Consider the following 144,179-nt stretch of genomic DNA (forward strand, 5'->3'; position numbering starts at 1 on the left):
AGTTGAAATGAATGGAGAATATTACATGTAATTAATTTTTATGTAATTTAATCATCATAATATACTAAAAGTGGGAAGCACCTATCTCCAAAATTAGATTACCATTTTGCCCTTGCACTAAATCAAAATATAATAAATAAAACATCTAATTAAATAGTAATATTTAAATTACATGATGGTTAACTACAGAAACAATAAATTAAATATAATCACCATTACGTGACAGCCTTTTCATTGCTATAAAAGCCATTAATTATACTCTTACAGACTTCTTTGTTCATTTTGGTTATATTTATATTATTAGTATCAAATTTCACATGCGTTTTTGACTTATAGGAACCAAAAAAAAAAAAAAAGACAAAAGACTTATAGGAACACAACAAATCTGTATTGCGTTAAATTCGGTCATTTGATAATTCATCTAATTAAATAATGTATATCTATATACTTTTTTACCTCTACCAATTAATGCTCTTATAATATTTTTGTATACAAATGTAAATGCACGTTTAAATAAAAACCTTTAATGCAATATTAATACTGAATAATGTATCAGCCACATTGATGCCTTTTGACTTTTGAGTATCTCAAAATGTAAGGCTAAACGTATTTGACATTCGCTAGAAAATGTATCTATTCTTTGTATTTCTAGCCAAAGTAAATACAGATAATACTTAATTTTTTTTTATATTTTAATTAATATTTAGAATATCAAGCTTTTCACATTTCATCTTCCATATAACCAACCTGTAACTTATTTCTTCATTAACCACTAATTTAGCCAACTAATTCATTAATACAAAAATCTGTAGAATTTGAAGAGTTGCCTTAAGTACTTAAATGACTAATTTAATTACTAGATAGGTGGATGGGATTATGGGAAGCCCAAAAAACATCAAGAAAGAATTATTTAAAGGCTTGAAATGGTTTCCATTTCTATGTAAAGATTTTTTCTTCAATTTTCACATTTTCGTAGTCTTTTTAAGCTTTGTATTTTTATTTTTTTTACCGATATTGGAGAGGCGTGATATGTGGTGTAATTCAATTGTGCACTAAAACATTAAAAACTCAAGAAGTTTGTTCGCGAAGTTCTATACATGGCTAGAGAGTAAACAAAATCTGAAAGCCAAACTCAAGAAAATAGTCGGGAAATTTACAAAGGTGAATTGCCAATAATAGGATGTACATATATGAGTCCGGAGCCCAAAGGGCATAAAAATACACGGAATAAACCAAAAGGGGGTTGCCTTTTAATTATATACCAAAACGTGGAGGAGTCCACGTTATACCCCAAATTTTTTTTTTGCATTGTCAGAAAATCACAGCAAAAAAAAAAAATTAATGGTATAATGTGGATTGATCCACGTTATACAAATAATTTTGTATAACTTGGATCAATTCATGTTTTACAAATATATGTTGTAAAATGTGGACTGATCCACGTTATACAAAATTATTTGTATAACGTGGATCAGTCCATGTTATACCATTGATATATATTTTTCTCCCCAACGTTTTACAAAGAGTTCGGAACCAAAATGCCCTAAAAAAACCACTTTAAACCAAAATACTCCAACAAAAATGTTACAAAACTATCTTTAGCGCAGTAATTTACTGCGCTCAAGCAGTTCACGGAGACGGAGCCGTTAACTGTTTTAGCGCAGTATTTTACTGCGTTATAGAAGTTGTTAAAAAAAAAATCTATAACGCAGTAAAATACTGCGTTATAGCAACAGTACCAAAAAAAAGAATTGGCCAACTTTATTTTTTGAAACACTTAGTGTGTTTTCCATACTTTGACCAATGATTAGTCGTGCATCAAGACTCTGAAACGTCAATATTTTATATAGAACCTGATATTTTTTTCTGCGTTCAATAATGTATGCTCAATACATCAAGGATACGTAAACGTTCGGATCGTCATTTTAGGGGTTGAAAAGGTGTCCGAAGTAAGGTTTGTTTATAAACTTTAGGTTTAAGTGTTCTATATACATAGACGTCCATTTTTGTTTGAAGACTTGTTGTCATTAGCTTAAAGTTTTTTATTTTTAGGGTTTAGATTTAAGTGTGTTATTTTTTAAAGCGTAACTTTATTTCGAATATACGCGGTTTTTTGCGCTCGGACGTCCGATTTACGCGATTTTTTTTGCAGCATATTTGAAAGAAAGTTACGCATTAAAAAATAACACATTTAAGGAACTTAGTGTTTTTTTCCATAAAAAGATCGCAACATCTTATTTTAATAAATCTTTTCTTTGCAACGCTTAGTGTTTTTTCCATACTTTGACCAACGATTAGTCGTGTGTCAAGACTCCGAAACGTCAATATTTTATATAGAACCTGATACTTTTTTCTTCGTACTATAATGTAGGCCCAATAAATCAAGGATACGTAAACGTTCGGATCGTCGTTTTAGGGGTTGAAAAGGTACCCGAAGTAAGTTTTGTTTAAGGTTTAAGTGTTTTATTTTTTAAGGTTTTGATTTAAGCGTGTTATTTTTTAATCACAACATAACTTTATTTTGAATATAAATATAATTCTAAAAAATATAGGGAGAAAAACTAGTTGTAAAGTGGTCAAACTTTAGATGGTCATAACTTTGTGCTCGGACGTCCATTTTACGCGTTTTTTTTTAACTTGCGTATTTATTTCGAGATCTGTGCGGACAAGCGGCCGCAAGGCGGTTTGGCCGAGCCGATTTTTAGAATACACCTTTATCCCATTCAATTTCAATTTTCCCTCAAATTGGCCTGAAATTATAAAACTACATAATTGGAAATAAACAAGAGAAGCAAACTAATAACTTTGTAGAAAGGAGGGAGAGATTGTATTTCACTTCTTATTGATATCTCATTCCAAATTGAGAACTTAACCATCTATTTATAGAGATGGTAAATCTCTTGATGAAGTCATCAATGACAACACCAAGAGTTAAAATCAAACTTGTGTTGCTTCATTTTCTTCATTTCATACATGCCACCAAATGTACATGTACCTACTCTTATTTAGGACATGTGGAAAACCTAGACTATATGGACATTCACATATATATTTTATAACACTCCCCCTTGGATGTCCATTGATAGATAATATGCCTCGTTAAAACCTTACTAGAAAAAATCCAGTGGGAAAAATTCTAGTGAAGGAAAAAGAGTATTTTGGTTGCCTCATTAAAAACCTTACAAGAAAAACCCAGTGGGACAAAACCTTGTATGGAAAAAAGAGTACAACATGTATTAACTCCCCCTGATGAGAACTTCAGGCCAAATATTTGAGTTTTCGCATTCCAATCTTGTGCACCATCTTCTCGAAAGTTGCGGTTGGTAGAGACTTGGTGAACAAATCAGCCATATTATCACTTGAACGAATCTGTTGCACGTTGATATCACTATTCTTTTGGAGCTCGTGTGTGAAGAACAACTTTGGTGAAATGTGCTTTGTCCTATCTTATTTTATGAATCCTCCTTTCAATTGGGCAATGCATGCTGCATTATCTTCATATAAGATTATGGGTATTTTATCACACTTCAAACCACACATTTCTCGAATGAGATGTATCATTGACCTCAGCCACACAACTTCACGGCTCGCTTCATGAATAGCTATTATCTCAGCATGATTTGATGAGGTAGCCACAATAGACTGCTTTGTAGATCGCCAAGATATGGCAGCGCCCCCACAGATGAATACATAGCCTGTTTGAGATCTAGCTTTGTGTGGGTCAGATAAATACCCTGCATCGGCATAACCAACAAGATCGGGACTGCAGTTAAAATAAGCCCAGATCGATAGTCCCCTTTAGATACCTCAATATGTGTTTAATTCTGTTCCAGTGTCTCCTTGTAGGAGCACAACTACGTCTCGCTAACACATTAACTGAAAATGTTATGTTAGGCCTTGTGGTATTGGCAAGATACATTAGTGCACCAATTGCACTAAGATATGGTACTTCTGGACCAAGAATTTCCTCATTCTTTTCTTGAGGTCGGGATGGATCTTTATTCGCATCAAGTGATCGAACAACCATCGGAGTACTTAATGGATGTGCTTCATCCATATAAAATCGTTTCAACACTCTCTCTGTATAGGCAGATTGATGGACAAAAATCCCATTTGTCAAATGTTCAATTTGCAAACCAAGGCATAATTTTGTCTTTCCAAAATCTTTCATCTCAAATTCCTTCTTTAAATAATCAATTGCCTTTTTGAGCTCTGCAGGAGTTCCTATAAGGTTTATGTCGTCAACATATACAGCAAGTACAACAAACTCCGATATTACTTTCTTTATAAAAACACATGAGCAAATTGCATCATTGTTATAGCCTTCTTTTAAAAAATATTCACTAAGGCGGTTATACCACATGCGCATGGATTGCTTTAAACCATTAATAGATGACGTGCCTCGTTAAAACCTTATTAGGAAAAAACCCCGTGGGAAAAAGTCCTAATGAAGGAAAAAGAGTACACATATCTAGTAATACGCTTTGAGAGTTGCCTCATTAAAAACCTTGCCAGGAAAACCCAAATGGGACAAAACCTTGGTCAAGGGAAAAAGAGTACAGTGCGTATTTTCTCCCCCTGATTAAAGCATCACATAATTCTTGACGATGATGTAACAAATCTTGTATACCAACTTATCATATCTTGAGATTGACAGAGTTTTTAATCAAATGATCATTTGACGAACTGGTTGATGATCTGCATCTTCCTTTCTCAGATAGAGTTGCATCATCGCCGTATAATATTGTTGCAATTAGGACAAGTACATCATGACTTGCTTCATAATCTCTTGTTGTCTTTCTATGATTTGACTGTCATGACAATAATCCTTCATGAAAATAGATAAAACATCTGGATTGAATTCTTATGTCGATTAGATGAATGCCCTGTATGTCCAAAACACTTGACAGTATTGGTTAGGACAAATATATTCATGTCAGGGCTTTCATTTGCAATATGCAGTTGATCTATTTCAATAACTCTATGTTGGAGCAAATTATATCATGCCTGTAGTTATAGCAAGATATATAAATGCATCAACTGCACAAATATATGGTACTTCAGGACCATTTCAATTTTCTCATTTCAACAGATATAATCAAGTGCTTTTGGAAACTCTTCAAGACATCAACTTGCATAATAATATTCTTGGGAAACTTGCATAATAATATGAAAGGTTCTGATTATCATATAGAATCAAGGCTGATGTACTGAAATATTCAAGTCATCAACTTGCATAATAATATGAAAGGTTCTGATTATCATATAGAGACAAGGGTAAACATGATCTTATTGGTACCCTTCGTCAATAAATATTCATTAAGGCGATTTCAGTACATCAGCCTTGATTCATTTAATCCATTTAAGGATTTATAAACAAGTTTCCCAAGAATTTGTATATGCTTCAGCATTTTGAATCCTTCAGAAATTTTCATATAAATTTTGTCAAGTAATTCATATAGGATGTGAAAACATCTATTTCTATTTAAATGATATGACACCTTCTGGTGTCTGGACAGCAGGTCAAATAAGCTTTATGCTTACCAAGATGCGTCATTTCACTTGATAATAATTTCTAAGTCAGCATGCTTTAATAGACGTAGAATTTAGATCCTCACAATCTTTTACAATATTGCGCTATATTGTATCAAAATATTGTCGACAAGATATCATGTTGTATCGGTTCGCAATTCGACATAACTTACTGAGATCTCATCACTTCATTATTTTCAGGTACCTGAACCTCGCATAAGGTTTCATGAAGTGTTATGTCGTCGGCTCTTCAAGAGCACTTTGCCTCCTTATTATGATCATTTGCTCCTCCTTTTTTTTCAAGAATTATTATATTTGGAACCGATTGATCCACCATGCTCCATGCATGTTGTAGACTCTGTCCTTCAGGGACATTAGGAGCATTTTGCAGATGAAATATGAAATAGTTGGGTCAGCAAATGCTTTATCTGAGGATCATACTGATGATAATTCACAACATATTTCTTAGCTGCTTATTCTCTCCCCCTTATTTTAGTGACATATGTTCCCATTTTCTTTGGGAAAATCCATCTGTGTGCATCATGGTATATCCATTAATCATGTACCACACATCAAATGCTAAAAGATGGAAATATCTAGTTCCTGACCCTGAACCAAATATGAGGGGAGAATTTAACAAAATTTATTAATCTGAAGCATACAAGTGCTGTTGTATGCAATATATCATATCTCAGACTAACATCTGAAACTCTGTTCTCATAAGCAATGGTTTAGCTTTATTATGGAGGCATCTAATGCCAAACCAACTTAGATATAAACCAGCATTATCAAGATGATTGTCTTGATTACATATTCTGAAAATTGTGCTTCCAACTCAATCATTTTGAGCAAGCAACTTCGTAAATGTCAAACTGCCAGTTGACAATAAACATACATGTGACCGTCTCATAGATGCATCTATTTAAGACATCACATTATAGGTGAAGGGGCCCACATTCACCTTTTATATTTTTAAAAATTTTTTGGGGATTCAGTCCCAACATTAGCTGGTGTAATCAACTTATCATGAGAACAAGCAACACAAACAAATTCTTAAAGAATCTTCTAGTTCTTCAATATGTTTTAATACTCAATTAGCACATCAGATTTAAATCAGGACGATCAAAATGGTCTTGTCAACTGATAAAATTATCTGTACCCGTAAACTTCAAGTTTACTATGACGAGTGCTATTTCTTTTAATAAACTTCTGGTTTAGTATTGCATGAAATTGTATATCAATAAACTTCTGGTTTATCGTGGTATGTGATCTCATCATGCTCGGGTAACATTGCACTTGTGTATTTCTTACCCATAGTAACTTGAAGATATTTAATATTCCGATCATTTGTAGTCTCAATATGATAACCATTTTTATTGTTAGTAAACTTCAGGTCTACTACAGTGTTCCGATCGTACCAATTACGATCTACGATGAATGGTATTATCATATATAACATCTTCAAGAGACTTCAATTTATTTATCATAATCAGATATTATTTGAACATTGCTAGTGTCATGATACTTGTAAATAAATAATTATCTCTTCTGGAGATGGATCATGATATTTTCACAATCAAATGCACGTTTATATTTATAGGCTTTGCTACATATTATCACATTCACTTCAGGGAATGGATATTTATTTGTAACATTTATCAAAAGTTCTCATTCTTCAGGAATAGAACAAAATCATCTCTGCGTGTTCTGAGCATATCAAATTATGATAGCTTAATACCTCTTTTAAGATGTTGCTACTTCAGGAGCAAATCAAGGTATCCACATAACGTAGAGTATTTTTCTCTAACATATCTTCAATTGTAATCACAATATGCTTATGATAATATTATCATTTCATGTGACATAGGCATAAATTAAAAATTATCATAAAAAACATGATTAAGATAATTTAAATATTACATATCTGGATCATTACAAACTAAACTTCCGTGTTGTCCAGTAGTTAAAATTCCATGATTAACAAGAATAGATACAGATAGTAGCTATATTCAAAAAGCATTTGTGCAACTTATTGTAATAAGAAAATATTGAAGTCATTGACATATATAATAACATAATCAATAAATCTACCAGACTTATTTGAGGTATATGTAGCCATAAATTTACGTGACAGAAAAATACTTACATCTCAATTACTTTCCTTTGAGGTTGAGTAATAAAGCTACGAATTCAAAGTACAAACCTTCCTCATCAAAAGGTTTTCGTAGACAGAGTGTTCGGATCAGTATCATACCCCAATCAAAAGAGCAACTCGTCAATCTATTGGAATCCAATTAATAGTGGTAGAGTCTCGTGCTGATAACGTGTTATAAAACTACATAATTGGAAATAAACAAGAGAAGCAAACTAATAACTTTGTAGAAAGGAGGGAGAGATTGTATTTCACTTCTTATTGATATCTCATTCCAAATTGAGAACTTAACCATCTATTTATAGAGATGGTAAATCTCTTGATGAAGTCATCAATGACAACACCAAGAGTTAAAATCAAACTTGTGTTGCTTCATTTTCTTCATTTCATACATGCCACCAAATGTACATGTACCTACTCTTATTTAGGACATGTGGAAAACCTAGACTATATGGACATTCACATATATATTTTATAACAGTTTGATAAATATAGTTATATAGGTTTATGTAATATTGGTGGAATGTTATTCCTTGTCAAAAGTATTTTAAAAATCATCATAAGGACCCTTCACATTTGGATCTGATATTAGCTATTAAAAAATTCAAATTTGAGAAAAAGATGATGGACAGATAGTTGCATTCTATGTGTATCTAGTAGTATTTTAATTGAAATGTTTAAGTTTGAAGTAAGCATCATTTGCAATTTTAAAAGTGAAAAATGTTGACTAATGATACACAGCATTACGCGTGGAGTAGATTAATTAATTATTTTCCTATAAGCACTCAGTGGCGAATCCAGAATTTTCACTCAGGGGTTCAAAAAAAACAACAAAAGCTAAAAAGAAAAAATAATGTTGTCAATGAGAATTGAACCTAGGACAAATGACAATTTTGAACACCCTGGACCGCTTGAGCTAATCTTTTGCATTTATTCAGGATGTTCAAAAGTTAATATATATATATATATATATATATATATATATATATATATATACATAAACACAGAAAATCTACCCTATATATACACTGTAATTTTTTACTGAGGTTGTTTGGGTGAACCCTCGGCATGCTATAAGTCCAGCCCTGTATGCATCTCGTATTCAAAATCTCTTATTTAATTAACCTAGATTTATGGCATCTAGAGCCTATTAAAAAAATGAATTGCTCTCTACCAAAAAAAATCTATTCTTAGAATCCAAATACGAGACTTAAATTAAGGAGGAGGGAATTCTATTCATCAATCACACTCATTGGTGATGAGCAGATGGATTTTGACGATTGGGGTTGTTGACTTTTTAGGTGTTTTTGAGTCAATATGTGAATACCTAGAACATTTTATAAGAAAATAAAAGAAAATGATTTAAGTAATATATATATATATATATATATATATATATATATAGTTATCATGTCAAAAAAAAATACACGATTAATGTAATTTAATGATATTATTATTATAACTCACATATTACCATATCAAAAAGAGTTATATATTTTGTAACTCGAGTTAATTAATCTATTAGGGTGTGTTTGGTACTAAAGGAAATGTTTTTCATGAAAAATGTTTCTTGGAAAAGAAGTGAGTTTCTTACTTATTTTCTTGTGTTCGGTAATTAAGCAAAAAACTATTATCCTAAAGACATTCATATGTCATCTAGCAAACCACAATGGGGATGGACTGGGGTGGGAAGTGGGGGTTAGGGGTGGTGGGGGTAGGGTGGTGAAGGGTTGGGGGTTGGAGGCATTGGGTGGATAGGGAGGAAATAATGAACTTGAAAATCACTTATGAAATTTGTTTTCCCTATTTCTATTAGGAAAATCATTTTTAAGAAATTTATGTTATCCTAAAAAACATGTTTTCCAAAACATTGCTGGCCAACCAAACGTCTGACTTGTAAAAGTCATAAAATGTAAAATATTTTCCTCCATATCAAACACACCACCTTAGTGTAACACTTTCATGCATTGTCAAATGCACAAGACTTCATTAAAGAATCGGGGTAGAAATTGACAGCTAGTTTGTTTTCATTGTTACTTAAATGTTATTGTATCATATCGTTAAATTCATTAAATAACGACGAAAGTCTCATTTTATGTAATAATCGATTGCAGTTGCATCATTACCTTTCTTTTATTTTTCCTTTGCTTATTATTTAATAATTCTATTTTATTCTTCACCTTACTTTTTTTATAACAACTCTGCCCTGCACTCTTTCTTTTTTATAATATTGCAAGTTTATTCTTCGTATAGTTGATGTGTTTATATAGTCAAATATCTCTATAACAACCACCCTTTATAATGGGTAGGGGCGTAAGGTGGACACCCTTTTTTCACACTCAACCCCACCCCCTAGAGGCAGCCCGGCTCAGAACTAGGAATGACTGGGCTCACCCTTAGGGGGTCGGATTGGGACCAGCCCGACTCAATTGCTAGATTCATATGAACTAGGATAAAAAGCGACAAAAACTTGTATTATACAAGTCCTTATAGGAAATTACAATTCCTTACTTTATCTCAAATGACAAATTATGTACATCTATGATGGTATTAAATAAAATTTTGAATTATTGTTAACAACTTAAGCAAAATATAGAAGATACTTATAAGGTGTTAAATGAAATATTTAGTCATTTGTTAAGAAAGTGGTAAGGTTTCTTCCTAAAAAAAAATATCTAAATCTTATAAAGAATGTTAAGAGTTTTCTTCCTAACTAATTCATCTAATAAACTAGTCTAATCGACAAGTGAGGGATGACTCAGTGGTTAAGCACCTCCACCCACGACCGGTAGATCCTGGGTTCGAGTCACACTGGAGGGGAAGTGTGAAAACACTATAAATCCTCCTAAATGGGTGGGGAGATAATAAAAAAAATAAAAAAAATAAAAAAAACTAGTCTAATCATTCCACTAATTTGTTGACTATTGTCAATAGCTCATCCGAGATGCTCATGATCATGATGATCATTGATGCTCATGATCATCATGTTCAATAGATTAGTGATACTAATGTCCTTCTGAATTTCCTCTTCCAAGATGGCGATGGTGTTTCAGAGAAATTTAATTTGTTCTTCATTTCCAGCAGTTGCCATTTCGCCTTTATAACCTGAAACTAATTAAGAGAAGATTTAATCAATGTCAAGTTAATACAAGTCTACAATTTGCATATTTATAATCTTAAAATTTGATTAATACTTGGAATGATGAATATAGGATTCTGTTGGAAGGAATGAGCATATAAGTTGAGAATAGAGGTGTTTATATAGTACATTTGCATTTTCCTAGTCCTCACTCGGTCAAATACTATCTAGGTTAGGTATTCACACATATATTGTGTGTGAAGCTCTATCTTATTGATATATATTAGAAAATTGATATTTTACAGAAAACAAAAATGGAATAATTAAAATTTTCATTTTTTTTTTTTTTGGTTTAATTCTTGAACATTTTGTTTCTACCTTCAGACCATATTCAGATATGATTTTGTTCTTGAACTTTTTATGGCAGAACATTTTATTTCAACCGAGTCCACTGAACTCATTTTCCAGCATGTATTGTGTTGGGTGGAATTCGTATATAATATCTTATCATTTACTGTCATAACAGATTTCTTAAAGTAATAGTGGATATCCATGAATGTCTTGTTACTCCGGTAGCTATAGTAAATCAGTTCCGTGTTTCCTCAAATAGATATGTTTGAAACTTTTTTGGCCATTTGCACAATGTGTTAATGATTTTTGAATTAGTGAAAGACAGGTTTTGTGGATCACTTCTTAAGGAGTGTATATCATTCCAGTCTTCATGAGAGAAATAGTCACCGTATTTAAGGCTTCACTGAATTAAACAAATGCATCATCAGCTAATGTTTCAAACTTATTTTTAGCCATATGTTTTGCCATACATTATCTTGGATGTTGTTGTGAAAACTTTATTTATAAATACGAAGAGTCGAATAGTTTAATTCAAAGTCCTAAAATATTCCAGTTAAAAAGTAGGTAATTTTTCATTTTTTTTTTGGTATGAATTTTGTAATTTTTTTTAACCATCTTCAATAATGTATAAACGAAAATAATATCATAAAATTCATTAGGAAGGTTATTTGAGGCCTCAAAATTTTAGGGGCCTAAAACAAAGAATTTAGTAGCAGAATTAAATTTGGGAATCGATTTATACTTTGTCTGATTGAAGGTATAACTAATCCCAAGTTAAACTTATACCTCAAATTTGGTGTTCTATTATTCCATCTGAAAGGCAGGGGTGGAGCCCGGTGGTAGCAATCGGCAAAAAAAAAAGAGTCTATATAAACAAGATTAAAATTATTTTTTATGTATATATAGTTGATTTGAACCCCCTTGGTTTCTTCGTTTGTTTGCTCTTTTATATTTTTAATCCCCTTAGTGAAAATTCTGACTCCACCGATACTGAGATGTGAGATAAATTAGTCCAAAAATTCTAATACCAGATTTATATAATTCTCCGATAACTTTGTCCATAAACCAAACGACTCCGCAGCATTTTTATTTTGATACGACTTGTCACATGATCCTGTATAAGTATACAATAGTTGATCTCTCTTATTATTCGCAAGGAATTCATAGCTAATACAAGAGGAATCGGACAATTAGCCAGTAAATACCATATTGAAGCTTGCTTGAGTTCAAATATTTAATAATCTAAATTTGATTTTGTTTTAAGTGGGTGTTGGTGGAATATATTCGGTACATCTTTGGGAGTTAGTTTCGTGCATAGAACCTTGTTTGGTTGATTGGAAAGTGAAGAAAATGAGTTAAAACTCCATTGAAAGTCATTGAACCTCTCTTAAGTTTGAGTTTGAAAATTCAAATTTCCAAATTTGAATTTGTTTCGAGTTGGTGTTATTGCAATAAATTGGATACATATTAAGTGTAACACCTCGTACCTTTAAACTAAGCTATGTTCATGTTTCAGGACTTAGAAAACTAGACGGAAAGCGTTAGAATTAAAATCATTTCAGTTCAATGGAGTATCAGTTGTACGCCTAATTATACTGGCCATACAGTTGACCTATAAATAAATACGGACCGTACTTTTGGTCCGTATCGATGCATGAAAAATCCTAAGCTACTAAAATTTCCTAAGTAAAATACGTCCAATTTATACGGACCGTGCTTCTAAGTACGGGCCGTATTTGTGATCGTATATCTAAGTACGGGTCGTACTTCCTGTCCGTATATCTCATGGGAAAATCTTAGTTTCTGGAAGTTTGACTAATTGAAATACGATCAAGATATACAGACCATATATCTAAATACGAGCCGTGTAATTGCCGACACAGTAAAAGTATAAATACGAGACTTTACCCTTTTATTCTATTTTTCATACTCTCAAGCCCTAGCACAAAGGTTCTCTCCACCCACCATTGAAATAAATCAAGGTAAGCCTATTCCAAACATTCCATGTGAATCCTAACGTATATCTATGAATCCTATATAGAAATTCATTGTTCCTAACCTAGGATTTTCAAGAAAACCCATCTTAAGGTTCAAACTTTTGGATTTCTTCTTCAAGTTCAGACCATTGTTACAAGTTTTGGAGCGATTAAGGTATGTAGGATTTCTATCCACGTGTGGGAACATCATTGTTCTTTCCCATCCATGTTCATCTATGAAAATGCGAAGTTCAATAAACCTAGGGTTTTAATTATAATTCCTGATAACCCTAAGTTACAAGTACCATGTTATACCTTGTTTGTAGTATTATTTTGTTATTGCATCCTTGATATTCTATTTTGGTTATTGAGAATCCGTCCATAATCCATGTACAACCTTGTTTTTCATTTCATGTGTTCTTAAATGCAAGATATGAACTGTTACGCTTATTTTCACAAACCTCTATATGCTTCCATGTTTTCATACAAGTTATACTATATATGTATCTTCATGTTATAATACAATCACGAATAATGTGTACAATCATATTTATAAAATTCATGAGCTACTAAGCCAATCATATCCATGTTCATGTTTTTGGGAGTCGCAGAGATTACCGATAAAGCTCAAACAGTCTGAAACTACGTATGCCAACGCAGGATAAGGATCGATACGTCCAGTTAGGACGATTTCTTTATGTATACCCATTGCGGTTTATTGGATCTATTCATGTCATGCTTATGTCTTGTAACCCGGCAAGGTACAAGATGGCTTAGTTGATCGGGCAGAGATCAGACGCCACGTGCTTACGTGGTGGTTACATGTCGGTTATACTAAGGCTCTCTCACTTAACGTGTTTTACTCGTGTTATATATATTCATGTCAGATGATACTCATGTTCATATTCAGCTTTTAGTTTCAGTTTCAGTTATATTATTTCATGTGTCATGTTTATTTCATTCAGTTGCTTTACATATCAGTACAATTCCAGTGTACTGACGTCCCCTTTTATTGTCTGGGGGGCCTGTATTTCACAATGCAGGGATTGACTTACAGGACGACGGATCTGCTCGTTAGGACCATTGCTCATATCAGCTATTACTGAGCCCCATTTTATTCGGGGTGCTATCTTTATTTATTTCATGTCAGTTATGTAGTTAAGGTATGCCGGGGGCCTTGTCCCGGTAAACAGTTTAGCAGTCAGACTCATGTTAGAGATTTCATAGACTAGTTCAGTTATGTCATGTCAGATGTTCAAAGTCGTATAGCTAGTATTGACTCAGTACTTGTTATATTTCAGACTATTTCCGCATCATGTTTAAATAATATTTTCATTATTAGCATCTATGATGATTCATGTTATTCAGACTATCCATGCTTTGAAGTATATTTCGCATCAGTTCATGCATCATGTTGATTCAGCAAGCCATGTGGTTCGCTTAGTCACATACAACAAGGCACCGAGTGTTGTGTTACGCCCAGACCATGATTCGGAGCGTGACATTAAGGAATTTGAAAATTCGAATTTCCGAAATTTGAATTTGCTATTTATTCATTAGGCCCTTAGGAGCATGGGATAAGGCATTGTCCTTTTGCCCACATAGTGTGACCATAAAGATTTATTCGTCGGTATTTGCATCAATCAACAAATGAAAAATACATATGTTTAATACCCACAATTACGCTTAATTATGGTTAAGTTAAGTGATATGCATGCGAGAAATTTATACACTGCCATAGTGGAAAAATTAAGAGATGATATAAATTGTAAACATAACTTTGAGTTAGGTTTATGAAAGCGTGCCGCTAATTTCTATTGATTCAGCAACAACAGTCAGCAATTAAGCCTGAGATCAACTATCACAATTCGCTAGCTACCCCAGTCTCTCGGTCTGGAGAGCTCAAGTAATGTGACATCAACCTTTACCACGCATTCAAGAACAAAATATGTTTTGAGTTCTTTCAGATAACTAAGGAAAGAGGGGCTGACCATTATTTATAGAAAGTGTCTACTCGCCATAGGTCAATAGTTATTTGATCTTACTTATTCTCCATCTGATCCATTTTACTTATCATGTTTATCTTTTACACGCTTCTTAAGAAATTATTTTATTAAATAGATAATTTGACTAAATTACTCATTTTTATTCTTTGATCTCAATTAATACTACTCTTGTTTTCACAACACCTCTCTCCACATTTATTAGAGTAGTGATAAAGGTTAAAAGAGTTATTAATTTTATGTTGATTTTTTCAAATGACAAGTATTTTGAGACCAAATATTTTAAAGTAATTACCACTAAAATGGATCGGAAGGAGTGTATTAATACGACCTTTTATTGTAGAGCTTTTTACATACTTGACCGCTTGACAAAAATAATGATAGCCGTTTATACAACGGATGTATAATTACGTATACAATATGTATATTTTTTTTGTATATTCTTATTAATATATAAAAATATACATTTGCTGACTATTATTTTGATGGGCGGCTACACAAAGTAAAAATTCATTTATTTTATCCACCACTTGGATCACGTCATTATCCTTTCAGGCTATAACCAATTAACACAAGTCTAATTTTCATCAATATATATCTCTCTCTAATAATTAATATACTAAAGTTAAACTTATTGATTTTAATGTAGACATCGAGTATGTAAGTATTAACTGGTACAACTAATTGTATGGGGCTAAGCATACAAAATTTGACAAGTCGTTACGTCTCAAAGTTGTACTATGTAGGGTAAAAGTTGAATGCTTACTAATAGAACAAAAACACCATATTTGACGTAACTTCATAATTAAGTGGAGTCTAAGAGGGTAGAATATATGTACGCAAACATTTATCCTTATCTTTATGGGGGTAGAGACTAGAGAGGTTGTCTTCGATAGACTCTCGGCACGGAGACAAATGCTTACTCATAGAGAAACAAAATTAATTGAAGGGATCAAAACACACCTATCAATTAGTTGAAGATCAAGTGTGTTTAATGAAATTGACAAGAAATAAAATTAGAATTTATCGATAGTTAAGAACATGCTAATATCCCTATAATATATGTAGCTAATAGTATTCCAAGACCAATAAATTGTTTCGAAAGTTTAATAACCCATAAATAAACCCACGTTTTACCTAATCACAAAAAATTGGCATAATACGGTTAGATTAAGATTATCATTTTTGCTTATCACCAATAATTGACTATCTTACTCAGTCAAGCTGTTGGATTTGTCAACAAACTCATGATCTTTTTTCACTTTCTTGTTATGACCACCTAACTAAGTTTTTTGCTTCATTTGTACTCATGGCAAATAAATTATTAAACTAATTATGGTAATTAGAGGAATTTCGTACATTGTATCTATTACTATTATTATTATTGTTACAATTAATTTCTATTCCCAGTGACTTTGTGATACTCGTGATCTTAAATCTTAATAATATGGTAACTAAATTACGAGGATGAAAGTAACTTACAATCATTTTTCAAGAATTCCATTATTTTGATAATCTCAAGTTTTTAGTTACGCTCTCTACTGGATAGAAGATTGATATTTTTTAATGTCGATAACTTAGTACTTTTGGTCCCTTAGTTATGGGTAAATTATGATGTTGGTACTTGTAATATATGACTCATCACATTTAACCTTCAATTAATTAAATTGTGTGATTTTGATCTCTTTATTTAGAAAATATGTTACCCCTTTGCCTTGACAATGAAATTCTGCCCCGATCCCCTTAATAAAAAGGGAGAGATTTCTTGATATATTTATTGGATCCATCGGGACTGACGGGCTCGAACCCCCAGCTTCCACTTTGACAGGGCGGTGCTCTGAACAATTGAACTACAATCCTAGGGAAATACGGGATCTTGCAGAAAATTTGATTCTTTTTTTTATCTTCGGATCGGGTATTTCTGAAGTACAAAAGGGGTTATATCATCTCATGGCGGATTGGAGAATTGACGAATTTAGACTATTTTCAGAAGTATATTACCCTCAAATATGGAGTAATAATATAACTTTAACATAACATATTGGTAATTAAATGGTTAAAACGGTTAATAGTTTGAAAATTTGTGATTATTCAAACGCAAAGGGAAAGTGAACATTTCAAGTAAATGAAGGTCAAATGTGCTTAGTTGAATATCCACAAGGACTAAAATCAGAATTTACAATAACTAAAAATGACCAAAAATACTATTTAACCCTAGATTTAATTAGCTAACCTTTAAATGAAACAATCATTATAAGTTTTGAAGGATTAAAGATGAACTTAATACAAATCATCTCACCCCCCAAAAATGTTCTTTTCATTGAATTTAGTCTACTTCAGTTCTAGCAGTCTATTTAATTAGGTAAAGTTCTTTGCATAATAAACTATACATGAGATCCTCGTTAACTAACACTTTTAACACTTTTAAAAGGGGGTTTTCTCTCTAATTTGTTTTTCTATAAAAAGACATTCGACACAATGCACTTGGCCATATTTCATGTTGTTTTGTCTCATATCTTCCTATTAATTTCGCTATGGAAAAAACCTCCCATATTCACTTCAAGAACTTAAGGATAAAAATTAATCACTTGATGTTTTATAAAATTGAGCTAATTTATTATGATTAAGTGATAATCAAGTTGAGGATGTGTATCAATTAATTATAGGTTAGTAATAATTATATACGTGATGATATATATCATGTAATCATTGGATTGATATAAATAACTATCATTGCGGTTTAACCTATATTACAGCAGGTTAGTTACCATTTTATAACTAATATATTTACCTTATAGTAATACGATTATGTAAATTATTTTGAATTTAAGTTATATACACTAACAATATAATAAAAATTTTACACCATTGTGGCTCTTAATGGGATGAATAGAACCCCTCTACCCTTAATCAAGTGTAAGAGATTTCAGCCATGAGTATAAACAAATGTTGGTTTGGGTGTTTCCTCTTTTAATGAGCCTTACGCAATGGAAATTCGGATTAGTTCGATCTCCGAAATTCGAATTAGTTCGATCTCCTAATACGAGTACCAAATACCGAATAGAAAAAATACAAAACTTTGTATACCATTAATATAATTTAACCTACTATAATACATTAGTAATACTTAACATCTCTTCTAGATTATCGGTCAATGCTATCTATTAATTATAATTACTTCCAAATTCATTTGACTTAACGTGATCATGTAAATATCTTTTGTACCATTAGTGCATATAACTTAATATTTATTTTCAACGGTCATTATATAAATAATAATATATTTTCTCTGTCCCTATTTATGTGATATAGTTTGACTAGACACAACATTTAAGAAAGAAAAGATGACTTTTGAAACTTGTAGCCTAAAATAAGTCATAGATTTTTGTGTGACTGCAAATCATTTCATTAAGTATAAACGGATAAGTTTTAAGTTAAATTATTTCTAAATATAATTTTTTTTTTGACAGACTAAAAAAGAAAGTATATCACATAAATTCATTTGAGACAGAGACAGTAATTTACCAACAAATTCATTTGATTTTGTTTTATATTAATAATATATTTAAGGGTAACGAATTATGAAAAGAACATAGCAACTATAAAACTAAGTTACCAAACCCACAACTAACCAATATAGAGACGTCTCTTCCGAAAAACCTTATAAACCTCAAATAACGACGTCGTTTTCACGTTTCATTGCTTCGGTTTCCTCTTTAATCATTAGTTGAAAAACAAAATCTTCTTATATATTTCCCTTCATTAACGTAAATATAAATATATTTTTTATATGAATTTTTTTGTGCAAAAAATTAAAGAATTATGATATACCGAGAAATTTTGACGATAATTGAATTAAATAATGATAAATAATCAAAGGACTCAAAGACAAATTATTTTAAACATGTGGAATTATCAAAATACAGACTACAAATCAAAAGATTAATATGTACCATATAATTTTAAATATTTTACGTAAAGACACACACACACATATATGCATTTTATCAATTTTAATTAGGTATTTATATATTCGGTTTGATTTAGGCCTTTTCAACCAAAATCAAACCACATTTTATCTGTTTTTTAGATTTAAAAACTAAAAATCAAACCAAATCAAACAAAACCACAAAGACCACCAAAAGATATGGTGTAGTGAATGTGGTTACTCCTTCCTTAATCAGAGATTCAGATAAATCTTCGGCAGGAAGCTTTATCTCCGAATGGGACCTTATCCAGCACAAATTCAGATAAGTCGAGCTCCAATACAAATACTGATTTCCGAATTCAAAAACAAAAAAAAAAAAAAAAAAAAACACAAAGCATTAGATTTTTTTATTATTTGATTTTCCTTTTAACACCCCTAAGGGTTCATTTGGCGTGAAGGATAAGTAAAAATAGTCCCGATATAAAATTTTAGTGCCTCTTTATCCGATGTATGGTTGGAATAAAAATACGGAATAACTAATTTCAGGATTAGTTATCCCAGAATTATAGCCTTATTTTAGCTCATATTGAGAGTGAAATAACTAATCTCGAAATAACTTATGCCGGATTAATTATCCCGGGACAAGTTATTTCCCAACCAAACGAGCACAAGTCCACAGCGACCAATACAGAGACGTCTCTTCCGAAAAACCTTACTATTATTATAAACCTCACCAAAACGACGTCGTTTTAACCCCATTGCTTCAGATCTCTTCTTTCACCATATTTCTATAATTGCTCTTCAAATCAACTCGTTATATATTCTCTCTTTCTATTGTACTTATTCTCGTATATATACAGTCATCATATTGATGATACGTTGTTCATTTTGTATATGAATATATACATGTATTGTTGATTAACAAAAATTTGATTCCGATTCGATTTTGAAAAATGGCTGTGGTTGCTGGACCTGTAACTGCAGGACAGGTGATTTTATATTTATTTGTTAGTGATGAAATATGAGTTAGTTTTTTAGCCATTGAAGTGTAATTAGATCTTTGTTAGAGTTAAAATGTGAAAAAATATGCTGAATTTTGATATTAGATCAGTGAGATGAGCTGATCTGAGTCGTGTTTAATTTAACATATTTATATAGTTTTAATCATTTCGTTTTTCGTACCGATGAAATGTGAGTTTTTTTAAAGTCATTGAAGTGTTATTGGATCCTCCTATGAGTTAAAACTAGGAGGTTTGCGAGCTATTGCACAGGAGCTGAGTTTACCCTGTGCGCATCTCAAGGTGAGTTTACCCTGTGCGCATCCCAAGGGTAGCGGCTGGGGGTTCCATGTCATCAAAAAAAAAAAAAAAAAGAAGAAGAGTTTTTTCCATCCTTTGCAGTGTAATTGGATCCTTCTTAGAGTTAAAATTCAGAAAGTGTTTAATCATGTATACTTAAAATTTTGATGAATTATGTAGAAATTTTATGTTATAGCAGTGAGATGAGCTGATCTAAGTCGTGTGAAATTTAATATATTAGATTTTGTAATTTTTTTTTTGGGTGCTTATAATTAGTGTTCAATAAGTATATACTTACTTTGTGAAAAAATATGCCGAATTTTGATACTAGAGCAGCGAGATTTTGTTATGTTTTTTGCTCGTATTTAACTCTGGAAGACTTTGATAGGTGAGGTTTTCATTTGTTGCTTATATAATTTTTGAAATCGGGTTAGTTTTGGTAGTGATGAAATGTGAGTTTTTTTTGAGCCGTTGAAGTGTGATTGGATAAGTATATGCTTAAAATGTGAAGAAATATGCTGAATCTTGATATTAGGGCAGTGAGATGAGCTGATCTGAGTCGTATGGAATTTAAAAATGTTAGATTTTGTTATGTTTTCTGCTCGTGTTTATAACTGGAAGATTTCATAGTGTTTGTTGCGGAGAACTTACTTGATTTGAGAAGTACAAGTTATTCTTTAGAGCTTTGCTTCAGAGCAGGCTAATTAGCTCCTAATTTGACATAGAACATAGGTAAGGTATTCTGAGTGAAAAAAGTTGTGAATTAACTGCCAAGGCTCGAGGATCAACTGCTGTTATGTTGACAAAATACGAGTTCAGCTTGTGCTTTGTGCGTTCTCTGTGATGGTCATTTCTTTGGAGGACAAATATTTTCCTAATAGATTTTGATCTAGTCTACCATTGTCCACTAGTTGATGCTTTTATGGGGAAGGTTGGTTGTCCCAAAGGATGGTTCGGTTGTTTAAAGATTAGGCCTAGATTCTTCCAGAGGAACAATGGGCGTGGACGAAAAGAATAAGTTGATTCTGCTCAAAATGTAACAATCATTGACAATAAGTAGATTTCGGGTTCCAACTATAGGTCTTGTCTTTTTATCATCTATGTAAAAGAAACTCAAACCGAGTTAATAGGGATAAAGTAATTTAAAAAAATGCTGGATTTTCTTTACTATGAATGAGTTTCCATGCGACAGTCACTCTTTAGAAAGGGCTCCATTAACTTGAGAAACTTTTGGATCTTCAAAAATGGCTGCACTTTTTTTTATGTTACCATTGTCAAAAAAAAAAAAAAAAATGGTTGCACTTTTATTTTCAGGTGAATTATATGTAGGTTTTCTTTTACTTACATACCTGAAAAGTTTCAGGTTATCTATTTGTGCAATCTTAAGGGAAATTTTGGTGAGTAGCTCACAGAAGCATACTTTAGTAGTAAATAGATATGTTTGAGGTATGAGTGAATTGATCATGTTGAATGCAGGATTATACAATTGTTGGTCCTGTTTTAAAAAGGATTATACAATTGTTGGCTACATATAAGCCTTTTAAAAACTTTCCAGTTCTAGGACAAGCGCTTAGCACTCCTTAAATTAAATCTTGACATCGCATAGAGCAAAAGTTGAAATAGGTGCTTGATGTCTGTTCTATCATGACAATATATACTGTTTTACTTTATGGCTGACGCAGTTACAATTTTATAACGATACTGAATCTCAGATCTGTCATTGATGACATCCAGTAAGGTCATATCTTATTTGTAAATTTTCAGAGCGCTCTCGTCCCTTAAATTTTCTTTTGGGTTAATTTGCCGTGTATTGGGTTAAGGTTCTGGTGGCAGAAAGAAGATGCTATCTGCATATTGTAGAATCTGGTCATTCTGGAACTGTCTTTCACACAGTTTGTTTGGACTAACATGTACTTGCATGTTAAGGTTTCAATGCACCTGTACTGCTGCTGAAATGTGGAATATCTATTATATTGCTTTATTTAATTTTCTCTTGAGGAAATCTTGCGTAAATATCTACTAAAGCCTATCCTTATCATGTCTCAGGTGTCATTTTTGCTTGGATATATCCCTGTCCTCATTGCATGGATATATGCTGAATGGTTGGAGTACAACAAGAAGTGGTTGTCCCCTTTTAAAGTGTAAGTTAACCCACCCATTCTCCATCAAAAAGAAAAAGGAAAAGATAGATGTATCCTCCTCATGCTTCAGCTTATAGATTATTGAGACATGTTAAGTGCCATAACAATTGTTTTAAAATCTAATCATATTATGAATTAAAAAAATAGGTTGCTAGTACAACATGCTTAATAGGAGGAAACACAATGATTAAAGATAAAATTAATAACTAAAATAAAAAATTGAGTAATTGGTCTATTTGCCTGGGGCTACTATGGAAAGGACGGTTGTAGCATTTGTGCGCTTCCCAAAAAACTGTTTGATGGCTTTATTTTAGAAACCAGAACTGGATTTAATGTGAGCAATTCTCATCTAGATAATGCAAACAAATCTTATGTTATACACTTTCTATACAATGTTGGTGGATAATATAGAAGCAACAATCTTGATACTAGTGTGTGCGGAATATGAATGCTATGGTGGATTCAGGGCCTTGGTGCATAATATAGAGGCGATAATATTGATACTAGTGTGTGTTTGTGGAATTTGAATGCTATGGTGGATTCAAGGTTTTTGGGCTTAAAATCGGTTAAAGCTACACTTAAGAAGATAATCCACAATAACAACAACACATACCCAGTATAGTCCCACAAGTGTGGTCTAGGGAGGGAAGGGTGTACGAGACCTTACCCTACCTTTGTGAGGTAGAGAGGCTGTTTCCGATAGACCCTCAGCTTTTTCGGAACATGGGTTGAAAGAAATGCAAAACTAAAAAGCTATAATGAAAATATTGAAGAAAGAGAAGTATTGACTCTAAAAATATTAGAGATAACCAAAGTAAAAGAAACAACAATAAAATCGAAAAATAAGATAATATTGGCATAATTATAATAATACAGGTAAGGGAACAAATAGGTGCTCTAGACTAGATCCTTGCTATACCACTGGGAAGAGAGAAAACACTCGATACCTACTAACCGTCTACCCTAATCCTTGGCCAATGATTGCTTTGTGTACGTGAAAATTAATCCAGGGATATTACTAATCTAGCCTTGAAGTACAACAACAACAACATACCCAGTATATTCCCACAAAGTGGGGTCTGGGGAGGGTAGAGTGTACGGAGACCTTAACCCCCCTACCTTGTAATTTAGCTTTGAAGTGTTCTATTTACATGGTTGACTTTTGCTTGTCAGCAGTCATTCAGATAATAATCTGGCTGAATTGGAGCTCTCAACAACCAAGGAAGAAGATCGAGCTGTCTTACTAGAAGGAGGTCTGTCAAAATCTGCATCAGTGAAGTTGTCAAGTTCATCGATAAAAACAAATATAATTAGGTCAGTGTGCTAAAATACATTCAATTTGCTGAGCATTCTTCTTTCTAAGTTCATGAATCTTTCCTTAACATTTTCCACGTATTTTCTAGGTTTCTAACAATGGAGGATGCGTTTTTGCTAGAAAATCGAGCAACTCTAAGAGCAATGTGAGTCACTTGGATATTTTGATTATGGTGCATACAGTTTCTCTTCTAATTTTAATATTTCCTTCTTACGATCTCATATAGGTCTGAATTTGGGGGAATCCTGTTTTATTATTATCTCTGTGACCGTACAAATCTCTTTGCAGATTCTACTAAGGTGTGTGATCTTGTGTTTCCTGAAACCATTTTTAAAGATTTGATTTGCTAAGGTCGTGCTGTGTAATATCTAGTCGTAATTGTAAGTTTTGTTTGCATTACAACATCTATTGAATCACCTCATGGAATAAGCATGTACAAGCACTTTGAGGTGCACATCTAGTAACCAGGGGTTTGCGTATTCATATGAAATATATGTTAAGCTAGTTCAGACAAAATGACTTGTTACTTCAGATTCTTTTTTTGCATTATGAACTTCTCAACCTTGTTGGCTTTGATTGAACTGCTGGAATTGCAATTTCCATGATATAATTTTATTGTAGTGTCTTCTAAGTTTTGGTCATGTATAACAAACTTTGCTGTATATGATAAGCATGTATAACAAACTTTGCTGTATATGATTTGCATGCTTGTGTCTAAACCTTATTCCTTTTCATAGCATTGGATTATCTGATTCTTAAAGCTAATGATTGTTCTTGTTGCAAAACTGTAATTGCCTCACTAAAACTTTTCATGTTTTATTCAGTTTAAATTCTTTACAGTCAAGTAATCAGTTTATTCTGGATGAATTGTTTTCATTGTCTTTACCTTCTGCTACCCCCTTCCCCTTAATTATGTATTGGTTGTTGGTATGGAGAGGGATAAATATGAACTCTGATAGTAAACTAATTTTATAGACTTGTCTTTGAATATCCTTGTGTTGCTGCAATTGTTTTTAAGTTTGTATGCCAAACTTATTGTTGCGACCTCTAAGATTCTGTTATAATGAGACCAGCACTCAGTAACAGGTTTCTGCGTGATGTTTTCTTTGAACAGAGCTACAATCGTGATCTCTTCATCTTTCTGTATGTTCTTCTGATCATAGTTTCGGCAATGACTTCTCTCAAGAGACATAATGATAAATCAGCATTTTCTGGCAAATCAATACTTTATCTTAACCGCCATCAGACAGAGGAGTGGAAGGGATGGATGCAGGCAAGTTTTTTTTTGTGTTGTATTTCCCTTCACTTATTCATGCTTCATTTAGTATGACATAAATCTGGTTTATATGGATTCTTTTGGCAATACCTTTTTTGTGGCCTCTTTTTCTCTAGTAATATTGTGCACTAGTATAGCTGCATGTTTGTTTTACTACCTCCCGGTAATTTGTGTTAATATGTCGTGTGAATGATCCTTGCAACTTCTTTTGCGATGTGTAACATTCATCTGTTGATGTATGTCAAAACCGTACCTCCTGAAAAGAGGAAGATCTCAAAATCTCATTTAAACACTGATACTTCCTGCACAAATTTACTTTTACTCTTTGTATATTGACTCACTCAATTCTTTTTCTGCAACAGGTTCTCTTTTTGATTTATCATTATTTTGCTGCAACAGAGATATACAATGCAATTCGGGTTTTCATTGCTGCCTACGTATGGATGACTGGTTTTGGGAACTTCTCCTATTATTACATAAGAAAGGATTTTAGTTTAGCTCGGTTTGCTCAGGTAATATTAGGTTTTTGTTGTACTTCATAACTGTTTGATATCGGAAGACTTCAGTTTAGTAGTTTAATCTCACATATCCATTTTCTCAGTGCATTATTAATAATGAAAATTTTGTCTTTTATGCAGATGATGTGGAGGCTGAATTTTTTTGTAATATTTTGCTGTATTGTTCTCAACAACGACTACATGCTATATTACATCTGCCCGATGCACACACTTTTCACCCTTATGGTTTATGGGGCCCTTGGCATTGGTCACAACTACAACGAGATAAAATCAGTGATAGCTTTGAAGTTTCTTATGTGCTTTGTTGTGGTTATCCTGGTTTGGGAGATTCCTGGAGTGTTCGAATTTCTTTGGGGTCCTTTTGCCTTTATGTTAGGTTGGTTACTCTTATATTCTCATACATTTTGTTTCTGTCCATAATCACTATAAATTCTCAAATATGTGTTCTGGAAAACTGTTAGCTTTAGTCTCAAAGTGAGTTCAACTATGTTTATTTGAACATTTCTCTCTACTCTTGAGGAAATATATACTGGTTTTGAGTTTTTGTCATCAGAAATTTTGAAACTACGACTTTGTGAAAAATAATTTGGAAGTAGATATAACAATACAAAAAATGGAAGTAAATATGGTTTGAGATACTTGTGGCATAAGATTGATGTCTTCATGGGACCCATCACTATGTGGAAATAAATGGTGACAAGTGGCACACTCAAAGGTGCTTCTTTTAGGTTCAGGTATTGTTTTGGTAACAGAAAGTATCTTGGTATCCTATTGTAGCAGCATGAATTGTAAAGAACTTTTTTGAAAAGTATCTTTATTTTATTTTATAGATGCTTTTTAAGCACTGTCATCTGATGCTTGTTTTTTTTCTTTTCATAATTGTAGGCTATACAGATCCAGCCAAGCCGGACCTACCCCGAATGCACGAATGGCATTTTAGATCTGGGCTTGACCGCTATATATGGATTATTGGCATGATATATGCCTATTTTCACCCAAATGTAATTCAAAAGAACTTTGATTTTTAGTTCTTTGTCACTTTTCTTTCATTCTTCCATGGGACTGAAGTTTTGCAGTATCTTGCCTGTTTAGGTTGAGAAGTGGATGGAGAAACTGGAGGAGTCTGAATCAAAGCGGAGACGGACAATCAAGTCATTAATCTGTGGAGTATCTTTAATTGTGAGTTGCATTTAAGTTCTTCAGATCAGTTAAATTAGGTGTTGCAGATTACCTTTCTAGTTTGTGAATTTTATCATTTGGGACATTGTCTTCCTCAGATTGGGTACTTGTGGTTTGAATACATATACAAGCTGGACAAGACAGCTTACAATAAACTCCACCCCTACACATCATGGATTCCCATTACGTATGTATTAGACATTTCTAATTCTCTTTAGCCCTTGATTTTGCATGAAACTTATGCTAATGTAAATTACTGCTGTTTGATTTAGTGAACAACTAAAAGACAAAAAGCTCCCTGCTTGCCTAAATTGTACTCAACCAAAGTTTTTCTCCTGAATGTCTTGTATTTCTTTTCTCATTTGCTTTCTTTGCCTCACAGTGTGTACATCTCTTTGCGTAATTTCACTCAGGAGCTGCGGAATTTCTCTTTGACACTCTTTGCGTAAGTTTTCTAAACCAGTAGGCGGCGCCTTATAATCACTGGACATCATGCTTCCCTTTCCTGTCTTTTGTCATTACCCCATCCTATCTTTCCTTTTCGCTTTTGTGGCTTTTGGATCTTTCTTTACTTAGTTCTGATACAAATGATTAAGCTCTACATAATTAAAAGATCTTTCATTTGTTCTTTTAAATAAGTTGAAACTACCTTGCTTTCTCCTTGTTTAACTGTGGTATATTATTGTAGGTGGCTCGGCAAGATTACCTTAGAAACCTACATCTCCCAGTTCCACATCTGGCTGAGGTATGTTGATTTTCATTTTTCTTCGTAAGGTTAATAATTACTCCCTCGAGTTTAACATTGACCTGTCGATATGCCATCATATACCAATAAAAGGGAAGCTTGAACTCCAGCTATCTGGAGGTTTGGGGAAATGTCAGACCACATTTGGTTTATTATGTGCAACATCACCTTGCATTTCTGCAAGAGGTTGTTTCAACAGCTTTAACCCATAACCTCCTGGTTAAACAGCGAGAACTTATGTTTACGCCATCATGTACAAATGAAGTATAAATTAACATGATAACATCACCTTGAATGCTTTTTAGATTTGGTTGAAACTTATGGATTAATTAATTTGCTCTTCAATTTTGGCATCTGTGAGTGAAATAAGTGAATAAATCCTTGATCTTCATCTATCAGTAATCTGATATGGATCTTAAATTTCAAATGAATTAGTTTAGCGTACATATATCCATCCAACAGGAGCCTACTTTTCTTCTTTCTCTCAACTGTTAGTGGATTTTCTATGGGCATTGGCCAAACTATTGAAGTTAACATGGTTCGAGATCTTAATACTTTCTGACTTTTATGTGCAGATCAAATATGCCGAATGGGCAGCCTAAATGGCTCCTCTCGTTTATCCCGGGCTATCCTATGCTTAATTTCATGCTGACTACAGCAATTTATGTCTTGGTAAGCATATATACTCTTTCAATTTTGAGTTTTAAACCATCTTTTCTCCTCCTGGATCTATCTCAGCATTGCTTTGCGTATTGCAGCTATCCTGCCGGCTTTTTGAACTAACCAACACACTCAAATCCGTTTTCGTACCCACAAGAGACAATCAGAAGTTGCTCCACAACTTCATTGCCGGTGTCGCGATTTCTGTCTGTTTATACAGTATTTCCTTTATTCTTGTTCAGATCCCTCATTAATGAGTAAGTTTGTCATCCCATTTGCCTATTTGCTATGCACAACAGCTTCACAGCCGCCTTCCCCTGCCACCTCTCTAAGGACTTGTTTGGCCATTAAACTTAGGCCCCGTTTGTCCATAGAAACCAAAAAAAAAAATCACTTTTTTTGGAATTTTGGAGTTGGAGTTGGAGTTGTGTTTGGCCATAGTTTTTGAAATTGTAGTTTTTGGTGAAATGTAGTTGTAAAAAAGTGAAAAAAGTGAAAATTTTTGAAAAACAAGTTTTTTGAGTTTTTGGTATTCCGGAATACAGTTTCAAGTTGTATTCGGAATTCTTATGGCCAAACGCTGAAAAGTGAACAAAAATTCCGGAACAAAGTGAATAATTCTTATGGCCAAACGCCTACTTATTCACTTTTTTCTGGAATAATTTTTCACTTTATTTGAAAATCAGTGTTTGATTATCCTGTTTTACTGTGTCGCTTGCATTATTTCATTGCAATATCGTTTTAAATCTTTTAATCTTATCTGACCCCCCTTTTTATGCTTCTATTGAGCCGAGGGTCTCTCGGAAACAGCCATCCTACCTTGGTAGGAGTAAGGTCTGCGTACATTATACCCTCCCCAGACCCCAAGATGTGGGATTTCACTGGGTTGTTGTTGTTGTTGTTGTTGTTGAAAATCAGTGTTTGGCCATGAAAATTCCAAATTTGAAAAACAGCATACAGCCTGTTTTCCAAATCCATCTTCATTATTTCAATAAAATGCTCTCTTCTCTTCTTTGCAAAATGTATAACCAAACACAACTCCATCTTTAGCTCCAACTTCAAAAATTCCAAATAAAGTGAGAAATACTTAATTTCTACGGCCAAACGCCTGCTAAATTTCAGAATAACAACGATTCTTGAAGCACACATTCTAAGTGTGCGCGTTAATTTTTATTTTGTTTTGTTATAGAACCATTTATCTAACTGCTTCATTTTTGGACAGGTTAATACGGCGAAGGCCCAGACGACACAGTAATAGAGAATGCTAGAAAGTTTAAAGGATCAATGTGGAACTGAAGTATTAATAGAATTCGATTCTTTGATGGTGATTGAGATCTTGATACCCAGCCACAGGTTGTGAAGTATGTGTTTTGCAACAATTTTGTGAAGTGTCACTTGTTACCAAGTTATGATAGTCGAAAACGAAAATTTCTCAGTTTTTGGCTATTCAAAGTTCAGAGAAAAAGCAATGAAGTCAGGGGAAGGGAATCATGTGTATAGTGTCGATCGCCACGTGTATTCATTTCCTTTTTTTTTTTTTTTCATTTGTCACTTGGTGTAATTTTTTCTTCATGTAAATCAACATGAGAAAATGTGGGAATGTAGTTGTTTCTCCTTCAACAGACTTGATTAATTAATTGCTAAAGCAAGATTCATCACTCTGTTATCCATGAGCTTTGCGCTGATGTCTGACTCTGCAAATGCCCTGTTGGACAGACTCCAAATGATCATTCCAAAAGTTACTAAAAGTAAAGTCATGTCACTATAAGAAATCTTGTACTATAAAACATAACAAGAAGACTTCGAACAGAGGTAATGTTTTTTTTAGATTGTTATGGTTTCCGGTTTGACCTACCTTCAAGCCAATGGATTGAAGCTTGAATTGTGATAGATATAAAAGATATAAAACTTAAATCCTGAATTCGACTCTGACTATATGCCAAGTCAAACGAGATGATGACCTTACTTGCAAATAATATAATAATTAGACTAGGGTTAAACTTTGAGATGACTTCTACTATCAAAGTTAGACAAGTTTTATAAGAGACTATTCCTAAAACTCATTTGAAAAATGAACAAATGAAGGATATAAGGTATAAGCACTAGGAAGTGTTACATATACTCTAGCATTTGCAATTGGGATGATTGGTAAATAGCAAAGCAACTAAGGAGAAGTGCATTAAACTTACTGCCTAAAAAAAAAAAAAAGATATGTGATGAAAAAGTTCATCACAATTCCCATTTTGACCAGTAACAAGTTTGTGAAATGTTTGGTCTTAATTTGGGGACTATAATATTTTCATATAATAAGTTGTTTCGATGTCAATTTGTCCGTCACAATTATTTTGTCACATATTTGCATCATTCTTGTAGTGAAATAGTTGTAAAGAAGTGTATTAACATTACAAATTGGCATCCTAGCAGTCTGATATTTGACAGGAAATAAGATTTCTTGGCCTCTTACAATTTGAATAGAAGAAAATAAAAACATATTTGTAAAGGGTCAACAAATTTGGAGCTACACTTATTTATAGACATAAAGATAAATCCAATTTCGAATATGCTTTTCTTTTATTTTTATTGGAGAAGTGGGATTCTTTTAAATTACTGTAGCTGATAATTTAAATGTCTCTTCATATACAAAATCAACCCCACAGAACAGTGTGGTAATTAGTTATTATGGTTTAGGAAATCACCACCACAAATTCTTTCTTGTCTTCTTGTGTATGATTTTTTTTTATTTTTTTTTTTTAACTTAAACGTCTAATCATCACACTGATAACCCAATTAATTTCAGGTGCGTATACAAGTATCTATTCCCTTAATATACAAATATACACTACTTTACAATCTATATACCTTCCGTTTCAATTTGTTTAACACTATTTCCTTATTAGTTCATTTTAAAAAGATTGACAGATTTTTATATTTACAAGTAATTAATTTTAAATTTTTCATTTTACTCCTAATGAAAAATTTGTATAGCCACACAAACTTAGTTTGGTTTAGACAAAAATTTAACAAGCTTATAGTCACATAAATATTATGATATGTTTAAAATTAAAAGTTTAAATTAGTCTTCATTTTTTTTTTCTTATTTCGTGCTTAGTAAAACGACAACCCAATAAGTTGGAAACGTTATATGACTTATCACTGATCATATTTTTCCATTTAAGTTTAATTTATATAGAGACAAATTGTGCCAAATAAATTACTACACTTTAGAACTTAATAAATTACGGATCAGGAAACCTCCACCACACAATATACTGTTGTCTTCTTGTGTATAATTTTTGTTATTACATGTGATCATTATATTAATCCAGATAACATATTTAATTTCAAGTGCGTAATATATGCGGTCCCTAACTCTCTGCGTGCGTGCCTTTTATTTTCTTTTTTTTTTTGTTTAATATTAGAACAATATATAGATAATATATTTAATTTTAAGTGCGTTATGCATGGTACATAGGTATTTTCTGTGATAGAGAAAGATTCTCAACTGTTTCTTTACTAAAATACAAGTACTATTGTTTGAGATAAATTCTCCTACCAACATAATGGGAACCAACTCATAGCGGTACATGTTTCTACAAACTAAGCACTGATGGATCTATTTTGAGAAATTCTTTTTTTTTTTTTCATCCAGTGTCCGGTACCCGCATTGAAGCCCGACTATATTCAGATTAGCGCTGCATAAGGCTCCATTCGGGGGGAAGCGTTCCCTACCAAGAATTTTTTCATACTCAGGGCTCGAACCCGAGATCTCTCGTTAAAGGAGGAGCCGCCCCATCCACTGCACCACCTATTCGTCCATGTTTTATTTTGAGAAATTCAAACATGGAGAAATAGGTGGAATGATTAAAAATAGTAATATGGACTTAATTATTAGTTTTATGTAAGGAATACCTCACATCATTAATTTTAGCAATACATGCCCGTGCGATGCACGGGCCGAACATGTCTATTCACTTTAATTAGCTAGTCTTTAAGGTTTGTATTTTGAAAAAAACTTTTAAAAATATTCTAATTGTTATTATATATAGCAACATATACAAAATGTATTTCATGTACCATCACTTTAGTTATAATTAAAAATAGAGTTTAAAAATTAAAAACATATGATGGAATTAAGTCTTTGAGATGAAAAGAGTCGGACCTATTTCTCATTGTCACGACAATGAAAGTTGTTCATCGATGTGAAAAATAAAATTAATAAGAATATGAGAGAAAATTAATATTTTAATTCTACATTTTTTCTTTTAAATTATTTAATATCTTTAATATTTCTGTTTGTTGTATATATTGGATTTTTAATAGCAAAACTAATAAAATATTTTTCTTAAATTAATTAAAAATATATTATAATTTTTTATATTAACAATTATAGATAAAAAGAATTATTACAAAAAATTAGAAAGATATATGTCATATCGTAAATCACCAAATTTTAATTCCGAAATGAAAATATAAAGTAATACATTTTATAAATGTAAAGAAACAATAATCAGAGAATGCAAAAAAGAGTAAAATAAGCAAAGTATTGACAAAGAAGGAAAACGGGGATAAAAGTCACTGCCTCCCTTCATTTTTACTTGTCCACGTTAACATATCAAGAGAAAGAAATATTTCTTCTTATTATTTTACCTTCACATTAATTATTCATTTTCAAATCATTTTCTGAGGCTATTGAGACAATACATCGATAAATATGGATATTACGATAAAATATATACTTTATTTATTAATTTTTAAGAACGTGAAAAGTCAAAAGTGAATAAGTGAAAGTGCACGGAGGGAATAAATATGTGTAGGAGAATTAAAATTGAAGTACATACGTGTATACATGAGAAGAGAATAAATACTCAGTACTATGACATATGTCCAAGTGGGATAAAAAAGTAGTTGATTAAAGTGTACAATTTATATAACTTTTGGTACAAATTTGCATTGCTATTATTCGCCATCTCTTCACGTTTAAAGTATTGACAATGAAGGAAAACGGGGATAAAAGTCACTCCCTCCGTTTACTTTTACTTATCCACGTTAACATATCAAGAGAGAGAATTTTTTTTTCTTATTATTAATTTTACCCTTACAACAATAAATATGAATATTATGGTAAAATATATACTCCCTCCGTCCCATATTACTTACTACTTTCCCTTTTGCACGCCCTTTAAGAAATCATAAATAAAAGATGTATTTTACTATCTTACCCCTATCTCTCTCCAATAAATGCATTCTAATCAAAATTAACTATTTTCAAGAACATTTATTACTAAGGGTGAGATGGGAAAGATTTAATTAATTTTATCTTGGTTTTGTAAATGAACAAGTAATTTGGACATATATTTTTAGTAATAATGTGGCCAAGTAGTATGGGACGGAGAGGGTAAGATGGGGAAGATTTAATTAATTTTATCTTGATTTTGTAAATGAACAAGTACTTTGGATATATATTTTTAATAATGTTGAGTACTTCATTTATTAATTTTTAAAGAACGTGAAAAATCAAAAGTGAACAAGTAAAAGTGCACGAAGGAAATAAATATGTGTCGGAGAATTAAAATTGAAGTGCATACGTGTATACGTGAGGAGAGAATAAATATTCAGTACTATTCCACGTGGGATAAAAAAGTATTTTTGTAATGTGGCCAAGTAATATGGGACGGAGGAAGTACTTCATTTATTAATTCTTAAAGAACTTGAAAAGTCAAAAGTCAACAAGTATAAGTGCACGGAGGAAATAAATGTGTCGGGGAATTAAAATTGAAGTGCATATGTGTATATATGAGAAGAGATAAATATTCAGTACTATGACATATGTCTATGTGGGATAAAAAAATAGTTGGTTAAACTGTATAATTTAACTTGAAAATCAAAAGTGAACAAGTAAAAGTGCACGGAGGAAATAAATGTGTCGGAGAATAAAAATTGAAGTGCATATGTGTATACATGAGAAGAGAATAAATATATGACATATGTCCACGTGGGATAAAGAAGTAGTTGGTTAAAGTGCACAATTTACATAAACTTTGGTACTAGTATTCATTGCTGTGTTAAAGTGTACATTTTATATAGCTTCTGGTACAACTTATCCACTATAATGCGTTTCATCTCTTGTATGTCATGTATATCTGTGGATATCTGTAAAAATATGTTATATGTCTATGTGGGATAAAAAAAATAGTTGGTTAAACTGTACAATTTAACTTGAAAAGTCAAAACTGAACAAGTAAAAGTGCACGGAGGAAATAAATGTGACGGAGAATTAAAAATTGAAGTACATACGTGTATACATGAGAAGAGAATAAATATTCAGTATTATGACATATGTCCACGTGGGATAAAGGAGTAGTTGGTTAAAGTGCACAATTTACATAACTTTTGGTACAAGTATTCATTGTTGTGTTAAATTTAGTGTACAATTTATATAGCTTCTGGTACAACTATTCAATGTTGTGTTAGTCCTCTTAAGACACTTATAGATAATAGAAATATTATCTAAATTATTATTCTCTTCGTCTCAATTTATGTGACACTTTTAAATTAGTGACAATTTACCTTATAATTCTACTTCTTTCAATTTATGTGAAACCATTTAATTAAGCACAAAATTTAAGAAAAAATGAAGATTTTTAAAATTTGTGAACCAAAACAAATTTCAGATATTTGTATGATTGTAAATCATTTCATAAAATTAAACTATTTCTAAATATAGAAAAATAACTTTTTTAGATAAACTAAAAAAAAGTGTGTCATATAAATTGAAACAGAAAATGTATCGTTCGAAGGTAGCGGATCTTTGAAAATAAATATATTGTGTAATTTGTAAGAAATCGAGCCAAAAAGTCGTACCAATTTTTTTTTTCTTCTTCTTTTTGACATGAAAAACAAGAAGTTGAAACAATGTTTATCCAGGTCAACATTATCCCTTTGTGTACACGCAATTTCACGGAGATAATATGTCATATCTCCTTCATATTAAGTTTTACACGTTAGACTCAAATAAATAGTAATACACAAAAGTCTGTTTAAGAACGTCACCCTCAGAGCAATTGTTTTCTATCAAAAAATCTAGGAGCCATATGGCCATGAGAATTATTCGTTTTTTTTCATGGATTTTTTTTTTCAATTTATTTGAAAATCAGTATTTAGTCATAAAAACTCCAAATACACTTGAAAAATCAGTTTTTGGTCATAAAAAGTTCTACTATCAAAGTTAGACAAGTTTTATAAGGGACTATTCCTAAAACTCATTTGGAAAATGAAGGATATATCATACAGTATAAGCACTAGGAAGTCTTTCATATACTCTAGCATTTGCAATTGGGATGATTGGTAAATAGCAAAGCAGCTAAGGAGAAGTGTATTAAACTAACTGCCTAAAAAAACAAGATATGTGATGAAAAAGTTCATCACATACATCACATATCCAGATCAACATTATTCCTTTCGTGCTAACTCACGCTTTCACTTAACCATAAACAACTTTTAAAACATTAAATATTAGTGAAATTGTCAGAGTCAGGTAAATAAAGTTTCTTAATTGTAGGTACAAATATAGGTGGGTGTTTCTTGCAAGAAATTAGTACTACTCCTCCCCCAATTTATATAAAACGCTTTTCTTTTTAGTCTGTCCCAAAAAGAAAGTCATCTTTTTATATTTAGAAATAATTTGACTTTATGAGATAATTTACAACCACACAAATATTTAAGACTTGTTTTGGATCACAAATTTCAAATGTCTTTATTTCTTTTTTAAATTCCGTACATAGTCAAATAGTGCAACATAAATTGAGACGGAGGGAGTATAACATAGTACATAGCTAACAAGAAAGTGGCTGGGGGAAGAACAAGAACAATTAAGCCACCAAACATTTTCTTTATAAGCGTGGTGTTCGGATCAATTTGTGTGCACCCAATTTTACTGGGATAATATGTCATGTCTCCTTCACATTAAATTTATTTGAAAATCAGTTTTTGGTCATAGAAACTCCAAATACACTAAAAAACAGTTTTTGGTCGTAAAAACTTCTACTATCAAAGTTAGACAAGTTTTATAAGAGACTATTCCTAAAACTCATTTGAAAAATGAAGGATATATCATAAAGTATAAGCACTAGGAAGTCTTACATATACTCTAGCATTTGCAATTGGGATGATTGGTAAATAGCAAAGCAGCTAAGGAGAAGTGCATTAAACTAACTGCCTAAAAAGAAACACATGATATGTGATTAAAAAGTTCATCACAATTCCCATTTTGACCAGTAACAAGTTTGTGAAATGTTTGGTCTTATTTGGGGACTATAATATTTTCATATATTAAGTTGTTTCAATGTCAATTTGTCCGTCGTAAATATTTTGTCTCATTTTTGTATCATTATTGGCATCTTAGCAGTCTGATATTTGATAGGAAATAAGATCTCTTGGCCTCTTACGATTTGAATAGAAAAAAATGACTTTTTCAGATTTCTTATGTGTTTTTTTTTTTAGATTTCTTATATGTAAAAATAAAAATCTCTTGTAAAAGGGTCATAAAATTTAAAAAATATCTGTAAAGGGTCAAAAAATTTGGAGCTACACTTATTTATAGACATAATGATAATTCCAATTTCGAACATGCTTTTCTTTTATTTTTATTGGAGAAGTGGGATTCTTTTAAATTACTGTAGCTGATAATTTAAATCTCTTTCATATACAAAATCAACCCTACAGAACAGTGTGGTAATTAGTTACTATGGTTTGGGAAACCACCACCACAATTTCTTTCTTGTCTTCTTGTGTATGGTTTTTTAATTACTTAAACGTCTAATCAATATACATATCCGGATAACCCAATTAATTTCAAGTGCGTATATAAGTATCTATTCCCTTAATATACAAAATATACACTACTTTACAATCTATATGCCTTCCGTCTCAATTTGTTTAACACTATTTCCTTATTAGTTTATTTTAAAAAGATTGACACATTTTTATATTTAAAAATAATTAATTCTAAATTTTTCGTTTTACTCTTAATGAAAATTTTGTATAACCACACAAACGTTAGTTTGTTTTAGATTGTAAATTTAACAAGCTTATAGTCACATAAGTATTATAATATGTTTAAAATTACAAAGTTTAAATTAGTCTTCATTTTTTTCCTTATTTCGTGCTAGTAAAACAACAACTCAATGAGTTGGAAACGTTACATGACTTATCACTGATCATATTTTTTTCATTTAAGTTTAATTTATGTAGAGACAAATTGTGCCAAATAAATTGCTACACTTTGGAATTTAATAAATTACGGAACAGGAAACCTCCACCACACAATATACTTTGTTGTCTTCTTGTGTATATTTTTTTTGTTATTACATGTTATCATTATATTAATCCAGATAACATATTTAATTTCAAGTGCGTAATATATGCGGTCCCTAGCTCTGTGTGTATGTGTTTTTACTTTTTTATTTTTTAATATTAGAGCAATATCCAGATAACATATTTAATTTTAAGTGCGTTATGTATGGTACATAGGTATTTTCTGTGATTGACCAAGATTCTCAACTGTTTTTTTACTAAATATAAATACAAATACAAATACTATTGTTTGAGATAAAACTCTCCTACCAAAATAATGGGAACCAGTGCAAGTTTCTACAAACTAAGCACTGATGGATCTATTTTTTAGAAATTCAAACATGGAGGAATAGGTGGAATGATTAAAAATAGTAATAGGGACTTAGTTATTAGTTTTATGTAAGGAATACCTCACATCATTAATATATTATCTAAATTATTATCTTTTCCGAATCAATTTATGTGGTACTTTTTAATTAGTGATAATTTACCTTATAATACTACTACTTTCAATTTATGTGACATCATTTAATTAAGCACAAAATTTAAGAAAAAAGGAAGATTTTTAAAATTTCAGGTCCAAAACAAACTTAGATATTTGTATGGTTGTAAATCAACAACAACAACCGAGTGAAATCCCACATCGTGGGGTCTGGGGAGGGTAGAGTGTACGCAGACCTTACTCCTACCAAGGTAGGACGGCTGTTTCCGAAAGACCCTCGACTCAATAAAAGTATAAAAGCATAAAAAGAAGTCAGATAAGGTTAAGAGATTCGGATAAGAAATTAGAGATTCAAAGCGATATGGAAATGATATAATGCAAGTGGCACAGGAAATAACAGATAATAGCAGAAATCGGAGCAGATAACACAGGATAATCAAAGTACAGGAAATAACAGATAATAACAGAAATCGGAGCACAAGAAATTATATTGCAATAGTGCGACTACTAATAAGAACGGATAATGAAAATAAATCGATTGTAAATCATTTCATAAAAATAAATTATTTCTAAATATAGAAAAGTGACATTTTTTTTAGACAAACTAAAAAGAAAAGTGTGTCATATAAATTGAAAGAGAAATTTAAGCCTAATCCAATAGTACGGCATAAATTGAGACGGCGAGAGTATAACATAGTACATAGCTAACAAGCAAGTCGCCGCCGGAGGAACAAAGGACAATTAAGCCACCAAATACTTTCTTTATAAGCGTGGTGTTCAGATCAATTTGTACGCACTCAGTTTTACTGGAATAATATGTCATGTCTCCTTCATACAGGGTATTAAGTTGAGTTTTACACGTTAGACTCAAATAATACACAAAAAGTCTCTTTAACAAGGTCACCCTCAGCCAATTGTTTTCTATCAAAATATCTAGGAGCCGTATGGCCATGAGAATTATTTTTTTTAACGGATTTATTTTTTAAATTTATTTGTAAATCAGTTTTTGGTCATAAAAAACCCCAAATACAACTTGAAAAAACAATTTCCGTCATACCGACAATGGTTTTTCGTTTTTTTTATTTTTTACTCTTTCTTTTGTCATAACTAAAATGGAAAAGACAGATTTCAATTTTTGATAGACGACCTCTACTGCAATTTTTTTTTCTTAAATTAAAATTTTAAAAAGTTATAAAATACTTGGACCTATTTCAAGTTGCGTAGTAGCAAAGTTAGTTGGTGCAAACCCCCGTGAATTAGTTCAATGTTGGGTAAGCTTTCCATTTTAAATCATATTCGTGTTGTCTATGTCTCAAAAAAGAACGACTTAATTTACTATTTTGTGCAGTTATGATAAATGTAATGAAATGGTAAAAGATTTTTCTATCTTTAAAAAAGGGCTCAAATTCGAGTCTTGAGATGAACTTCTCCTTGATACAGAACACAAAAATCGTCCATAATAGACCTTTTTTTTTTTTTTTTGATTGAACTATGATTTACATACTTTTAAACAAAAAACTAAAAAGAGATTTGAAATAGAAACAGTAGAAAGGAAGATATTTTGTTCATCTCATGTTAATGACAATGACTAAATTAAGGAACATTGATGTTTTTTTTAATACCTTTTTTGTCAATTTTTCTCTTGAGCCGAGAGTCTTTCGGAAACAGCCTCTCTACCTTTCAATGTAAAGGTAAGTTCTGTGTATACTCTACCTTCCTCAGACCCCACATTGTGGGATTTCACTGGGTATGTTGTTGTTGTATTAATGATTTATTTTAGAATGGACCATACGGATATTCTTTTAATTCGTTGGTCTATAATACCATTATTGGTTCATAGAGAAGGGACATTCTGATATTTCTTTTAGGATTGCATTTATATACAATAACTAACATTATAAGAAAATGTTCTAATATTAATTACTTTAACATGTCCTAATAGCTTGTCTTTCTTTAATCTGTTTGACCAAGGTTTCAAAAGTTTAGAAATGCTTATTTCTAAAAGATGTTTATTTTGAAGAGTTTTGTTGGCCAATTTTCTAAAAAAAAAAAAAGTATTTTTGAGTAGTAATAGAAATTGTTTCTTGATATGCTCTGAGTTCTAGCTTACTCCGAGAATCAACACCTAGGCAATGGATTTACAGCATATGGTGAGAGCTTGAGGTGCGATTATGTGTGTCCAAAACAAAGAAGCTAGCATTTGACTTGGTGGTTCAACTTTCCTAAATGCATCACTGATGTTGTTTTGTCGTTATTTTGGGCTACCCCGTTTTTTGTAGCCCTTTGTCTTTATTTTTGCTTTTTGGTTTTCTTTTTGTAAGACATTTATTTTCTACTATATTTAATAAAATATCCCTCCTCCTAAGGATACTTAGTGGTTGCTTGAAAAAAAAAAAAAAAAGGAAGCATCAACTGCAAAAGATTCAAAATTTAAAGTTTATGAATTCTAAAATTTATTATATGTACATTTTTAGAGGATCTCTTAATTAATTTATAAGATTTAGACAAAAGTTATTAGATTGCGCCAAACATGTTCTATTCATGAGAGCTCGCCCCTAATACTTATATACTAATGTTTTGGGAATCGAAAATACCCTTAGCAAAAACCTATATTTACTAACCTATCAAAAACTACGGACCAAAACTAACCATATGCTTGGTCAACTACGCATTTATGATCAAAGTCTCATAAACATGCTTCCACTCCCACAAATTTCAAAAACTTTATAGCTATACAGATGTCACGAAATGTTTCAAATCATAATTTTTAAGAGTTTTCAGCTTTCTTTCAGCTTTTCTTAAATTTCGTTATGATTCAAAATAATATCAAATAAAATTAAATTGAGAACTACTTCCCAAAATAAAGAAATCTAAGAAATTAGATGATTAAATTAAAATTTATTAGCAGCAGTTACTTATAGTTATCTATTTACACCGTCTATAAGTAATTAGCAGATAATTCACCTGATTATAAAAGTCATCAGATGGACATGCTTGACTTTAATTTCACATTATTTTTTTATAAGAATAATTGCATATTATATTATATAAGAGGAGACAATAAGTGAAGTGCAAGGCAACTTATTGTCTTTCTCACTCATTCTTCTCACTCTCATACATATCAATCATATCAACAAACAAATATAGCTCTTTCCCAATTTTGGACAAACCAATCTATTTTTATTTTGAGCCAAAAAAGAAGAAGAAGAAAACCAACTGATAACTCCATGGAAGAAGCACAACAAAAGCTCTTGGATATATCAAGTTAGTATTCATTCTCATATTTTCTTTCCTCCTGAGATATTTCACTATCAGAAAATCGCTAATTTTTCGTAAATATTTCCAACGGATATTCAGTTGAAAATTCCCTACCCACGAGTCTAATTCCAACGAACGTTCATGCAAAATTAGCGATTTTCTGAGAGTGTTTTCTCTGTCTTTTTTCTTCTTCTTTAGGTTTTGAATTCATTTTGTTTTTGAATTAGCGTAAGAGTGAGGAAATCAATACAGTATATGTTTTTTCTTATTTTTCATTCTTTGGATCTGAATAATGTGTGGAAATTTTACTTACTTTATTTGTGTGTCGGTAAGGTTTCTTTGTTAGATGGAATTATCTCCCGACCTTTCATCAACTGCAGATATGGTGGAGTTTGCTGTTAAATTAAGGGTGTGTTTGTTACTAGGGAAAATGTTTTTTTTTTCTCCCCATAAATAAATGGTTTTCTTAGTTATTTTGTAGTAAAAAATATATTGTCCCAAAAATATTTATATGTAATCTAAACAAACACTATATATAAGGGGTTAGGGTGGGGAGCAACAGGCTCCCTAGGGGTGGGGGTGGGTTATGTGTGGGTGTTGACGAAGACGGAGTTAGAATTTTTTCTATGAGTTCAGCAAAATCTAATAGCTTTGACCAAAATCTCATTTTTCTATTAAGAAATTCAATTAATGTGAATAAATAATTTATTTAGGACCTGATAAGGTTTGTTTTTAAAATTCAAAATCCATAAATTCAAAATTATGAATATGTCTCTCGTTGTTGAGGTAGGGAGGAGACCCTAGTCGTGAAATGCTATTTATGAAACTTGTTTGCCTTAGTATTAGAGGTGGCAACTGGTTTGGCCTTACCGATTTTAACCGGTAACCGGACCGGTTAAACCGGAACCGGTAGAACCGGTTCCGGTTAACCGTTTAATGGTTTACCGGTCCGGTTCCAATATTTTGGAAACCGGAACCGGTAAAACCGGAACCGGACCGGTTAAATCGGTTTAACCGGTAAAAAATTAAAAAAAAAAAAAAACTAAAGTATATAAGTAAGTATATATAGTATATAGTACATATATATAAGTATATATAGTATATAGTACATATATATACATATATATTAAGTTATACATATATATAGTATATATATTAAGTTATACATATATTTAGTATATAGTACGTATATATTAAGTATATATAGTATATATAGTAGATATGTATATATAGTATATATAATAAGTTATACATATATATAGTATATATAATAAGTTATACATATATATACATATATTTAGTATATATATATTAAGTTATACATATATATAAGTATATGTAAGTTATACATATATATGTATACGAAAAGCACTATTCTGTATTGCTGACTTGCTGTTAGGCTGTTAGTCAGTAAATATTTAAACTTTAATTATAAAGTTGTATAACATATGAAAATATAGCTACAATATACAAATAAATACTATAATATATATATATATAATACAAAAAACAAAAAAAAAATAGATTTTAACCACTCCGAACCGGATCGGTTCCGGTTTGAGGTTTAAAACCGGTAAACCGGAACCGGTTAACCGGTTCCTTAACCGGTTCCGGTTGGAACCGGTTGCCACCTTTACTTAGTATATAAGAAAAGTCTTTTTTTATATTTAAGTAACTTGTTTTTCTAAAAAAAATTTGCAAAACATTAGATAATTGAAAATTCAATTGAAAAATATTTTCCTACATTCTAAGTACACATCCAAAAATAAATATACTTTTTATATCTTTGACAATTTATCCCACGCGAGTTGAATTCTTTTTCTTGAATTAAGTAGGTGATGGGTGACAGTTAAATTTGAACACAAGACCTACATCTTATTGACGATGTGACAATTTTATCGAATAAATTAATAACGACGCTCTTTAATTTGCTTAATTGTATGTTTATTTTTCTTTCTTTTATTTTTGCCCGAAAATATTATTGTGGTTAGCCATAGTTGCTTAAAGTATATCTGATTAAGTTGTGGCTAACCATCATAACTGGTCGAGTCTAAGTATATTTGAAAAAAAAAGGATGAATATCTTTATAAAAATGCGTCGAGAATTAATTTTCTTTGGTTGGTCGTTTTCTAAAATAATAAACTAAGACTACTTTAATTTTATAAGACAATAGTGTTTAATTAATGGAAATGAAGTTTAAAAGGTTAACAAAGACTTTATGCAACCAAGAGTGTTTTTTTTTTAATTGTAATTTTCAACCGGTCATGATATTTATATGGTGAGAAGAACATGTCATTATTAATTAATAGTGAGATGGATAAGAATGCTTCAATTTTAATCAAATGTATTTGAAGCTTCAAAATGAAGAAATCCGTGATGGGGGTTGTGGGGGGGGGGGGGGGGGGGGCTAATTTACACAAATATTTAGGTTATTATTTAGATTTTGTTCCTATTTTAAAAAAGTTATGCAAATATAATCTTGAATTGTCATCTAACATTTTACAAAAATTTAGACTGTAGTATAATATTTCTACTCACAAATTTTCAATTTACTCCAAAGGAATCTTTACATAGTGCTCTTAAAGATTCTTAAATTGCAAGAGAATAAAAAAAAGGACCACTTACTAAATATACTATTCCAAAAAGGAATAAACGACAAAACATTCATAATACGAATCTTTTGTGAACCTTATAATGGTGTAAATCTAACTTAATCGGGTCAATATCTATCCAATAACATAGAGTTATAAAAGGAAATATTGTTTGTAGATGTCAGATGATAATTGGTGTTTTGTATTTGCTTCCTTATCTTTTCCTTTTTTGTCGATGTAAGCTTATCCGAATATGATATCTTAAGTGGCAATGAAAATTGTGACGTTTGCTGTCTGGTAGAGCCATTTTAAGAAAGAAGCCAAAAAACGAGGCAATAATTGAAAAAAAAAAAAGAACCAATGATATTTCTTTTTTTTTCTTCATTTTTTGCTTTAATAAAAAAAGAAAGAAGGAAACTAAAGAAAAGGAGATTTTTTTTTTGATTTTTCATTCCATATTCGATATCTGTATTAGAGTCGAACTATTCTGAATTCATACTGTGTAGGGTCCATTCAAAAAAGCTCTCCCTACCAGATTTTTTTTCATATTCAGAATTTGAACTCGAGATATGTGAAGGGTGGACATCATTTGGGGTAAGTAAAAAGACAAGAATTGAAAGCAAATTATAGTGGAGTAGGTGTAGTGGATAGGTAGGCTGATATATGGTTCTTGTTTGTCCATTTGCTTAATCCAAACAATAAAAAAAGAAAACTCATTTCCAAAAGCTTTGCGTAAACTAATTCCTAAGCTGTTTAGCTTTTAAGGCAACTTTTTTTGATTTGGGAATGAGTGCCAATTTGTTAAAATTGAGAGCTTGTTTTAGAAGAAAAAAAAAGCATGTTTAAGTTGGGATTTTTTTAATAATAAACATGATACTATAAGCTGGAAAAGATGAGAAATAATTTGTTATAACATGTGAAATCAGTATGATATTGATGATGAGATAAACATTAGTTATAGTATCAGTATATATAGTATATATAAGTTAAATCCGCTTTTGTGGCCTCTCGTCCTATAAGTCTCAGAATACTTTTTATATACTTTGATTGCACCAAAGGCCAGAACATGATACTATAAGCTGGAAAAGATGAGAAATAATTTGTTATAACATGTGAAATCAGTATGATATTGATGATGAGATAAACATTATTTATAGTATCAGTATATATAGTATATATAAGTTAAATCCGCTTTTGTGGCCTCTCGTCCTTTAAGTCTCAGAATACTTTTTATATACTTTGATTGCACCAAAGGCCAGCAAATGCCTTAAGCCTAAAGCTTTCAAAATACAAGTTATATACTTTTTGTTATGTTTCACTCTATGACCTGTGTTATAAGCTTTATAAAGCTGTCAAAAGCATATTCCATTATACATTTCGCTCTATTATTTGTGCTATAGGCTTTCTAGTGTTTCAAGTAAATTTCAATACAAGAAAAAATACTTTTGTTTGCGGCTATCATCTCATTAGTTTCGTTAGAATTTTTTAAAAGTTTAAGTTATCTATATACATCGTCATTTTATAAATAAAATTTGCATTATCAAGTGACAAGATCAAGTAAATATTCCTTAAATTGTCACCATATACATCTTATACTCAATTTCTTATATGACTATGCCCTATTATTAAACACTATCTTGTGGTTTCATTTTACTTTTTTTTTTTTTGACAGATCAAGAAATATTTGAGGATGAAAATCCCAATACTGAATCAAGTGGATCAACTCAACATTCCTACTTTGCCAAGCATAAATGGTGGTACCAAGTAGCCATTTTTACCTCTTTTACTCTAATTGGAGAAGTAGTGACATCACTCTTGGTAAACACATATTTTACCAAAGGAGGTAAAAGTATATGGCTAGCCTCATTCGTGCAAAATGCAGGATTTCCAATTCTTCTTCCTTTCCTATGCTATGCATCACTCAAAAATAAGGGCCACATTGAGGTAATTAAAGGAAATCAAGAACCCCACATTTGCATAATCTTTTTAGTTTATGTTGTCCTAGGTGTATTACTTGGTGGAGTTAGTATTTTCAACTCGGCTGGTCTAAAATACCTCCCTGTCTCAACGTACTCTCTCACCAGTACCACTAGACTAGGGTTCACTGCTATCTTCTCTTTCATCCTCAATGCACGTAAGTTCACCCCAAGTATAGTAAACTCTATAGTTCTTGTAACAGCTGCCTCAATTGTTCTAGTACTTCATAACAATGAGTCTGGGGAAACGTCTGGTGGGAAGTTTGTCCTAGGATTTTTTTATACGGTCAGTGGATCCATTACTTATTCCTTAGTGCTTACCTTAACCCAATTTTCGTACCAGAAAATATTAAAGGGTAGTAAATTCATAGATATCATAGAGATGTCAATATACCAAACGCTAGTTGCAAGCATAATGATCCTACTAGGTCTTTTTGCAAGTGGAGATTGGAAGAATTTAATTATGGAGATGGAACATTACAACTTAGGGAAATTATATTATGTTGTAATCTTGTTTTTTATAGGCATTTCATGTCAATTACATGTTGTGGCTTCTATTGGGTTAGTTTTTAAAGTCACTCCCCTTTTGTCCAATGTTCTTAACAATTTAGGGGCTCCAATTACTCCAATTTTTGCGGTGATCATTCTTCATGATAAGATTAAAGGTTTGAAGTTGCTAGTTATGTTTTTAGCCTTTTGGGGATTTGCTTCACATATTTATCAACAATATCTCAATGATGTGGAGGCCAAAGAAGAATTAATAGAACATAAAGCTAGAGACATTTCTGAAATTTCTCCTAGTTGAAGAGATATTGTTTTTTGTATTTTTATTCTATTGTAAATTATGGTTTCTTTCAATTTCTCAAGAGGTGTACATATCAATGTGATCACTTGTGTGTATATTCAAGTTGAAGTTAAAAATTCTTATTGGGCCTTTCAATTTGGTGCAGAAGACATACCCTTTTTCTTGTGCAGATTTCCCTTCAAAGGCACTAGTCTTTAATTTTTATCCCTCAAATTGGTGGTCTTTAATTTTTAACCTTCGCCTAATACTCGGAGGTTTTGGTTTCGAACGTAGCTTAGTAAAAAAAAAATCGCAAGGTAGAGTTTTGTAGCAAAGTTAGGCCTATTCGGGCAAAAGTTAGGCCGTAAGGTAGAAGTTATTGGCCAAAATTAGGCCTATTTGGGCAAAAGTTAAGCCTTAAGGCAAAGGTTTGTAAAATTTTAACTAATTTTTTTTAAAATAATAATAATTGCCTGAAAGCAAACCTTTGCATTTGAAGCTTTGTCGTGCAAATCCAAACTCTACATTATAATTTTTTTTTAAATTTTTGACTGAGCGAGGGTTTGAACCCAAAATCGAGATATAACATGATGGTATCATGGAGGACTAAGAGAAGGACTGAAACATCTGTCATGATAAGCATCTTTTATGATATCATCGTAGTATATTTATATCCCATGTTAGTATCATAACTGGGGCATCTCGGGTAAATATTTTTAATTTTTTATTCTGGGGCATGAAAATATTTTAGTTTAAGAGGGGGCATTCGTGATCTTTCCCCAAAAATTAAAGATCACCAATTTGAGGGCCAAATATTAAATACCAGTGTCTTTGAAGGACAATCGTGCAAATGACCCAATAATACAGGGCCTTGTCTGGTATATTGGGAAAATTTAACAATTAGCCACTTCTTAGTCCATGTAATTAAAAAAATAGCCATTGTCTTTCATGAAACCCCTTGTTAAATCCCATTTTTTCAAAGAACTTTCGAGATTTGTCGTTATAACTCATTTAACTTATCAAACCATATTAAACACAACCTAAGTTTTCCGTGGATGAAAAATCAGCAATAAAGGATCTAGTTCTGGAAAAAAATCTTGGGTCTAACTTAGTTCCTACATGTAATTATTTTCTTGATAAAACTCTTCTTTTTTTTAACTTAAGCCATCATTATTAGGTTGTAAGTCTAAGGTGTGTCAAGAATAAAAATAAAATTGATCCCAGATCAGTTTCAGAGAAACTGTGAAGAAGAAGAAAAGGGAAAAAGGGTCATAACTTCAACAAAGGAGCCCAAGTATATCAAACGAATTGGACCAGGCCCAAGTCAATTGCAGCCTTCTCAATAATTTATCATTTGGCCCAAAATAGATGTAAGACACACAGCCCAAATCATATTCCAGATTAGAGACAGCTGTATACAAAGGATATACATATTCCAGATCAGAGACAGCAGTATGGAGGAACAAAAAGATTCTCCTAGTTATTCTACAAGCATGCAACATTGTATGGAGGAAGTATGGAGAAATAATATTTGGTTGCATAGTGTTCTGTGCAAAGACAATAGGAGTTAGACAAATTTGTATAGATTTTATATTTATTTTATAGCATAATACACTTGTATATATAGGAGCTCTTCTTCAATGGAAAATAACAGAAAAATTTCTCCCATTTATTTGTCTTCACCATTTTCTTTCATGGTATCAGAGCAAGGTTAAAATTCCTCTCTAAAATACATCAGTTTTTCACTAAATACATCAATCTATCCAAAAAAAAAAAAAAAAAAAAAAAAAAAATCACTTCACTCAATCATTTACAATGGCAGAAAATGCAGTTGCTGTTAATACACCAGCAGCAGTAGTAACAGCTGCAAATCAAACCACAATCGACTCAAATCATCCTTATTTTCTCCACTCTTCGGATGCTCCTGGAATGGCTCTTGTTAACACTCCTTTTGATGGAAGGGGATATCAGGGATGGAAAAGAACCATACTCATTGCATTATCAGCAAAGAACAAATTGGGGTTTATCTCAGGTGCTCATGTTGCTCCAGATTCAAAAGAAGCAGACTACCAACCATGGAGCAGGTGTAATGACATGGTGACTTCCTGGCTCCTCAATTCTTTGTCCAAAGACATAGCAGACAGTGTAATCTACTCCAGTTCTGCTAAAGAACTGTGGACGAGCCTAGAACATAGGTTTGGACAATCTAATGGGGCTAAACTTTTCCACCTGCAAAAGCAGTTGAGTGGTTTATGTCAAGGAACACTCAATATTGCAGGTTACTTTACCAGACTCAAGAGGTTGTGGGATGAACTGGAATCATTAAATATCAGTGTGAAATGTGAATGTGTGTGTATTTGTGAAGGAAAGGCAAAACTGCAGAAATCACTAGAAGATGAGAAGCTTATCCAATTTCTCATGGGACTAAATGATGTGTACTCTCAAGCAAGAGGAACCATTCTAATGATGAATCCTCTTCCTAACATCAATGTTGCATATTCTCTGCTTTTGCAAGATGAGAACCAGAGAGAGGTGTACGTAAACCCCTCTATTCCATCTGATTCTGCATCATTCATGGTAAACAGCCCCGCACAAAACTTTCACAAAAACCCAAGACCACCATCAAGGCTTAATGTAAATCAGAGGAATTTGGGAGCACCACAAAGAACTGGGAACAATTTTCAAAGAAACATGAACTTTCATTCTAAGGGAAAGAAATCTAAATATAACCCTAATGTGACTTGCTCATACTGTAAGAAGATAGGACACACTGTTGATGATTGCTACAGGCTAATAGGATTTCCTGATGACTTTCAATTTACTAAGAACATAAAGGGAAATGCAGCAGTAGCAGGAGAAGAAGTTGAGAGGATGAACAACCAAAACATGGAGATGAACTGTTTCAATCAACATCTCAGCAAGGAACAACATTCACAGGTGATGCAAATGATCAAACAGGCAAAACTTTCAGAGTCAACATCAGGAGGAAATTCAGAAATCAATGCAAACTCTGTTGCTGGTACTATAACTAAGTATTTTGGTACTTCTTTCTCAGTTTTCAATTCTAGCTCCTGGATCATTGATTCAGGAGCATCTGAGCATATGTGCTTTGATGATAAGGCTTTTCTAACTATGACACTCCTAGACAAACCTTTAAGTATTAACCTGCCTAACTCCCATCAAATTACTGTCACTCACATTGGTCAAGTCACTATTCTTCCTAATCTTACCTTGAGAAATGTTCTTCATGTTCCCAGTTTTAGATACAATCTACTTTCAGTTCACAGATTTTGCTATCAATTTACTTGCACACTCTTATTTACTTCTATTGGGTGTATGTTGCAGGGCCCTTTAATGAAGAGGCCGCAAGTTTTTGGTGAAGTCAAAGAAAGTTTATACCTACTCCAGCCTACCAGTGTCAAGAATAGTTTATTGTCTAATGAGGGTGTTTCTTTATCCTATTTAGGTAGTCATAGCAGTAATGTTTCTACTGTTTCTGTTTCTGTTCCAGCTTCACTTTCTATCCCTAATTGTGCCAATGCTATTTCCAATGTAAAGCTTTGGCACATCAGACTTGGACATATGCCATTTTCATCAATGAAGAACATTAGTTTTATCTCTACTCCTTCAAACTCTGATTGCTTTTGTGATGTCTGTCCCTTAGCTAGGCAAACAAAGCTTCCTTTTCATAACAGTGACATTTCCACTAAATCTGTGTTTCATTTAATCCACATAGATACCTGGGGGCCATATAAAGTTACCACTCACAACAATTACAAGTACTTTCTTACAATTGTGGATGATTTTAGTAGAGCCACATGGACATTTTTGCTAAGCACCAAGGGTAATTCTTTCACAGTACTAGAATGCTTTCTTAAAATGGTTGAAAGACAATTCCATACTAAAGTTAAAGTGATCAGGTCTGATAATGCCCTTGAATTAGGAAGTAGCAATGCTGCTTCTACTTTTCTCAATTCACAAGGTATTGTACATCAAACTTCTTGTGTTGCCACCCCACAACAAAATGGGGTGGTTGAAAGAAAGCACAGGCATTTACTTGAGATAGCAAGAGCATTGTTATTTCAATCAAAGGTTCCTATTGAATATTGGGGAAAATGTATTTTAACTGCTACTTTCTTGATTAACAGAATGCCATCAAAGGTATTAAAAGGAAAAACTCCTTATCAGGTTCTTTTTGGGAAAAAGCCTACATATCAATTTCTTAGATGTTTTGGGTGTTTGTGTTATGCATCTACTCTATCTCAAAATAGAGGAAAATTCGAACCAAGAGCTAAATGTTGTGTTTTCCTAGGCTATCCTAGCAATCAAAAGGGATACAAATTACTTGACTTGGCAACCAAAAAGACTCTTGTGTCCAGAAATGTGCATTTTTATGAACATATTTTTCCATTTTCAGATCCTTCATTCACTCAAACTAACATTTTCCCTAGTCCTACACTTACAAGTTCTCATACTTTCCCCTTCTCTAATATCCCTAATCAAGCAAACGTACCAAATAATTCCAATGAGAAAACCATACAAAATGAAACTATCACTACACCATTATCACCTACAACTTCATCACCATCTACAACTCAGTCCTCAAATCATCCTTCAACTTCATCATCCACTTCACCTACTATCATATTAGACCATACTAATTCACCTTCACTACCTCAAACCATCTCACCTTCCATTCCTACTTCTACACCTCCTGTTCTCCCTACCAGAATTTCCACTAGAGAAAACAAAGGAACTTTGCCTTCTTATCTACTTGATTATTACTGCAATAACATTTCAATGTGTGATATTACTAATTGTATGTCTCAACCCATTCCTGTTCCCACCATATCTATTACTGCTTTATCAGTCCCAAATCAACATTTTCTTCATTCTATCTCCAATATCAAAGAACCTAATAGTTATTACGAAGCTTCTACACATCCTGGTTGGAAAAAGGCAATGGAAGTTGAACTTAAGGCATTACAGGATAATCAAACTTGGGAATTGGTCAATCTACCCCAAGGAAGGAAAGCTTTACCTTGTAAATGGGTTTACAAGGTAAAACAGAATTCTAATGGTACTATTGAAAGGTTAAAGGCAAGACTTGTTATTAGAGGGGATATTCAAAAGGAGGGCATTGACTATAATGAGACGTTTTCCCCAGTAGTCAAGATGACCACAATCAGGTGTCTCATTGCTATTGCAGTCAAAAAGGGATGGGAAATTTCACAATTTGATGTTAACAATGCATTCTTGCATGGGGATTTGCAAGAAGAGGTGTATATGAAATTTCCTCCTGGTTTAATTCCTACCTCTACTGATCTTGTTTGCAAATTGAAAAGGTCCTTATATGGTTTAAAGCAGGCCTCAAGGCAATGGTATGCTAGGCTAGCAGGGGCTCTCAAGTTTAAAGGTTTCATTTCATCACTTAATGACTATTCCCTATTTTATAAGTCATCAGGGGAATATACTACTATAGTAGGAGTTTATGTGGATGATATTCTCATCACGGGAAATCACTCAACGGAAATCAACAGCCTCAAAGGATTTCTACATTCAGAATTTCAAATCAAGGACCTTGGCCCTTTACACTATTTTCTAGGCATGGAAATCATCAGAGAAACACAAGGTGTTATAGTTTATCAAAGGAAATATACCTTGGATCTGTTGAGTGAGTTTGATGTGTCACATATGCCTCATGTTTCTTGTCCCCTGGATCCTTCATCTAAATTATCTGCAAAATCAGGGAATTTGCTATCAGATCCTACTGTTTATAGACATATAGTAGGAAAACTTAACTACCTCACTCACACTCGACCAGATTTATCATTTGCAGTTCTTACCCTTAGTCAATATATGCAAACACCATGTGTGGATCACTTTTATGCAGCTTTAAGAGTCCTCAGCTACTTGCGAAATGACCCAGGTCAAGGTATCTTCATGACATCTCATCCCTCATTTCATCTTCAAGCTTTTTGCGATGCTGATTGGGCTTCATGTCGCGAATCTCGAAAATCAGTGAGTGGGTTCTTCATCAATCTAGGCGGATCTCCCATTTCCTGGAAATCCAAGAAACAAGACTCCATTTCTTTGTCATCTGCTGAATCGGAGTACCGGTCGATGCGACGACTTGTGACTGAGTTGACTTGGCTTACTAGACTACTGAGCGATCTCTCAGTTCCACCTAAACTTCCCATACCAATTCATTCCGACAGTCAAGCAGCTATACATATAGCTCGAAATCCCGTGTTTCATGAGAGGACGAAACACGTGGAACTTGACTGCCATTTCGTCCGGCAACAATACCTTTCCGGTCTCATTTCTTTGACTTTTGTTCCTTCAAAGGACCAGCTGGCCGATCTCTTTACAAAATCACTTTCTGGCCCAAGTCACCATCTCATCCTTAGCAAGTTGGGTGTTTCTTCGTCTCCCTCCAACTTGAGGGGGGATGTCAAGAATAAAAATAAAATTGATCCAGATCAGTTTCAGAGAAACTGTGAAGAAGAAGAAAAGGGAAAAAGGGTCATAACTTCAACAAAGGAGCCCAAGTATATCAAACGAATTGGACCAGGCCCAAGTCAATTGCAGCCTTCTCAATAATTTATCATTTGGCCCAAAATAGATGTAAGACACACAGCCCAAATCATATTCCAGATTAGAGACAGCTGTATACAAAGGATATACATATTCCAGATCAGAGACAGCAGTATGGAGGAACAAAAAGATTCTCCTAGTTATTCTACAAGCATGCAACATTGTATGGAGGAAGTATGGAGAAATAATATTTGGTTGCATAGTGTTCTGTGCAAAGACAATAGGAGTTAGACAAATTTGTATAGATTTTATATTTATTTTATAGCATAATACACTTGTATATATAGGAGCTCTTCTTCAATGGAAAATAACAGAAAAATTTCTCCCATTTATTTGTCTTCACCATTTTCTTTCAAGGTGTGGAGGGTTTGGCTACCGTGTTATATTTAAGTCAAAAGAACTTATAATGATTAGAGAAAGATGTGAAGCCTTGCCTCTAACCTACAAAAGAGATTGACAAAGCAATCTAAAGGGAAAGGAAGTAGCCTATACAGTTTACTTTACATAGCAACAATGTAAATTAACTAAGAAAAAAGTTATATTTCTCGATCTATTAATATTATGAGTACATGTTATCATGCCACCAAAACAAGGTTGCTCCATTCTATTTTGCAGCTAAAATTATGCATTAATTTCTTCAAATTTAATATGACCTAATATATGCAAATTTTATGGTTTTAATTTGAGTGTCTACTGCAACAGGTGAGGAATCTCAAAAGGAAGAGATATCTGAGAATCAAAATAAGTCAAAAGAAGCACCCAATTTTGTACAATATAAATGGTGGATCCAAATGGCTATTTATTCAACTTTTGTTCTATGTGGCCAAGCAATTGGTACATTCTTAGGTAAACTATATTTTAATAAAGGAGGAAATAACTTATGGTTAGCTTCATTAGTGCAAAATATTGGATTCCCAATTCTACTCCCTTTTCTCTTAATATGATCAACCAATAATTGTAAGAAAAATATTGATAATATTGATATAAAAAACCATCTTTCTTGGTTCTTGTTCCTCTTTACATTTCACTTAGTTTATTTTTTGGAGAATATTGTATGCTTTACTCTATAGGACAAATTTATATTCCTATTACAACTTATATACTTATATGCACTAGCCAATTGGGATTCAATGCCTTCTTTTCATCCTTTTTGAACAAACAAACAATCACCCCTTTTATACTGAACTCTTTAGTACTTCTCACAATTTCTGCTTCACTCCTTTTGTCACAAAAAATTGAAGATGACTCAATGATTGACTCAATTGCAGGTGAAGTTGAGTTCAGTCATTTTTCAGAACTACCAAGTGCTGGAAGAGGGATTATCAACATGGATAAGTTTCATATTCCCAACCTTAGAATTAGAGCTATGCAGAAAAGAGGAGCCAATGGATAAAAGATAATGCAGACAAAGGAAGAGATGTACTGAGTGTGTTCATGCTAAACCTGCTATTGTATGGTTTTTAATGGGCGGTATTAGCTTGCTCATTCCTATTGAAAACTTGCAATATCAGGCTAAGTTTGACACATATAGTAATACAAAACTACATAGCATTACAACTACTGAGAGGAACAAGAAGCACTTACATATTGAGCTGGTTTGTGGTTTCCCGGAGAATTACTCTACATGGTCCAACAGTCAAGTATCTGGTGAGAGCTTGAGGTGCTAAATTATGATATTGGCCAGAGAAAACAGGAAACAAATGCATGGAAGCAAACCAAGTTCATATAGTGATAGGTGCTGGGCAATGATTCATAGCATAGAATTTGTTTATTTTTGTGCTTTTATTTTGACATTGTTACTTGTACAACTGATTGGTTTCGTTTGATATATAATAATAACCACTAAGCAACATGCTTAGTGGTATATTTGATTTATAGAACAAAAAAAAAAAAAAAAAACAACAACAACAACAAGAAGTACTCTAAGAGAAAGTACATAATTGGTTTTTTATGTACACTTGCTGCATCTGCTGGTTATGGACTCATTGTTGAATATTGCTTTCAGTGACTGCAGTAATTTTCTTGTTAAAATAATAAGTAGATTAGTTCTAGGATGAGTCTACTTTATTTGAATTTAAATTTTAGAAAAATATTAGGTTGTTGAGTTTTATTAGGCTTTTAATTTATTTTTTATGCAGATTTTCTGTTGTTCAATTGGCTATTTAAAGCCCCGTTATGCTTAGTAAAATGACAGAGAGACTTTTTCAATCAACACTTTCAAATCTTTTTGCTGCCTCATCTTTTAAAAAACCAACACTCATGCTTTCTGTCACAAGGCTATCCTTTGAGAAAATATTTAAGATGGAAAGTTTCGATTAATAGTAGAAATGACAATTTATGAGTCCTTAGTGCCGTCCTTCGCGAATTTGATGGCTATTTTTGCAAGTGGGAGTGGAAGAATTTGAAACAAGAGATGAATGAGTTTGAGCTTGGGAAAAATTCATATGTTATGAATTTGATTGGAACAGCAAAATCTTGGTAAATTTTAACAGTTGTTTCAACAGGTGTGATTTTCAAGGTCTATTCATTATTCTCCAATGTGATTAGCATTCTTGGTGTGCCTATGGCCCCTGTTTTCTCTGTTTTATTTCTTCATGAGAAAATGAGTGGTATAAAGGTGATCTCTATGTTTTTGGCTATATGGGGTTTCTTATCATATATGTATCAACATTACCTTGATGATTTGAAAAATAAGGCCGAGAAAAGGGGCAGTTCGGTTTACGAAGTATTCAACATTCATGCAGGGTCTAGAGAAGGGGACGTAGGCAACTTACCGTGACACAAGTATTAACGACTAATTTTACGGCTCGAACCCGTGAATTATAGGTCTCGAGAAGGGCCACATCCCGAGGGGGCGTGACACAGGCACCTTACCCTGACGCAAGTATCAATGACTGATTTCACGGCTCGAACCCGTAAGCTATAGGTCTGGGGAATGGTCTCATCCCAAGGGGAATGACGTAGACTGCTTATTGCTTAACCTGACGCAAGTATCAGCAACTGATTTCACGACCAAATCTGTGACCCATAGCTCTGGGAAGTTCTGGATCCCGAGGGGGGTGACGTAGGCAGCTTACTCTAACACAAGCATCAACGTCTGATTCCACGGCTTGAACCTGTAACCTATAGGTCCGGGGAAGGGCCGCATACCGAGGTGTACATGTGTGACATAGACAGGTTACGTGACGCAAAGTATCAACGGCTGATTCCACGGCTTGAACCCGTGACCTACAGGTCACATGGAGATGACTTTACTATTGCTTCAGGGATCTCGCTGAAAAAAGTTAAATTTGTAGATATGGAAATTAATTTGTAATTCATTTGAACTTCAGTATAAGAGTAATATGAAAATTACTTGATTTTGGCTCATCCATCCACTCGTACTATATGTATTTAATTTCTGTATAAACTAACAAATAATAAAAAAGATTTTTTGTGCTGTAACTAAATTTTAACTGGTTATCGCAGAAAGTAAATAAAGTGAACCTAGGCATTCAGTAAGGAAAATTTCATCTGTCCTTTTCTTAGGGGGGCATATTTCACATTTTAGCCTGTAATGAGGAATGAAAGAAGGAGAAATATAAACAGTTACCAAATAAAATATATGCAAAATATTTACCCTACTTATTGTACGAAAAGGTTTGCCAAACATTTTATAAAGTATGTATTATTTACTAGTTAATTCAGTCCTTCAGCCTCCTACACAGAGAATTGAAGATGAAATTACCTACATTAGAAAAATTGGCATTGCTTGTTTTCAAGTTTTTAATGTTACTCATTCTCTTCAATGGCGATCCTGTCGATTTTAATAACTTTATTTTTCTTTTTATTGTTCTTGCAACCGCCTTGTACACTGAGAAGAAGATGAAATTACTACATACAACAAAAAATCCTGCAATTCTCCTTGAGAACAACAACAACAACATATCCAGTGTGATCTTACAAGTGGAGTCTGGGGAGGGTGGAGCATACGCGGACCTTAACCCTACAATTTCCTTTGACGTAGCGACAAAAAACCCTAGGATTCCCCTTGACGTAACAACAGAAATATTCTCATGGCTTCCTGTTAGGTCCTTAATGCGTTTCAGGAGCGTTTCTAGATTCTGTTATTCACTTACTTCGGAATCAAATTTCATGGATCTCCATCGAAGTCGCTCCAAGATTCGCCCTGGTGGCACGAAATTCCTAGTGCCCAAAAGAGAAGGTTGTTACGTTATAGAACAAAAGGAAGATGTGAAAGCCTCTATATGGAACTTTGATTTTCTCTACGACCACTTAATGTGCGCTAACGGTTTGTTTTGCTTATGGAGGAAATTTCAACAGCCTGTTGTGATTTGCAATCCCAGTACAAGAGAAGTAAGAGTTCTTCCCCTCCTGAAAGTAGAATTTTATTCTTCTAAGTCCGTCCAACCATATTTCTATGCTCTAGGTTATGAACCAGAAGAAAAGAATTATAAAGTTTTGCTGACTGTGAATGATAAATACGGGTCCACAAAACACTGGGTTTTCACTTTAGGTACAGATGAGTCATGGAGAGAGATTAAAATTACCAAACGTTTTGTTCCATATCACGAGGGAGCTTGTATTAGTGGAGTTATCTATATGGTGGATCTGTTTACTAAAATCATACTTGCATTCGATGTTAAAGTTGAAAAATTAAGAATTATCAATTTGCCGAATGCTTTAAATAACATGATGAATTATTATCCGTTGTTAGAAGTGAAGGGAAAATTAGCAGTCTTAGACAGTTACCGTGGTGGTACGAATTTGTGGATTTTAGAAAATGCTCAAAACGAAGAATGGGAGAGTCATATCATTCACTCTTCTTTACAACCACCTTTTCATTTAAAATCAAGAATATGCAGTTCTTGTGATGGAGAGATTTTATTCGTCGTGATCGAGCCAGGTATTTTTGCATATTATATGTTTGATGTTTGGAAAAATAGTTGGAGATATTTGGAAACCCGGGGGCTTACAAATGAGGGCTGGAAAGAATTTAGGGAAAAAAGTTCGAGATATAATTTATTCTGGGGGCTTGAAGAAGATGGTGGGATTCATGACGACATTTATAGTTACGTAGAAAGCCTCTTTCCTTTAGGGAAAAAATAAGTGCTTTGGAATTGTGATCATCTTAATTATTTTCCTTCGGATTGTTTGTTCTATTAATTTTCTGCTGTTAATAACATTCTTTTTTGCATTTAGAAGGGTAATATTTGTTTCGTCTGAATCAAATTTATGTGATAATTTTATTCGTTCAATAAATTTGATAAACATGGCTTCATAGTATTGCACTTTTGCTAGCAATTAAGCTTGCATTGACTCTTAACTTATATAACTATGTTACATGCTTCAACGATAATTAAGTCTCTGTCTTTGCAAACCCATACGTCGAACTAATTCTATTTGCATCTCGCTATTTATTCCTCGTTAATTGCTGAAACTGATAATAAGCCACTATCTATTTTCTTTTAAAATTAAAATAAAGTGTTTAATTGGAGATGAATGTGTTACTGATTTTGTGTTCATAGACCACTACTGTTTACAACGTGGAGTCTCATTTGCAAATTAGTTGGGTTTTTTTTCCCCTCTCCTTTTGGGTCCTAATGTTCCTCACATCTCTAAAAGATTATCTCAAGTCAACATATTTGGATTTTCCATATTGTTTCCAAAGTCTCCAACTAAGTATTTAAAAAGCAAAAAAAAAAAAAAAAAAAAAAAAAAAAAAAAAAGAAGAAAAAAGAGTCGACTATCAATTGGACCTTTAAGCTTTTTAGCGTTGAAGCAAGTGTACTAAAATTTTACGTTCATATCTAATGTTTGATGAAGTTTTAGTGGATTTTCACATATATATTTATGTTTCGCATATACATATATATATACATGTGAAATGGGAAAGGTGGAGGTCCTGGTAGGAATACGAAAGGGAGGGGCACGCCATCATTTTTCTTTTATTTTCATTTCAAAAGTTATTTTTATTTGTTTAATTTTAAATCCACGTGTCTCCATTTTATTCGTCACTCTGGCATGTGAATTATACGCACCTTTTGTTGTTAGGTTGACTATCAATTTTGTGTTTAAATGACACAAATGAATTTATTCAATATTATGTTGGCTTTGTCAACTTAATAAGTTGATTTCCAAGAATATTGATCTAACAACAACTACTAATTATGAGCTTAGAGTCTAAATTACAATCAAAATATGTCAAAACGCTTTCTCGTATATAAATCTTTGGAACCTTGTAACGCAAATACACTTGTATGTGTTAGTTCTCTCTGGAATCTTAACTTAGCATTAAAAGGCTAGCTATATGATCTAAACAGAACAACAATGCCAATAACATCGATAATGATCATTAATTTCTTTCCTTTCCTCAAGAAGATAGCAATTATATTCTCTATCAAACGAAGATCCTTTACATCCATTCACAGAATTCTTCAAACAGCATCAACAGAGCTCGAGTACTACCTCGTTATAATAGATTAGAAATTGATCGAACAACCAACATAATGAACTCAGAGATACTTCTTTTCTAGTTGCTGTCGTTGCACAAATAACTGATAAGTTACGCCTAGCTTGTAAGGAAGCAAACCATTCAAAAAGCATCAAAACAGCTCGAGTGCTACCTGGCTATAATAGATCAGAAACCGATATGTTACATAAGACGACCCACATAATGAGCTCGGGGATATTTCTCTTTTAGTTGTGGCCATTGCACGAATAACTGATCAGCCATTCGTAGCTTGTAAAGAAGCAAACCACTCAAAGATAGCTTCCTGACTCTTGCAATGCTCTCCATATAGAAAATCGATGACCACTTAATTCCCAAAACCTGAAGCAAGTTGAACTTTCAATTAGCACCAACTCAAATTTCACCGTGAAATTAAGAGAAGACATAGCAGCATCGATCCAACTCTGATCTTAGTTAAGAAAAGAATAATAGCGAAAGATTGATAAGAAACTCAAAATGTCTGCAAGTTCGACATCACTGTGACTCTGTGAGTAGTCGAGTTCGTTCCTTTTGATCCACCGCCTGTTTTCTTCCTCCTTTTACTACATTTATTCATTTTTTGAACAAGGATGGTGTCAAGCAAGCTTGGAGAGGCCACAAAACAGAATAAGCTCAATGTATCTTTTGTTGATAACCGTGGAATCCGGGTCAGCTTGAGCGCACCTCAACTAATTCTACGAGGTGCGTGTTAACTCCCACTAGCACAGGTACCAGGTAATTCTATCCACCAAGGCTTGGACAGATGGGAAGAAATCAACTAGTAGATAAGAGTTCTCAATAACAGGAATGGACATGTCTTTAAGATATTCTCAATAACTCCGTCCACCAACGCTCAAGCAATTTTAGAGGATAAGAGTTTCCAATAACATTGCCATGACACGTAAAGGGCAGCCCGGTGCACTAAGCTCCCGGTGCACTAAGCTCCCGCTATGCGCGGGGTCCGGGGAAGGGCCGGACCACAAGGGTCTATTGTACGCAGCCTTACCTTGCATTTCTGTAAGAGGCTGTTTCCACGGCTCGAACCCGTGACCTCCTGGTCACATGGCAACAACTTTACCAGTTACGCCAAGGCTCCCCTTCAACATTGCCATGACACGTCAAGACAAATAATTATGGACTGTCAAGGAAAGAGAAAATAGTCCAAGTCTATAGCCTGTTTGCTGTCATCCTATACAATTGAAAATACTAGGATCTGACATGACTTCAAGATCAAGGTACTATGATCCAAAATTTTCTGATCAGCACTTTAACAAAGATTCTGCATGTAATCAGTACTCCAGCATTCAACTAAACTGTACAAGTAATATAAACGAACAAAGGATTACCCTCCAATACACAAACCTTAAAAAGGAAGGCAATTGCACATAGTGGAATACACGTTCCAGGGCCATTGCACAGAATCTGAGACAAAGCACCAAATATAGATAAATCAAGACATCATGATATAAAAACTAAAACGTATCTGAAGATTGATAATTTCGGTTTTTAAGGGGGAGAGGGGTGAAAAGTAATATGAGAGGTTTCGTCTGATACCACTTGGGGTCTGATCTTGATCATTAACCACAAGGCATGTGCAATTGCAATCAATGTGGTTCCGACTGAGGTCATATACGATTGACCAACCTCTCGACTTCGATATATCTGCATGAATTCAGCTCCCCCTACTTCCTCAGGTGTTTCCTAGAATAAGAAGTAGCCCTATTAATATAGACAATATAAGGAATAAAATATCATGATCAGTTAAGGGAGAAGAGCAGAATTCTGTGGTGTTGCATATGCATGTGTAGTTATCTAAACAACAACTAGAAGAGAATTAGCGTTCCTCTGGACCTAAGATTGACAATCTTGATGAGCATACAGAGCGGCAAAATGCGAGGTACATATTAGTATGCAGACAACTTATAGCTAAATGTTTCCAACATATATACATGGAATACATACTCAAAAACAATTTTTTATCTCTTTGCAAACAATAAGTAAAAGGACTTGGTGTACTTCATCTATGTATCTATGTGGTGGAGGAAATACCAATTGTTTGATATATAGAGATACATAATTTGATTCGATCTTATGAGAAATCATGAGATTTTCTGTACTGGATGCATGAATTTCAAAAAGCTTTTAGGACTAAACGGTGTTTGAGCAGCCTTCTATGAATCTTTTTTTCAGATATATTTTGAAAAATAGGGATGGCCAGTCCAGTCAAGTTCTAAGATTAGGCTCTACAAGCAGCAGTGTGTTTTAATTTGAAGATATCTTCAGGTTACGATGGTATTCAAGCCAAACTTCCTGAAATTCCCACCCGAGGTTGAGCATACATGGTTTGGCTCGTTAACGCCTCTACTGGTAGGAAAAGTCGAGTCTAACATTATGCATAGAACTGCATGATCAAGCAATACGGAACAAGGATGGAGCTGGGAGACTGATGGCTATCTTAGTCACTTGGCAATTAAGGCAATCAAATAATTGAACACAGTAAACGAGGTGTTAAATTCCAAAAGGAAATAAGAAGCCTATTTTAAAACTGATAAAGGTGTTGAAAAAGTCACAATAATCACAATAACAGCCTAATGCAAAAATGTTATCCTCTCTCGGTCCATAGACACAAGCAACCACACACTGTTGTCTTGATATAAAAGGATAAACCAAAGGAAACCACCAAATAAATTAAACTGATGTACTATACCTTACCAAGCAAGGAATCCTCAAACACGTGTGCTTTTTGGAGACTCATATTATCAGTAGCAGCAGCAATATAATACCTCGGCTTAAACCTTTCCGTTTGAAGAACATATAATAAATTTAGCATTTCTGCTGTGTGACCACCTACATAATATTTGAACTTAATGAATTAGAACAATTATAAACACAAGGCACTAAAACAGAAAAAGAATTATCAGACATAAAATGAGACCTGAACCCAGAACAATAAGAGTACTGAGGGATTGTGGTGGTTTGGAATGAATCGGTTTGCTGCTCCTATAAAGAACATAAATAATTCGTATCACAAGTATAGTGATGACACCAATAATTAATAGAACTGCGATGTTTAATGATTCCATGGTGGAGATGCAAAAGTCCCTCTTCTCCATTACAAGAATTCCTGCCTCTCAGCTGAAGATAGAACTCCTAAATTACATTTCAATAAATCAGCAAAAGTTCCAAAACACATGCCTCTAAAGCTAAACAATATTCAATTCATAATTTTCATTAACCTGAGGTATGCTTCAAATGGAAACTCAAATATTGATCTTACAAGATGAGTACAATTAAATATGTTTTGTTTACGTAACCTAACTGAAAATCTAAAGCTCGAAGAGCTATGCACAATCACGACATTCTCTAACAAATAACCATTAGTTACATGAGATAATAACTATCAAAGGCCCTTTACATACAAACATTAACTCAAATGTCTGTTTGAGTAGAGATTTGGATATTATGGTTACTATAAATCAGTTTATTTGAAAGGTCTGAATTTAAAATCAACAGCATTGATAGAAGGATTTCGTAAATGACTTACAAATTTTCATCCCAAATCCAGAATACTTGTCGTGAACATTTCATATCAACCAATCAGCTATTCCTCAAAATAAAAACTAAAAAAAGACACTAGGGATCGGTAATATGAATCCTTGTTATCCCTTATGCTATATTAGACTAATTTCATTCTCATATCTTTAGATAATTTTTCCTTTACGGAAATTTGAAGTTCTCTAAAATTAGAAGCTCCTACTTTTTTATGATAGTGTCCAGGTTAAGTTATGGGCACCTCGAGAATTTAGGCAGATGAGAAGAAATCACCTAGTATTTTTTGTCTGTGATGAAATTTGAACCTAAGAGTCTGAGACCTCATGGTTCTCCACCACTTCATTGACCACTAGACTACACCCTTAGGTTCTCCGGGCTGCATTTACACTTGTCCTACGTTAACCAATATAAATAGACACCTCACAAGCTATGTTGCTCGGACTCTTCAAAAATGTCAACGGGTACATGTCGGATCTCCAAAAGTAGTGTACTTTTGGAGAATCCAGTAAGAGCGACGGCAACATTTTTGGAGAGTTTGAGCAACATAGCTCACAAACATCGGAATTCAGCACAAATCCCCCTCTCAATCATGCTAGCTTATACATTTTTTTCTCCCCTTCCTGCATCCTTAAAGTTTACTAAAAGTCATCTTGGGATTTATCCTATCGCCTTCGTAGCTTCTCTCTTTGCATCTAGTATTAGTAATTCTGTATACTATTCTTTCTTTTCTTCTACCTTTTTTGTTTTTTTTTGTTTAAAATAAATAAATTAAAAGCTTATGCTACCTGCTTATGCCATCACAATTATTCCTCCCTCTGCAATTTATTATTTCCTTGCACGGTACATTCATTTCATATCTTTATTGCCTTTTTATTTTCTTTTTTCGGAGAGAAAAAAAATGTATTTAGAAAATTGATCAATAATATTAAAATGCAGATCAGCAATTCTTAATAAATACTCAAACAGGCAGATAATTAGTACACCCAACAAAGCTTAAACCCATTATCTTTTAATACATCACAAAAATTACAACTAAAATTGAAAAAAAAAAAATGAGTCCTTTTTATTGCAGATTAAAAAAAGAAACAAAAATTTTAAAAACCCAATTTAGAAAAATAGATACCCATTAAATCAATGAACAAAAATATCACAAAAATTACAAATAAAGTTGAAAAATGAATCTTTTTTTATGCAAATTGAAAAAAGAAACAAAAATTTTTGCAAACCCAATTTAGAAAAATAGATACCCATTAAATCAATGAACAAAAATTACAACTAAAATTAGAACTAAAAAATTGAAAGAATGAGTCTTTTTATGCAGATTAAAACAAAAAACAAAACATTGCAACCCCAATTTAGAAAAATAGATACCCATTAAATCAATGAACAAAAATATCACAAAAATTACAACTAAAATTGAAAAAATGAGTCCTTTTTATTGCAGATTGAAAAAAAAGAAACAAAAATTTGCAAACCCAATTTAGAAAAATAGATACCCATTAAATCAATGAACAAAAATATCACAAAAATTACAAATAAAATTGAAAAAATGAGTCCTTTTTATTGCAAATTGAAAAAAGAAACAAAACTTTTGCAAACCCAATTTAGAAAAATAGATACCCATTAAATCAGTGAACAAAAATATCACAAAAATTACAACTAAAATTGAAAAAATGAGTCTTTTTTATTGCAGATTGAAAAAAAAAAAAAAAAAAAAAAAAACTTTGCAAACCCAATTTAGAAAAATAGATACCAATAAAATGAATGGAACAGAAATTGTATTAGATGTGATGAAGAGAAAAAAACTTACATGCTATTATTTGTAATTGGCCAGCCAAAATTAATTGAAATTTAGCACAAATTTCAGGGATTTACGAATTGTATCTGTCAATTTTGAAATCTGAAAGCTGTAGAGTCAAATTCGGGTCAAAATGGAGTTGGGTCATTATATTTGGATATGGGCCCAAATACTTCAAACCCAACTGGCCCAATTAAAGTTATGTTTCCTTTCTAAAAATAGTCATTTTTGGCGTTGGTCTTTAATTTTTGTCCCTCAAATTGCTGGTCTTTAATTTTTGCTCTTCATTTTAAAAAGTGGCGGAAAATAACTCGAGGTTCTGGGTCCGGACATTTAAAAGACAACAATTGAGTTATGCCTTGCGAAATTTTGTCAGGCAGATTTTTTTTTTTTAATATGCTAGAATTCTACAAATAAAGTCTAACTTTTTCTCGAATATGCCTAATTTTACTGCATATTCTACCTTGCGAAATTATTATTTTTTTTGACTAAGTCAGGATTCAACCCCAGAACCTCGAGTTATTTTAGGCAAAGGACAAAAATTAAAAACCAGTAATTTGAGGGGCAAAATTAAAGACCACCCCCGAATAAGGTCAATCGTGCAAATTGCTCCTTTATCTTAGCTTAAGCCCGGGCACAAGTAATTCAAACCCAACTGGCCCAATAAAAATCTGTAGTGCAAAATTCAGGTAAAATAGAGTCATTTTTATTTAAGATAGCTACATAACATAACTAACATTACTACATATATTTATTTAGTTGCTATAGTTTAAAATAATAACATTCTATAACTAATAATTATATGGTAAATACAACTTATAGCTATATATATATATATATAAAGTAAAATACCCCATCATCACATTATTCACTTCCAACCCAATCCTCCCATCTCTCTCTCCCCTCTCCCCCACCCATGCTCTGTCGCCGGCGACCTCTCTCCGGCAAACTTTTACGATCAGATCCGGTCAAATCTTGGCCGGATCTGACCGGATATATATCGTATCTTCACCGATTGGCCTCTCATCCTTTCTCCGACGAACTTTTACAACAGATCTTGGCCGGAGCTCTTCAAATAACATCAAAGACACATACATTCAAATTGAGGAATTTATTACTCTTGTTGTAGTTAAGATAATTCATAAATCACACCCTTATTACTGTACTTTGTAACGAATGTTTTCAGGAAAGCAAAAAACGGGGCACTCCACATACAAAATCAAATAAAAATTTCCCAACTGAACATTGACGTCGCTATAAGGGTTGTTGTTGCGAAATTTTCGGCAGCCGAAAATCGTTGACAGATCTGGATATACATTAGATCTTCATCGTCGACAAGTGTTGCTTTGTCGGTGTCTGGTCGACGGTGGATTTTCTGGTCAAATTCCGGTACCGGATCTGAAAAATCAAGTTTCTTTTTTAGTGTATTCATTAATTTTTTAGCATACAATTCATTGTATTCATTAATTTTTTCGCTGTATTTTTTGTATATTTACCGTGTATATAATGTTTTTCGCTTGTATTTGTTAATTTTTTGGTGTATCTATCTTGTATACAGTTTTTTTCGCCTGTATTTGTTGTATAAATACCCCAGACCCCACGTTGTGGGATTTCACTGGGTTGTGTTGTTGTTGTTGTTATCTGTTGTATACATATCGGAAAATGTGATGTTTTTGTGTAATTATTGGTGTATATGTATTCAGTTTTTTACTTGTTGTATTCATGAATAAAATAAGCCAATTTATGAATACAAATAATGTCACGACCCAGCCCCGTAGGCCGCGACTAGTGTCCGTGCTGGACACCCAAACGTACCCAATACCCCAAACAAGCATATTAGCAGATTATATGAATAGAAAGTCAGTCGACATTGCTAGTTATCGCAGATGAACAGATATAGTACATGGAAGCCGACAAGGCTATCCTAGTTCATAGCAACCCAAAACATATACAGAACCCACACAAGTATGTCTACAGAACATAACAGAATCATAAGACGGGACAGGGCCCCGTCATACCCCTGAATAACATACATACATACAATAGCAGCGGACTGTACCAAGGTATAGGCTCTGGACAAAAGAGCGCTCCAGAATAGCAGAATGATGTCCTATGCAGGCGGGTCAGCAAAAGCAAATCTGTAGTCTGTACCTGCGCGGCATGAAAACGCAGCCCCCGAAGAAAGGGAGTCAGTACGAAATATGTACTAAGTATGTAAAGCATGGAACGTAATAAACAAAGTCATAATCGGAACAGAAGATACAGAAAGTGAACGGAATATCCAGATTAGCAAAATGCTGATCATAAAGCATAAATAGTACTTACAGAAAACGTATGCCATACCTGGTCCCATCACGGAACAAAATCATAACCGAAACAGGACGTACGGAAATGTGAGTGAGATGTCCAGAGTATCAAATGCATATTTTCAAAACATGAAGAGTGAGTACAGAAACATATGCCATATCATATCCGGCCCCTGTCAAGGGACTCGGCAGACAGAACGTGGTCACCCCCCGACGCTGGTGCCACAACACATAAGGATCAGAAAAGGGGAATAACCCTGTAGCATAGCATATCATATCAAATGGCCATATCAGATCATATCATATCATATCAGAATAGTGTACATGGCACATCATACTCCACAACCCATGTACATGTATACCTGCCCTCTCACATCGAGGCACGGCGAACAATGCAGTGGAAGACTCTTGAGAACATATCCTGACCCGGGCTCAGTGTGGGAAACATTGGGGCATCCACGAGTGGAGTAGTGAGAAACTAAATGCAATAAAAATAACACATATATTTCCAGAGACTCAACGAGGCATATCGAATGACAAATCAAATCAATGAAATCGGACGGAGTCATAGTAAGTGAATTTCAGATGTCATAAGGAGTTACGGAGGCATGTTTCTTTCTGAGATCGTTTCCAAGGTCCAAAACAATTTATAAAATTTAACGGGATATTTAAAACAATCTTTAAACAATAGATAGAGGAGTAGTTAAAACGTTTTCCTTAAAAGCCGCTCGAAGACCAGTCCAAAATACAAAAAGGGTAAAATCGAAAATAGTGGGCCCACCTCGGAACAAATGAAGCGGTGGGCTCAAATTACGTATTTTTAGGCTTATGAGGTCACCTACAAAGATCCTAGGGCATTCCATAACTTTCTAGGCAATTTGGGGAAATTTGCATAATTTTCCAACAAAGGATACTTAAGGAGTTCAATCCTATTGAACAAAAATGCGACAATTTCAATCGAGGATTCCGGTGGACAGAATATTCCCCGAAGCGTGATTCCAATCCTAGTACATCTAGGACATGCCAAGAGAAGAATCGGGATAGCTTTACATACCTTTCTTGCCCTTTACGCTAGCCAAAACTCAAATCCCGTTTCGTCCAAAACCTACAAATGGTCACATTTACCAATTTACTATTCATAAGACTTAAAATTTCAACCTTGACCAATTCTTGTCTATAAAAATTTGGGCAGCATCTCCCCTATATATATATCATCCCCAAGGTTAAAACTCGGCTAAAACAACAACAACCATACCAACAACAATATATACAACATCAATAATCGACTAGGAACCCATCCTAGCGTAAATAGTCTTATTTTCCAAATAATGCGACAATTCCAAATCCAACTTTGCACTTACAACCCAATATCAATATTTTCATATTCACATACTAATATAAGACCATTCAAACATAAACCAAAAGTATTCCAAGCTATATATTCAATATTCAACAATTCCATCAACTTCCATATTCAATCCAAAATTCTTATATATGCAACAAAACCATTCCAACACATTTTCTACTTACTAATTCATCTCCAACAACAATCTACACCTTAACAACTTCATTATCTTAATATCATAAAATCACATTAATGTGTCATAATTCTCTACATTCCATTTTCATGTCAACTTCACTCATATAATCTTCCTTTGCATTGTGAAGATCACAATAACACAACTAACATGTTAAACAAAATAAATCCAACATTATCTCAACAACATATACCACACGGCCAACATGGCTTCTTTCCAATTTCATCCAATTTTCATTCAACTTCCATTTCCAATACAAATTCCACAATAACCACAACTAGTATACAACTTAAAATTCAACTCATCACAATTATACATTTAACTCACACACACGGCCACACATACATATGCACACCCACTTTGCAAACTTCCATCTTTTCATAAATTCTACTCATTTCTACATACTACAACATAAACCAACCTTCATAACATAATAAAAAGGAATTAATTCTTACCTTTTTCTACAATCTTCTTCACTTGACCAAGTTGTCAACTTGAAGAAACAAGTGCTCTTTCTTCCAAAATAATTACACCAAGTTGTAAAGGACCCTTGAATTAGTGAGAATACCACAAGAAAATAATTTTTGGAGGAAGATTTTAAGGAGCTAATATTTGGGGGTCATGGCCGTATGCCATGTTTTTCTTTGCTCTTATTCTCTTTGTTCTTTGCTTCAAGAATGTTCTTGGTTGAAAATGAAGACTTAGCCCCTTTTATTATTAATCACATGACTAATTTAAATGGGCTTGGGTCCTTTATTAAGGACCATGGCCGGCCACCTCCTCACTTGGGCCTGATTTTTCTCTTCATTTTTATGGGCCAACCCGGTTGGTCCCGAGTTGGGCCTAGCCCACTGACCTTTCAACCTTAAAACGTCCATATCTCCTTGTACCGACGTCACCTGGGGACCCAAGACCTATGGTTGGAAAGATAATTCAATTATCTACAACTTCTATTTCTTGGTATTTTTCCAAATTCCAAACTTATAATACCGTTTTTGCCCCTCGAAATCAGGTCACCCGAAAACGTTTTCTTAAAAATATTCATTTGGAGGGCTTCCACTTTGATTTGGCCCAAGGGTCCTTCATGAGTTGTGTTTAACTTTACATATGTGATTCATATAACTTGTCACATGTTCCGGAAAAAAATCTTGACGTGTGGGCCCCACCTCAGTTTACAAATAATCCGACGTTCGAAAATACGGGATATAACAGATAATTATTTCATGAATACCGTGGGAAAATAATTATTTTAGTCATGAATAGAGTGAAAACAAAAATTGAATACAACGAAAAAATGAATACAACAAATAAAAAATAGCTACGAGCTGTAAATAAGCGAAATGTTGCTATGCCAGATTTTTAACCCTTAAAATGTAGTCATTTATGAAATTTTCCCTTTTTATTTTGCGCGAATTGGCCTTCATTTGGGGTGGTCTTTAAGTTTTTCCCTTCACCTAATACCTTGAGGTTGTGGGTCTGAATCCCAACTCAGTTTAATTTAAAAAAATAAAAAAATTAAGGCATATGTTTGGATTCGCAAGGCAAAATTTTGCAAAATTCTTCCCATGCAAATTCTGCCTAATGAATCCAAACTCTACCTTGCGAAGTTTTTAAATTTTTTTATTGAGCAAGAGTTCAAACCCGAAATCAAGAGATTTTTAGTGAAGGAAAGAAGTTAAAGACCACCAATTTGAGGCACAAAAATTAAAGATCATCCCCAGCGAAGGTGTCACGCCCCGAACCATGGCCTAGGCGTAACACGGCACTCGGTGCCATACTGCATGTGACCGAGCGAACCACATGGCTTGCTGAATCATCATGAGGCATACATGAGCAGAAATATAGCATGAACGTGATGTGCTTTTATAAAACATGAGATGTCATAATAATTTAATGAAATACTTGTTTAAATCATAAATGCGGAAATAGCGTGAGTTGAGCAAAAGATGGCTAAACACCTTGCATGTCTAACATAACTAAACTGATTAGTCTATGAAACCTCTAATCGAGAATCTTGACTGGAAAACGTACTTACTGGGACAAGGCCCCCCAGCATACCTTTAAATGCATGACTAGTAAAATAAAGATAACTGACTAAACCCCGAATGAGATGGGGCTCGCCAATGAGCTGATACGAACAAATCCTATCGAGCAGATGCGGCGTCATGTAAATACGTACCTGCATCGTGAAATGCAGGCCCCCGGGCAATAAAAGGGGACGTCAGCACATTGAATATACTGGTATGTAAAGCAACTGAAAGAAATAACATGGGACATGGAATAACATGATAAGAACTGAAACTGAAAACCTGGACATGAACATGAGCATGAGTACATATAAATATATAACATATGTAAAACATGATAAGTAGGGAGAGCATTTCATAAATCGACACATGATATCACCACGTGGATAAGTGGAGTCTGGTACCTCGTCGGACTAGCAGAGCCCCTATACCTTGTCAGGGTATAAGGTGGTAACGTGTCTGATGGATCCATTCAGTATAAAATTAAGGTATCGTCTTATCTCGGCGGAGCGATCCGTGTCCTACGGTGGCTACGTAGTTTCAGGCTATCTGAGCCTTCTCGGTAATTCGTGCAACTCCCAAAAACATGAACATAATATAGTTGACTAAGAAGCCCATGATTTTCGTGAATTAACTTGTACTTGTCTTGTAATCATGATATCACGAAATAACTTGTAAACATGGTTTCATGAAATAACTTGTAAACATGGTTTCATGAAATAACTTGTAAACATGATTTCATGAAATAACTTGTAAATATAGATTCATGAAATAAATTGTACTTTGTATGTATCTTGTATCATTACATGAAAGTAATTCTATAATACAGTTGCATAAAAACTTGTAAACATGTAAGACATTCACGAAACAATCATTCTTAGTTAAAAACATGCATGCAAGAACCCATGGAATACAAGATATGGGTTTTCATGGATTACGGACAGATTCTCAATAATCATAATGAGTATCAAAAACACAATGATAGAATAATAGCAATTCAAACATAATATAGTCATAGACATGGGCCTAGGGTTAACATGAGCATAGTATAGAATAGAAACCCTAGTTTTGTAAAGTTTCATACATAATATAATCGCGGACATATAATCATGGACATGGACCTAGGGTTACATGAGTATGGTACGAAAATCCTATTTTTAGTAGAGACTCATAATATTATGGATTATGAGGCGTGGGTAGAAACAATGATGTTCCCACACGTAGATAGTAACTCTACATACCTTAATTGCTCAAAAACTTGAAGTAACGTCTGAATCTTTGAAGAAGAATTCCAAAGTCTTAAATTCTTTAACCTTGGGATAGGTTTTCTTGAAAAACCTAGTTTAGGAACAATGATTTCTTGCTTAGATTATTAGAGTATATGTTAGAAAGGGATTAGGGACTTGAATTCAACCTAGAATCATAATAAAACTTACCTTGGAAGGTTCTTGAGGTTTGGGACTTATTCTCTATGAATTTAGGGTGATTTTTCATGAATAAGGGTGTTAGGAAAATAAACCCTAAGCTTAAATATAACTTAGAACGCGTAAACCCGACTTTCGACCCGAAATTGGACCTGTTATGCGATGGGATCGCGCCGCACATATAGCGCACGACCCCATGCAGGTAGATATTCAGAGAGGGGGTTTTTGTGCGATCGGTGCGCGACTCATGGCCATCGCACGCGCCCTCACGCGCCTGCAGAAGTGGCGGGTGTCGGTTTCACCCAGTGTTCGGTAAAATGGACATAACTCCTTATTCACAGCTCTGTTTGAGACCCATAATATACCGTTGGAAAGCTATTTCGAAGGCTACAACTTTCATTGAGAAAGTTTTCCCAAATTACCAAAAAATAAAGGGGTTATGTTCGCTGGAAGTAAGACCTTTTACAAAGTCACTTGAAAACATCCCCCGTAGAAAGGCTTCTGACTTTGCTTTGTCCAAAGACTATTCTTATGACTTAATTTGTTTTCAGATTACTTTATAAAATCCTCATATTGGTTTCATTATATTATTATCTTATGAGTCAAATCTTCACCCGAAGCTACGAGGTGTTACAGTTAAATCTAAAAAACAGTGAGTAATTTAAGATATTGGGCAAAATGCACCAATGATCTTTGTACTTTTCACATATAGTGATATGCTGGTAGCACTTTCAGGTGTTGGCTGGTTAAATATTCCAGCAATGATTTGAAAGGTCAATCATGTACTCCTGATGAAATTCAATAGGGTTTAGTTTTCATGAAGAAGCTAAAAATATATAAGTGGAGTAATCAGCATATTGAGGTCTTTATGAAGCAACAGTCTGCTTTGTTACAAGAGGTTATGAACTGCTACTATTAGCTTGACATTGAAGTAATGTGAAATAGGATATCCTGTTTCTTTTTTTTGCATGGCGAGACAAAAAAAAACTAATAATCTACAAAGTTGTATGAAATTAATCAGAATTTTAAGCAAGACATCAAGAAATATAACAAACAATTTTTCAGGTACCAGTTACTCTGAGAAAAGTGTATGCGGTAGCTAAGTTAATAAAGGTAAACTGGTGAGGTTGATGCATTGAGGATCATGAGAATCAAAAAAGAAATATAGATGTGCTAATGACTTTCTTCATGAAAGTAATTTGGTTCTTTGAGCAAGGTGATGATGGATTTGATTTAGATTGAAGATATTTCATCTCTATCTTCCTTGAATTCTTGGATGATTTCTTGAATTCTTGCATGATTTCCACTTGTCTTGCTCTTTTTAATGATTTAGCAAGTTAACTGGAGAACCTGCTTTGGATCTTTTTTGGGATGTTTCTATTTTTTGTATGTCTTTTTCCACTCATACTTTTACACCTGATAAATGTTCTCCGCCCTGCCTCATCCTAATTATGGACTTTCTCCCCCTTGGCGATCTTAATGATTTGGTCGAAAAGTTCATTCAAATAATTTGTAACATTGTTTTTCTTATGAACTGAAGTTAATGGAGAATTTTCATTGATTGGTTAATTCTGACAAGTAACTTTTATTGACTTCAGAGTCAAGGTAGACAATGACAGATGTTGATACTGAGAAAAATCTGAAGTTGAAGGATGGTGAGCTACAAGGAAAGGGTAAGTGTCTTCACATAATGGACGCTCACGGGCCTTAGTTCTATTCTTTTCTATTAAAGAAAAATAGTGACTTCCATTTTATTTGAGTGTGTAGTAATTCAACTCTGATCTAAGATTTCAACCTTGCATATGTTATCATAAGGTTTATCTTTACTCCTATCTCATAATTACTTTGACTGATATTTATCTGGTTTCTAAAAAATCCTTCTAATAAATTTCTTTATTTCAATTCAGAGTCTTCCCAAGAGGTTGCACAGACCCTGACTGTCATAAAAACTGAGAAGAATACTACAGAGAAGAAGAACTATGTTCTGATAACGAAACATGGCGATGAGCAATGCGAAGGTATCGCTTATTCTTACTGCGAATGTAATGTGTATTGTACTTAAATATTCAAAGACAAATGCATGCTATTTTTGGAGATTTACTTGTCTTTTACAATTTGATGATATAATAACTTCTGAGTTATTCCTTTACAAAGTGTTTGCTCACCTTGGTATAGGCTTGAAGTTTCTCTCAAATTGTACTAAACATATAATAGTCCTTCTATCTAAAGTAGTCATGAGAGGTTCCTCTTTATTTCGTTTCTACTTTAATATATCATTTGACATCTTTAATTTGTTAATTTATTTTGCAGAATTTGCTTGTAACATAATGCCAATAACTATTTATATTAATTTTCTTTCATAGATTAATTATCTGAACAATGCTAATTTTTTATAGTGCTTGTTTGTGAATATCAGAGACATTAAACAAGGATATGAGGACCATGGCTGATAAAGGAACTGGGAAAAATGCGGTTGAGAAGAAATTGAACGTTGACGAGCTACAAAGTGAAGGTATGTGTATATCTAATGTATGTTCACAGGGCTTAGTTCTATATTTTCCAATTGATCAGTTGGTGATCTTCCAAATTTGTTGGTCTGTGCAGTGATGTGCCGTGAAATTACGGGATATTCGATGCTAATTTCTTAAGCTTTTGTAACTCTTCAAGCACTTTTGGTGTTACTTTTCGTGTATTTATGTTGTTTTGTAGGATAAGATGTCCGGAGAGCATAACAGAGCAAAATGGACCAAAATGGAGCAAAATAGAGCAAAACAAGCCAAATTAGAAGAAGCGTGACCTGCGAGTCGCAGGTCACACATGCGAGCCGCATGCTTTGCAGCAAGTGTGTACAGAGATTTTGGAAATTTGAAGAAATTGGATGCAACATCTGCGAGCAGCACCTGTGAAACGCAGGTACCACTTGCAAGACACATCCATGACCGCATGTGCTGCAAGTTATCTCTATACATTGCAAGACATGCGAGAGTTTTGTACAACCTGCGAACCGCATGTTGAATACAACCTGCGAGACGCACGTTGCGCACGCAGGTGTATTTTGGTATAATATTGGTGCTCTATTCAGTTTTATGTGATTTAGAAGTGATCGGAAGAAACTAAGTGAAAACAAAGTCAAAAAGAGGCCAAACTGGACAGTTTTGCAAAACTGTCAAAACGGGACAGATTTGCAAAACTGAAACTTTGGGGTTTATTTTCTCATATTTTGACTGGGGAAATTTGAGGAGCTACAAAATAGAGACTTGGGGCATATCATTATCATCTTTGGCCATTTTGCAAGCTTTGGAGCTAGGGTTTTTACACCACACCTTTGGAGGAGAAGATTGAACCTCTTTAATGATAAATTTCTTAATTCTTTCTTCAATTCCTTGCTTTATATTACATATTTAAGTGTGCTGTACTTTATTCCATTACTTGAAACTTGTTTATGAAAATATACATTGTTAAAGTTTTGGAACAAACTCTTATTTTGCTTATGTATTGCATGATTTTTATTGCTATTGAAGTGGATCTTTGTTGATTTAATTAATCTTATTTTTTAAATGTTTCTTAAGGGATTAGCTAACCCTAAGACTCGCTCATTTACTTTGATTGAGCTCGGAAGAGGAAATCTAAGTTGGGAAAGATTAATTAACAAGAATTTGAGTTATTAAACCCATCTAATAACTTGAGCTAGGAATAGGAAAGTTACTTAAGATTCAATTGGTTGTGCTTGATATCACACTCTAAAGCTTGGAAAAACTTAAAGTGAAATTCATTGATTTGGTTGGAAGACTTTCAATGAGATTTTAGAAACCATTATCTATTAACATGAACCCGCTCTTAGTTGTAAAATTATAAAATACATTGGATTATTACTTGAGAGTTTCTTGTATCCATGTTTGTGGCCATTGATCATTTTACTTGCTTTCTAGGTACTTCCTCATTAGTTATAATTTTCTCAAAAACCAAAATATTATTTATCGTTTGGCTTAGCTTGGTAAGTGAAAGTCCCTTATTTTCTTAATCGCCTAGAATATTGTTTCCTGTGGGATCGACCCCGACTCATAGTTGGGTCAATTATATTGCATACGACCGTGTACACTTTCTCTTTGAGGAGTGGATTTGGACGTTATCATGCAGCAACTCAGCTCTGTCGCACAGTAAATTCTTTGACTGCTTGATCAATCCGATGTCTAAAAATCCTTGTAATGAATACTTTTTTTTTTCAGAGTCATTCCAGACCATGATGGGCATGAAAACTGACGAGAAGAACAATGTTCTAAAAAGGAAGCTTGGGGATCAACAAGGTGAGGTATAACCTCCTTTCTATGGTACTATAATCTGTATGTGTGTTTGAATATCCTAAGGTGCATGCAAATATGGATACAAATTTAGGTGTCTTTAACAGTTTTATGATGCACACTAAGTTCAGAATTTTTCATTTTACCAAGTTTTTGGTCATAATGATGTGCTTGAAATTTCTCCTAGGCCTTCTAAGTGGTTGTCGGAGGTTCATCTTAACATCTTTTTACTCTTACTTATCATTTGATCTTTAATTTAAACAGTTTGCTTCAAGACTTATGTAACACGATATCAAGAACTATTTTTTGACATAGTAATTTTCTTCGATAGATTGAATCTGAAATATGCTACTCGATGATGCTCTTGTTTTATGTATCAGAGACATTCAAAGAGGAAATAGAGACACAAAAGGGTGACAGTGAAGAACCAAACGCATGCAGAGTTGTAGACCATGCAATTAGGATGATGAAAGCATTACACGGGTCTAATTCCGATGATGATTATGCGGTTTTCGAAAACCTTAAAGGTGACTTCGATGATCATTTCCGCGAGTTGCTATTTGGGAGTGGTGCTATAGGATCGACAGAAGCTACAATGGAATGTGGAAAGAAGGAGACTCAATGTGTCATTCAAAGTCTTGCAAAGCGCGTAATCAAAGATTTGGAACTGACATTCTTTGGTTCTGATATTGAATATGACCCCTTTGATGACCTTGATATAAGACCGGCAAAATCTTGGAACGCATGGAGTATTAAATGCGCGAGTTGTTTTGTCTGTACCTTGCTGAAGAATCAGAGAAAGATAAAATGACGAGTAATGGCGCTGATCTGAAAAAGAGAACGATAGAGAACATCGCTGATTGTGATGTAAAAGAGTAGCCTGGAAAAGGAGGAAGGGGGCAAGAGTGAAGCATAGAAGTTGAAAGAGATCCTTAGGTCTTTTTACAGTATGCAAATAAAGTAGTGAAGAACCAATTGTTTTGTATTTAAGTTTGCTTTAGTATTCTTGCACTGGAATGTTTAGATAATCAAGTACAGTCACCTTGTGCCAATGCATTAGTTTTTAGCCATCAATTTCAGTGCACCCCTTAAGCCTAATATTTTCACCATTTTCCACTATTTTCTCAAAGCTCACTCAACTGTTATTTGTTTCTTGATATTCTTTTTTTGTCTTTTTGGTTTCCTACCTGGCATTCGGTATCGAGGATTCATGCAGGGAAATCCCATATTGGGGCTCAAATGCTCTCTGAAAAAGGGGACTTCATACCTAAGCCTCGAATCTCGACCTCTAGTTAAGGATGAATGAGTACTTATCGCTCCATCACAATCATCGTTGGTTGTTCATTTTGATATTATTTTGCCTGTCTAAGCCCATCCACTCTCCGAATTATACATTGTTTTCTCCATGCATTTCGAATTACTATTGAACACCATTGCATGGAAGAGAATGTTTCCTGCTTTCTCTGTTTCTGCCTTTTAGATTAGTAATTATGTGCACATTATTTAGGGAAAATCTTGTTTTGTTGTTTAATTGTTCTTATGTTTCTTACCGTTCCAGATTTAATTTTTGATGTTCTTAATTAGTTGGGTTCTTAGAAAAGTGAGAAATACTCAACCATCTAGTTTCTACACGGTGTTGAGCCATGAAACTGCTGCAAAGAATCAATTTCCACTTGTACTTTAATTAATTGAAAATTAAATGAGATTAACCAGGTATCGTAAGGATCATAATAATGGAGAGACTAAAAGTGCAATTTTCTCTTATAAAGTAAGACCATAGTAGTGATTAATTACCAAATAAATATAAACAAAATCTTGAGTTATAATTGAGACATACATATCAACTGACTTTATTATGGCTATAGTTGTAGTCAACGTTTAAGCTTGCTATCAACCTTCACTCTCATCAATTATCAATTGACAATCACTTATCTACACACAAATAGGATTCAAGACTTATGATTTTTGAATTTAGGCCAAGCAACTAATTTTTCGAGCTATAATCAATTACTGCAAAGTTTAATTCTAATAGTCTGCTACTTGTACAAATGCAAAGAGAGATCTCGAATGTTAGAACATTTTGCTAGCTTTGAAACATCGGCCGAAGGATCGAGGAAGAACAAACATTAACCGTACAATTCCAACCTCCAAATACATTTTTTGGGCTTCAATTAATACACTTCTTTTTATTATTTCAACCAAATATTGGCCTATATGCCTACTGAAATTGGAAGTTACCAAAATTCATCGGAAAAAAGGTCAATAAAAAATAGTTTAAATTTAAACTCATTTATATTTCGCTCTAAATACCTCTCCCATTATACTTTCAGTCTAAATATACTTCTCTCATTATACTTTTACATATTTCAAATAAAATTTATACCTAAACACAATTTCAACTTTTAAATATCAGGAATATTAAAGCTCAATTAGTTGACTACTTACTTTATTGGCCACCGTTCAATTTCTGACTTTGTAATCTCCTTCCTTATATTTCCTTTCCTTATCCCTATGCAATAAGATTTTAAAGAAAATTTCAAATACCTTTTTCAATAACACTAAATACTCTTTTTCCTCCAACTAAATAAAAAAAGAAAAGAGGTGAAAAAAAAAAAGAAAAAAAGAAATTCCTCTTAGATATCCCCTCTTCCACACGGATTCTTTTTTTTTTTTTTACCATTATAGAGAAACAAAAAGAGCCGTCACTGTGTGTGTTCTTTCTTTACATAAACAAATCAACTGAAATAGATCTGAAAAACCCAAAATATATTTACTGTGTCAGTAAATATGAGTAGCAGAGGAGGTAAAAACAGTAACAATAATGGAGGAATTCCAATTGGTTCAAAAAAGATGATACAAAACTTAAAGGAAATAGTAAATTGTCCTGAAGCTGAGATCTATGCTATGCTTAAAGAATGTAATATGGACCCTAATGAAGCTGTTAATAGGCTTCTTACTCAAGGTCTGTTTTTGGCTACTTTTTTGTAATTAATTTGTGGGTATTCAAAATTCTTTGGTTATTAGCTTTGTGTGCATGTAATTTTAGCTGTTAATAGGCTTCTTGCTGAAGGTCTGTTTAACTCTTTTTTTTGGCTATTTTTTGTAATTAGTTTGTGGGTGTTAAAGATTCTTTGGTTTTTAGCTTTGTGTGCATGTAATTTTAGTTGTTAATAGGCTTCTGTCTGTTTAACTCTTTTTTTTTTGGCTATTTTTTGTAATTAGTTTGTGGGTGTTAAAGATTCTTTGGTTATTAGCTTTGTGTGCATGCGGTTTTTTCAAATTTCAGATTATATACTAGGCTTATTATTCAAGGCCCCTTTAAGCTATAAACCCTTAAAGCTGAGATTATTTTGGTTATTTTTTGTAATTAATTTATGGGTATTGGGATTTTTTGGTTTCTTACTCAAGGTCTGTTTTAATCACTATAAACCCTTTAAAGTTAACTTTTTTTTGGCTATTTTTTGTAATTAGTATCAGTTTTCTGAGGATTATAGAGTACCCTAATGAAGCCCTATAAAGCCTTTAAATTGAACTTTTTTTTTTTTTTGGCTTTAGGGCACTAGTTTTATTGAGCCGTCCTTGAAATTGTTCACTATCTGCAATTATGGGTATTGGATATTTTTTGGTTCTTTAGTGTTGTGTGCATGCAATTTTTCAAATTACAGATTATATAGTTCCTTAATGAAGTTCTCTAGGTCAGTTTGAAGCTATAAACCATTAAAGCTGAACTCTTTTTGGGTTCTTTTTCGTAATTAATATCTAGGTATTGGGGATTCTTTGGTTATTTAGTTTTGTGTGCATGCAATTTTTCAAGTTTCATATTATATAGTAGGCTTATTACTCAAGGTCCCTTTAAACTATAAACCCTTAAAGCTGAGCTCTTTTTTGTAATTAATTTTGGGTATTAGGGAAAATTTGGCTCTTTAGTATTGTGTGCATGCAATTTTTCAGTTTTCAGATTATATAGTTAGTACCCTAATGAAGCCGTCAATAGGCTTCCCTTTAATTATAAACCCTTAAAGCTGAAGTCTTTTTTGTAATTAATTTCTGGGTGTTGGGGATTTTTCGGTTCTTTAGTGTTGTGTGCGTGTGTTTTTGCAGTTTTTGTATTGTATAGCACATTGAAGCAGTCAATAGGCTACTTTTAAGCTATATACCCTTTAAACTAAGCTCTTTCTTGTAATTAATCTCTGGGTATTAGGTAAAGTTTGGTTCTTTAGTGTTGTGTGCGTGCTATTTTTCGGTCTTTTGATTATATAGGCTTCTTACTCAAGGTCCCTTTGAACTATGAACCCTTAAAGCTGAACTCTTTTTTGGTTCTTTTTTAGTATTTAGTTTCTGGGTATTGGGGATTTTTTTTTTGGTAACTTTAGTTTTGTGTGCTGGCAATTTAGTTTTCAGATTATATTGCAAAGTAATGGCTTTTCCAGTTATCTTCTGTTGTCATTCTAAATAACGTGATCGAGAATTGTAGCAACAATTATGTTCAAATTTGTTGTTCGTTTGAGAGAGAGAGAGACGAAGGTATGGGTTGTAAGAATATGGATAAAGCAAAGAAGAATGAAGTATTTCCCTTTTTATGCTTTGCAAATTTCTATCTTTGTTTCGGAGAATGGTGTCCTGTGTCTGTGTTTAATGCTCTTTTTATCCAAGCTTTGTCTAAGAAAGCAAAATTAATCTAATGGATTGTGTAGATGTGAAATTTCCTGTTTGTAATACGTTGTAACTTTTATTAGTAGACATACCCATTTGGTCAGCTTTTATTTTTTGGTGTATATTGAAAATCTCAGAAGTATTTTTTGTTGTAATTGTGTTCGGCCTAATCGTTGAGTCATCTTTATGTTTCATGGACCTTGTGGTATTTTAGTTTGAGATGACTACCTTTTCACTTGTATCTTCTTTGGTATTTGTGGATTGCAATCTCAATGTTGACGTAGGAACTAAATGTTTTGGAGGGAATAGAAGATGTTTTGATGGTATCACAACTAATCATGTCCTTAAAACCAAGTATTTTAAGGATATATAGTCTAACTGTTACCATTCTTAAAAAAAAAACCAAGTGTTTAATAAACCTGTTTTGCTGGTCAAACCAGAGTGTAGCTAGTTGTGAACTTTTTTTGGATTGTATCTGCTCCCTAATGTTAATGTAAACTGTTGTATATGAGCTGATACATCTCTATAATGTAATTTTTGCTGTGCATCTACTTGATGCCTTTTGAAAAATCTTTTACTTCATCAAAAAAAACATAGGAACTATATATAGCTATTTGTGAGCCATTACGACTTTGTACGTACCAGTCAGATGGGAGGTGGAATTTTGATACTATTTGTAAATGCCATACTTGTAACAGTATTTAGAACTTACCTTGAGATAGCATAGGCTGCCTTTGGAAACAAGGTTTAAGCAAGAAACAAGTGTTGGGATCTGAAAAAGCTTCAGATTGATTCTGCTGGTGATTTTAGCACTATTATATGCCTAAGCTGCATAAATTTTGAATTTCCGTTGCTAATCATGTTCTCCCTATGCTTTCACTGTTTTATACTGTGACAGTTACTTGAAGTGATATCTTTGTAGTTATCTTGCTAAAAATGCAGTTAATATTTTGTCAATAATTCCCTGCTTGAATAAATTGATATTTCTTACCCCTTCTAATTGAGTTTGTTTATTGACTAGATACTTTTCATGAGGTGAAGAGCAAACGAGAGAAGCGAAAAGAGGTACATAATCATTACTAAAACATAAATTCCAAAACCAATTTATTTCTAGAATTTTTTGAACTTTATATCTATAAAGTCATGTTTTCTATATTCTTGATGTTCCAAGTTCTTTTTTCTATTTGACATACATTGGTGCAATCCTGAGGGCCCTTCATTACACACTCCACTTGATATGTAACTATGTTTCAATGACCTTGAAATGTTTCAACGACCTTGAAAAAGTGCTTTAATTGGATTGTTATGTTGGTTCTCAAATTGCTTTTCATATTTATAACTTTACTTCTATTCTTTGGTTCAGAGTAAGGATACAACTGAATCTAGGTCCTGGACTACTAGTAGCACTCCAAGCCGTGGCAGTAGGGCTGGCGGGGAACGATATGTTGGGCGTGGTGGATCAGGTATGTGCATGTTAATGCACAATTTTAAGAAAATGAAAAATGGTCGCTTATGTTTGAGGGTAGGTTCAAAATAGTCCCTTAAGTATGCACTGAACAGTTTGGGACCTTTAAGTTTGTCAAACATAAGGGACCATTTTTGTCAAACTATTGAACCTACCCTCAAACATAAGGGACCATTTTTGTCATTTTCTCGCATGATTTCTTAAAGAGAGATTAGATTGAGTTTTGTAAGTCATGTTATCTGATATTGGGTTATTTTGATTTATAACCATCTCTGACAGAGTCTACCAAGCCCGCTCCTGCTTACAGGAAGGAGAGTGGATCACGTACGAACAACTTCTCTTCAACCCCTTTAATTGCAGGAAGTAATACAGATAGAAGACCAACTGCCATCAGGTTAGTACTGTTGTCTTGTTAGAGGGTTTAGGTTCTGTCAGGTTAGTACTGTAGGTGGTAACAGTGTAATAATCCTTCGAACCCCTACTGTATGGTTCATTATTAGCTTGTTTGGCCAAGCTTCCAAAATCTGCTTATTTGAAAAATGCTTTTCAAAAAAGTACTCTTGGAGAGTAGCAATTTGTGTTTGGCTAATCAATTTGAAAAACATTTTTGCTAATATTGGAGCAGTATTTTGTGCTTGGCCAATATTCCAAAAGTACTTCTGCTTCTACTCAAAAGCACTTATTTGTTCTCTAAAAGCTTTGAACAAACACTTATTGAAAAAAATAAGCACTTTTGGCTTCTCAGAAGCTTGGCCAAACAAGCTCTAAGTTTGTCAATGTCTCTTTTCCACTAGAGAGAAGCTATTATCATAATCAAGCTGTAATTGAACAACCAAATTTAATTTGCAGTAACTATTTTGAATTGCCAGATTAAATTACTAATTTGAATGTAGTTATCAAAGAAAACAAATATTCCGGATCAAATTACTAATTTGAAAGTTTGAATACCTGGATCTCTCCTCCTCTCTCCTCCTCACCGGTCACTGGTGTACGATTAGGGTGCTGCTATCGTGCGCCCACTGGCCAAATGGCCAGAGGGAGGCCAAGGAAGGAGGCTACAGCCATGAATAACGCAGATGAGAATGCGAAGAAGCAGATCGAGAAAGGGAACGACGTTAAAACGTTGCCGCAAGTGGAGGGAAGCACCAAGGAGTATGCCTCCAAAATACCTACCGGTAGGAAATGGCACAGAGACACAAAGACTAGCTGGAATGGGGGAAAAAACACCGATCAAAACCCTGGGTAATCCAGTAGGGTCAAATGCTGGAAAGGGTGGTGCTAGCTCTGGGTCAGTCGTAAGGGTTCAAGGAAACCCAAATCCAACTCCGGGGGAAGCATACCAGCAAACTGATAGAGATGAGACAAGCAAGGTGTTGAAACAAGTCCCAGGTGACCATCCATGGAACACACTTTTCTAAACAAATAAAATGGCGGAGAAAGGGATGAGTCTCACATTTATTGTGCCTACAATCCGTGACGGGGAGAAAATTGTTATGCTCGAACAAGGAGCGGTGGATGTAGGCAGTGAGAAATGGAAGACTTCCGTTATTCTATATGTGGTGGGTGCCTCCCCCACTATTGCTAGCATAGCTAGGTTTGTTGAACACAATTGGGAGTATGTGGCTAAACCCCAAATTTTCTACCATAATGATGGGTATTTTGTGTTGCGATTTGGGAGTTTGGATGATAAGAATGAGATTCTATATTCAGGGCCTCAAATGTTGAACAACAAACTGGTTATAATTAAAGCATGGTCTGCTAATTTTGATGTTGCTGCAGAGGTTCTTAAGACAATTCCTCTGTGGGTGAAGTGTCCCAATCTACCACTAAATTGTTGGGAAATGGAAACACTTAGCAGGATTAGTAGTGGTTTAGGGAACCCTTTGTATGCTGATGAATGCACCACTGCTGTTGCAAGGATCTCCTATGCGAGAGTGTTGGTTGAAATGGACATTACAAGACCACTGCCGGGCAAGGTTAAAGTTCAGGACCCAAATGGAAAGGTGTTCGACCAAGTTGTCTCATACGATTGGAAACCATTGTATTGTGGTACATGCTGTCAGTTAGGTCATGACTGCTCCAGAGATAGATTAACACCACCACAACAAAAGCCTGCAATGAAGGAGCCACAGGAAATAAAGGAGACTACTCAGCCCAAAGAGATTGGCCCTGTGCCAAAAAATAAAGAAGCAGGACAAGCACCAAAACATAAAGAAGCGGGTCAAAAAGCTCAAGGCCAAAAGAATAAGCAGGAATGGAAATCAAAGAATGAACAAGGAATGGTGGCTGGTCAGATAGTTAGTGTTACACCCCCACCAAATGGAGTAGACTGGCCTGAAATCCAGCAGAGAATCACTGCTAGGGGCCATATGTTTCCAGCTAGTACCAATGCAGTGGCTACAAAGAAGGGTGTGAGTGAAGCAAGAACCAGCACAGAGCCGAACAATGTTGGACCTGTTCTGCAGATTGATAGCGGCCAAACAAGTACTGCCGAGGTAGACTTGGAGCCAAAACCCCCCAATATTTCTCAATGAGGCTGGTTACATGGAATGTGAGGGGTTTTAATAAGCTTTATAAGCAAAGGGAGATGGTAAAGTTTGTTAGGGAGAATAATGTATACATAATAGCAATAGTTGAGCATAGAGTTCATAGAAAATATGCAACAAAAATAGTGAAGAAAGTTTATGGGCTGATAATTATAATAGCAATGACCAAGGCAGAATCTGGCTATTGTGGTTCCCTGCTAGAGTCTCAGTAACAATAATTCAATCTCAAGACCAATTCATACATAGCTTGGTAACTGTCGGAACCATTCAGTTCTTATTTACAGCAATATATGGTTTTCACACTACTGCTACAAGGAAAGCATTATGGGTGGAATTAGAAAAGATACATGCTGGTGTCCAAACCCCCTGGGTTCTCATGGGAGACTTCAATGCCATCACTGAGGCTGATGACAGGGTGAATGGTACAGAAGTACAAGAAAGTGAAGTTAGAGATTTCAGGAATTTTATTCAAAATACAGGACTAAATGAATTGAAAACTGTAGGGTGTGAATTCACATGGACCAATGGCATTGTCTCTAGCAAAATCGATAGGGCTCTGGTAAACTCGACTTGGATGATACAGCTACAGCTAACTAATGTGAGTGCCATGGAACCTCTGTTCTCGGATCATTCCCCTCTTAGCCTGTCCATAGTTGAGCAAAGAATGGTTCATCATAAACCTTTCAAGTTCTACAACTACATGGCTGATCATAAAGGCTTCAAAGAGGCTGTAAGAGGCTGCTGGACCAGGAACCTTTATCAACCCACGTTAAAGCAAGTCTGGAGCAAACTCATGCACGTCAAGAGTGGTTTAAAAATGCTGAGGAAAAAAGAATTTCAAGGGATAGAAGAGAAAATCGATGTTGTAAGGAAAAAGCTCACTAATATTCAGATGCTTATATCTGATGGATAACACCAGCACCTCGTGCCTGAGGAGAAGCTAGCGAGAGCTGAATTTGAGAAATGGACAAACATTGAGGAGAGTATCTGGAGACAAAAGTCCAGAGTTCAGTGGCTGAAGTTGGGAGACTCAAACTCAAGTTTCTTTTTCGCAAGCATGAAAGGCAGAATGGCAACAAATAAGATAAATTGTTTAAGAACTGATGCTGGCAGGTGGGTGCACACTGATCAGGAAATAGAAAAGGAAATATGTGCTTTCTATGGTAATCTGCTGGGGTCGAAAGCAAGCTCTTTGCCAGCAATCGACCCAGGAGTTATGAAAATGGGAAATGTCCTGGATAGAGCAGATCAAATGAAGCTTATAAGCCCTATAGCTGCTGATGAGGTTTCGCACACATTAAGTGACATTGACGACGGGAAAGCACCTGACATGACGGTTTCAATGCTTATTTTTTCAAAAAGTCTTGGGAGATCACTGGTAAGGATATCACTGCTGCTGTTTTATTATTTTTCCAAAACCATGTCCTACCTACTGAAATAAACTGCACAAGTGTCACATTAATTCCAAAAGTCAAGAACCCAGTGTCAGTTAAAGAATATAGGCCGATCTCTTGTTGTACTGTCATATACAAGCTTATCTCGAAGATTCTCACTAGAAGATTACAGTGTGTCATGGAAAAACTGGTGGAAAATAATCAGACTGCTTTTGTTCCTGGGCGGCTAATCAGTGATAATATTATACTAAGCCATGAATTGGTCAAAGGTTATGGTAGGAAGAACATCTCCCCAAGGTGTATGCTAAAGATCGACATGCAAAAAGCATACGACTCTGCGGAATGGCCCTTTCTAGAGCAAATTCTCATCAGCCTGAACTTCCCTGATCAATTTGTCAAATGGATTATGGTATGTGTTTCTACTGTCACCTATGCTATTGTGATTAATAGGAAGCTATCGCAGGCCTTCCCTGCTAAAAAAGGGTTAAGGCAAGGGGATCCTTTGTCCCCTTTCCTTTTTGTGCTATGTATGGAGTATCTAAATAGAGTTTTGAAGCCTCTGGGTACTGATCTTGATTTTAACCACCACCCTAAGTGTGCAAAAATGAATATTGTCCAACTTGGGTTTGCAGATGATCTACTACTGTTTTGTAGGGGTGATGAATTGTCCATCTATAAAGTGTATGAATGTTTCCAAATTTTTTCAGCAGCATCAGGGCTAATTGCAAACACTAGCAAAAGTTCAATCTATTTTGGAGGGGTAGACATGATAACTCAGCAAGCTGTCCTGGATAAACTACAGTTTAGTAAAGGCAGTCTTCCTTTTAGATATTTGGGGGTGCCCCTAAGCACTAAAAGGCTATCTGTTATGCAATGTATGCCCTTGATCGATAAGATGATGGGAAGAGTCACTCACTGGACCTCAAAACTGCTAACATATGCTGGCAGATTGCAGCTTATAAAAACTGTCCTTTTTGCCATACAAACCTTCTGGGCCCAAATTTTCATCCTCCCAAAAAAGGTTTTAAAAGCAGTGGAAACAATATGCAGAACATTCCTCTGGACAGGAGATACAGCTGCCTCAAAGAAGGCTTTGATAGCATGGGAGCAATTATGCTTACCCAAAGCAGTGGGTGGACTTTATATACTACACGCACAGACCTGGAACAAGGCTGCTGTTTGTAAGCTACTCTGGAATTTGTGTAGAAAGGCTGACAAACTATGGGTAAAATGGGCACATGCATACTATATCAAAAATCAAAGTGTGTGGAACTATTTTCCACAACAGGCCTCATGGCTGTTAAAAAAGATTTTTAAAGCAACGAGGACTTTGGAGTTAGCAGGAATTGACAATGAAGAATTTATGGCTGCTCCCACCTTCTCCATTAAGCAAGTATACCTCAAGCTTAGAGGATGCCACCAGAAAGTGTGTTGGAGAAGGCTTATTTGCAACAATCACGGCTCCCCAAAGTGGGTATTCATCCTTTACCTAGCACTCAATAGAAGGCTTTACACCCGAGATAGACTAAAGAAATGGGGCATAACAGATCAGGTTGCTTGCCCGCTATGTGGAACTGAATCGGAGACGATAGACCACCTGTTTTTTCAATGTGCCTTCTCTGCAGCAGTCTGGGAGAAGCTACTGATGGCAAGGGTACCAACGAAAGGCAATGGACTGGACAAATGAAGTGCTATGGATGTGCGCACAGGTAAATGGAAAAGCTGTTCAATCCCAAGTATGTAGAATGGTGGCTGCGGGTAGTGTCTACATCCTATGGCAAGAAAGAAACAACAGAGTTTTTCAGCAAAAGGGAAGGACACCAGAGGTATTAATTAGGATGATAGTGCAAGAGGTGATGGTTCGAGGAAGCGTGCAACCACTGTTAGCACACACAATGGCTCAACTGGACTACTACCCCCATATAGAGATTTGTGGTTGTCATAGACTGATGAGATAATGTTGGACCAGGACCTTGGGACTTTGTCCATGTGCCTGGATTAAAACATTTGAGATCTGTACATACTTGCTTTTGGTTAATAAAAGTCTTATTTACCAAAAAAAAAATTACTAATTTGAATATACTTATCAAAGAAAACAAATATTAAGTTGAATATTCGTTTCACAATTTGTTGTTTCTTGTACTTTGATTATCGTATTATTTTGTAGTAGTTACTGCTTCTTTGTTTTTCAGCCAGCTTTCTTTTTCATGCTTTTTACAGTATTTTCCATATCTTTTTTTTACTGCTTTGAACTGCTTGTCCTTGAGCCGAGGGTATGCTGGAAACAGCCTCCCTACCTCCCAAGGTAGGGGTAAGGTCTGCGTACGCTGTACCCTCCCCAGACCCCACTATGTGGGATTTCACTGGTTATGTTGTTGTTACTATCCTTTTAACCATGCATGTTAAGTTATTCAGGGATTACATGTATTCATATGTGCACAGGGAGCGTGTTATTTGAGATCTTTCACTTGTTTTTAAATTTCCTTTTTATGCTTTGAATGGTGTTGCAGTGATGCTACTGGAAACGAAAGTAAAAGATTGGCACCAGCAGCAGTTGATGGTTATTCAGCTGCTTCACAGCCTTCTTCTGGATATCAACCTACTTGGGGCGGGGTGCCAGGTCAAGTATCAATGGCTGATATTGTCAAGATGGGTAGGCCACAAAGTAAAGTGCCTAGTGTGACCAATAAATCTCACCATACTGTTGGTGAGGTACATCAGGAACAAAGGGATTATTCATCTGCGAATGATGAATGGCCTTCAATTGAGCAGCCGTCAGCTGCTAGCCAGCCTGCTGTCTTGGTTTCATGGCCTTCAATTGAGCAGCCATCAGCTGCTAGCCAGCCTGCTGTCTCGGTTTCATGGCCTTCAATTGAGCAGCCGTCAGCTGCTAGCCAGCCTGCTGTCTTGGTTTCATGGCCTTCAATTGAGCAGCCATCAGCTGCTAGCCAGCCTGCTGTCTCGGTTTCATGGCCTTCAATTGAGCAGCCATCAGCTGCTAGCCAGCCTGCTGTCTCGGTTTCCGTGCCGCATCCTGAGCCGTCTAACACGTCTTTTGATAGAATTGATCATCAAACTCAGATGGACGAGGCTCAAGAGGCAGATGACAGTGTGTCTAATGAAGACATTGGTTCTCTTTCCAGTAGAAAGTTGCAGGAGGATAATGCGGATAGTGCTTCTCTCTATGACAATGACCTCTACGGATATCAGCACCAGAATCACACTTTTGACAATCCACAAGGTGAATAGATGTGGAAGTTTTGTTTTGGCATGAGATATGCAGATCTAGGATGTCACAGCTGCATTCCTAAAACAAAAATGTCAAGATCTACTTCTAGCATGCCATATTAAATAACCTTATAGTAATAAGGTAGACCCACCAAATCAATTCCAGAGACTCGATGCTAAAGCGCCAACCAATACCAACTCAGTTAAACTAATAGCTTGTTTGGCCAAGCTTCCAGAATCTGCTTATTTGGATAACTGCTTTTGTCAGAAGTGTTTTTGGAAAAGTACTTCTGTTGAGTAGCAGTTTGTATTTGGCTAACCAATTTGAAAAGCACTTTTCCCAATATTAGAGCAGTACCTTGTGCTTGACCAATGTTCTAAAACTGCTTTTAATTTTTTTTTTTTTAGCTTCTGAAAAAACAACTCCTGCTACTACTCAAAAACACTTATTTTTCCACTAAAAACTTGGACAAACACCTGAACTTTCTAAAATAAGCTCTTTTTGAAAAAAATCAGTGCTTCCCAGAAGCTTGGGCAAAGAGGCAATAAGCTTTATCAAGAAAAGTAGCATCTCTAGTAAGCTGTTGCAACTTGTACTTTTAAGTAAATATTTTTCCTTGGTACAACAGTAGTTTTGTTTCTTAAATGTTTTAAAGTACTACCCTCCCTCGTTTATATAAGAATGTTCTTTTATCTTGTGGCAGTTGAAGATGCTAATGTCTCAGTTTCATCAGTTGCTGAAAACTTGCAACAACTAAATGTAAAGGATGATCGGGCTTTACCGTCTGATATGGATGGTCCATCCGTTGTGATTCCAGACCATCTTCAAGTTCAAACAGCTGACCTTTCGCACCTAAGTTTTGGTAGCTTTGGTGGTGTGTCCTTTTCTGGATCACTGGCCTCTGCCCCTGTGAAAACTAGTTTGGAAGTTTCATCCAAAGAGGCAGATAGTTCTTCAGTTGGGCATTTGGGCACCAGGTTTACCTTCTTTTAAATTGGATGTTTCCTTAGTTTGCTGACTTACTAATTTAAGAGCCTGTTTGGATTAGCTGATAAAATTTAAGTGTTGAAAAGCATTTTAAAGTGCTGAAACTGATTTTATAAATAAGCAGTTACGTGTTTGGATGAAATCGTTGAAACTTTTAATAAGTAGTTGATGTGTTTGGTAAAAAAATGTTCTTAAGCATTGAGCTGTTCTTTTGTTATAATGACTAAAGAACCCTTAAAAATTTTGCAAAAATAAATTTTAAAGTATCCGTGTAAAGAAAAGGAGGAACAATGGGTACAAATTGAAGAGGAAGTTAGGATTTTGTTTTGGGAAAGATATTTTGAGAATAGTAATACTTGGTCAAACAAAAAGTGCTTATAAGCTGAAAAACCATAAGTTGGGGATAACCAACTTATGGCTTTTGGCTGATTTTGACTTGTAAGCACTTTGGTGTTTATCAAACGCGTAGATAAGCTAAAAAGTGCTTATTAGCCAGTTTGGCTAGCTTATAAGCTTTGCCAAACACCCTCCGATTTGCATATATTGCAGAAGTTGTGTGTTATGATACGCTAATTGAAAACTCTGTTCAACTCTTTCTCGACGTGGACAATGATGTCAAAAAGTTTTTCAATCATTTTTTTTTTTCACGTAGGTATATTTTCTTTATCGGTTGCTTATACATTTTCTCATTTTATAAATAAATGACGTCAATCGAATATCCTTGCATCAAACTCGTTTTGTTTTACTAATTCGCTTTTCAAGAATTGTTCCATATTTTAGTCAATCAAATAGTAATGTTAGCCTGCAACTCTCTTTCATTAATGAAATCTTTGTTTATACTAAAATGATAATGGTGCAGTAGTAAATACACAGTGTTCTCTTTGTCATTATTTGAAACTTAGATGCCTTTAGTAGAAATAATTTTTCTTATATAGATATATAAAAGGCTAGTTCTTTAATTAGCTTCTTACATTATTTTACAGGGCCGGTGAATATTATGGTGATGAGACTCTCAGAAATGAGTCCGACAATAACTTATTCCATAGAAATAATGCAAGTCCTGGAAATTATGAATTGCCAGCTGCTTCACAACCAGAATCTCTGAAAGCAGAAACTAGCGATGGACATTATTCATATCCGTCCTCTGCTGCTGGCTATTCATACGAAAGTGCTCAACAATTAAATGCAGCATTTAGTCAGCCACAGACTAGTTCTCATATGCAAAATCTTGCTCCTTATTCCAATGAGACAGTAAGAATGCTTTTCTGCCTTTTGTTCAGGATATATTGGTTTGTGTACTCTCCTTGGGATGAACTACCTGTTGTTAGCTTTGCAAAAGACTTTCCAATTGTTAAAACTTCGATAATATTACATTCCCAAGTTTGAAATGACTTAGTCTAACGGTGTGTTCGGTATGAAAGAAAATAGTTTTTTGGAAAATTTTATCCAGGAAAATAAGTGGGTTTCTTATTTGTTTTCTTGCGTTTGGTATATAAGCAAAAGATATTATCCTAAAAGCATTTGTATATAATCTAGACAAATCCTATAGGAGGTGGGGGTGGGGGGAGGGGTGTGGAGATGTGGGGCTATGGGGGTGGGGTGAAGATGAACTGTGTTGGAGGGCGGGGAAGACACAACCAATGTGGAATGCCACTTGCAGAACTTGTTTTACCTACTTCCACTAAGGAAATCATTATTTTTAAGGAACTTGTTTTCCTAGAGAAAATGTTTTTCAAAAATTCTAACCAACCGAACATGGGAAAACTGGAAAGAAAATGTTTTCCTCCATACCAAACAACTTATTCTATGAATGAGACAAGGGAAACACTGCAGCAGGAGTTTCAGAGCTGGTAATTGCTATTCTGTTAATTTTTGAGTTATATGAGTGGTGTCGAGACAAGGCATGGCTGCACCACGAGTTGCAGAGTTGGTAACTGCTTTTCTGTATATTTGAGTGATGAGTGGCGTCTAATGTGGAGCGTAGTTGGCTTTGTATTCTGCCTCTATCTGATTGTATAGGCTTTCTTTCCAGTGGAGGGATGCATATATAGCAAAGTTTTAGCATGGTTCTAGGGACCTCTTCTGGTTAGGTGGTCATTGGCGCTTGAGTGCTTTGGTATATGTTCCACATTAGAAGAAAAGACTTTGTATAGCTACGAATCCCAAGCAGTAGCTAAGCTACTCTTTTTTTTTTTTTGGGTTGAAACTGGTACTATTCTAAAAAAAAGGGCAGCCCGGTGCACTAAAGCTCCCGCTATGCGCGGGGTCCGGGGAAGGGCCGGACCACAAACTGGTACTATTCTAAGTAGCTAAAATATTTGTGAACTTTGTATAGCGAATAAGTGCCTGCTTGGTGCTCTTTGATGAACAATATCTTAGCCAAAAAAAAGATGTTCCGAGTAGCTGAATATCTGTACTGCCTCCAACAGAACAGTAAATAAGCATGTCACTTGACCAAAAAAAAAAAAAAAGAGAGTTACTACAGAAGCATGCCAACCTGATCTGAGTGGCCATTATTTGCTAGAGCATAACATCCGTGTTTGCCTAATTTGCTCTCTTGCTATTTTTGTTCGAGTAGGTCTACACAAATTCTTTGCAGAGTAACTTGTTGGCTGCTAACATTCATCCTGGTCGAGAGTCTGAGCTTTCATATTCCCCGTTTTCAACAACCCAAGCAATGCCCGCTCAATATGGCAACTCAATTTCATCTATCAGTGGTTCAACAACTTCCATGCCTGAGGTAGTGTTTCTGCATGTCTAATGAACATTGCACGTTACATTTCTATTTCCTGATGATGTGCTCCTGATATATCAGTTTGTTACTGTATTTTGTGCTAACTCATGCTTGTATAATAAGAACAAATATGTGGTTTCCTACTTATTTAGAATCGATTATTCTCGTAGAGAGAAAATGACAAAAATGGTCCCTTATGTATGAGGGTAGATTCAAAATAGTCCCTTAAGTATGCTTTGAACATTTTGTCCTTTAAGTTTGTCAAAAGTTAAACACTTTTAGATTGTTACCATCTCAAAAAAAAAAAAAAGGGGGAATAAAAGGAGAGAAGAAGAAGAAAGTTAACACTTTTAGTCTTCGTCAAATATTTAATTAACTAGTGTAAAAGAATTTCCACGTGCTTGGCCCATGAAAAAAAAGAATCGGACCCGCACGTGAGGAAGCATGTTGAGAATATAATTAAGAAAATAAAAGCATGCCCTCTCTAACAGCTTAAGCTTTTATCACACATTTCAACATCCCCTTTCAGAGTTGGTGAAAATTTTTCTCCCTTCTCTCTTGTTTTAATGGTATGTAATAGTTGATTGTGTTCGTCTTTCCTGCAGGCTTTGAAGACCGTTGGTTTTTCATCAGGAGCACAGCCTACTCAGCAGATGCTTTCTGGAACTAATGTCGCCACGGGACCCACAGTACCTCAACATCTAGCCGTACACCCGTATTCTCAACCAACGGTCCCTCTAGGAGGACCATTTGCCAACATGATAAGTTACCCCTTTATGCATCAGAACTATCCATATATGCCATCTGCATTCCAACAAGCGTTTCCTGGTAACAGCACTTATCATCAGTCGCTTGCAGCAATGCTTCCCCAATATAAGAATACCGTTTCCGCGAACAGCTTGCCTCAGTCTGCCAGTGTTCCTTCTGGATATGGTGCTTTTGGAAATACAAATACTATCCCTGGGAACTTCCCCATCAACCCCCCTGCTGCTCCTTCCGGCACTAACTTAAGTTACGATGATTTATTAAGCTCTCAGTACAAGGATACCAATCATTTGATGTCTCTTCAGCAGGTAACATGTTCTTTTTGCAAGTACATATGTTCCTACTGAATTCTCTCTCCAAGAAATTGAATGTCATCAATATGTCAAACTGCCATTTTGATAGCTACTGTTTTGTTTGGTCAATTAGAGAAAACGAAAAAAGTAGTCCCTTATCTTTGATAGTGGGTTTAAATAGTCCCTTAAGTATCATTTGAGCAGTTTTGGTCCTTTAAGTTTGCAAAAAATGAGCACTTTTGGTGTCCATTAGATATTTACCCAACTCCGATTGTTAACAATGAAAATATAAAATATTTAACGGGAACCCACATTTGGAAGTTAAGTTTTGTAGTTTTTGTTATTTTTGGTCAATTTCAGGAATCTGGTGCAACTTTTGAGGTGCAATTTCTATATTTTTGGTCGATTTTTTTGTGTGGTAGGTGTAGTTATGTATGTTGCGGTTTCTGAAATTTTGACCCCAAAATTTCTAGTGTTGGTTAAATTCTTCTTTCACAAGTTTGATCAATATTTAACGGAGACCAAAAGTGCTCACTTTTTCGCTGACTTAAGGGACCAAATTTGCCCAGTTGATACTTAGGGGACTAATTTCAATCTTCTACCAAAAATGGACCATTTTTGTCATTTTCTCGGTCAATTACATATATCAAGATCCACCTTGGTTGGTTGGCACAAAACTTTAGAAATGCACTGTAATTTCAATTTTGTGACCGGCTCTATCTGCCATGTGTGTCGCTTCATTTGACAATCCTGTTTCCGTCCTCTTTCAGAATGAGAACTCGGCTTTATGGCTTCATGGACATGGTTCAAGAACAATGCCAGCTGTTCCTGCCAACACGTATTATGGTTTTCAGGGACAAAACCGTCAACAGCCGTCACAGAGCTATGGATCTTTGGGGGGCTACCCGCAGCATTTCTACAATTCTCAGGCTGGTATCTCAATGGATCAACAACAGCAACAACAAAACCTTCGGGATGGATCGTTGGCGGGCCCACAAGTCCAGCCGAAGCAGTCTCAACAACAGATATGGCAAAACAGCTACTAATCTTTACTGCCTCCTCGTTTTTCGGGGGTCTTGTAATGAGTGTGTGATAGTGGCCTTTCGAGCTATTTCTGTGGAAATAACCATCGTTCACGATCCCTGAAGACACTTGACTGGCTGCTGCCCTATGCCACGAGGCTGTACGTTTACGTGTTTATCTCAGAGTTAAATGTTAACGTAGGAATGTCTGTGTTAACGCAGTGCTAGTGGTCTCGTCTGTGCTTACTTTTTAACTCTTATTAACACGGTTAACCCCATTTTCACCGTTTTTAATCTATAGTTAGAAGTTGTGTTCTGTTTCCCACGAGTAATATATTTCTCAAGTATCTGTTTTCTACTTTCTTGTCCAGTTTAGCCCTCTATCGCAGAAATGATCTGAAATATTGGCAAGTTTAATGTGGTTGCTAATAATTGTATTAGCAAATCTGAGAATGCAAGGTACAAAGGAGATGAGTTTGTGGTTTTGTCCTTTAAGAATGGTGTTAAGAGTACTTGGTGCATGTGCTGGTGGGAGGTAACATGTATTTGGTGGAATAGACGACGTGTGCACAAGTTAATTTGGACATTGCAAGAAGCGGAAAAGATCTATCAACTTTTTTTTCATGAATTATTACTTCCTAAGTCCAAGAAAAAAAATAAATAGAGAATCCAAACTAAAATCGTTTGCAAAATTAGGTGACCAATAATGAAATCTTATATAAAGGGGAGAGTACTGCTATCATGCTATGTGATCAAATAGAGTTTAAGTTTTATACATTAATGGGTGTAAATTATGTTTATACAATCGAATCATTTTAAGATAATCATAACAGATGAATCTTTCATCAACATTAATTGATAATTTGGTAAAAATGATAAACAACTATTGTAAATTAAAATCTACCGATAGTGTGAGGAAATCTTTACATTATCGATATATATAAGTTTAATCCAAAGGGATATATTCAAGATGAAATGTCGGAATATCTAAAAATTGATGAAAAGCAGACTGTGTTGCTCAGCATCATGCTAAGAATCTTTTTATGTTAACACTATGAAATAATAAAGAATAAGAGGATCTTTCTATATGAACCACATTTTGTTTTTTGATTAAGCACCGGGTGTTCAGGTCTCTTTGAGATCCGACTAATATTTTTCAAAATTCAGTAAAAAGAAAAATGTCCGTTTGCCACTTAAAGTGAACGCACACTAAACATTTTCAGTTACTTTACACCCAAATGTTTTTTTTTTTTTTTTTTCGTTTTAAGAAATTTTCAATTCTGTATTTTTCTCATTCATTTTTAATCCATTGAACTAAGTAAAATATTAAATATTAGAAGTGCCACAAAAAATATGAAAAGATTCACATGTACTTCATTAATTAATCCAAACCAATTTACACCACATTACAATCTCTGAACCCATAACCCAGAATACTTAAAAAAAATTGACCCCTTCTATAGATTCATCTCTCACAAGCTAAAAACTCATCTCACACTACTTAGAAGATCAGAAATCAACATTTTGTTAAATTCACTTTCCAGGAACAAAGTTTGTGGCAAAGGCCCAGGCGTTGTTGTTAACTGGGTCAGCAAGGTGATCAGCAAGGTTCTCCAATGGACCCTTTCCGGTGACGATAGCCTGAACGAAGAATCCAAACATGGAGAACATAGCAAGTCTACCATTCTTGATCTCCTTTACCTTGAGCTCAGCAAAAGCCTCTGGGTCATCAGCAAGGCCTAATGGGTCGAAGCTACCACCAGGGTAGAGTGGGTCGACAACCTCACCAAGAGGTCCACCAGCAACACGGTAACCCTCAACGGCTCCCATCAACACAACTTGGCAAGCCCAAATGGCCAAGATGCTCTGTGCATGGACCAAACTTGGGTTGCCCAAGTAGTCGAGTCCACCTTCGCTGAAAATCTGGGATCCAGCTTTGAACCATACAGCTTCACCGAACTTGACACCATTACGGGCCAAGAGTTCGGGGAAGACACAACCAAGGGCTCCGAGCATGGCCCATCTGCAGTGGATCACCTCCAACTCACGGTTCTTGGCGAAGGTTTCTGGGTCAGCTGAAAGTCCAGCAGTGTCCCACCCATAATCACCAGGAAACTCACCGGTCAAGTAGCTTGGGGCTTCACCAGAGAATGGGCCCAAGTATTTGACACGGTCAGGACCGTACCATGGGCTGCCAGAGGAGACAGGCTTGGCCTTGCTAGCAGTCTTCCTCATGGTGAATCTCCCATTTCCAGTGATCTCAGAGGAAGATGGTGAGAGTTTTACTGCCTTTCCGGCGAAGGTAGAGGAAGAAAGAGCCATTGTAGAAGTAGCCATTGTTTAATAAAAAGAAACTTTACTGTTTTTTGATGGCTGTTGTGGTGATATATATGATCAGTTGGGATTAATAACCATTTATATAGGGAGGGAGGGAAAGAGTTCTTATCTTATGATATCTCTATCTACAATCTCATTGGCTTTCAAGATTCTATTATTAGCCTTATGTCTAGTCGACTCGGCAATTTGTAATCTATCAATGTTTCAAGATATTTTTACTTATGGTCCAACAAATATGTGGCTTTGAATATTGCAAACTGTCCTACATGCTCTCAGTAAGATTCTATGCCCTGGGGGGTTCTTTGATATTTTTCATGCAAGTGTTGATCTGGAAACTGAAAGAAACAAATTCAAGAAATGTAAAACTTATAAATTTTCTGAAATTATTTATCTCTATACATGTTGAAGAAAATATCTATACACCGGCACCCTACAGTAGTGGAGCTACGTAGTTCAATCTGAATCTTTTTCATTGGAAAATTAGGTCATGTCGTGTAAATAAGGTAAAAACATACTATATTTCTATTTGTTATATATAAACAGTTGAATGCCCTCGATATAAGGAAAAGTCAAGTGAAGTCGCAAATTTAGAATTCAATTTAGGTTAACTACAAGAAAGAAGACATTGATAGCATTTTTTTTTTATTGTCATAGATAGGTTATTGTTACAAAAAGTATTTTGGCACCAATATTTTTTTGTTGTTGCATGAATTTTTTCTAACGGCTGTTATTGCAATGACGTGCAACAATTTGTTTTTTTTAGTCGCCAAAAGTACTTTTTGCAACAATAGTCAACCCAATATGATAACAAAAAAAAGTTCATTTTTAGAAGATTTATCATATATGCCAACAATAAAATTAAGTTGTTGCCAAATATTGACTTTTGCCAACTATATTATTTTTGTTGCCAAAAGAGTTGTTGTAATTTCTATACTTTTTGTAATAATAGAATATATCACATAAGGTTTGAAGTTAATTAACTTCAAATCTTATGTGTTATATTCTATTATTTTTTTGAATTCTTTTGTATAAATTTGTCACTCCACCATTTGGGAGGAGTTAGGTGGCGGAAGGAGTTCATCAAAATTCTTCGCTATAAAATTACACTGGGTATATAAGGTTAATTTTTTTTTAACCATATATAAATTTATAACTAAAGTAAGACATAAACTTCTCTACGAGTTTTTTGTGAATATGAAGGATACAAAATTAACCAGTCTTTTCCATTTCCTTTGTTTTAATCTGAATATACATGAATGAATTTTAATGTTCCACCTCTCTCTCCCCCTCCATCATACTCATATTCAAGAAATTTATTTACATACATCTCAACGCAGAGCCTATAGATATGTATTATCATGCAAATTAAATTCAGACATTATTCTCTCATTGTCAATTTGCCACTCATACAAGTGTGTGAACTATTTGCATGGCCATGAGTTACTCAAGTGGATATTATATTGCAATAATCCACAATCACACGTGGCGACTATGGATTGGTTGTAAGAAAGGAAATCTACGTGTTAGATATCTTATGCATAATGTATCTAAAAGTATCTAGTCATCTTCAACGGTGCTGAGCTTTGCCAAACGGACAGTAACGCAAAAGGTTACACCTTGCCATCCACCAATGAAAAGGCAGATATAGATATTCAAGGATAAGGATATTGGGCCCTTCGAGCCATTTATATACATTTGCTACAAGTCCCATGAAAATCAAGCCTCAAACCAACTCTCCTTCGGAATTCTAAGAGCTTTAATTCTACTTCTACAATGGCTGCTGCTACAATGGCTCTTTCTTCCTCTACCTTCGCCGGAAAGGCAGTAAAACTCACACCATCTTCCTTTGAACTCACAGGAAATGGGAGATTCACCATGAGAAAGACTGCTAGCAAGGCCAAGCCCGTCTCTTCTGGCAGCCCATGGTATGGTCCTGACCGTGTCAAGTACTTGGGCCCATTCTCTGGTGAAGCCCCAAGCTACTTGACTGGTGAGTTCCCTGGTGATTACGGGTGGGACACTGCAGGACTTTCAGCTGACCCAGAAACCTTCGCCAAAAACCGAGAGCTTGAGGTGATCCACTGCAGATGGGCCATGCTTGGAGCTCTTGGTTGTGTCTTCCCTGAGCTCTTGGCACGTAATGGTGTTAAGTTCGGTGAGGCTGTATGGTTCAAGGCTGGATCACAAATTTTCAGTGAAGGTGGACTTGACTACTTGGGTAACCCAAGTTTGGTCCATGCACAAAGCATCTTGGCCATTTGGGCTTGCCAAGTTGTCTTGATGGGAGCTGTTGAGGGTTACCGTGTTGCTGGTGGACCTCTCGGTGAGGTTGTTGACCCACTTTACCCCGGTGGTAGCTTCGACCCCTTGGGCCTTGCTGATGACCCAGAGGCTTTTGCTGAGCTCAAAGTAAAGGAGATCAAGAACGGTAGACTAGCCATGTTCTCCATGTTTGGATTCTTCGTTCAAGCTATCGTAACCGGAAAGGGTCCATTGGAGAATCTTGCTGATCACCTGGCCGACCCAGTTAACAACAACGCTTGGGCCTTTGCTACAAACTTCGTTCCCGGAAAGTGAAGTTCTTAAAATTAAGTCACCTCTAGTTTGATTGTTTGATGGCCCTAGGCAGTAAAGCTAGCAAATGTAAATTACTTGGACTATATATGATTTTTTTTTTTTTTTGATCTCCACTAATTGTGTAGTTTCATATACTCCTATATATTTTAGCTGTACTTTGTGCAACATCTACATCAGGCTAAACTTCCAGGTTGTATGTACATATTTATATTTCAGAATGGCATATCCAGTCATAAGTCATTACAAATTAAAGTTTTATCTTCAATGTTAAGCTATGTGACATTGTTTTTATAGGCAATTCACAGTATTAATTTTTTTTTTTAAATATAAAACACTATTGAGAGGTGAAAAATCATCATGACAAGTTGATTGAAGAACCGAATACGAGATTGCTCTAATTTCAATAGGAAGAAAACTTTACAAGAGTAAACATAAAAGATGAAAAAGACAAGAAAGAAAAATATTAATTCGTTCACAATTATCTTTCTTCTTTTCTTAAATTCTGTACCCCATTATAGTTATCTATATATTAGGAAGTAGGTGAAAGTGTGAGGGGGGGGGGGGGGGAGTGTCACGACCCGACTAGGGGCCGCGACGGGTACCCATGCTAACCACCGAGCACCACTCGTGTTACTACTCCTTAGCCTCTTTATCAATCGATTATCCACTTCATACTTAATTTATAAGAAAACCATTTTCATTTGGAAACAAAAGCATTGTATATACTTGAGCTCTGTAGGCTAGCAAAACAATACATATATGTGCATACATACAAAATGACCCTTCCCTTAAACCATACAACTCACATTGAGTATCTACGAGCCTCTATGAACTAACACATATACAACTGTACACAAAAGATTGTCATAGGCACCTCTGGAGCAATGGAGGGCTCTCAATCCGCTGGCAGCTCTAAGAATCCGGAGCAATATCTCCTCCCTGTCTACCTGCGAGCATGAACACAACGTCCAAAGAAAAGGACGTCAGTACGAATGTTGTACTGAGTATGAGAGGCGTAAACAATGAAGAAGGCATCAACAACGTAGTGAAAACATCATTATAAGCATATGGATCTGACCGATAATCATAAAGGGAATAATGCATGCTGTCTTACTCATACTTATCATCATAACATATATGCATCATATGCAGACTGCCCGTCCAAGATGGAACGGTGTGATCATCAACAATGTAAGCCTGCGTCCAGGCCTCCCGCGTCCGGGGTACCATCTCATGCCGCCCACTAGTGGTGTCTGCCCATGCCCGGAGGTCATGGTGTCTCCGTATAGCTGCCCGCCTTGGCGGTGACTGCCCTGCCAACTAGGCGCGGTATAATATGCTCATGACATGCTCACTGCAAAATACTCATCATAATATGGTCATCATAAAATACTCATCTTACCATGATATGTATGTAAGACTCAAGGTCAACTCTATTCTATCGGGGTGACGTAAGGTCGTAATCCCTCGGTATCATTATGGAACCATTATGGACATTCTGCCTCACCTTGAAAGGAATAGTACATAAGGTGAGTGTAGGCCAGGAATAACATCCTCACATCGTATAGCTTATCTCACATAGACATTCATAGGCATAAGCCTCTAACTTCTTAGAAGGTGAGAGCTCATGAAAGGAATAGGGATTTAAGCTAAGAGATTCATTCCATTAGAAGGAAGGACTAGCCTCACATACCTTTGTCATTTAGCTAAGCTATCGGTCTCTCGTTCACCTCCGATGTCACGTCGTCACCTTCATTAAAGAATGCGAGGTACATTAGCTGAGAACGCGTCGTTATTTCTAGGAAAAAAAAATTGGGCAGCACTTCCTTTGTTTATACTACTTTTCCCATGTTCTATATCAACTCCCAACATTCCCAATGCTACTCACAATATCACAATCAACAATCATCATCTATGTGCGTTTAGCAAAATCCACCATTTCTCTCCAATTTCATCACATTTATGGTTATAGGTTCGATATCGTATTTTCCCTCGTATCACATTTATCTCAGGGTTTACAAGTCATTTATAACATATTCATACTCACAACACCCTATCATTCATGATTCAATTCAACTACTATCCAAACATGACACTATTCACTCTTGAATGACCCATCTGCTATGCTTCTCTACAAGTCGAGTACCTTAACCTTCCAATATCTTAAACAACATGTAATGGTCATGAAACTTACCTTGGATGATGGTTGTACAAGCCTTGAGTGGAGTTTTTCCTTCTAGCATCAAAACCCTACTTTCTCTCTTTGGATTTCCTTGAGGAAGATGAACTTTACTTGGGTTTCATACACTTTGATTCGTGGATTTGATGTTGTTAATCTTGGTTTCCTTTGATTTTTCTTGTGGATGAAAGTTTAGAGAGGGTTCCAGAGGTTTTAGGACCAAAATGGTGAAAAAAAATGAGTTAGAAACGAAATTGGGTCTATATATAATGGTCTTGAAGATTCTGGACTGGCACAACATGCGACACTATATGCGAGTCGCATGTCGAACATGCGAGTCGCATGTTGTGTCGCAAATCATACCAGCTGATCAAATCTCACTGGCACGCTTTGCGGTTGCATCTGCGAGTCGCATGTTGCGCCGCAAGGTGTGCCAGAACGTGATGAACTATCTGCCGTAAAATGGCCATAACTTTTGATCCCGATATGCTGTGAGGGCCCACCACCTATGGTTGGAAAGATATTTCAATTGTCTACAACTTTTATGTTTTTCCCAAATTCCAACTTAAAAATGGAGTTTTGGCCCCTACAAACCAGATCCTCCGAAAGTGTTTCCTTAGTTCGCCCTTTTGGATGGCTTGTGCCCATATTTGGCTTGTGGGTACTTCTTGAAACTTACTTGGAACCTAATTACCAACATAAGGGGCATTATAATTCTTCTCCTAAATATCTTTAAGACATCACTAGTTCGATACACGAAATTGTCCTTCGCCAGTCGATCCACTGTGCGCGAACGAAAATTTTTCCGGGGTATAACATTCTACCCCCCTTGGGAACATTCGTCCTCGAATGTTAAACTAGTCGGGATTCTACGAAAATTTCGCTAGAGTTTCCCCTGTACTATAGCACTACTATCCTGTCACAACAACCCATAATATCATCGCCTCACAGGGCTACATCACAATAGCAACATATTTGTGGCCACACACGACCAACATCATAAAAATTAATGTATACGTACCTTATCTCGTTGGCGTTTCGTCTTGGATCTCTCCTGGGGGTTGGAATAAGTGCGGATACTTTGACTTCATACTCTCTTCCGCTTCCCAAGTCAATTTCTTCCCGGTTGTTGTTCCGCCACAGGACCTTAACTGAAGCTACCTCTTTGTTTCGAAGCTTTCGCACTTGTCTATCTAAGATGGAAATAGGCACTTATTTATAAGTTAACTTTTCCGCTATTTGCACATCATCTATGTTACACCCCGGAAAAATTTTCGTTCGCGCACAGTGGATCGACTGGCGAAGGACAATTTCGAGTATCGAACTAGCGATGTCTTAAAGATATTTAGGAGAAGAATTACAATGCCCCTTATGTTGGTAATTAGGATCCAAGTGAGTTTCAAGAAGTACCCACAAGCTAAATATGGGCACAAGCCATCCAAAAGGGCGAGTTAAGGAAACACTTTCGGAGGATCTGGTTTGTAGGGGCCAAAACTCCATTTTTAAGTCGGAATTTGGGAAAAACACCAAAGTATAAAAGTTTTAGATAATTGAAATATATTTCCAACCATAGGTGTGGGCCCTCACAGCACATCGGGATCAGTTATGGCCATTTTACGGCAGATAGTTCATCACGTTCTGGCACACCTTGCGGCGCAACATGCGACTCGCATGTACAACATGCGACTCGCAGATGCCATCGCAAACCATGCCAGTGAGAGTTGATCAACTGGCATGACTTGCGACACAACATGCGACTCGCATGTTCAACATGCGACTCGCAGATGCCACCGCAAACCATGCCAGTGAGAGTTGATCAACTGGAATGACTTGCGACACAACATGCGACTCGCATGTTCGACATGCGACTCGCATATACTGTCGCATGTTGTGCCAGTCCAGAATCTTCTGGACAATTATATATAGACCCAATTTCGTTTCTAACTCATTTTTTTCACCACTTTGGTCCTAAAACCTCTGGAACCTTCTCTAAACTTTCATCCACAAGAAAAATCAAGGGAAACCAAGATTAACAACATCAAATCCATGAATCAAAGTGTATGAAACCTAAGTAAAGTTCATCTTCCTCAAGGAAATCCAAAGAGAGAAAGTAGGGTTTTGGTGCTAGAATGGAAAACTCCACTCAAGGCTTGTCCAACCATCATCCAAGGTAAGTTTCATGACCATTACATGTTGTTTAAGATATTGGAAGGTTAAGGTACTCGACTTGTAGAGAAGCATAGCAAATGGATCATTCAAGAGTGAATAGTGTCATGTTTGGATAATAGTTGAATTGAATCATGAATAATAGGGTGTTGTGAGTATTAATATGTTATAAATAACTTGTAAACCCTGCGATAAATGTGATACGTGGGAAAATACGATATCGAACCTATAACCATAAATGTGATGAAATTGGAGAGAAATGGTGGATTTTGCTAAATGCACATAGATGATGATTGTTGATTGTGATATTGTGAGTAGCATTGGGAATGTTGGGAGTTGATATAGAACATGGGAAAAGTAGTATAAACAAAGGAAGTGCTGCCCAATTTTTCCTAGAAATAACGACACGTTCTCATAACTATTTAGCTAATGTACCCCACATTCCTTAATGAAGGTGACGACGTGACATCGGAGGTGAACGAGAAACCGATAGCTTATCTAAGCGACAGAGGTATGTGAGGCTAGTCCTTCTTCTAATGGCATGAATCTTTTAGCTTAAATCTCTATTCCCTTCATGAGTTCTTGCAGTCCAAGAAGTTAAAAGCTTATACCTATGAATGTCTATATAAGATAAGTTATACAATATGATGATACTAGAATAGTGATGATGTTATTCCTTGCCTACACTCACCTTATGTACTAGTTCCTTCGAGGTGAGGCAGAATGACAGTAATTGCTTCATAATGATATCGGGGGATCACGACCTTGCGTCACCCCGATAGATTAGAAATAATCTAGAGCTTCATGCATGTACTATGGTGAGATAAGCATGTTTTGATGAGTATATGATAGTAAGCATTATATGATGAGAATGACATAATTGCATTACACCGTGCCTAGTTGGCCGGGCAGTCACCGCCAAGGCGGGCAGCTATACGGAGACACCATGACCTTCGGGAATGGGCAGACACCACTAGTGGGCGGCATGAGATGGTACCCGGACGCGGGAGGCCTGGACGCGGGCTTATATTGTTGATGAACCCACCGTTCCATCTTGGACGGGCAGTCTGCATATGAGGCATATATGTTATGATGATAAGTATCAGTAAGACAGCATGCATTATTCCATTTATGATTATCGGTCAGATCCATATGCTTTATATTGATGTTCTCATTTCATTATTGATGCCTTCCTTCACTATTTATGCCTCTCATACTCAGTACAATATTCGTACTGACGTCCTTTCCTTGGACGCTGTGTTCATGCCCGCAGGTAGACAGGCAGGAGATCTTGCTCCGGATTCTTAGATCTGCCAGCGGATTGAGAGCCCTCCATTGCTCCGGAGGTGCCTATGACAATTTTTTGTGTTCAGTTGTATGTATGTCAGTTCATAGAGGCTCCTAGACACTCGATGTGGGTTGTATGGTCTCATGGAAGGGTCATTTTGTATGTATGTACATATATGTATTATTCTGCTAGCCTATAGGGCTCAAGTATATACAATGCTTTTGTTTCCAAATGAAAAATGGTTTTCTTATAAATTAACTATGAAGTGGATAATCGATTGATAAAGAGGTTAAGGAGTAGTAACACGAGTGGTGCTCGGTGGTTAGCACGGGTACCCGTCGCGACCCCTAGCCGGGTCGTGACAAAAGTGGTATCAGAGCGGTTCGGTCTTAGGAGGTGTCTACGAGCCGTGTCTAGTAGAGTCTTATTTATGGTGTGTTGCGCGCCACATCAATAAACAAGAGGCTACATGGCATTTAGGAAAAATGACCATCTTTCTTCTACGAGATCGTGCAATAGAACTGCTATGTAAGATTTCCTTTATTCTAATTGTGCGTTATGATTTCAGTGATGCCGCCAAAGAAGAAGCAAATCCGCGCGATATTAAATGCCGCCGGTGAAGGCACCAGTCGAGAACCTCCAGTTGAGTGGGGACACAGCGAGGCTCAGGATGCCACTTCCTCGCATGCCACTCCCACTTCTTCTTCTACCTTGCCCAATGTGGAAGGGCAAGCAGGAGCCCCAGCTCCAATTCCTCCGCCGGTTGCTTCGGGCCAACAAATGACCGAGGCTATTCAGTTATTGACCCAGTTGGTGGCTGCACAAGCACAACGACAGAATGTGGGTTCAAGTGATCGGGCAGCAAGTACAAAGGCCCGTGATTTTATGAGTCTAAATCCTCCGGAATTCTTCGGGTCAAAGCCGGAGGAAGACCCACAAGGTTTTATCGATGATATATTGAAGCCATTGAGGGTTGTTCATGCCTCCGAGACTGAATCCGTGGAGTTGGCATCCTATAGACTCTGGGATTTGGCGGTATTATGGTACAATAATTGGGTATTATCAAGAGGGGAGAATGCTCCTCCTCCGGTTTGGCAAGAGTTTGTAGATGATTTTACTCGCCATTATTTGCCACCCGAGGTCCGCCGAGCTAGAGCGGACAGGTTCCTGAATTTAAAACAAAGAGGCATGAGTGCTCGAGAGTATAATATGCAGTTCAATTCTGTCACGACCCGACTAGGGGCCGTGACGAGTACCCGATACTTGTACCGAGCACCCCTTATCTATCGTATTACCTGTACCTCTTAGCAAGCCGTGTAAACCGAGCCATTTTTTTTTCCTTGAACATAAACTAATAAAATCCGTTATTACCTTGTACAACAATATTAACATGCCAAAACACTATACATATATCTGTACCTGACTGACTGTACGTATCTGTCTACGAGCCTCTAGACATAGTACACTTATACATAGAAAGAGCCGGGGTGCTACCAAGCCCGAATGTATATGCATAAAATAGTACCGCTGAAGTGAGGCTCCGGAACAACTGGAGCGCTGTCAAGTGCGGCTGGTAGAGCTTCTAAGGATCACGTCCACCTGTCTGCTGACCTGCGCGGCATGAAACGCAGCGTCCACAAGAAGGGACGTCAGTACGAATAGTGTACCGAGTATGTAAGGCATGGAAGACAATGCAAGCAATAACATAGAGTGCGATTAATAATATCATGGAGTCACAGGACATATAATGAGGCAAGAAAGTAACCTGTACATAGGAAGGCCCCTTTTTGGGCGGCTATCATGCATGGCTTGTCTTTCCCTTTTTAAAACATTTCCCCTCCATGAACGTAGAAAATAGAACTTATATTATGTCGTATCTTGTCGTATCGTGTCCTATCGTGCCCTATCGTATCCTATCGTGGCATATCAGGTCGTATCCTATCGTGGCATATCAGGTCGTATCCTATCGTGTCTTATCATGGCATATTATATCGTGTAATGTCATGTCTTACTACAGCATGTCGTATCGTGTTATATCATGTCAATGCCATAGTATAGTGTGTCATAGTGTATCATGCCATAGCGTAACTTGTCATATCATAGCATATCTTATCATATCATAGCATAGCTTGTCGTAGCGTATCATATCATGGCATAGCGTATCATAGCGTATCATATCATAGCTTAGCTTTCCGTTGAAAATCTTTTCTTGTTCATATATATATATAAAAATAGAACATGTCATATTGCCGAGGCGTCGGCAGCCGATCCATTTAACCATAAATACACATCCCGCGTCCGGGCATCCCGCGTCCGGGACGATATCATGTCATGTAATGCCAACTGATCAGGTGGATATGCGTGTATAACGCTCTGCCCTTATTCCCATCTTCCCCGTATACATATGCATACATCATGTACATATATCAGCGTCTATAGCGCTCTGAATCTTTTATCATATACATATACTGGTATCATGTACGTATATCAGCGACTATAGCGCTCTGGATCTTTTATCATATACATATACGTGTATCATATACATATATCAGCGTCTATAGCGCTCTGGATCTTTCATCGTATACATATACGTATATCATGTACATATTTTATAAACATATATATATATCTTATATACATATACATGTCTTATATACTTTTACATATCTTATATACATATACATATTTTATATACATATACATATTTCCATTAGAATGGTACAGTACTTATCGTTTGATAATCGGAACGAGGATCAAAAGTTTCCTTTGGATTCTACTCCCAAAATAAGTCAAACGGAGCAATAGGGAAAATCCGGGAACAATGGGCCCACCTCGGGTCAAATGAGGCGGCGTACCAAATTTATGTACATTATATTTCATGACGTCACTTGTGAGGGTTTTAAGGTAGTCGGGTCATATTTATGCCAGTTCTAGATGTTTAGGAAGTTTCTCCAATATTTTACACAATTTCTAATTCAATTCTACTGAATGAAAAAGGGGAAACTTTAAGTGCGAATTCTGGGAAATAGAGTTGTCCCCGAGGCTCGTACCCAACTTATTACGTTTAAGACATGCCATAGAAGGAAGGGTGAAGCCTTACATACCTTTTCCGCTTCATACACGTCTCCAAAATCAAGTTTCAAGTTCGCCAAAATCTACAATTTGGTCACAATTACCAAATGTTAATTGTAAGGCTTTAAGATTTCAATCTTAACCAATACTTGTCTACAAAAATTTAGGCAGCATCTCCCCTATAAATACACCATCCCCAAAATTCAACTTAGCCAATTTTTTATCAACAACAATCCGGGAATTCAACCCGGCCAAACTATCAACACAATGACAACAACCATGACTACAAAACACAATATAACACAACTAGTCTTCTTTCCAACATAATGCAATAGCTTTCATTCCAACTTCACATTTCCAAACCAATCTCAATGTTTTTACATTCATTACTAATCAAGATCATTACAATATAATTCGGAAGCATTTCATATCGTTTCTACCAAATATTCACAAGATATACAAAATATACAAACTTTCCACCAAAACCGTAATCCATCCAAAACTTCTAATCTTCAATCTACATATTCATAACATATTTCCATCTTCCAATTTCATCAACCATAATCATAATTTGCACCTTAATAATTTCATTTTCATAATTACATAAATCTACCATAAAATCACAAAACTTCTCATAACCACTTAACAACCAATCTTTCATGCCAATATGGACTATTATCCTTCCAAATTCACCAACTAACATAATAATTCACATTTAAAACTCCACTTCTATAATTACATAAAAACTTCATTAAAATCACATAATTTCCTATAACTATTTCCAATAATTTTCCATGCCAACTTGAACCATTTTCTTCCATTTCCAATATAAATTTCACCATAACCACAACTAGAATACAACATAAAATTCAACTCATACTATTTATACAACAATATACATATATGTCCACTTACATATATGCATACCCACTTTGTAAACTTCCATATTTCCATAAATTCTACTCATTTCTACATACTACAACATAAACCAACCTTCATAACATAATAAAAAGGGATTAATTCTTACCTTTTTCTACAATCTTTTTCACTTGACCAAGTTGTCAACTTGAAGAAACAAGTGCTCTTTCTTCCAAAATAATTACACCAAGTTGTAAAGGACCCTTTAATTAGTAGGAATACCACATGAAAATAATTTTTGGAGAAAGATTTCAAAGGGCAAAAATTTGCAAGCTATGGCCTTTAAGCTTTTGTTCTTCTTTTTGTTGTTTTTCTCTTTCTCAAATTTTCTTGAAGTTTCTAAGACTAATGATCCCTTCTAGTCTTATTTATCACATGAAAAATTAATTAAGTGACATGGGTTGGGCCAGGTATGGCCGGCCACCCTCACTTTTGGGCCTAAATTCGTTTTTTATTTTTTTGGGCCAACTCGGTTGATCCCGAGTTGGGCCTAGCCCACTGACCTTTCGACCTTAAAACGTCCATATCTCCTTGTACCGACGTCACCTGAGAACCCACGACCTATGGTTGGAAAGCTAATTCAATTATCTACAACTTCTATTTCTTGGTATTTTTCCAAATTCCAAACTTATAATACCGTTTTTGCCCGTAGAAGTCAGATCACCCGAAAACGTTTTCTTAAAAATATTCGTTTGGAGGACTTCCACTTTGATTTGGCCCAAGGGTCCTTCTTGAGTTGTGTTTAACTTCACATATGTGATTCATATGACTTTTCAGATGTCCCAAAAAAAATCTCGATGTGTGGGCCCCACCTCAGCTTACAAATAATCCGACGTAAAAAAATACGGGATATAACAAATTCATTGACAAGATATGCTCCAGCTATGGTGGAAGACATGGAAGACCAGGTTTACAGGTTTGTGAGTGGCCTAGGGCCACATTTGTAAAGAGATTGTCTGACGGCCTCCTTGCAAGACGGGATGGATATTTCCCGGATACAGGCCCATGCCCAGAATCTCGAGGAACGACAACGACAGAAAGGAAGTGATCATAATGGTGACAGAAGGCAGGGTAAGAGGGCTAGATCTATGGGAGAGAGCAGTGAGTATAGGGGGGGACCGAGACAGACACATCCCAGGCACTCAAGTCAGTCCGCGACTAGTGCGCCCCCCAGATTATCAGATAGGAGGTTCGATCGTACTTTTCAGCCGGGTCAGGGACAAAGTTCGAGAGCCTCATATTCTCAGTCCAGGAGAGATCAAGGTCAGCAGAGGCCCCCAGTACCGCGGTGTAATCAGTGCGGTAGGTTGAATTCGGGACAGTGTCGCCTAGGGTCGGATGCTTGCTATACCTGCGGGCAAGTCGGTCACATGATGAGGGACTGCCCCTCAGCGAGAGATAGGGCTGGGACTCAGCCCACAGGTTCAGCAGTTGGTTCTTCGTCAGCGCGCCGGACAACACAGACTCCCCAGATGACAGCAGGTAGAGGCAGAGGTAGAGGGGGAGCATCCACTTCAGGTGCTGTTCAGCCTCGTGTATATGCTCTAGCTGGGCGACAGGATCTTGAGTCTTCCCCAGATGTCGTCACAGGTATATTGTCTATATTCTCTTGTGATGTGTATGCGTTGATAGATCCTGGTTCTACATTTTCTTATATTACTCCATATGTTGCCGGTTGTGTTGAGGTGAAACCCGAGTTCATTAAACCCTTTGAGGTACTTACTCCGGTTGGTGAACCCGTGATAGCAAGACGGGTATACAGAAATTGTATTATTGTGATATGTGATCGTCAGACCCAAGCTGATTTGATTGAGCTAGAGATGGTTGACTTCGATATAATCATGGGTATGGATTGGTTGGCATCGTGTTATGCAAATGTTGATTGCCGGACAAAAATGGTTCAATTCCAATTTCCGGGAGAGCCCGTGCTTGAATGGAAGGGTAATGCAGCATCGCCGAAGGGTAGGTTTATTTCCTACCTCAGGGCGAGAAAAATGATAGCAAAGGGCTATATTTATCATTTAGTTCGGGTTCATGACACTGCGGCAGAGCCGCCAACTTTTCAGTCAGGTCCGGTGGTGAATGAATTCCCAGATGTATTTCCGGATGAACTTCCAGGTCTTCCACCAGAAAGAGAAATTGAGTTCGCTATTGATGTGTTGCCGGACATAAAGCCTATTTCTATTCCTCCTTATCGGATGGCTCCGGCAGAATTGAAAGAACTAAAGGTACAGTTGAAGGACTTGCTCGAGAAGGGATTCATTAGACCTAGTTCATCACCGTGGGGAGCACCGATCTTGTTTGTGAGAAAGAAAGACGGCTCGCTACGAATGTGTATTGACTATAGGCAATTGAATAAGGTGACGATAAAGAACAGATATCCACTCCCAAGGATTGATGATTTTTTCGATCAATTGCAGGGTGCCAAGTGGTTTTCCAAGATAGATTTGAGGTCGGGCTACCATCAGGTGAGATTTAGAGAGGCGGATATTCCAAAAACGGCTTTCAGAACGAGATATGGCCACTATGAATTTCGAGTGATGTCATTCGGGTTGACTAATGCCCCGGCTGTATTTATGAATTTGATGAACAACATATTCAGGCCTCTCTTGGATCTGTTTGTGATCGTATTTATCGATGATATTCTGGTGTATTCTCGCACGAAATCGGAACATGCAGATCATTTGAGGATTGTTCTAGGCATTCTTCGAGCCCGGGAATTATATGCGAAATTTTCGAAGTGCGAGTTCTGGCTGAATTCGGTAACATTTCTAGGCCATGTTATTTCCGATGATGGTATTCGAGCTGATACTCAGAAAATCGAAGCGGTGAAAACTTGGCCAAGACCTACGACGCCCACAGAAGTTCGTAGTTTCCTGGGTTTGGCAAGCTATTATAGGAGGTTTGTAGAGGGATTTTCATCTATCTCGGCCCCATTGACAAAACTAACCCAGAAGGCGGCTAAATTCCAGTGGAACGACGCTTGTGAGCGTAGTTTCCAAGAGTTGAAAGACAGATTAACCTCAACTCCAGTTTTAACACTTCCAGAAGGATCAGAGGGTTACGTGGTGTATTGCGATGCTTCGGGTGTCGGATTAGGATGTGTATTGATGCAGCATGGTAAGTGTTGACACCCAATTTTGTCCCTCATTTTATTTAATTTTATTCACTCGGGCGTCTAAATTTACTGACGAGCTAAATACTTTATTTTCACTACTATTTATTTTCGCTACTTTTATTTTCAACATTACGAGCATTACTTTATCACAAATTTTAAATGTTCGTCATCGTTTCATTTTCGGGTTTGGACTCGTTAAATTAATTACAAGACAACACTTTGTAAAATCCTTATTTTTCTACACATTAATTATTAATTGTCTCCACATAGTATATATTGTACTAATTGTTAAATTAGAAGCCCAAAAATAACTAAATAGAGGAGGAAGGATCAACAATTTTTAGCTAAATTAATGGCACAAAATACAAATACAAAATTATTCCCCTACCCAAATAATCAGCCCACATTTTAATACCCAGCCCACCTTTTAAGTCCATTACTCAGCATCCCATTACTCTGGACCAGCCCATACCCGTTTCTACCCTACCCGGTTTACTCAAATAAATGAACCACTAGGGTTCATTCCACTTCAGCCGCCTCCTTCACATTGTCCTCTCTTCCTTCTTTCCTCTCACCATCGCCGCTCCCCTTCCCGCTCCCGTCTCTCTCCTCACCCTCCTCTCCACTTCCCCTTGTCCCTCACGTTCTCTCTACACCTGCTCCACTTACCCCTGTCCCCCGCCTCGTTCTGCCATCTCCACACACACCTGTCCCCCACGCCTTCATCTTCTCTCATACGCTCCTCTTTTTCTTAAACCCGAATCGGAAACCAATAAAGAGGACCTTCTTCAGACATTTAGAGGGGGGGATTCAGTTTTGGAAGGAGAGGGAGAATCGTTTTAGGGGATTTTCAGATTTTGAGGATCGATTTTTGGATTTTTGGAAATTGATTCAGTGTTGTGAGGGACACAGACAATATTAAAAAAATTTGATCTCTCCTTTCCGGTGAATTTTAGCCGGGAATTACTCAGCATTTTCAGAGACCCCACTATTTCCAAGCTTGATTTTTCCTTTTTTCGGTGAACTGTAGCCGAAACCAGTAATTACTCTATTTTCATTGTTCGTTTTTGAAACATTAGTTACTTTAATCGGGTTCGGGTTCGTTCGAGTTCGAGCATAGATTCGAGACCCCAACGCCTCAGTTCATTGCACATAAAAAAGGTAAACCTCGATACATTTTTTGCTTATAGTCTTTAGATTCTTCTTTAGTTGAAATTTTGGCCCATTCTGTTATGTTTAGCAGTTATGTAGTTTCTTTGTCGTCATGTTATTTGTTTGATGTTTGGGAGCTGTTAGGATAGGTTGATAATTACTAAAAATGAATTTGAAAGACGTATACTGTAGTTTGGATGTTTAGACTGAATTTACAGGACTTAGAACCTATTTAAAGTCGAATATACATAGGATATACAACGGATTATCAAACTAAGAAGAAGATATACGTTCGATATACATCTGACATACACATCGTGGTGTGTATATCTTAGGTATACTGGGTGTATATGGTTAAAACAGGTAGTAATACATAAGGCCTATATGTTAGACGAGTAAAGAAATGTGCTCAACTTTCTGCCCATTTATATGTTATCCGAATCTGCTTGATGCTGTACATGCTTAGTCTAAAAAATAGTATGGTTTGAATGCAAATTGGATAGTTTCGTCGATTTCTGTACGCTACTATAGTATATAATGTATTCTGTCTAAGATGGGCATAAGTTTCGCCTTACAAGTGATTTTCATTTTCGGCCTTTGCATAGACACTATGGTATATTTAGTAAAGGATTGTATATCTTTAAAATGTGCTCATGAATCATGTCCATGTACGTCTTCTCTGTAGTTGCGAATGAAATGTTTATCATGAACCAAAATGTCGATCTGGCACTGTTTGCATCACTCTGCTCTCAGATCCAAAATCTGATTTTCTTAGATCACATCTCATCTTGCTTCGCATTGTTTTAAGACATTTCTGCCCGTGACCGAACTAAAACTGTTCCATTTATGTTGGGTCTGCTTTATTCATTTCTTTTGTTACTTGTACATGTTATTGGGCTTACGCACATTCTAATACCTATCTAACTAAGTTAGAAACACACACACACGCACGCGGCCTGGTTTCCCCTTGTATATTCCCTTCTCTTTGCTGCTGTTTAATTTGGATTAGTTCTGTTATATTAATGTGGTAGCCTTGTTCCTGCTAAATTAAAATTAACAAGACTATGTGACTAGTGTCGAAAGTTTTTTTGGTATAGTGTAGCTGTTGAGATGGTATAGTCTTAAGAGATGATCTGGTTGATTAAAACTCGTTATTAATTTAGTTTAGTGCACTCATGCTGCTCACTCATGTTTTGTGTTGAATCACTATATGCTAAGTCGGGATAGATGTTTAACTCTGAAAAATATTAGATACGGCTGTAAGGTGGTCCGGAAGCATGTCGTTATGTTTTACTTGAGACATTAAAATCTTTACCATTTGATACATGAGTGTTTCAGTCAAGTATCCCCTGTGAGAAAACTATGAATGAGCATTTATGTTTCAGTTTAGCTTGTGGTTCGTGTAGTGAAAAAATATGTTCTTTAAAGAGTTTCTTTCAAGATAGAGATCACGTTTTAGGTTCTATATTTATGTCCAAGCTCAGTTAGGTGCCAGATGTGTGTTCATTTTGTTGGAGTCAAGATTTTAAGATTTCTTTTATCTTATATTCTAGATATACATAATAATCTAGGAATATTGTTTTAAGAGTGAATTGACTTTTAAATTAATCTCATGCTCCAATAGGGGATGTAATAAATATTTTAAAAGTAGTAATAGCTATTTGTTGAATTGAATAAGCATGGAACTATGATGGATAATGACGTTGCTTCATGAGGCCTTGTTCAAAATATATATGCTGTTTCTTAAGGTAAAATAGGAAATATGTTTGTTAAAGATGGCAGTATCACTCTTTTCTTTTCTATGATAAATAAAGAAAGGGTTCGTCATTCAATATTTGGTTAGTCATGTTTAAAATGCTGAGGAATTGTGATAAATTGCCCTTCGATCTAGTATCGCAAATACTTGTCTCATTATGTGATATGATCCCGAATGCGGACATTTGCTTCATTGTGTTATCTAGTCGTTCTAATTTGTTACTTTTCTTTATTTTTCATGTACACCGGAGCCGAAGAGTTTCACTTTGAAACTCAACGACACCACTTACGAAGCCCAGCCGCAAACAGATCACAACAGTCCAAATGGGCCAAGCCCATTTACATTATATCTACCCCTCTATTTTTTATTTCTGTGTGCATTTAACTTGTATCGTATGACTAACATTTGTGCTTGTTAATTAAGATAAAATTTAGTAACATTAAGGGTTTTAGTTTAGTAATGGGTAGTTAATGTCACAAATTACATTCATTTCTATTTTTAAAACTATTTATAGTATCTATGACATTTATTTGAGTAATTGATTTTTAAAATAGCATGACTACATCTTTTGGCTAAGGGAATCACAATTTATGTTTACTATTTTAGAAGTTTAAAACGTCAAGAATCTTACATTAATGTTAGCCTATTCTAAGAAATAAAAAGCAAATTAGTTTCAACGGATAACCATTTTTTTACTTTAGTTCCTTTCCAACACTTGAAAATATATTTGTTTAAAACAACCTTCGCACAATATACGTTGAACTAATAGTCTTTCTATAAAACTTTATTAAATAACTCTTTTAAATTTGTTAGTCATTTTCTCCAAAAACACATAAACATTACACATCCTGTTTCTTTTAGTTCTTTTGTAATTAAACTCTTTTATGCAACTATTACTTTTCTACAAGTTTTATTTTCAATAACATTCTATTTCTGTCTATAACTTTAGCAATACTTTCAAGATATTTTCTTAAATATTTAAAAATACTATATTTACACTTAAGTCTAACTAATCATAAGTCTGGTCGGTTAACCATTGTTAATGGGTCTTAAAGGGTGCCTAATACCTTCCCTTTAGACTAATTGAACCCTTACCTAGAATCTTAAGTTTCGCAGACCTTAAACAGAGTTAACTTTAAACATAACTTTAATAAACTTTAGGTGTCCTAATTCACCGTAAATAATTAGGTGGCGACTCCTTAAAATAAACAAAAATAGGAATCTCCAATATGTCGTAATTCTATTTTAATCCCGGTTAAAATGGGTGGTGACAGTAAGGTTATTGCATACGTTTCGAGACAATTGCGGAAACATGAAAAGAATTACCCAACGCATGATCTCGAATTGGCTGCAGTCATTCATGCCTTAAAAATGTGGAGACATTACTTGTATGGTGTGCACGTGGATATCTATACAGATCACAAAAGCCTCCAGTACATTTTCAAGCAAAAGGAATTGAATCTGCGACAGAGGCGGTGGTTAGAACTATTAAAAGATTATGATGTTGACATTTTGTACCACCTCGGGAAGGCCAATGTAGTAGTCGATGCACTTAGCCGCCGATCGATGGGCCGTTTATGTGAAGTCCCTCCGGAAAGGAGAGAAATGGTTCAAGAAATACATCGGTTGGCTAATCTTGGAGTGCGTGTGCTTGATGGGGGTGAGGCAGGTACTAGTATCAAAGATTCTACAGTTTCGTCCTTGGTTATGGAAGTGAAGGAAAGGCAACGCGAAGATCCTCAGTTATGTCATTATAGAGACGTATCTCATGGAAAAGAAAACTCTTCGTTTGAAGTTTCTAGTGATGGGGTTCTCAGATACCGAGGGAGATTATACGTGCTGAATGTGGCGGACCTGCGCCGACGAATCTTAGCAGAAGCACATTGTACTCGGTATTCTATACACCCAGGTGCGACCAAAATGTATCATAATATAAAGATAATGTATTGGTGGGATGGTATGAAGAGAGATAGCGGAATTCGTAGCTCAATGCTCAAATTGCCAACAAGTGAAAGTTGAGCATCAGAAGCCAGGAGGCTTATTGCAGGCTATAGAAATACCTACTTGGAAATGGGAAGTCATCAACATGGATTTCATTGTGGGATTACCTCGCTCTCGGGGTAAGTATGATTCAATATGGGTGATAGTGGATAGATTGACGAAAGCAGCCCATTTTCTCCCAGTCAAAACGACGTACGCAGCAGAGGACTATGCAAGGCTATATCTCAAGAAAATCGTGCGGCTCCATGGCATACCATTGTCTATTATCACAGACAGGAGAGCACAGTTTACAGCTAAGTTCTGGAAGTCTTTTCAAGAAGGTCTGGGCACGCAAGTGAAATTTAGCACAGCATTTCATCCACAGACTGATGGGCAAGCCGAGCGTACCATTCAAACCTTAGAAGATATGCTCCGGGCGTGTGTGTTAGATTTTGGTGGAAGCTGGGATGATCATTTACCCCACATTGAATTTTCATATAACAACAACTATCATTCTAGTATACAAATGGCTCCATACGAAGCGTTATATGGAAGGAAATGTAGATCTCCAATCGGATGGTTCGAAGTAGGAGAAGCACAATTAGTGGGCCCTGAATTGGTCCAGCAAGCAATAGAAAAGGTCAAGGTGATTCGAGATCGGTTGTTGACAGCCTAAAGTCTCCAAAAGTCCTATGCGGACAACCGCCGACGAGATTTGGAGTTTCAGATTCATGATTGGATGTTCTTGAAAGTGTCACCAATGAAGGGGGTGATGAGATTTGGCAAGAAAGGGAAGCTAAGTCCGAGGTATATCGGACCCTACAAAATCATCCGCGAGGTGGGACAGGTAGCCTATGAACAAGAGTTGCCTTCAGAGCTTGAATCAATCCATCCAGTCTTTCATGTTTCAATGCTCCGCAAATGTGTTGGAGATCCCACAAAGATTGTCCCAATAGATGATGTGCAAATAGCGGAAAGGTTAACTTATGAAGAGGTGCCTATTTCCATCTTAGATAGACAAGTGCGAAAGCTTCGAAACAAAGAGGTAGCTTCAGTTAAGGTCCTGTGGCGGAACAACAACCGAGAAGAAATGACTTGGGAAGCGGAAGAGAGTATGAAGTCAAAGTATCCTCACTTATTCCAACCCCCAGGAGAAATCCAAGACGAAACGCCAACGAGATAAGGTATGTATACACTAATTTTTATGATTTTGGTCGTGTGTGGCCACAAATATGTTGCTATTGTGATGTAGCCCTGTGAGGCGATGATATTATGGGTTGTTGTGACAGGTTAGTAGTGCCATAGTACAGGGGAAACTCTGGCGAAATTTTGGTAGAATTCCCGAGCGTTTAACATTCGAGGACAAATGTTCCCAAGGGGGGGAGAATGTTACACTCCGGAAAAATTTTCGTTCGCGCACAGTGGATCGACTGGCGAAGGACAATTTCGAGTATCGAACTAGCGATGTCTTAAAGATATTTAGGAGAAGAATTACAATGCCCCTTATGTTGGTAATTAGGATCCAAGTGAGTTTCAAGAAGTACCCACAAGCCAAATATGGGCACAAGGGCGAGTTAAGGAAACACTTTCAGAGGATCTGGTTTGTAGGGGCCAAAACTCCATTTTTAAGTCGGAATTTGGGAAAAACACCACAGTATAAAAGTTGTAGATAATTGAAATATATTTCCAACCATAGGTGGTGGGCCCTCACAGCACATCGGGATCAAAAGTGTTATGTTCCGTGTTTTCGTATAATTGGAAATCGAGAAATAATTAAGACTTGTGTGTTATGAGGAAATATTTTGATTTTAGTGGATATGACTATGTTGGTTATGAAATTATTGGTGCTAAGACATTGGGGAAGGCCGAGGGTAAATTTGGAATTTCGGAAATTAGTTTCGGGAATTACAAAACGGGACTTTTAATGAAATGGGCCAAGAAAATTGAACAACAATTTAGGCCCAAGATTAATGGGGTGGCCGGCCAAAGGCCAAGGCCCAAGACCCATTTTCTTAAGTCATGTGACATGCATGTGCTCCCTAAGTGGATATATATCAATGCATTCCTTAGAAATAATCAAGAAAAATCACAACTCCAACCTTGACTCCAAAAACCCATTCGGCCGAGACTTGGAGAAAGGAGAAAAAAAATTCCCAAGCCTTTGATTCTAATCCAAAAATCTTGATTTTCACATATTTGTAGAGTACTCAAGACCCTCTTCAACGGGGTACAATTAGTTTGGCGAAAGGTGCGTGTTTGCGACAAGTCGGAAATTCAAGAAAAGGTAAGAATTTTGCTATTCTTTTGTTATGGAATTTGTATGAATGTGATAAGGATTGAGAATAGACGAGAATCCCGTAGTTTTGATGTGTGTAGAAAACCGTGGGTGTGTGTATATAGGATGTTATGGCCGTGTGCCTTAAGAAGGAGAAAGAAATGTGAATTGATCTTGTTTAGTTTGTTTAGTGCGTCGTTGTGACATTTATGACGTGAATGATCGTTTAATGAATTGAATTGGTGTTGGAAAATGATTTCGGAACATTATGGGAAAGTGTATACGTTTGGTATAATTGTGTATATCATTGTATATCTATGATGCTAAAGACTTTAAATATGACTTATGGTTGATGTTAGTGAATTTGGAGTGAAACAATGAGAGTTAGAACGTTCGTCGTAATTTTTGATGTTTTGAATGAAATATGGAAAGTAATGAATTTCGGGAAACTTTGTATATGGTTTGGAATATATTTGGGGTGTGATTGAATAATCTTGTATGAGTGAATGAATACAATAATGTGGATATAAGTTTGGAATTGTGAAGTTTGAATGAAAGATTGTCAACTTGTGTAGTAAGGTAGAACTTTGAAGCTAGAATGATTTGATTATGGTTTGTGTTGTTTGATGATGTTTGGGTTGTTGTTGTTGATGTATTTTGAGCCGAGCTAAGTCTCGGGGGTGTTAGATTTATAGGGGAAATGCTGCCGAAATTTCGGTAGACAAAAAAATCAAGTTAATGGAAATCTTAAGCCTAAGAATCTCTAATTGGTAACTTTGACCATTTGCAGATTCTGGACGAAACGGGATTTGATTTTAAGGAAAGCATAAGACGTCCATAAGGTATGTAAAGCTTCCCACTTCTTCGTTTGGCATGTCTTAGTATGTTAGGTGAATATTGGAACCTCCGGAGCATTTCTGCTCCTCGACACCCGATCTACAAAACGACTACTATTCATTCAATTCAATTGAAGCCTAAAGGCTCTATTTTGGCTAGAATGCAACCAAATGTTCGAAACCTATCGAAATGTGATCGGGTCACTTTGAAATCATTATGTATGATCTTTTGGCCTTTAAATGTTCGTAAATTATGTTCGCCACCTCAATTTGACTCGAGGTGGGCCCGCTAACCCCGAGACGCCCTATTTGTCCTATTGGGCTCCCTTTTTGGATGAACTTCGATATGAGATCTTCGACCTTGAAACTTCCCTCTATGAAATATGTTTTGACTATTATGATATGTTAAGTTTCGTTTGAGCCATACATACCACTTTGGAAACCATTTGTGAGATAAACTTTCTTATGAACTAATCATTCGACTATTTTGGTTTATGAAATGACTTATGAGATTATTAAGTTTTGAAAGGCTATTTTGAAATATAAATTGCATTTGTTTGCTCACGACTCCGCTCGTGCCTTATTTTGACTTCGTTCACCGGTTCCCGGGCCGGTTATGATTCGTGCGCCCTATGATAATTCGGCCGTATGCTGTGTTACGGTTCCCGAGGCCTCGCCATAGGGCCGGGTTCCGTTTGGAGTTATGCTGTGATATGGCTAGTGATGCGATACGCTCACTTATGTTTGTGTTCGGGGATGTACGGAGATTCGAAACCTTCTGGTGTTATGCTGTGTGTGGCGCCAGCGTCGGAGTGGCGACCACGTTCTTGAGCGTTTGCATGATTTCGTTTGCATTATGTATATGTATATGATTTGATACGGATTTTGACAGACTGAGTGGTACTTCCCTTTGATATCCGGTTTGCTTTCAGTTTTGGCTCATATTTCTGTACTCCGTGCTTTACATACTCAGTACATATTTCGTACTGACCCCCTTTCTTCGGGGGCTGCGTTTCATGCCCGCAGGTACAGACATTGGTGATCCTCCGCTGTAGGCTTCACTCTCTGCTATTTCGAAGTACTCCTTCTTGACTCGGAGTCCACTTTTGGTACAAACTTCTTTTGCTATGTATATATTCTGTACATTTGACTATTTGGGTACGGCGGGGCCCTGTCTCGCCATATGTCTTTGTTTTGAATTCGTAGAGGCCTGTAGTCATATATGTGGGGCGAGGGTCCTATGTATGTTTGTTTGATTTTGTTTTCTGGTCTTACAGCGGTCAGTTTGTTATGATGACCCTAAATGGCCCTTATGCTTATATTTGCACTTATGACCGGCGATGTCTATTCCGCCGCTCCGGTTGGATTTGATATGACATTTTGATTTGCGCGACCGCTTAAGACATATTTTGATATAATCTATGTTGATATGACTTTTATGAAGTTCTGAAATACGTTCGGATTTGGTAAATGAGTATGTGATTTGGTCTGGGTACCCAGGTAGGGTGCCAGTCGCGGCCCACGGGACTGGGTCATGACAAAAAGTTATGGCCATTTTACGGCAGATTGTTCATCACGTTCTGGCACACCTTGCGGCGCAATATGCGACTCACATGTTCAACATTGATCAACTGGCATGACTTGCGACACAACATGCGACTCGCATATGCCACCGCAAACCATGCCAGTGAGAGTTGATCAACTGGCATGACTTGCGACACAACATGCGACTCGCATGTTCGACATGCGACTCGCATATAGTGTCGCATGTTGTGCCAGTCCAGAATCTTCTGGACAATTATATATAGACCCAATTTCGTTTCTAACTCATTTTTTTTCACCACTTTGGTCCTAAAACCTCTGGAACCCTCTCTAAACTTTCATCCACAAGAAAAATCAAGGGAAAACAAGATTAACAACATCAAATCCAGGAATCAAAGTGTATGAAACCCAAGTAAAGTTCATCTTCCTCAAGGAAATCCAAAGAGAGAAAGTAGGGTTTTGGTGCTAGAAGGGAAAACTCCACTCAAGGCTTGTCCAACCAGCATCCAAGGTAAGTTTCATGACCATTACATGTTGTTTAAGATATTGGAAGGTTAAGGTACTCGACTTGTAGAGAAGCATAGCAAATGGGTCATTTAAGAGTGAATAGTGTCATGTTTGGATAATAGTTGAATTGAATCATGAATGATAGGGTGTTGTGAGTATGAATATGTTATAAATGACTTGTAAACCCTGAGATAAATGTGATACGTGGGAAAATACGATATCGAACCTATAACCATAAATGTGATGAAATTGGAGAGAAATGGTTGATTTTGCTAAATGCACATAGATGATGATTGTTGATTGTGATATTGTGAGTAGCATTGGGAATGTTGGGAGTTGATATAGAACATGGGAAAAGTAGTATAAACAAAGGAAGTGCTGCCCAATTTTTCCTAGAAATAACGACACGTTCTCATAACTATTTAGCTAATGTACCCCGCATTCGTTAATGAAGGTGACGACGTGACATCGGAGGTGAACGAGAAACCGATAGCTTAGCTAAGCGACAGAGGTATGTGAGGCTAGTCCTTCTTCTAATGGCATGAATCTTTTAGCTTAAATCCCTATTCCCTTCATGAGTTCTTGCAGTCCAAGAAGTTAAAAGCTTATACCTATGAATGTCTATATAAGATAAGTTATACAATATGATGATACTAGAATGGTGATGATGTTATTCCTTGCCTACACTCACCTTATGTACTAGTTCTTTCGAGGTGAGGCAGAATGACAGTAATTGCACCATAATGATATCGGGGGATCACGACCTTGCGTCACCCCGATAGATTAGAAATAATCTAGAGCTTCATGCATGTACTATGGTGAGATAAGCATGTTTTGATGAGTATATGATAGTAAGCATTATATGATGAGAATGACATAATTGCATTACACCGAGCCTAGTTGGCCGGACAGTCACCGCCAAGACGGGCAGCTATACGGAGACAGCATGACCTCCGGGCATGGGCAGACACCACTAGTGGGCGGCATGAGATGGTACCCGGACGCGGGAGGCCTGGACGCGGGCTTACATTGTTGATGAACCCACCGTTCCATCTTGGACGGGTAGTCTGCATATGAGGCATATATGTTATGATGATAAGTATGAGTAAGACAACATGCATTATTCCATTTATGATTATCGGTCAGATCCATATGCTTTATATTGATGTTCTCATTTCATTATTAATGCCTTCCTTCACTATTTATGCCTCTCATACTCAGTACAATATTCGTACTGACGTCCTTTCCTTGGACGCTGTGTTCATGCCCGCAGGTAGACAGGTAGGAGATCTTGCTCCGGATTCTTAGAGCTGCCAGCGGATTGAGAGCCCTCTATTGCTCCGGAGGTGCCTATGACAATTTTTTGTGTTCAGTTGTATGTATGTCAGTTCATAGAGGCTCCTAGACACTCGATGTGGCTTGTATGGTCTCATGGAAGGGTCATTTTGTATGTATGTACATATATGTATTATTCTGCTAGCCTATAGGGCTCAAGTATATACAATGCTTTTGTTTCCAAATGAAAAATGGTTTTCTTATAAATTAACTATGAAGTGGATAATCGATTGATAAAGAGGTTAAGGAGTAGTAACACGAGTGGTGCTCGGTGGTTAGTGATAACGTCCAAATTCACCCTATTAATTAGAATGGGCACGGTCGTATGCAAATATAATTTACCCAACTATGAGTCGGGGTCGAATCCCACAGAGAACAATATGTAGGTGATTTAAGCAGATTAGGAATTATCACTAACAATAGCTATGCCCGAACGCATCAATGGTGGTTTTTGATAAGGTTTTTATAAAATATGGAAATATAAATTCTAATCTAGAAAGCAAGTAAATTGATCAATGGCAACAAGAATAGAAGGAGGGAAACTACTTCTCAAGTAACGATCCAATCTATTTCACGAATTGTAAATAATAGCAAGTTTATGTTATTTAGCCTCGGATAATGACTCTAAATTAACTTCTTCCGAAGATTAACTAGACTACCCAATTGAAGATCCCTTAAGCAATTAGGAGCATTAAGAACACCCGAATATGGCTACAATTGGTATTGCCTATTCCTAGGTCAATTTCCATTAGATGAGGGTTAACGCCCCAAATTCATGTTAATTATCCTATCCCAACTCCGTTTTTCCTCTTCCGAGTTTCAAACAAAGTAAATGGGCGAGTTCAAAGGTTAGCTAATCCCTTGAAAACATTCAAGAACAAGAATAATTAAAATAGCAAAAACTTACTTGATTAAGAACAATGCAAATGAATAAATAAGCACAACAAGAGTGTCAATCTTAATTATCACCAAGAGATTTCCATCAACAAGGATTAAAAAGAAGAAAGAACAATTTTTGTAGGAACCCTAGCTTCCAACTTGTGGGAGCTGCCAAAGATCTCTGATGTTTTGCCCTAATTTTCTATTTATATGAACTGGAATGGAAGAAGTCGTCAAATCCCAAGTTCTGGTCGAAAATTGCTGAAAAACCTTCAGTGCGATCGCGCTACGTCACTGCGCGATCGCGTGGAATTACTTAATTTATTTAGCGCGATCGCGTGACAACATAGCGCGAACGCGTAAAGTCACGATCTTCCTTCAGCGCGGTCGCGTTTCGTTCCTACGCGAACGCGTTAACTTAATAACGCGCGTGGGCGCGGTCGCGTGTCCTTCATGCGCGAACGCGCAGAGCAATATTTTGCCAAAATTTCCAGAATGACCAGTTTTCTTCCAGTGATCAACTTTTTCTACTCTTTTTCGCTTGTTTTCCACACTTAGGCTCTAGAGACCTCATATTACCTGAAACATGACAAAAACTACGTAAAATAACATAGACTTGCTTAAAAACAAGTAAAACTTATAGCCGAAAAGCGTCGATTGTGGCGTAAAATCACGCCACATCAACACCCCCAACTTAAAGTATTTGCTTGTCCTCAAGCAAGCCATACAAACCACGACTCAATCTAACACCTAGATATTATAGAATAACAATGTCTACATTGGTTTTGACTTTGAACTACCGGCATGCATGTTTTTCTTCCAAGGACCACCCCAATTTCTGTTTTAAAGCAACATACACAACTCAAGAACACTACGACTAACCATGAAGCTTCAATGAATGACATCATATTATCGAACATATTATGGTGCACACAAACGCTACTTTAGGCTGTCACTTTATTTTGTTCAATTTTCATCCTTATGCACTCACATAGACCAAAGAATGTCCCAACACACATATATACGACAAGAATGGGACGAAGACGAAAGAGAAGAGAAAAACACTCACACTCACAAAGAAATTGATATCTACACATGCAAATACCATAGGCTTGCCCTTATTTTCTATGTTCTCATCCTAGGCTCGTTCGGTTGTGATCACATTAGGACTTGTTTCGGCTTGTAATGCAGGTTTAGGGACGGGTCGGATAATTTTTGGATATTAGTGACTCACCCTCCTTGAACACTACAACATCTTGTCACCTTAATTCGCCTCTTTTCTTTTCACCCCTTTATTTTCTTTCAGTTTTCAACCTTGATGTGGTTTTACTCCTAACCAACTTACATTTTTTTTTTTTACAACAATTTTCTATTTTTTATATATATATATATATATATACGCAACTGCCACATCGAATCTCCACTAGCAAACTCCACCACCCCCAACTTATGTTTTTAACATGTACTCCACATTTAGTTCACCCCCAACTTAGGCATTTTGCCTCATCTAAGGGAAACTAAGGGTATTTAACACTTTTGGTAAGGCTTATTTAGGCAAAGTGACTATTTCAACAAAGAAAGCCTAAGATCATCTCACAACCAAACTAACTTTCGGATTTCATACAAGACCAACCGGGCAAGTTCTAGATTATACATGCATAAACAGAATCAAACTAACAACTCACACACACATCGGCATAAGGACAATAATTTTTACACTTGTGACCTCCTAAGTAGTAATTCATCACACACAACACCCCAACAATAATAATGTCATATAAAGAATCAATCATGTCAGACAATAACTGTTCTAAGTATGCATTTTTCAAAATTTCGAGGGGTCTAAAAATTTCAACAAAACACAATACATGCCATTAGTTACCAAGTAGTACCAAATAAAACAAAATTACTCTATTCAACCTAAGTAACATCCTAAACATGCCAGTTTCAACAAAATAAAACCCCTCTCAGGAAAAGAACTCTGGCAAAGAAAAGCCGAGGAGGTTCCTACCCCTAACTAAAAAACTTGCAGTGTCCTCACTGCAGTACATCAACACAGAAAAACTTTTTTTTTTTCATACCTCCTAGCACTGCGTGCTATGGTCATCTCTGCTCACCCTCTGAACTGGAGCTGCTGGGCTCTGGCAGGACAAAATCGTCCTCAGTTTCCTCCTCTTCATGTTGTGATCCGCATACACTCCTCAGAATGCTCATCATTTTGTTCAGAAATTTGCTTTGCTTCTTGGCGTGCTCTCTTGCCTTTTTCTGCCTCCTCTCTATTTTTCCCTGCTTTTCTTTGATATGCTTCATGTCCTCCACCACACCTGCTAATGTTGGACCAATAGGAACAGAGGGAGCTGTAGATGTGCCTTCTCCATGTGGGCCCGAAGGGAGACTAGCCACTAGCTGCTGAAGCCTATTGTCCACCCCATGGACCTGGGTGGAGATATATTGGAAAGGCCTGGCGGCTTCTTGCAGTGGTGGCAAGATTGGTATAGCCATGGGGGGGGGGGGGGGGCAGATGCCCCACCAATCGAATCTGATGCAGTAGATGTGAACTGCTGAAATGATGATGTTGCTATATCAATCTTCCTTTTCTTCTGTACATTACCAGGCCCTCTCTTTTTCAACGGATAAATCGGTCCAGCAGGCCCTTTTTCTCTGTCGCCTGGTCTTGTGGGCACTCCATCAGTGGAGCACAAGTAAGTGATCAATGATGGGAAGAATAAGCTCTTGGTCCGTTCAAGCACCACCTCCCGGATTTCCTGCATAATGAGCCTCCCCACGTCAACAGGCAATCCTTCCATCACAGCACAAATTACTTTAGCCCTCTCAAGTGGCACCTCTGAATCATGTTTTGAAGGCAGCACCCTGGATGTGACAATATCAAGCCAAGTTTTGGCTTCAGCGGTGAACTCTGCAGAGTCAATCCTTTTCTGCATTGTGTTTAGCCACTTTGGTTGTTCCCCACCGTGAAGGTGGGTCACAAACCATTGTTGCCGCAGGTTTTCGTACATCTGTGCCATCTCGCTGTTGTCACCATCCTGCAGATTATAATAGGCATTGATTCTTGAGGCATTGCACATGACATCCACACCTCTGACTTTGACAATTGCCCTATGTGTAATGTCTGCCTCTGCAGCATTTGCGTAGAATTCCCGCACCAGGGTATGATTTGCCCTGATTAGTTCATCTGCAAAGCGTATCCAGCCGCTTGTTACCAACCTTCCATAGAACTCGGGAATCTTTTCTTCCAAACTTTCTGTTACAAAGCCCCTATCTTCAATGAAGCTCTTTCCCAGCAGTCTATCATATAGCTTCGAACATTTTGCTGACTGGAAGGTGGTGGTGTCATAATATTCAATCAAGGGTACTTGGGCAGCACTGGATGATGAAGCCATGTTTTGAGTTTAAGTACCTACAAAACAAACACAATGCATATGAATACCTACAATGATGTATAATGAGGAGTTGGGTTAAGGACATTGGGCACCCAAGTTTTGAACAGCTCTGTGCGAGCATTCTGTTTGTGAACTGGGATTTTTCCTTCAGCGCGATCGCGTGACAAAGAGTCGCGATCGCGTCATTTTGAGAATGTTCTTCACCGCGATCGCGGTTCAACACGACGCGATCGCGTAATTTTTAGCCATTATTCAGCTCGTTCGCGGCTTGTATTGGCGCGATCGCGCTGAATCGTTTCATATTCTCCCAAGCATTTTCACAAACAGGTTATGGGCATCATTTTTGGGGCTTCAATTCAACGATTTTAAGCTTGTGTTTTGCCCAATTTTGTTTTTCTTATATCAGCACCCAACACTCAACTCACATCACTCAACAACAAACAACAATTTATATAACAACAAATTCAACAATTTCATCATATATTCATGCTTAAACAAGTAAAAGAAAAACATTCTTTCACAATTTCTAACATGGAATGATGATAAAAACAACCCTATGAACAAGACAATGAAAGAATCACATACCTTGAAGTTGCAAGTTGAAGAATTTTTTCAAAAAAAATTAAAATTGTGTTTGAGAGAGAATTAGGGAAATGGGAGGAATATGGGAGGAAAAATGGGGGATTTTAACCCCCAGGTCTGTTTTTTAACTTAAAAACGCGCCTCTGCGCGATCGCGTGGCGATGTGGCGCGATCGCGCAGAGTAAACTTACTCTTTTTTTTATTTTTTTATTTTAACGCGATCGCGTGGGTTCTCGGCGCGATCGCGAAGGGATAAATTCGGCCCTGTTTTTCCAGATTCAGAAAATAAGCAGAAACCAGCAGCTACTGATTTGTGGCTGTTCTGAAAACTCAACCTATTAAAAAAATTTCCAAAAATTGTGAAATTTTGCAGATTAGTCACAAATCATAAACTAAACAATTCTAAAAAATAAAATTTCAAAAATGATTAAAAATTTTAAAAACGATGGGTTGCCTCCCACCAAGCGCTTAAGTTAACGTCGCGGCACGACGGATACCAACTTTACCGCTTTTCTCGCCATTTAGAGCATATGAATTTGCGCCCCAACTTTGAATCAAGATTCCGGTGATGCTCATGAGGCGGTGGAAAAAAAATAAAGAGGCCAACTCTCGGATGTCGCATTTTGCACTTTTTGGCCTTTGAGTGAGGAATGCCATTTTGTCTTCTTGGCATAGCAAACTTCAAAATAAAAACGCTTTCTTCGTCGTATCCACAATTCTCCATTGGCTTGTTTGGTTCAACTTCCATATCATCACTCAAGCACAACGTTGAAAAATGGTTCGAATGTGGTCCAACGCGCTCAAATTTCAAATTTGCATGAATTTTGACATTCTTACCCATAAATGAACTAGAGTCTTCAAAAAAGATTTCATGAACTTTTTTATGCAACTCTAGTATCATTTCTTCAATCTCGGCATCATTCACTATTTTAGGATTTGTTGGTTGGTAATTTATCATTTGCTCTTGAAAATCAATAGCGACCACTTCTTCATTGGAAACCAACTTAAAACTACTATCCATGGCCTTTTGATATTGAGCGTTGCATTCCTCAATCTTTGCATTCAATTCGGCTTCCAATTTTTGGATAGCAATTTCAAGTGACTCCATTTCTTGACTTTGCTCAACATGCATTTTTAGATATTCTTCCATCATCCGTGAAAAGCCTTCACGGTGATTTACATAGGCTTCAAGTTGTTGAGCTTGATTCATTAGCCAATCTTGGCTCAAAATTTCCTCTTTGTCAAGTTTTTCTTCATGGTGAGAATCGTCCAAAGCTTGTAAAAATCCTAACATGGTGAAATCCATGTTTTGGATAGTTTCATCATCTCCATGTTGAACTACTTCCCACCAATTGGCCACAATCTTCCCATATTTTTCATTTCTCGCCATAATGCCATTCAACATTTCCTCAATTTTCTCTTTTCGAGAATTGGAGATTACTTCTTCATGACTTAGCTCATTTTCTTCAAGTTGAACCGTTTATTCAATTTCACAACTCTCGTCATGGTCACAAGAATTTTCGGGTTCATCTTGTAAACTTGAAATCTCTTCTTCAACCATTTCATTTTGAGGAGTCGACACTTCCATGACAATTGAGGAATTTGCATCCTCAAATGAATCATTCAATCTTTTTATGGCTTCTCCATTTTCTAAAACGGATTGTTGGAGGAGCTTTCGTTCTTCCTCCATTTTAGCTTCTCGATCTAAGTATGTTTGGAGCATTGCCATAATGCCTTCATGTCCGACACTTTGTCCTTCATTTGTCATGTTGTTGTCCCTGTCAAACTCAAAAGCATGCCTAGCATTTTCGTTAGAACAACTAGGGGGAGGGGAAACAAAATAATTGGGACAATCACCCCAATGTCCACCTTGACCACCACATATATTACAAACACTCTCATCATAGGATTGAGACGGTGCACACATCTCTCTCCCGGGAGCATATTCACAATCTTGCCAAAAGTGGGGTCCTCCACAATATGGACATGGGTCATCAAAATATGGATTACAACCATCAAACCCATTTTCATTCGAAGATGCCATTTTTTTTAATTTTTTTTTTAAATAAATATAAAACACAGAAAACAACTACACAAATATTTACGGGTTCGGTTCAAAGCAAGTTAGCTTATTTCCTAGATTAGCCAAAATACACCAATTGTTCCCCGGCAACGGCGCCATTTTTTGATAACGTCCAAATCCACCCTATTAATTAGAATGGGCACGGTCGTATGCAAATATAATTTACCCAACTATGAGTCGGGGTCGAATCCCACAGAGAACAATATGTAGGTGATTTAAGCAGATTAGGAATTATCACTAACAATAGCTATGCCCGAACGCATCAATGGTGGTTTTTGATAAGGTTTTTATAAAATATGGAAATATAAATTCTAATCTAGAAAGCAAGTAAATTGATCAATGGCAACAAGAATAGAAGGAGGGAAACTACTTCTCAAGTAACGATCCAATCTATTTCACGAATTGTAAATAATAGCAAGTTTATGTTATTTAGCCTCGGATAATGACTCTAAATTAACTTCTTCCGAAGATTAACTAGACTACCCAATTGAAGATCCCTTAAGCAATTAGGAGCATTAAGAACACCCGAATATGGCTACAATTGGTATTGCCTATTCCTAGGTCAATTTCCATTAGATGAGGGTTAACGCCCCAAATTCATGTTAATTATCCTATCCCAACTCCGTTTTTCCTCTTCCGAGTTTCAAACAAAGTAAATGGGCGAGTTCAAAGGTTAGCTAATCCCTTGAAAACATTCAAGAACAAGAATAATTAAAATAGCAAAAACTTACTTGATTAAGAACAATGCAAATGAATAAATAAGCACAACAAGAGTGTCAATCTTAATTATCACCAAGAGATTTCCATCAACAAGGATTAAAAAGAAGAAAGAATAATTTTTGTAGAAACCCTAGCTTCCAACTTGTGGGAGCTGCCAAAGATCTCTGATGTTTTGCCCTAATTTTCTATTTATATGAACTGGAATGGAAGAAGTCGTCAAATCCCAAGTTCTGGTTGAAAATTGCTGAAAAACCTTCAGTGCGATCGCGCCACGTCACTGCGCGATCGCGTGGAATTACTTAATTTATTTAGCGCGATCGCGTGACAACATAGCGCGAACGCGTAAAGTCACGATCTTCCTTCAGCGCGGTCGCGTTTCGTTCCTACGCGAACGCGTTAACTTAATAACGCGCGTGGGCGCGGTCGCGTGTCCTTCATGCGCGAACGCGCAGAGCAATATTTTGCCAAAATTTCCAGAATGACCAGTTTTCTTCCAGTGATCAACTTTTTCTACTCTTTTTCGCTTGTTTTCCACACTTAGGCTCTAGGGACCTCATATTACCTGAAACATGACAAAAACTACGTAAAATAACATAGACTTGCTTAAAAACAAGTAAAACTTATAGCCGAAAAGCGTCGATTGTGGCGTAAAATCACGCCACATCAGTTAGCAAGGGTACCCGTCGCGGTCCCTAGCCGGGTCGTGACAATCTATCAGGACAATCTTTGTGGGATCTCCAACACACTTGCGGAGCATCGAAACATGAAAGACTGGATGGATTGATTCAAGCTCTGAAGACAACTCTAATTCATAGGCTACCTATCCCACCTTGCGGATGATTTTGTAGGGTCCGATATACCTCGGACTTAACTTCCCTTTCTTGCCAAATCTCGTCACCCCCTTCATTGCCGACACTTTCAAGAACACCCAATCATGAATTTGAAACTCCAAATCTCGTCGGCGGTTGTCTGCATAGGACTTTTGGCGACTTTGGGCTGTCAACAACCGATCTCGAATCACCTTGACCTTTTCTATTGCTTGATGGACCAATTCAGGGCCCACTAATTGTGCTTCTCCTACTTCGAACCATCCGATTGGAGATATACATTTCCTTCCATATAACGCTTCGTATAGAGCCATTTGTATACTAGAATGATAGCTGTTGTTATATGAAAATTCAATGAGGGGTAAATGATCATCCCAACTTCCACCAAAATCTAACACACACACCCGGAGAATATCTTCTAAGGTTTGAATGGTACGCTCGGCTTGCCCATCAGTCTGTGGATGAAATGCTGTGCTAAATTTCACTTGCGTGCCCAAACCTTCTTGAAAAGACTTCCAGAACTTAGCTGTAAACTGTGCTCCCCTGTCTGTGATAATAGACAATGGTATAACATGGAGCCGCACGATTTCCTTGAGATATAGCCTTGCATAGTCCTTTGTTGCGTACGTCGTTTTGACTGGTAGAAAATGGGCTGCTTTCGTCAATCTATCCACGATCACCCATATCGAATCATAATTACCCCGAGAGCGAGGTAATCCCACAATGAAATCCATGTTGATCACTTCCCGTTTCCAAGTAGGTATTTCTATAGCCTGCAATAAGCCTCCTGGCTTCTGATGCTCAACTTTCACTTGTTGGCAATTTGGGCATTGAGCTACGAATTCCGCTATATCCCTTTTCATACCATCCCACCAATACATTATCTTTAGATCATGATACATTTTGGTCGCACCTGGGTGAATAGAATACCGAGTACAATGTGTTTCTGCTAAGATTCGTCGGCGCAGGTCCGCCACATTCGGCACGTATAATCTCCCTCGGTATCTAAGAACCCCATCACTAGAAACTTCAAACGAAGAGTTTTCTTTTCCATGAGATACGTCTCTATAATGACATAACTGAGGATCTTCGCGTTGCCGTTCTTTCACTTCCATAACCAAGGACAAAACTGTAGAATCTTTGATACTAGTACCTGCCTCACCCGCATCAAGCACACGCACTCCAAGATTAGCCAACCGATGTTTTTCTTGAACCATTTCTCTCCTTTCCGGAGGGACTTCACATAAACTGCCCATCGATCGGCGGCTAAGTGCATCGGCTACTACATTGGCCTTCCTGGGGTGGTACAAAATGTCAACATCATAATCTTTTAATAGTTCTAACCACCGCCTCTGTCGCAGATTCAATTCCTTTTGCTTGAAAATGTACTGGAGGCTTTTGTGATCTGTATAGATATCCACGTGCACACCATACAAGTAATGTCTCCACATTTTTAAGGCATGAATGACTGCAGCCAATTCGAGATTACGTGTTGGGTAATTCTTTTCATGTTTCCGCAATTGTCTCGAAGCGTATGCAATAACCTTACCATGCTGCATCAATACACATCCTAATCCGACACCCGAAGCATCGCAATACACCACGTAACCATCTGATCCTTCTGGAAGTGTTAAAACTGGAGTTGAGGTTAACCTGCCTTTCAACTCTTGGAAACTACGCTCACAAGTGCCGTTCCACTGGAATTTAGCCGCCTTCTGGGTTAGTTTTGTCAATGGGGCCGAGATAGATGAAAATCCATCTACAAACCTCCTATAATAGCCTGCCAAACCCAGGAAACTACGAACTTCTGTGGGCGTCGTGGGCCTTGGCCAAGTTTTCACCGCTTCAATTTTTTGAGTATCAACTCGAATACCATCGTCGGAAATAACATGGCCTAGAAATGTTATCGAATTCAGCCAGAACTCGCACTTTGAAAATTTCGCATATAACTCCCGGGCTCGAAGAATGCCTAGAACAATCCTCAAATGATCTGCATGTTCCGATTCTGTGCGAGAATACACCAGAATATCATCGATAAATACGATCACAAACATATCCAAGAGAGGCCTGAATATGTTGTTCATCAAATTCATAAATACAACCGGGGCATTAGTCAACCCGAATGACATCACTCGAAATTCATAGTGGCCATATCTCGTTCTGAAAGCCGTTTTAGGGATATCCGCTTCTCTAACTCTCACCTGATGGTAGCCCGACCTCAAATCTATCTTGGAAAACCACTTGGCACCTTGCAATTGATCGAACAAATCATCAATCCTTGGGAGAGGATATCTGTTCTTTATTGTCACCTTGTTCAATTGCCTATAGTCAATACACATTCGTAGAGTGCCGTCTTTCTTTCTCACAAACAAGACCGGTGCTCCCCACGATGACGAACTGGGTCTAATGAATCCCTTCTCGAGCAAGTCCTTCAACTGTACCTTTAGTTCTTTCAATTCTGCCGGAGCCATCCGATAAGGAGGAATAGAAATAGGCTTTGTGTCCGGCAACACATCAATAGCGAACTCAATTTCTCTTTCTGGTGGAAGACCTGGAAGTTCATCCGGAAACACATCTGGGAATTCATTCACCACCGGAACTGACTGAAAAGTTGGCGGCTCTGCCGCAGTGTCATGAACCCGAACTAAATGATAAATATAGCCCTTCGCTATCATTTTTCTCGCCTTGAGGTAGGAAATAAACCTACCCTTCGGCGATGCTGCATTACCCTTCCATTCAAGCACGGGCTCTCCCGGAAATTGGAATTGAACCATTTTTGTCCGGAAATCAACATTTGCATAACACGATGCCAACCAATCCATACCCATGATTATATCGAAGTCAACCATTTCTAGCTCAATCAAATTAGCTTGGGTCTGACGATCACATATCACAATAATACAATTTCTGTATACCCGTCTTGCTATCACGGGTTCACCAACCGGAGTAAGTACCTCAAAGGGTTTAATGGACTCGGGTTTCACCCCAACACAACCGGCAACATATGGAGTAATATAAGAAAATGTAGAACCCGGATCTATCAATGCATACACATCACGGGAGAATATAGACAATATACCTGTGACAACGTCTGGGGAAGACTCCAGATCCTGTCGTCCCGCTAGAGCATATACACGAGGCTGAACAACACCTGTAGTGGATGCCCCCCCTCTACCTCTGCCTCTGTCTGTTGTCATCTGGGGAGTCAGTGTTATCTGGCGTGCTGATAAAGAACCCATTGCTGAACCTGTGGGCTGAGTCCCAGCCTTATCTCTCGCTGAGGGGCAGTCCCTCATCATGTGACCGACTTGCCTGCAGGTATAGCAAACATCCGACCCTAGGCGACACTGTCCCGAATGCAGCCTACCGCACTGATTACACCATGGTACTGGGGGCCTCTGCTGACCTTGATCTCTCCTGGACTGAGAATCTGAGGCTCTCGAACTCTGTCCCTGACCCGGTTAAAAAGAACAATCGAACCTCCTATCTGAGAATCTGGGGGGCGCACTAGTCGCGGACTGACCTGAGTGCCTGGGATGTGTCTGTCTCGGTACCCCCCTATACTCAATGCTCTCTCCCATAGATCTAGCCCTCTTACCCTGCCTTCTGTCACCATTATGATCACTTCCTTGCTGTCGTTGTCGTTCCTCGAGATTCTAGGCATGGGCTTGTATCCGGGAAATATCCATCCCGTCTTGCAAGGAGGCCGTCAGACAATCTTTGTACAAATGTGGCCCTAGGCCACTCACAAACCTGTAAACCTGGTCTCCCATGTCTGCCACCATAGTTGGAGCATATCTTGCCAATGAATTGAACTGCATACTATACTCTCGAGCACTCATGCCTCTTTGTTTTAAATTCAGGAACCTGTCCGCTCTAGCTCGGCGGACCTCGGGTGGAAAATAATGGCGAGTAAAAGCATCTACAAACTCTTGCCAAACCGGAGGAGGAGCATTCTCCCCTCTTGATAATACCCAATTATTATACCATAATACCGCCAAATCCCGGAGTGTATAGGATGCCAACTCCACGGATTCAGTCTCGGAGGCATGAACAACCCTCAATGGCCTCAATATATCATCGATAAAACCTTGTGGGTCTTCCTCCGGCTTTGACCCGAAGAATTCCGGAGGATTTAGACTCATAAAATCACGGGCCTTTGTACTTGCTGCCCGATCACTTGAACCCACATTCTGTCGTTGTGCTTGTGCAGCCACCAACTGGGTCAATAACTGAATAGCCTCGGTCATTTGTTGACCCGAAGCAACCGGCGGAGGAATTGGAGCTGAGGCTCCTGCTTGCCCTTCCACATTGAGCAAGGTAGAAGAAGAAGTGGGAGTGGCATGCGAGGAAGTGGCATCCTGAGCCTCGCTGTGTCCCCACTCAACTGGAGGTTCTCGACTGGTGCCTTCACCGGCGGCATTTAATATCGCGCGGATTTGCTTCTTCTTTGGCGGCATCACTGAAATCATAACGCACAATTAGAATAAAGGAAATCTTACATAGCAGTTCTATTGCACGATCTCGTAGAAGAAAGATGGTCATTTTTCCTAAATGCCCTGTAGCCTCTTGTTTATTGATGTGGCGCGCAACACACCATAAATAGGACTCTACTAGACACGGCTCGTAGACACCTCCTAAGACCGAACCGCTCTGATACCACTTTTGTCACGACCCGACTAGGGGCCGCGACGGGTACCCGTGCTAACCACCGAGCACCACTTGTGTTACTACTCCTTAGCCTCTTTATCAATCGATTATCCACTTCATACTTAATTTATAAGGAAACCATTTTCATTTGGAAACAAAAGCATTGTATATACTTGAGCTCTGTAGGCTAGAAAAACAATACATATATATGCATACATACAAAATGACCCTTCCCTTAAACCATACAACCCACATTGAGTATCTACGAGCCTCTATGAACTGACACATATACAACTGTACACAAAAGATTGTCATAGGCACTTCCAGAGCAATGGAGGGCTCTCAATCCGCTGGCAGCTCTAAGAATCCGGAGCAATATCTCCTCCATGTCTACCTGCGGCCATGAACACAGCGTTCAAAGAAAAGGACGTCAGTACGAAAGTTGTACTGAGTATGAGAGGCGTAAATAATGAAGAAGGCATCAACAGCGTAGTGAAAACATCAATATAAGCATATGGATCTGACCGATAATCATAAAGGGAATAATGCATGCTGTCTTACTCATACTTATCATCATAACATATATGCATCATATGCAGACTGCCCGTCCAAGATGGAACGGTGTGATCATCAACAATGTAAGCCCGCGTCCAGGCCTCCCGCGTCCGGGGTACCATCTCATGCCGCCCACTAGTGGTGTCTGCCCATGCCCAGAGGTCGTGGTGTCTCCGTATAGCTGCCCGCCTTGGCGGTGACTGCCCGGCCAACTAGGCGCGGTGTAATATGCTCATGACATGCTCACTGCAAAATACTCATCATAATATGGTCATCATAAAATACTCATCTTACCATGATATGTACGTAAGACTCAAGGTCAACTCTATTCTATCGGGGTGACGTAAGGTCGTAATCCCTCGGTATCATTATGGAACCATTATGGACATTCTACCTCACCTTGAAAGGACTAGTACATAAGGTGAGTGTAGGCCAGGAATAACATCCTCACATCGTATAGCTTATCTCACATAGACATTCATAGGCATAAGCCTCTAACTTCTTAGAAGGCGAGAGCTCATGAAAGGAATAGGGATTTAAGCTAAGAGATTCATGCCATTAGAAGGAAGGACTAGCCTCACATACCTTTGTCGTTTAGCTAAGCTATCGGTCTCTCGTTCACCTCCGATGTCACGTCGTCACCTTCATTAAAGAATGCGAGGTACATTAGCTGAGAACGCGTCGTTATTTCTAGGAAAAAGAAATTGGGCAGCACTTCCTTTGTTTATACTACTTTTCCCATGTTCTATATCAACTCCCAACATTCCCAATGCTACTCACAATATCACAATCAACAATCATCATCTATGTGCATTTAGCAAAATCCATCATTTCCCTCTAATTTCATCACATTTATGGTTATAGGTTCGATATCGTATTTTCCCTCGTATCACATTTATCTCAGGGTTTAAAAGTCATTTATAACATATTCATACTCACAACACCCTATCATTCATGATTCAATTCAACTACTATCCAAACATGACACTATTCACTCTTGAATGACCTATTTGCTATGCTTCTCTACAAGTAAAGTACCTTAACCTTCCAATATCTTAAACAACATGTAATGGTCATGAAACTTACCTTGGATGATGGTTGGACAAGCCTTGAGTGGAGTTTTTCCTTCTAGCACCAAAACCCTACTTTCTCTCTTTGGATTTCCTTGAGGAAGATGAACTTTACTTGTGGATGAAAGTTTAGAGAGGGTTCCAGAGGTTTTAGGACCAAAATGGTGAAAAAAATGAGTTATAAACGAAATTGGGTCTATATATAATGGTCCAGAAGATTCTGGACTGGCACAACATGCGACACTATATGCGAGTCGCATGTTGTGTCGCAAATCATGCCAGCTGACCAACTCTCACTGGCACGCTTTGCGGTTGCATCTGCGAGTCGCATGTTGCGCCGTAAGGTGTGCCAGAACGTGATGAACTATCTGCCGTAAAATGGCCATAACTTTTGATCCCGATATGCTGTGAGGGCCCACCACCTATGGTTGGAAAGATATTTCAATTATCTACAACTTTTATGTTTTTCCCAAATTCCAACTTAAAAATGGAGTTTTGGCCCTTACAAACCAGATCCTCCGAAAGTGTTTCCTTAGTTCGCCCTTTTGGATGGCTTGTGCCCATATTTGGCTTGTGGGTACTTCTTGAAACTTACTTGGAACCTTATTACCAACATAAGGGGCATTATAATTCTTCTCTTAAATATCTTTAAGACATCACTAGTTCGATACTCGAAATTGTCCTTCGCCAGTCGATCCATTGTGCGCGAACGAAAATTTTTTCGGGGTATAACAGGGAGGGGGGTGAATTGTTAAATTTTTTCGATCTGTTAGTCGACTAGGTTAAGCCAGCAATCGACTATCTACTCAGTGAGTACTAAAGTAAGGTGCAGAAAATAAATGACACACGTATTTTATACTGGTTCAGATTCAATGTGAATCCTAGTCTAGTCCCCTTGGGTTGCAAGGGTGATCTCTGCAGCTCTTTTATAAGGTTTGGTACAATGAAGGTTTTGAATGAAGTTCCTACGTCTACACTCAAGACACTCTTATTCTTTTTGATACAAAGCCTCACAAACTATAACTCTCCTTTCTCTCTTATTACACTATAAATCACTCAGACTAACAATGTTTATTTAAAAGTAAAGCAGAGCAATGGAGGTAATGAGACTGTTGCATAGATCTTGTGTTTGTGAAGCAGCCCCTTTTATAGAGTTTTAGGCTCTTCACGCAGAGAGATTAACCCAAGGGTTTTGATCCTTGGAAATGGAATTAAAGATCCTATTTCCAAGAATAGACTGAGCTTTTGTTGCTTTCCTTGTGCGTCGAGGCAGCATCAGAATTATTATGCTTCTCGCGATATGCCTCTTAATATTGGAGATGGTTTTTCCTTCTTAGAAATGATTTAATGCTGCTGGAATATTGCTTTGTTATTGAGCAGATATCTTTTCCTTTCTGAAAGATCTTGTACTGCTGCTGGAATATTGCTTCGTTATTGAGCAGATATCTTTTCCTTTGTACTGCTGAAGAGTACTGCTGTTTGCATCGTTAGGGCTGGGAAGCAGTCTTCTCGCATGGGCTGCTGTTTGAAAGATCTCGTTTGGGCTTGTTGTGTGGGCTTGTTTGTTGGAGCTGTTTTGTGGGCTCTCATATATTCCTTGTGTGATTTAATTACTATACCTGCATAAGTAAAATTGTCATCATAATAACTTGACACTAACGGTAGGGAGTAGTATATTTTATGGATGAGGAAATCTTGTTGCAAGAATTCTGGAACTGCCAAATTTTCTAAAAGCAAATATACGGGAATATTCATTAGCCTAACCATGTTAAGACCTAGTGTTTGTTGATTATCTAAATCATTAATAGTAAAATGCGACATTTGTCACCTATCCAAATAAGAACCTGTGAAAGTGGAGACGAGAAAATGGAAGAGGAGTCAAATCAAAGATTTTCTTTATGCTATTAATTACTAAACAGATAAATAAGATATGCCCTTTTAAATTGCAGTGGCAAATTTCTCAATAATATACGGTTATACTCTTAATAATGACGTCTTGTGTTTTAAGGTTGTTTGATATATATATTAGAATGGGTGATTTGTACAAATGGAATCATTTAAGGTCGACATTTAAACTTTGTCCTCCGTTTAAGGAATTTGTGAGAAAATAACGTCGCAGGTCATAAGTTTCACGAGCTTTCATAACTACTTCACAAGTCATGTCGTGCAAAAGGATGAAAAATTAAAGTTTTCACAAGTTATGTCAGGTGAAAAAATGAAAAATTAAGTTTTCACAAGTTATGTCGGGCAGATCATACGTACGAATTGTTCACAAAGTTTTGGCAAATGGACAAAACTTGTTTTGTTCACGGGTTATGAAGCGGACATAACTTTAATATAAATTGTTTACAAATTTAGTTAGATTAACAAAACTTGCATACAACAATAACATATCCAATGTAGTCCATTAAGTAGGGGTTTGGGAAGGATAGGATAGGATATACGCAGATTATCCCTACCTTTATGAGGTAGGTTAACAAAACTTGCATATGTTATTCAATTGTTCAAAAATTTAATCAAACTGGGAAGACTTCGTACTACTCCTTTTACCTATCTCCTGTACTCCCAAAACAACTTCTATTTCATTTCATGTATGGTGCGCTGTTGGACTTATAATATGAAACGTTCATCAAGTTCTTTCTTATTTTCTCATTGTCAATTTGCAACTCATAAAACTGGTCCAATTTCATATGTCAGCTAAATAAACAAATGTCCGTGAACAATGCACGGCCATGAGCTGTTCTTATGCTCAGGCCAAGTGGACATTGTATTGCAATAATTTACAATCACACGTGGCAGCTATAGATTGATCTGTACGAGAGAAAATCAACACTAAGATTTTTTTAAACATATCTAGTCATCTCTAACGGTGCTGAACTTTGCCAAATGGACAAGAATGCTACACAATTGTCATCCACCAATGAAAAAGAAGATAATGATATTCATGGATAAGGATTTTGGGCCTGTTGAGTCATTTATATGCACTTGGTGCAAAGCCAATGAAACTCAAGCCTCAAATTAACTCTTCTTTATGTGTATTCTAAGAGTTTTCATCCTACTTCTACCATGGCTGCTTCTGCAATGTCTCTTTCTTCCTCTACCTTTGCTGGAAAGGCAGTGAAACTGTCACCATCTTCTTCTGAAATCACCGGAAATGGGAGATTCATAATGAGAAAGACTGCTAGCAAGGCCAAGCCCGTCTCTTCTGGCAGCCCATGGTACGGTCCGGACCGTGTCAAGTACTTGGGCCCATTCTCTGGTGAAGCCCCAAGCTACTTGACTGGTGAGTTCCCTGGTGACTACGGGTGGGACACTGCAGGACTTTCAGCTGACCCAGAAACCTTCGCCAAGAACCGTGAGCTTGAGGTAATCCACTGCAGATGGGCCATGCTTGGAGCTCTTGGTTGTGTATTCCCCGAGCTCTTGGCGCGTAACGGTGTCAAGTTCGGCGAAGCTGTATGGTTCAAGGCTGGATCACAGATTTTCAGCGAAGGTGGACTTGACTACTTGGGAAACCCAAGTTTGGTCCACGCACAGAGCATCTTGGCCATTTGGGCTTGCCAAGTTGTGTTGATGGGAGCCGTTGAGGGTTACCGTGTTGCTGGTGGACCTCTCGGTGAGGTTGTTGATCCACTTTACCCTGGTGGTAGCTTCGACCCATTAGGCCTTGCTGATGACCCCGAGGCTTTTGCTGAGCTCAAGGTGAAGGAGATCAAGAATGGTAGACTTGCTATGTTCTCTATGTTTGGATTCTTCGTTCAAGCTATCGTTACTGGAAAAGGTCCATTGGAGAACCTTGCCGATCACCTTGCTGACCCAGTTAACAACAACGCCTGGGCCTTTGCCACAAACTTTGTTCCTGGAAAGTGAGTTTGACAAAAGTTGATTAGATCTCTAATCTCTAAGAAGTGTGAGGTTGAGTTTGTAGTGATGAATCTATAGAAGGGGTCAATTTTTTAAGCATTCTGGGTTATGGGTTCAGAGATTGTAATGTGGTGTAAATTGGTTTGGATTAATTAATGAAGAACATGTGAATCTTTTCACATACTTTCTTACACTTCTAATGTTTAATGTTTTATTCCTTTATGTGGATTTGCAGCAGGCCACCCATTTTATTATTAAGATTATAAATTACACAGTTTGAGGAAGTTTATTTATAGATATTTTTAGATAGTTTAATAGTATAGTGATTTTTTTCTTTTACAGTGACGGTGTACATTATTTAAACTTTAAATATAGTTTGATTAACAACATATCGGTGCGATATTATATAGGAGTTTTTCAGTTGCATAAAATGAGAGAGTCTCTTCGCTGTTGGATATTCTAAGTAGTATTAATAACAAATACTTTAAACAATATTCTTAATGAATGACGTTCATGACTTTTAATACTTCTCAATTTGTTTGTATCGAAGTTTTCAAATCGTATATTAGTTTTGCTGCTTAACCTTAGTGTATGACTTCCTAGTAAACCAAAATTTCCTCCTCTTTAAGTTTACTCCTTCATGAAAGAAAACAATGACTTATATACGTTTGGTTTTCTTATTCTCCTGTTTTTCTGAATGAGACTCAGAGTATTATTCGTCCCAATATTTATCAATGACATATATAAATAGTTATTAATTATAGCCATTGAAATAATTGCTAGAAATTAGTTTCCAAAAAACAAAAAAGCCCCTAATTAAAAAAGTTGATGTAATAC

The 144,179-nt window shown here is 36.2% G+C and overlaps 8 protein-coding genes and 2 long non-coding RNA genes across 13 annotated transcripts; 6 read left to right on the top strand and 4 right to left on the bottom strand.

The window, feature by feature from the left end:
- Window positions 1-19,729: 19,729 nt before the first annotated feature.
- LOC132616807 (protein REDUCED WALL ACETYLATION 4-like) lies at window positions 19,730-29,811 on the top strand. 2 transcript variants are annotated; one of them, XM_060331486.1, is made up of 16 exons: window positions 19,730-20,010; window positions 22,366-22,460; window positions 23,634-23,774; window positions 23,864-23,920; window positions 24,002-24,074; window positions 24,890-25,048; window positions 25,414-25,563; window positions 25,690-25,945; window positions 26,455-26,570; window positions 26,662-26,748; window positions 26,847-26,935; window positions 27,131-27,193; window positions 27,437-27,493; window positions 28,069-28,165; window positions 28,252-28,410; window positions 29,376-29,811. In XM_060331486.1, the coding sequence occupies exons 1-15, from the start codon at window positions 19,975-19,977 to the stop codon at window positions 28,405-28,407; spliced, it is 1,632 nt and encodes a 543-aa protein (XP_060187469.1). In that variant the 5' UTR covers window positions 19,730-19,974; the 3' UTR covers window positions 28,408-28,410; window positions 29,376-29,811. The 2 variants fall into 2 exon arrangements, with proteins under 2 accessions (XP_060187469.1, XP_060187470.1); XM_060331487.1 differs by having other exon boundaries at window positions 19,733-20,010; window positions 23,637-23,774.
- Window positions 29,812-41,017: 11,206 nt separating this feature from the next.
- Window positions 41,018-55,039, top strand: LOC132617930 (purine permease 21-like). Of its 3 annotated transcripts, XM_060332993.1 has the most exons (4): window positions 41,018-41,210; window positions 45,468-45,739; window positions 53,855-53,998; window positions 54,421-54,557. In XM_060332993.1, exons 1-3 carry the CDS (start codon window positions 41,174-41,176, stop codon window positions 53,996-53,998), a joined length of 453 nt encoding a protein of 150 aa, XP_060188976.1. In that variant the 5' UTR covers window positions 41,018-41,173; the 3' UTR covers window positions 54,421-54,557. The 3 variants fall into 3 exon arrangements, with proteins under 3 accessions (XP_060188976.1, XP_060188977.1, XP_060188975.1); XM_060332994.1 differs by lacking the exon at window positions 53,855-53,998 and having other exon boundaries at window positions 54,421-55,039; XM_060332992.1 differs by lacking the exons at window positions 53,855-53,998; window positions 54,421-54,557 and having other exon boundaries at window positions 41,019-41,210; window positions 45,468-46,711.
- LOC132617931 (uncharacterized) lies at window positions 47,986-53,140 on the bottom strand. Its single transcript, XR_009573871.1, has 3 exons — window positions 52,402-53,140; window positions 52,216-52,292; window positions 47,986-48,784 (listed from the first exon to the last, which is right to left on the bottom strand). It is a non-coding gene; the product is annotated as an uncharacterized LOC132617931 (long non-coding RNA).
- A 1,830-nt stretch (window positions 55,040-56,869) lies between the features above and the next one.
- LOC132617929 (putative F-box protein At1g19160) lies at window positions 56,870-58,369 on the top strand. Its single transcript, XM_060332990.1, has one exon. The coding sequence runs from the start codon at window positions 56,870-56,872 to the stop codon at window positions 58,259-58,261; it is 1,392 nt and encodes a 463-aa protein (XP_060188973.1). The 3' UTR covers window positions 58,262-58,369.
- A 1,114-nt stretch (window positions 58,370-59,483) lies between these two features.
- On the bottom strand, window positions 59,484-65,160 carry LOC132618040 (uncharacterized). Its single transcript, XM_060333099.1, has 6 exons — window positions 65,005-65,160; window positions 62,578-62,792; window positions 62,350-62,489; window positions 61,197-61,343; window positions 61,005-61,064; window positions 59,484-59,984 (listed from the first exon to the last, which is right to left on the bottom strand). The coding sequence occupies exons 2-6, from the start codon at window positions 62,753-62,755 to the stop codon at window positions 59,808-59,810; spliced, it is 702 nt and encodes a 233-aa protein (XP_060189082.1). The 5' UTR covers window positions 62,756-62,792; window positions 65,005-65,160; the 3' UTR covers window positions 59,484-59,807.
- A 14,080-nt stretch (window positions 65,161-79,240) lies between these two features.
- Window positions 79,241-95,993, top strand: LOC132617133 (altered inheritance of mitochondria protein 3-like). Its single transcript, XM_060332059.1, has 10 exons — window positions 79,241-79,547; window positions 82,260-82,303; window positions 82,602-82,701; window positions 82,983-83,097; window positions 89,154-89,884; window positions 90,576-90,849; window positions 91,843-92,110; window positions 93,438-93,599; window positions 94,199-94,666; window positions 95,422-95,993. The coding sequence occupies exons 1-10, from the start codon at window positions 79,373-79,375 to the stop codon at window positions 95,695-95,697; spliced, it is 2,613 nt and encodes an 870-aa protein (XP_060188042.1). The 5' UTR covers window positions 79,241-79,372; the 3' UTR covers window positions 95,698-95,993.
- Window positions 95,994-97,025: 1,032 nt separating this feature from the next.
- Window positions 97,026-98,066, bottom strand: LOC132617134 (chlorophyll a-b binding protein 3C, chloroplastic). Its single transcript, XM_060332061.1, has one exon. The coding sequence runs from the start codon at window positions 98,008-98,010 to the stop codon at window positions 97,207-97,209; it is 804 nt and encodes a 267-aa protein (XP_060188044.1). The 5' UTR covers window positions 98,011-98,066; the 3' UTR covers window positions 97,026-97,206.
- Window positions 98,067-99,711: 1,645 nt separating this feature from the next.
- LOC132618267 (chlorophyll a-b binding protein 3C, chloroplastic-like) lies at window positions 99,712-100,885 on the top strand. The gene has a single exon (XM_060333332.1). The coding sequence runs from the start codon at window positions 99,784-99,786 to the stop codon at window positions 100,585-100,587; it is 804 nt and encodes a 267-aa protein (XP_060189315.1). The 5' UTR covers window positions 99,712-99,783; the 3' UTR covers window positions 100,588-100,885.
- A 6,867-nt stretch (window positions 100,886-107,752) lies between these two features.
- On the bottom strand, window positions 107,753-110,420 carry LOC132619012 (uncharacterized). The gene is made up of 3 exons (XR_009574462.1): window positions 110,320-110,420; window positions 109,325-109,375; window positions 107,753-107,831 (listed from the first exon to the last, which is right to left on the bottom strand). It is a non-coding gene; the product is annotated as an uncharacterized LOC132619012 (long non-coding RNA).
- A 32,054-nt stretch (window positions 110,421-142,474) lies between these two features.
- LOC132616615 (chlorophyll a-b binding protein 3C, chloroplastic-like) lies at window positions 142,475-143,535 on the top strand. Its single transcript, XM_060331155.1, has one exon. It carries the CDS (start codon window positions 142,545-142,547, stop codon window positions 143,346-143,348), a length of 804 nt encoding a protein of 267 aa, XP_060187138.1. The 5' UTR covers window positions 142,475-142,544; the 3' UTR covers window positions 143,349-143,535.
- The last annotated feature ends 644 nt before the right edge of the window (window positions 143,536-144,179 follow it).

The sequence above is a fragment of the Lycium barbarum genome, chromosome 11, assembly GCF_019175385.1.
Source record: "Lycium barbarum isolate Lr01 chromosome 11, ASM1917538v2, whole genome shotgun sequence".
Classification (NCBI taxonomy): domain Eukaryota; kingdom Viridiplantae; phylum Streptophyta; class Magnoliopsida; order Solanales; family Solanaceae; genus Lycium; species Lycium barbarum.

Bases quoted from the DNA above. Each gene is read 5' to 3' on its own strand.
- LOC132616807 (XM_060331486.1), top strand. From the start codon at position 19,975: ATGGCTGTGGTTGCTGGACCTGTAACTGCAGGACAG. The intron at 26,936-27,130 runs GTATGTATTAGA...TTTGCCTCACAG, and splicing joins ACATCATGGATTCCCATTAC to TGTGTACATCTCTTTGCGTA. The intron at 27,494-28,068 runs GTATGTTGATTT...TTTTATGTGCAG, and splicing joins CAGTTCCACATCTGGCTGAG to ATCAAATATGCCGAATGGGC.
- LOC132617134 (XM_060332061.1), bottom strand. From the start codon at position 98,010: ATGGCTACTTCTACAATGGCTCTTTCTTCCTCTACCTTCGCCGGAAAG.
- LOC132618040 (XM_060333099.1), bottom strand. From the start codon at position 62,755: ATGGAGAAGAGGGACTTTTGCATCTCCACCATGGAATCATTAAACATC. The intron at 61,344-62,349 runs GTATAGTACATC...TTCTTATTCTAG, and splicing joins AGGATTCCTTGCTTGGTAAG to GAAACACCTGAGGAAGTAGG. The intron at 59,985-61,004 runs GTTTGTGTATTG...AACTTGCTTCAG, and splicing joins CAATTGCCTTCCTTTTTAAG to GTTTTGGGAATTAAGTGGTC.
- LOC132617133 (XM_060332059.1), top strand. From the start codon at position 79,373: ATGAGTAGCAGAGGAGGTAAAAACAGTAACAATAATGGAGGAATTCCA. The intron at 92,111-93,437 runs GTAAGAATGCTT...TTGTTCGAGTAG, and splicing joins CTCCTTATTCCAATGAGACA to GTCTACACAAATTCTTTGCA. The intron at 94,667-95,421 runs GTAACATGTTCT...GTCCTCTTTCAG, and splicing joins ATTTGATGTCTCTTCAGCAG to AATGAGAACTCGGCTTTATG.
- LOC132617929 (XM_060332990.1), top strand. From the start codon at position 56,870: ATGAAATTACCTACATTAGAAAAATTGGCATTGCTTGTTTTCAAGTTT.
- LOC132618267 (XM_060333332.1), top strand. From the start codon at position 99,784: ATGGCTGCTGCTACAATGGCTCTTTCTTCCTCTACCTTCGCCGGAAAG.
- LOC132616615 (XM_060331155.1), top strand. From the start codon at position 142,545: ATGGCTGCTTCTGCAATGTCTCTTTCTTCCTCTACCTTTGCTGGAAAG.
- LOC132617930 (XM_060332992.1), top strand. From the start codon at position 41,174: ATGGAAGAAGCACAACAAAAGCTCTTGGATATATCAA. The intron at 41,211-45,467 runs GTTAGTATTCAT...TTTTTTTGACAG, and splicing joins AAAGCTCTTGGATATATCAA to ATCAAGAAATATTTGAGGAT.